The sequence below is a fragment of the Ceratotherium simum genome, chromosome 40 (assembly GCF_057802395.1).
Source record: "Ceratotherium simum simum isolate JZ-2026a chromosome 40, ASM5780239v1, whole genome shotgun sequence".
NCBI classification, from domain to species: domain Eukaryota; kingdom Metazoa; phylum Chordata; class Mammalia; order Perissodactyla; family Rhinocerotidae; genus Ceratotherium; species Ceratotherium simum.
The window spans coordinates 1,061,107-1,205,285 of NC_141939.1; the positions used below are offsets into that span (position 1 = coordinate 1,061,107).

General features: G+C 38.2%; 2 protein-coding genes across 6 annotated transcripts; one reads left to right on the forward strand and one right to left on the reverse strand.

The window, feature by feature from the left end:
• Positions 1 to 19,794: 19,794 nt before the first annotated feature.
• On the reverse strand, positions 19,795 to 86,763 carry ZC3H6 (zinc finger CCCH-type containing 6). 3 transcript variants are annotated; one of them, XM_087426095.1, is made up of 12 exons: positions 86,289 to 86,763; positions 64,334 to 64,514; positions 47,511 to 47,633; positions 40,987 to 41,263; positions 38,374 to 38,504; positions 34,313 to 34,429; positions 33,571 to 33,684; positions 30,427 to 30,534; positions 29,512 to 29,765; positions 27,732 to 28,243; positions 26,908 to 27,141; positions 19,795 to 24,206 (listed from the first exon to the last, which is right to left on the reverse strand). In XM_087426095.1, exons 1-12 carry the CDS (start codon positions 86,318 to 86,320, stop codon positions 22,741 to 22,743), a joined length of 3,549 nt encoding a protein of 1,182 aa, XP_087282221.1. In that variant the 5' UTR covers positions 86,321 to 86,763; the 3' UTR covers positions 19,795 to 22,740. The 3 variants fall into 3 exon arrangements, with proteins under 3 accessions (XP_087282221.1, XP_087282222.1, XP_087282223.1); XM_087426096.1 differs by lacking the exon at positions 86,289 to 86,763 and adding an exon at positions 65,360 to 66,179; XM_087426097.1 differs by lacking the exons at positions 47,511 to 47,633; positions 64,334 to 64,514; positions 86,289 to 86,763 and adding an exon at positions 41,411 to 41,633.
• Positions 86,764 to 100,924: 14,161 nt separating this feature from the next.
• ZC3H8 (zinc finger CCCH-type containing 8) lies at positions 100,925 to 131,749 on the forward strand. Of its 3 annotated transcripts, XR_015550310.1 has the most exons (10): positions 100,925 to 101,078; positions 104,937 to 105,033; positions 114,003 to 114,237; positions 115,440 to 115,573; positions 117,212 to 117,334; positions 117,742 to 117,853; positions 119,098 to 119,207; positions 120,099 to 120,148; positions 121,783 to 121,881; positions 131,163 to 131,749. XR_015550310.1 is itself a non-coding variant. In XM_004435785.3 (9 exons), exons 1-8 carry the CDS (start codon positions 100,999 to 101,001, stop codon positions 120,126 to 120,128), a joined length of 921 nt encoding a protein of 306 aa, XP_004435842.1. In that variant the 5' UTR covers positions 100,925 to 100,998; the 3' UTR covers positions 120,129 to 120,148; positions 131,163 to 131,749. The 3 variants fall into 3 exon arrangements, 2 of the variants coding, with proteins under 2 accessions (XP_004435842.1, XP_014647095.1); XM_004435785.3 differs by lacking the exon at positions 121,783 to 121,881; XM_014791609.2 differs by lacking the exons at positions 104,937 to 105,033; positions 121,783 to 121,881 and having other exon boundaries at positions 100,945 to 101,078; positions 114,008 to 114,237.
• The last annotated feature ends 12,430 nt before the right edge of the window (positions 131,750 to 144,179 follow it).

Genomic DNA, 144,179 nt, shown 5'->3' on the forward strand with positions numbered 1-144,179 from the left:
TACACCTGTGTAACCACAGCCAGGCTGTAGAACATTTTCCATCATCTCCAGAAGTTCCTTTATGTCTCTTTATGGCAAAATTTCCCCCATCTCTGGCCCAGGCAACCAGCGATCTGCTTTCAGTGCCTATAGATCAGTTTTGACTCTTCTAAAGCTTCGTATAAAAGAAATCATATGGTAAGTACTATTTTGTGTCTGAATTCTTTCATTCAGCCTAATGTTTTTGAGATACGTCCATGTTACACTGTGTATCATTAATTTGTTGCTTTTTATCACTGAATAGGATTTCATTTATGGATATAAAACACTCTCCATCTATTTGCATGCTCACAGATATTTGGATTCTTTGTTATTTTGAATAAAGTAGGAATGTACAAGATTTTGTATGGACATGTATTTTTATTCCTCTTGAGTAAAAACTTAGGAGTGGAATTGCTGGATCAAATGGTAATGATAGTCTTACTTTTTTTTTTTTCTACTGAGGAAGATGGGCTCTGAGCTAACATCTGTTGCCAATCTTCCTCTCTTTTTGCTTGAGGAAGATTAGCCCTGAGCTAACATCTGTGCCAATCTTCCTCTATTTTGTATGTGGGTCGCTGCCACAGCATGGCTGACAAGTGGTATAGGTCTGTGCCCAGGATCCAAACCTGTGAACCTGGGCCACTGAAGTGGAGTGCACTGAACTTAATCACTACGCCACTGGGTCAGCCCCATATATTTTTACTTTTTTGGGAGACTACCAAACTATTTTTAAAGGTGGTTGTACCATTTTATATTCTTACTACTCGATATTGCCAGTCTTTATAAATTTAGTCATTCTCAAGGTGCATAATGGTATCTCACTGTGGTTGCTTCTTTTCTTAACAATGAGTTATAAAAAAAGTACCCGATACATCCTGTATGTGAAATCCTTTGAATTTCTGGGGAAATAGAGAAGTCTGGGGCTTGCCTATGTGTTTTCATTAAGGTGTCTTATGAAGAGCAGAAATTCAAAAATTTTGGTGAAATCAAATTTATCATTTTTGTTTTAGAATTCATTCTATTTGTCTTATATCTAAGAAATCTTTGCCTACACCAAGATTGCAAAGATTTTCTCCTTTTTTTTCCTAGAAATATATATATAATTTTAGCTTTTACAATTAGGTCTAAGATCCACTTCAAATTACTTTTGTGTATGGTGTTAGACAAGGGTTGAGGTTTATTTATTTATTTACTGCATATGAATATCCTGTTGTTCCAGCACCATTTGTATTTTTTGTTTTTTTGTTTTTTAAATTTTTTATTTATCACAGTAACATTGGTTTATAACATTGTGTAAATTTCAGGTGTACATCATTATACTTCTATTTCTGCATAGATTACATCATGTTCACCACCCAAATACTAATTACAACCCATCACCACACACATGTGCCCAATGATTCCTTTTGCCCTACCCCCACCCCCTTCCCCTCTGGTAACCACCAATCCAATCTCTGTCCCTATGTGTTTGTTTATTGTTGTTATTATCTACTACTTAATGAAGGAAATCATACGGTATTCGACCTTCTTCCTCTGACTTATTTCGCTTTGCATAATACCCTCAATGTCCATCCATGTTGTCACAAATGGCTGGATTTCATCGTTTCTTATGGCTGAGTGGTATTCCATTGTGTATATATACCACATCTTCTTTATCCATTCGTCCCTTGATGGGCACTTAGGTTGCTTCCAAGTCTTGGCTATTGTGAATAACGCTGCAATGAACACAGGGGTGCGTGTATCTTTACGCATTGGTGTTTTCAAGTTCTTTGGATAAATACCCAGCAGTGGAATAGCTGGATCATATGGTAGTTCTATCCTTGATTTTTTGAGGAATCTCCATACTGTTTTTCATAGTGGCTGCACCAGTTTGCACTCCCACCAGCAGTGTGTGAGAGTTCCCTTCTCTCCACATCCTCTCCAACACATGTTGTTTCCTGTCTTGTTAATTATAGCCATTCTGACGGGCGTGAGGTGATATCTCATTGTAGTTTTGATTTGCATTTCCCTGATAGTTAATGATTTTGAACATCTTTTCATGTGTCTGTTGGCCATCTGTATATCTTCTTTGGAGAAATGTCTGTTCAGGGCTTTTGCCCATTTTTTAATTGGGTTGTTAGTTTTTTTGTTGTTGAGATGCATGAGTTCTTTATATATTTTGGAGATTAACCCCTTATCAGATGTATGGTTTGCAAATATCTTCTCCCAATTGTTAGGTCGTCTTTTCGTTTTGTTGATGGTTTCCTTTGCTGTGCAGAAGCTTTTTAGTTTGATGTAGTCCCATTTGTTTATTTTTTCTATTGTTTCTCTTGCCCGGTCAGACATGGTGCTTGAAAATATGTTGCTAAGACCGATGTCGAAGAGCGTACTACCTATGTTTTCTTCTAGAAGTTTCATAGTTTCAGGTCTCACATTCAAGTCTTTGATCCATTTGGAGTTAATTTTTGTGTATGGTGTAAGGTAAGGGTGTACTTTCATTTTTTTTGCATGTGGCTGTCCAGTTTTCCCAACACCATTTGTTGAAGAGACTTTCTTTTCTCCATTGTATGTTCTTGGCTCCTTTGTCAAATATTAGCTGTCCATAGACGTGTGGGTTTATTTCTGGGCTTTCGATTCTATTCCATTGATCTGTGTGTCTGTTTTTGTGCCAGTACCATGCTGTTTTGGTTACTATAGCTTTGTAGTATATTTTGAAATCAGGGAGTGTGATACCTCCAGCTTTGTTCTTTTTTCTCAGGATTCCTTTAGCTATTCGGGGTCTTTTGTTGTTCCATGTAAATTTTAGGATTCTTTGTTCTATTTCTGTGAAAAATGTTGTTGGAACTTTGATAGGGATTGCATTGAATCTATAGATTGCTTTAGGAAGTATGGACATCTTAACTATGTTAATTCTTCCAATCCAAGAGCATGGAATATCTTTCCATTTCTTTGTGTCTTCTTCAATTTCTTTCAGCAATGTTTTATAGTTTTCTGTGTACAGCTCTTTCACCTCTTTGGTTAAGTTTATTCCTAGGTATTTTATTCTTTTTGTTGCAATTGTAAATGGGATGGTATTCTTAATTTCTCTTTCTGCTACTTCATTGTTAGTGTATAGAAATGCAACTGATTTTTGTATGTTGATTTTGTATCCTGCACCTTTACTGTACTCGTTTATTACTTCTAAAAGTTTTCTGGTGGATTCTTTAAGGTTTTCTATAGATGAAATCATGTCATCTGCAAAGAGTGACAGTTTCACTTCTTCCTTTCCAATTTGGATCCCTTTTATTTCTTTTTCTTGCCTGATTGCTCTGGCTAGGACTTCCAGTACTATGTTAAATAGGAGTGGTGACAGTGGGCATCCGTGTCTGGTTCCTGTTCTTAGAGGGATAGCTTTCAGTTTTTCACCATTGAGGATGATATTAGCTGTGGGATTCTCATATATGGTCTTTATTATGTTGAGGTACTTTCCTTCTATACCCATTTTATTCAGAGTTTTTATCATAAATGGATGCTGTATCTTGTCAAATGCTTTCTCTGCATCTACTGAGATGATCATGTGATTTTTATTCTTCATTTTATTAATGTGGTGTATCACGTTGATTGATTTGCGAATGTTAAACCATCCCTGCATACCTGGAATAAATCCCACTTGATCATGGTGTATAATCTTTTTAACGTATTGTTGTATGCGATTTGCTAGTATTTTGTTGAGGATTTTTGCATCGATGTTCATCAGTGATATTGGCCTGTAGTTTTCTTTTTTTGTGTTGTCCTTGTGTGGTTTTGGTATCAGGGTAACGTTGGCTTCATAGAATGAGTTAGGGAGCTTCCCCGCCTCCTCAATTTTTTGGAAGAGTTTGAGAAGGATAGATATTAAGTCTTCTTTGAATGTTTGGTAGAATTCACCAGGGAAGCCGTCTGGTCCTGGACTTTTATTTTTGGGGAGGTTTTTGATTACAGTTTCGATCTCCTTACTGTTGATTGGTCTATTCAAATTCTCTACTTCTTCTTGATCCAGTTTTGGAAGGTTGTATGATTCTAAGAATTTATCCATTTCTTCCAGATTGTCGAATTGGTTGGCATATAGCTTTTCATAGTATTCTCTTATAATCTTTTGTATTTCTGAGGTGTCTGTTGTAACCTCTCCTCTTTCATTTCTGATTTTACTTATTTGTGCCTTCTCTCTTTTTTTCTTGGTGAGTCTAGCTAAAGGTTTGTCAATTTTGTTGATCTTTTCAAAGAACCAGCTCTTGGTTTTATTATTTTTTTCTATTGTTTTTTTGGTCTCTATTTCATTTATTTCTGCTCTGATCTTTATTATTTCCCTTCTTCTACTGATTTGGGGCTTTGTTTGTTCTTCTTCTTCCAGTTCCTTTAGGTGCATTGTTAGATTGTTTATTTGAGATTTTTCTTGTTTGTTGAGATAGGCCTGTATTGCTATAAACTTCCCTCTTAGAACCGCTTTTGCTGTATCCCATAAATGCTGGCATGTCGTATTTTCATTTTCATTTGTCTCCAGGTATTTTTTGATTTCTTCTTTGATTTCTTCATTGACCCAGTCATTGTTCAGTAGCATTTTGTTTAGTCTCCACGTATTTGTGGCTTTTCTGATTTTCTTCCTATAGTTGATTTCTAGTTTCATACCGTTGCGGTCAGAAAAGATGCTTGGTATTATTTCAATCTTAAATTTATGGAGACTTGTTTTGTGGCCTAATATGTGATCAATCCTGGAGAATGTTCCATGTGCATTTGAAAAGAACGTGTATTCTTCCGTTTTTGGATGGAATGCTCTGTATATATCTACTAGATCCATCTGTTCTAGTGTGTCATTTAAGGCCAATATTTCCTTATTAATCTTCTGTTTGGATGATCTATCCGTTGATGTAAGTGGAGTGTTAAAGTCCCTACTATTATTGTGTTACTGTCTATTTCTGTTTTTATGTCTGTTAATAATTGCTTTATATATTTAGGTGCACCTACATTGGGTGCGTAGATATTTACAAGTGTTATATCCTCTTGTCGGATTGTTCCCTTGATCATTATGTAATGACCTTCTTTGTCTCTTTTTACAGTTTTTGTTTTAAAGTCTATTTTGTCTGATATGAGTACTGCTACCCCAGCTTTCTTTTCATGGCCATTTGCGTGGAGTATCTTTTTCCATCCCTTCACTTTCAGTTTGTGAGTGTCTTTAGGTCTGAAGTGTGTCTCTTATATGCAGCATATATATGGGTCTTGTTTTTTTATCCAATCAGCCACCCTATGCCTTTTAATTGGAGCATTTTGTCCATTGACGTTTAAAGTAGCTATTGATAAGTATGTACTTACTGCCATTTTTGAACTTTTTTTTTCCTCATTGTTTTAGTAGTCCTTCTCTGTTCCTTTCTTCTTCTATACGGAATTGATGGTCTCTTTAATTTGACCTCTGTCTGAAAGCTCTACTCTTTAACTCCCCTCCTCCCTCCTTTTATGTTTTTGATATCATATCTAACCTCTTTTTTGTGCATTTGTATCCATTACGTTCTTATCATGGAAATAGGTAATTTTTCCTATTTGTGGTCTTCTCTTTTCCCCTTAAATCAATCCCTTTAACATTTCTTGTAGCACTGGTTTCTTGTTGACGAACTCCTTTAATTTTTGCTTGTCTGTGAAATTTTTGATCTCTCCTTCCATTTTGAATGATAACCTTGCTGGGTAGTGTATTCTTGGCTGTAAGTTTTCCTTTTAGCACTTTAAATACATCGTGCCACTCTCTTCTAGCCTGTAAGGTTTCTGCTGAGAAGTCAGCTGATTGCCTTATGGGGTGTCCTTTGTATGTAACTTGACTTTCTCTTGCGGCTTTTAGGATTCTCTCTTTATCTTTAGTTCTGGACATTTTGATTATGATGTGTCTTGGTGTGGGCCTCTTTGGGTTTATCTTGTTTGGGGCTCTCTGTGCTTCCTGTACCTGGATGTTTGTTTCCTTCCTTAGGTTAGGGAAGTTTTCATCTATTATTTCTTGAAATAGATTCTCTGCCCCTTTGTCTCGCTCTTCTCCTTCTGGGACACCTATAACATGGATGTTAGTGTGCTTGATGTTGTCCCAGAGGTCCCTTAGACTGTCCTCACTCTTTTTAATTCTTTTCTCTTTTACCTGTTCAGCTTGGGTAATTTCTTCTTGTCTTTCGTCCAGCTCACAGATCCGTTCTTCTGTATCCTCTACTCTGCTTTTGAGTCTCTCTAGTGAATTTTTCATTTCCAGTATTGTATTCTTCATTTCTGATTGGTTCTTTTTTATATCTTCCATTTCTTTGCTGACATTCTCACTGAGTTCATCCATTCTTCTCCCCAGATCAGTGAGCTTCCCTAACACTCTTTGTTTGAATTCTCTGTCAGGTAGGTTGCTCATTTCTGTTTCACTTAGTTCCTTTTCTGGGGTTTTGTCCTGTTCCCTTACTTGGAATGTATTCCTTTGCCTCCTCATTTTGCCTCTTTCCCTGTGCTTGTGTCTACGTATTAGGTAGATCAGCTACGTCTCCTGCTCTTGGATAGGTGACCTTATGTAAGTGATGGCTTAGGAGGCCTGCAGTGTGCTTCCCTCAGTTCTCAATGTTCCAGGGGTGACCCCTATGTGGGCTACGTGTGTCCTTCTGTTGTGGCCTGTTTGCTCTCCCTGTAGGTGCCCAGGGAGGCCGAGTTATGCTCCTGGGTAGCTGTTGTAATGCTCAGCTGCTTGTAGTTGTTGTGGGCCCTTCAGTCTCTTTATCAGGTGTGGGGAGCCCCAGCACACTTGGCTGCAAGTTCTAATACCACATTTGTGTTGCAGTATTTCTTTTAAGTGAGCAGGCCCCCAGCATGGCAGGATGTTAGGCTCAGGGCCTTACAATTGCTATAAGCCTCTAGCCTATTAGGTCTCTTGTCAGCTCTCTGAGGATTGCAGCTGGGTGGGGCTGGCCTCAGGCACGGGAGCACCCAATTGTCTCAGGCTTTGGAAGGTGGGGCAAACCCCCTATGTGGGTCTTTGAGAAGCACAAGTCTTCTGCAGCTGACAAGCCCTGCTGCCCACAGGTCCACACACACAGTCAACACAGTCCTGCCCCATGTGCGCCCCGACCACCCAAAGCAGACCCACTCTCTCCACGGCGGGAGCCCCACACACTCCACCACCGCCCCACACTCTCCACCCACTCCTTGTGCAAGCCCTACCCCACTGAAGTCGGCTCAGTTGCCAGGCTGCAGAGAATCCAGTCACCAATCTATGCAGGCCCACGAGTTGCCTGAGGGCTTGTTGTTGGGTGGGGCCAGTCTCTAGGGTGGGCTGCCTGCCCTGGCTGAGTTGGATTAAATCAGTGCTCTAGTGGGTGGGGCACACCTGGGCTAGCAGGCCCCAGGGAGAACTCCAATGGCGTCTGTGTCAGCACGCTCACACCAGGCCACAGCAATGGCCGCCACCAATGTCCCAGTCCCTGGAGAGGTCTCACCTCTCACCGAGATGCACTCAGGGCCCACTAGGTGAGTGTCTTCACCACAGCACTGTGCACCTTTCTTTCTGGTGATTTTAGGTTGCTTTCTGAAACGGGTGAGTTTGCGTGTGGGCCCTTTAAGAGCCAATTTTAATTTCTTTGTGAACCAGCTTTTCTGGGGGTACTCCCCAATGTTTTAGTAGCAGGCAAAGTCAGATATTATGCCACTCGCCTCTATTGTGCTGGGTCCACAAAATGCCCACAGCAGGGGCGCTCCCCGGCTCAGGGCTCCGCTCCTCCAGGGAGGGCTGCGTACCTGTGGGCGGCTCCCGGCGTGAAGCTGGCGGCTTGTGAAGGTGGCGTTTTTTCTCTCCAGAAGAGAGTTTCTGCCTCTTCCACCTCAATTAGGATTGTCGGTTGTTGCAGGAGTTCCTCTTATCCAGTTTACAGTTCTGTCTCAGGGGTAATTTTTCCACGGGTAGTTGTAAATTGGCTGTGTCCGCTGGAGGAGGTGAGCTCAGAGTCTGCCTATGCCGCCATCTTGACTTCCCTCCCTCCAGCACCATTTGTTGAAGTGACTGTCCTTTCTCCATTGAATTACTTTAGCATCTTTGTGAAAATAAGTTGACGATATATGTGTGGGTCAGCTTCTGGTTTCTTTCTTCTGTTCCATGGCCTATATGTCCATCCTTATGCCAGTCCCATCCTGTCTCGATTACTGTGGCTTTATAGTGAACCTGACAATCTCTGCTATTTAGTTAGAGTGTTTAGACTATTTACATTTGATGAAATTATTGATATGGTTTGTTTTCTTCCTCTTTTCCTGCCTTCTTTTGGATTACTTGAATATTTCTTTATAATTTCATTTTACCTCCACATTGTTTTATAAGCTATACTTCTCTGGTTTATTTTATATTAATTGTTCTGGGGTTTACAATATACATTGTTAATTTATCACAGTCTACCTTCAAGTGATTATACCACTTCATGTGCTATATATCTTTCTCAAAAAAAACACACATCCGTTTCCCTCTCCTCTCTTATGTGCTATTGTTGTCACATATATTTTATAAACCCCACAATCCACTGTTATAACATTTTCTTTAAATAGTAAATTGTCTGTCAAAGAAATTTAAAAGTCAGACAAAGTTTTCTAAATTTACTTACGTATTTACCATTTCTGATGCTCCTCATTCCCTTGTATCATTTATTTCTGCCCAAAGAGCTTCCTTTAACATTTCCTATCCTACAGGTCTGATGGCAACAAATTCTCTCAGCTTTTGTTGGTGTGCAATTGTCTTCACTTTTTCCCTTATTCGTGCAAGGTATTTTCACGGGCTGCCTAATTCTACACCGATAGTTTCCTTCAGTGCTTTAAAGATGTCTTTCCATTGCCTTGTGGTTTACTTGGTTTCTGACAAGAAACTTGCAGTTATTGTGAGACTTATGTCTCTGTACATAACGTGTCTCTTGTTTCTGTCTCTTAAGTTTCTCTTATTATTTTTTTCCCCCCAAAACCCCAGTAGATAGTTGTATGTCATAGCTGCACATCCTTTTAGTTGCTGTATGTGGGACGCAGCCTCAGCATGGCCGGACAAGCGGTGCATCGGTGCGCACCCGGGATCGAACCCGGAGCTCGCGCACTTAACCACTAAGCCACGGGGCCGGCCCTCTTAAGTTTCTCTTAATCACTGACTCAGGAATTTGATTATGACGTGTATGTTGGTGTGTTTTTCTTTGTGTTTACCACGATTGGGGTTCACTGAGCTTCTTGCATCTGAGCTTAGAGCTTTTATCAAATTTTGAAAAATTTCTGCTATTTCTTCAAATATGTTTCTGCCACTCCTGCCCCCACCAACCCTCCTCCTAGGAGTCCAATTACATGTTTGTCAGACTGCTTGATTTTGTCTCACATGTCGCTGAAACTGTTCTTTTGTTTCTGTTTTTAATTCATTTTTTCTTTGTGCTCCATTTTAGATACTTTCTATTGCTGCAATTTTGAGTTCACTAATATTTTCTTTTGTAGTGTCTTATCTGCTTTTAATTGCATGAAGTGAGTTTTTTACTTCAGATATTGCATTTTTCAGCTCTAGAAGTTTTATTCTTTTTAAAATATCTTTCATTTCTCTCTTCAGTATGCTTCTGTTTTCCCTCAATTACGTAAACTAGTCTCATCATGCTATACTTTCTGGATATGTTTCTATTGACTTACTGTTTCCTGGTAAAAGACCAAACTTTCCTGCTTCTTGGGGTGTCTACCAATTTTTGGTGGGATGCTGGACATTGGATCTTGTGTTGTTGAATGTATGGATTTTATTGTCTCTCTTTAAAGAGTGTCGAGCTTTCTTCTGGCAGGCAGTGAGGTCACTTGTGTTTCAGTTTTATCTTTTTGAGGCTTATTTTTTAGCTTTTTTGTATCAAACAGAGAGTAGTCTCTACCTTAGGGACAATTTAAGCCTACTATTAAGCTGTGGCTTTTCTGGAGTCTCTACTGAATGCTCAAGCAATCAGTGAGAACTCTCCCCTCTGGCTGGAGAAAGCCTGAACAATTTCTGGCCTTGGGAGAGTTCCTGGAACAGTATAATTCACAGCTCCCCAGCCACTCTTTACCCAACTTTGTGGAGTTTCACTCTACAAATTCACATTTTAGTATTCGACAGAGACTCAAGAGGACCCCTACACGTATTTCTGGAGTTCTGTTTCTGCTAGCTCTCTTGTCTCCAGAACTCTGCCACACAACTGCCTTTACCTCCCACTCCCATCTTTGCCCCCATTCAGACTGCTGTGTTCTGCATGGGATCATCCTCCCCACTCTGTGGTCCAGAATGTAACTACTGCAAAAAACTGGGGTGAGTTTAGGGCTTTAATCATTTTCTGCTCCTGTAGATCAATGTCTTTCATGGCCTGTGGTCCAATGCCTACCAGAGTAATTTCATATATTTTGTCCAGTTTTCCAGTTGTTTAAGGCAGTCTAGTTACATGATGTCGTAACAAGGACTAGTCCTTGTTACGACATCATGACCAAAAGCAGAAGTCCTATTCAGTGGTTTTCATTGAGGGGATATAGGTATGTGTGTAAGTGAAGTTAGTGTAGTGCCGAGAATGAACAGAAAAGGGATGCCTGGAAAAGCAAATTCTTAGGGGAAGGAGGAGACAAATCAAGATTGAAAAGTGGGGAGGCAGGACAGATAATCCTTTCTCTGAAACAAAAAGAAATAAGGTAAAAATTGGTAAAAAACCTAGGTACATCTGGAGGTCAGAAAAATAGAAGAGGGCTGGAAGAGAGGTGTTAGAAGGAGCAGACAGGCAGGCAGGCCAGTCTTCCTCTTCCTCTTAATCCTGCACACTGAAACCAGAACACTCAGAAAACTTGTTATGTTGAGGAGAAGCAAAACATTATTTTTCTTCTGTATTTCTTAACATTATTATGAGACTTAGCAGTCTCCTAAGATGGTTTACATTTAATTCACAAAATGAATATTAGGGTGTTTCTCTTAACGTCCTACATATAACTCTGAACTGAACTGGTACCTTTGTCCAAATTATCTGGATCCAATAGCAACTGGAACCAATTCCAAAACCAAAGTAAACTCCGGTACATCTGGTATGTCAGTACAACACACACACATGTACACACACACACACACATACACACACTTAAACAATAAATGGACACATAGACCCAGAAACATGCCTATTTATAATTTCGAATTTGGAAAAAGAAATTTCCTCTTTCAAATTAAATGAGCTCTTTGACGGAGGAGAGAGCCAAATCCCATAGATGGTGCCTTGATTTAATGTTAATAACTTAAAATTTCCAAACCAGTCTTAGAGCATTTGTAAAAATCAATGCAAACCTTTGTGAGGCTGTCTCACTGCTTCCAAGGTCAACTGCGTCCATTTCAGTTATTGCTTAAACTTGTACTCAGTTCATCAAATGAAATCACAGTTTAGCCTGTATATTTATTTTTCCTCTGGGACTCATTTTCATTAATTTTCTGTCTAATCTGTCTTACGGCTATGCTTGTTCAGCCTCGCCTATGTCACTCTCTTCCCTTCTATATATATCGAAGACCTCTTGAGCAACCCATTGCCAAATTTCTGTGTCTGCCTTCCTGGGAGTGGATGGCAGTAACTAAACCGCCAACACCACCTCCTGGAACATCTAACGAGATGTTTTCTCAGTAAACTTAGGCTCTGTGTAAGAATTACACACCTTTTGGGACGTTTGGTGGACTCTCTGAGCCAGCGTTCAATGGAAATAGTAGCTGAAGACTCAGAGTCAACACTGACCTCTGTTGCCCAGTCTGCTGTTGTGAGGTCTGGGGCACCACAAACTCCAAATACTTGACGGAAAGTAGGCTGCTCTTCAGTGTCTATTGGGCTGCAGATTTTAGCTCATACAACTCAGATGTGGAAAAGATTATCTATCTATCTATCTATCTATCTATTATTTATTTATTTATTTATTTATTTATTTATTTATTTATTTATTTATTTATTTATTGTCTATAACCTGTCTGGCCTTCCTCCTGAGCTCACATCCAATAATTATGAGAAAATTAAATGTCCAAACTGGTCTAAAAGCTTAGTAGGATTCAATCTCTCCCTAAGATGGCATCTAGGTGTGTGTGGGGAGGGATGGTGGGTTATACCTTTATGGCACTGAGGTGGGGATAGGGAGCCCTGTAGCTTTGTGCTGGTCCTGGGGTGACCACTGGTTGATATCCATTGTCCCAATCACTGACCACAACACCTGCTGGCCTCTCATGCTGTGTCTATACTTGGGTAAAAACTGTGACCCTTTTTTTTTGACTTGGGAAGTGCTCACAGGGAGCATTAACCAACTACCCTCACCGACTTTGCTCCTCCTCAGCTCTTAATGGCTGAAGAACGCTGGGGGATCCCTTCCCCGGCTTCTGCTGTGTGGCCACCTCATCTTATCACAGAGGGTACCCACGCCACACAAGAACTGAGAGTACCCCAGGAGAATCAGAAGATTCTGAGCAAGTACTGCCCCATATCAGTGATGGGACCTCTGCGCTATAGTCTCCTCCCAGAATGTCAGACAAGGAACTAAAGCTCTCATTACCCACTGTCCCCAAGAAAACAATTCTGGACACATTTCTGATCAATCCACTCTTTTCCTTTTCTCCTTTTTCTCAGAATTCTCCAGGGACAGAAAGAAAAATTCTTCCTTCCTCCACTCCATCCTCCATCCTCCATCCCATTTCTCTTTAGCTTGGCCTTCTTTTAAGTAAACTCTGGTCATTAATATATGGAAAGGAGGATAAAGGAATTTAGACATCATTTCAAACCAGGTCACTATATTGCTACAAAATCCCACTTTTGAGTGGCAAAGCTAAATATTACCTTCATTCTCTTTGTATTCCTTGTAACAAACGATAATATCTTCTTCCTCTCCTTCACTCCACCATCTCAGTGGGCTGGATGTCACAAGCCAATGAGGCAATAAGTTGCAAACTCAGAAAGACAAAAGAGAAAGTCCAGTAATAATTTTAAAAATAACACACCTTTTAATGACTGTTTCTGATGCTACTCAGAGGGAGGAGGTAGCTATCAGGGCTGTAGAGAGGCTTGACTCACTTTTGGGAAAGGTGCTTCTAACAATAATTGACGACCCCTAGGGATCCTTGAGAGACCTGCTGTGTTGCATGTGTATAAGATCAAGGGAGGGCCAGCCCTGCGGTGTAGTGGTTAAGTTTGGTGCGCTCTGCTTCGGTGGCAAAGGTTCACAGGCTTGGATCCTGGGTGCGGACCTACACCACTCATCAGCCATGCTGTGGTGGCAACACACATATAAAGTGGAGGAAGATTGGCACAGATGTTAGCTGAGGGCTAATCTTCCTCAGGAAAAAAACCCCAAAACAATGGAAATGTTTGCTTGTCTTTGGTTATGGCTGATACATCCTTTACTGGAACTTTGCTTTGTTTTATAGAAACACTTTGGCCTTTCACTTTCTTGGATGCTGTGGATATGACAGTGGTGCCCATATTTCCCTGCTCCAATTCCAACTTCAGCGGCTGATTGATTTATTGTCTTGGAGATCCCAGAAAAAGACCAAGCAGCAGTCTTTCTCACTCATTAGGTACTCTATGTACTTAAGGTACAGTAGAAGGGAACTGCAAGTGCGTGAGCCTTTCCAAAGCTTTTCTCAGTTGAAATTAATTTATTCAGTCAATGAATATTTATTGAGCATTTTATTGACGGTGTTTCCAAGAATTTGTCATTGTGAAAAAAAGTAACCTGTATGTACATCCTATGGTGAGTATTTAATGAATATCTACTGTTGGGCTATATTTATTTAATTCTGGCCGGTCCCCTATTTTAGCTTAAAGTAAAACTGTAACTACTTGCATAAATTTGAGTTCTTTATCCTTTCTAACCTTTGATTATCAGACAAAGAGAAGGATTTAAAATCATCTTGTCTGAAGTTCCTTTCAAGAATTAAAAAACTTATGATTTTAATTCTTATCTAAATAAAGTTTTTTCTGCCTGTAAATACCATGTCTTGAGTGGACAAGAAGATTGGCTGTATATGAGGGAATCAGATCCCAAACAATCTTTGGAAAGCTAAAGTGAATCTGGGAAGTCACCCAAGAATGATCCTAATTAGCCCCATAATGGAAGATGTGGAAAGAATGAGAGTGCTATAGTTCATTCTCAAGTAGTGAGCTGGCAAAGGATCTATTTACACTCACTTCAACAAAATGTAGAATCTGTTTCTAAAGTCCCAAAAAGAGCCTAGAGAGACCACTGAAAATGGTCATTCCCAGTTTTCATTTTGTGAAACCTGACAACACCATTACTTGAGAAGTTGTTGTTGGATTAGCAAAATGAAACTCATTTCGAATTAAGTAATGATAAATATAAACACCTACCAAAAGGCAATTGCAGACAATGGGATGAGGTCTTGAGAGTTGCAACCAAAGTTGGGAATCACTAATTCAAAATAGTCGATGCCTGGGGCCAGACTGGTGGCTTAGCTGTTAAGTGTGCACGTTCCGCTTTGGTGGCCCGCTGTTTATAGGTTCGGATCCTGGGCGCAGACCGATGCACTGCTTGTCAAGCCATGATGTGGTGGCGTCCCATATAAAGTAGAGGAAGATGGGCATGGATGTTAGCCAAGGGTCAATCTTCCTCAGCAAAAAGAGGAGGATTGGTAATGGATGTTAGCTCAGAGCTGATCTTCCTCACACACACACAAAAATAGTCAATGCCCTTATCTGAATACTCGAAAGTAGTATGTTATTATAGGCAAGAATGCTAGTTTTGGCCCAGGCAAGTGTGTTTAAACCCTAGCTCTGCCAGCTGTGTGACCTTAGGCAAGCTATCTTATTTACACTGTTTGCCCATCTTTGAAATGGGGATGAAGGTCTACCTCATTGGATTGTCCTGGGGCATATGTATGCCCTGAACACTAGCTATTGGGTTGGTGAGATGATGCATATAAATCCCCAGGCACACTGCCCATCACCCAACTAGCATATATGGGGCTCTAAAATGCTGGGAAGACAGATGTGCCATTGCAGAGGATGAAGTCAAAGGGGCAGAACTGCCACCAGTGTGAGGATGTTAGAGAGGGGCATGGTTTGGTTTTAAAAAATTCTGTGGCCGGCCCTGTGGCTTGGTGGTTAAGCGCGTGCGCTGCGATGCTGGCGGCCCGGGTTTGGATCCCGGGTGCGCATCGAGGCACCGCTTCTCTGTCCATCCTGAGGCCGAGTCCCACATACAGCAACTAGAAGGGTGTGCAGCTGTGACATACAACTATCTACTGGGGCTTTGGGGGCAAAAAATAAATAAAAAATCTTTAAAAAATTATGTAACCCTATGTCTACCATACTTTTCTTTTGTCTCTTATAGTTTCTAAAATGTATCCTTGTGTACTTGATCATTTAATATTCACCACAATGCAGTGTGACTTCACTCACTTTGCAGTGTCTTATTCAAAAAGCAGTCCATCTTATCCATCTCTGTAATTCAACACCTAACAGCACATGCTAAGTGCCCAATCTTTCTTAAATAAGTAATGATTCCCCATTTTGTCAATGAGGAAAGCAGTGCTCAGTGAAGTGCCGACCTGTCCAATGTTACATTGCTCAGGAGAGAGTGCATCAGGACTAGACTGTGCTAGCTCTCAAGGAAGAAGTTTCTACAATCAGAGTTGCTCAATAATTAAATCCAGTAATCTACTAGGCCCCCCTTATTCGAGACAGTGTGTCCTTGGCCACTGAACACACTAGAACAGAAGCCAGAAAACATCTTTTAATGAGGTTTCCTGACCTTTGAGGGAGGCACGACCAGTCGCTTCTCTGTTGCTCCTGATCTTGGAGGGCAGAATGGCCAGTTGCTGAGAGCCTTTCCTGTGATGAGAGCCTATTTTGATCCTAAAGAGTTCCTGCTCTATTCTAAGCAGTACATTTGCTCGCAACCTCTCAGATTCAGATCCTTTAATAGAGAATTAATTTAAGCTAATGTAAGAGATACTTCCTGGAATGAAAGCAGTATCAGGAAATAGAGCCTAGAATGCTGTTAATCTGTGGGATTAAGTGAAGCACAATATCTGTGCACTAAGGCTACAGGAAAGGACAAACAGCTTACTGCCATCCCCTTCTTTCAGGAAGGCTCAGGATGGGTTCACTTATAAGCTCTTATATGAGTACATGGTTCCCCTATATTCTGTCTTTAAATGCTGGAGATTAAAGCAAAGCAATACAATGACAGACAGATATTATTAGAAACACTTTTATTTGAAGTCAGACAATAGAAAGAGGTCACAGAAAAAAATTACAGAAACTTGTAACAACAGAATGTAACTTGGAAAAGTTATTAGTAAATAAGAAGGAATAACAAATATTCCTGATTTTATCAAGTGATTTGTTAGTCCGTTAAGTAGACCAAATTATCAATTCCACAAAATACACCCTTGCTGGTACCTTTTGAACAGACAGTAGATTAACAATTTAGTTAATCTACTAAGTTGGTATCTACTAAAACCTTCCAAAGTGAAACAGTCAAGGCGGCATTTCCCAACATTTGAGATAGAACTTGGGAAACTGAACAACACTAGGTAGTTTAAAAAAGAAAAAGCCCACCTCATACTGAACAGGCTTAACCTGGATTTCAGCCCACAGATGGTGCTTGTGGATCTGATAGAAAAGGAGTGAACATAAGTCTGGACACAGCTCCTGCCTCCAAATGCACATACACACTGCATCCTAGGACACAGGTGACAACAGTGCCTTTGCTGTGTGCAGGCACAGAAGCCCGAGACTAAGAATGAAATGAGCTGGGCCCTGGGACCCTGGGTCTATACTGAGCCCTTTCTGAATCCTGGGTGGGGGGCAGTGGGTTTAGGGGAAGGAATGTAAAAATTTTTTTAACTTTGGCAAGTAAGTATACAAATGACTATTTCTTGATTGTCACTTTTATAAGGAAATATTATTCAACCTCCTAAAAAGATACTCTCCCATCTTATTTGACTTCCCTCTCAAGCATTTGGAGGGCAAACACCTGTAAAATAGAGGTGACTAAAACCTCTTACCTGTAGTAATGGTTAATTATTTGTCACCTTCCTCTATTTAAAAAGCATATAAAATGTATAGTCTATCATGGACAACTAACCCCAAGATATGGAGGTTTGGAACAACATGGCTAATTTGTTAAAAATTGGGCTTCTATATATTTAATTCCTTTACAATAAACCATATATCAGACCTCTGACAAAATAATATCAGCTAATGCAAATTTCACCACTCCTCTCAACCTTAGTACCCTCATGGAGGTATTAAAATCAGTAATGAGCCAAGAAGTATAGAGCCTGATAATTCACAGAGCTGATTTTTTCTAAAACGCTTTAATTAGCTGTATAACAACTTTCTTCTTATAAATTCTACATTTAAAAAACAAGAGATTCAAGGATAAACAATGCTAAAAATACTATTCCAAGGACTCACAATCTCGTTTGAAGAAACAGATTTTCCTTATGTCCACGATGATTTTGCCAACTTAGCACATGCCTGTTCTATTCCAAAGGGTAATGAAGGGTGTTTAAGGACCTGACACAAGACCCAAATTTAGTGTCCAATTCACGACTTGAGGGGGTAAATTACTGTTCATTGTGTTAGGATAAAAGCAATTTTAAATGCTATTGTAAATTCACTAGGTTAGGTAGATTTTCATAATTTTGGTTGATATTTTGAGGAGAACAGGATGGGGGAAATTAGAGAAATATATTTTAAAATAAAAATATAAGCCTGGTTATGAAGTTCTTTCTGGTTACAGAAAGAATGCTTCATAGATCTTTAGGAATAAATTACTGATCTATTCAAACCATTTCACCATGAAGTAGTAAAGTGATCTTGTAAGTTTGGAGGACTCTTAGAGTTATGAATTATTGCAGAAACATTTCACTCCTAAGTAAAGCTGCCATAACCCTACCTTCACATTGTTTGGTTGTGAGGTGGGGGGAGGGGAGACAAAAAAAGGGAAGGTAGGTGCCCTGTGTCTACCGAAAGAGGTATAATTATGAGTTGTACTCTTTCTAAAATGATCATGGAATGGCTCTGCCACATCTGCTCTAATGGCTGACAGCACCTCTAAGATCTAAACTCGGAGGGATGTCAGGAAGTAATCAACAAGCAATAAACACAAGCGCCCAACTGTGTGCCTAGAACTAGGCTTGCTGCTATGGAGAAACAGAAAAGTAAGGAGAAACATATGGGTCCTGTCTCCAAAAGCATAAAATACAGTTTAAAATGTGCTTGTTGTTTATTATTTAAAAATTAGAATTTCTAAATATTATGTTGATGTCAACCTAAAATCCTTTCTTACGTCTGTATCCTTTCCAAGAAAGAGGGGTTAATTTGGGCTTTATTACAACTGGCAGGTACTGCTGATAAATGACATACTCAAAAACAAAACCCCAACAACATAGCGAATGGTAGCTACCGAAACTGCTTCTGCAAATCCCATTAAGCTACTTGGGGAAAAGGCATTACATAAACGTTAAATCATAACACACAAGTGAGGAAAACACTCAGGCCCTGTTTGGTTACATTTGTCAAAGCTTAGATTTCCTACACTAACCCTTATTTAAACTAATTAAGTTTACTGATAACATATGTCCTCCTAGACTTAATTTTGAATAGAATATTATCACGTGCTGCCAAACCATTTCTGAAAAGATCATTACAACTCTTGATGTTAGAAAGTCCAGTTACTGAAGCTTGCAGGGGCCCTATCAGTGGACCACTTGACTGCAGAGCACCCTCCAGTACAGCCCTCAGCCCAGAAGGGTGAACTCAGGGAGCACATTTCCACACTACGACTGTGTCGTGCAAATAGAAAGATTCTGACAGGACTTCACATCCAGGTCCCTAGGAACTTCCAAACTTCAAGTTGCCATTAACCAAAGAAAAATGATACCTTTACCAAGCAAGTGGTCACTCAGAAAGACCTCAACGTCACATGCTTGCAGAAATATATACTAAAAGGTGGGAGTAAATTTCTCTGTTATTTCTAAGAGCCAATGGCTCCTATATTGAATGCGTTGGCCACTTTGCCCAAACCACACATGCTATGATGTAAGCAAACACACCATGCAACATGGACTGTCATACCATTTTTAGCCCTCCAGCAATACCCAATCTGCATCAAATGGACAGAGAGGTCACATCCTGAATAGACACTACAAGTCTATGCAGCTCTAAAATAGGAAAGTCCTGTGTCCTTTGTGACATGCAAAATGTTTAAGGAAATTGCTAACTTGATGGGTTAATATTCTCTGAACAACTCTTCTCAGACAATTCTATTGTGTCTTCAATGCATACCATCTCAAACTTCATAAAATTGGTGAACCACACAAACCATATCATCTTATTTTGGAAATTGTACAACTTAATGCACCCTAGTGGAAGTGTAACGATTATGTTTGTGAAAGTTATAAGGCAATTTTATATTTATAAGCAATTTAATAATCATTTACTTCTTACATCAAATCTGTGAGCAGTCAAAATTATACCCATTTCACAGATAAGGAACTAGACATTGAGATAATACACATATATCAACTGAGAAGAAGAATATGAATTCATTGTCTTTAAACCTCCGGCCCTCATAAGTTCTCCTTTCCTCCCTCTCTCTCTTCTAATTAATTCAGCAAACTGGTGTATATGAATGCTTATACAGGATTTATTTACTAATCAATTATTCTTCCCACTCTTAAAATAAGTAGGACTAGCAAGGAAAAACTATTATTTGAAGTCCTATGGCAAGTTAAAAGACAAACAGAAAAAAATATATACAACGTACCATAACTATGCTGAAAACATATCCATCAATTCTTATTTTATTGAATAAAATTTTAAATCAATACAGGCTGGAAAAAAAAGACAAACAGAAACCTAAGCAAACATCATTTCATAATTACGCTGCAATCAAAGCATACAGCTGGGTAACACAGAGGGTCCACATAGAAACAGATCTAATTGCTGAGACAGAGTTTGAAATCACTACAACATTTGCTTCCTTTTCAAGGTTCAGAATGAGGTCTAACTGGGAAAGCTCCAGAGACAGGAGTTTGGAGCAAAAACGAAAGACATGGGAAAGTAGTTGCTCATCTAAATTATGATCATCTGCTTATCCCAATTCAACACCCTTATATATCCCACTCTATTCAATATCGAACTGAACAGATATAAAACTTCTGTCACAAACCAATACGAATAGGTAAGTTACATCTCAACCAATGAGTCTCATCCAGACTCTTTTGAGACACAAGTTATTTCTGTTATCTCTAAATGTGTAGCTTCTAAGAATAGGGATATAATGTACTTTTCAGTGTACTAGCATAAATCAGATTACATGGATTCTAAAAACACCAATTCACCTTAAAGATGAGCTTATTCATTGGAGAAAATGGCTACTTATTAAATTTTGGTGAGAAAATAGGAAAAAAGAATATTAAAATAATCCAGGTTGACAGGCTATAATAAAGTATCCCTTAAGCAAAAGTTATCTCAATAAAAAAAGTATCACAAACAAAAATCATTCTTTTAAACATATTTTTATATAAAATATATTGTGAAATTTGAAAGCAAGTCCAAACTTTCTTGTAAAATAGCCTCTAGTACACCAGCTGATGTAATAGGAGCTCAAGAATACTGAGTAAATGAACATTGTAATTTACATTAATGATTTCTAAACTTTACTTTTTAATTAATCTTTTAACATCTCTTTTGGTAGTAAAAAAGATCAATTAAGAATTTAGATTCCATTTTGATCTTTAATGAGCCAAATTATCTCTTTTGTATGATATTTAAAATGTAAACAGCATTACTTAACACAATAATTATAAAATACAAGAGTAAATTAAAGATTTGATAAAAATTTCTATTTAATTACTAAAATTCAGCAATATTACTGATTTTATCCTGATAAAGGAATATTATACTGGAATATAAGTGTGTGTGTGTGTGTGTGTGTGTGTATGTATACACACATATATATATAGCTTTTTTTCTGTCAGTTTTATCCATTTTATTGACTTTTCAATTAACAATCAAGTTCGTTGGACAATAAATCAGAGAATACTTTCTATGGTGGCATTAAACTGCATTTTTAACCAAAAAATGTTATCCAGAGCCATTTTAGGCAACAATGTAACCAAAGTATAAACAGTAGGAATTCACATTCCCTTGAACAACTGTCCTTCCACTTAGAACACAATGAACTTCTCAGGTGGGCAGAGTTCTTGTTCACTTAACTGCAACCTCATTTTAGCACGGAATCAGAGAAAAAAAGAAAGTAAGAAGTGAAGACGTGAATAGAATGGATATGCATTAACATTAAACCATATGCTATTTGAGTGTCAGGCTCACATAGAAATATTCTGCTGTATATTTTTAAAATCACTTCTAAAGAATAGCTGTTTTCATCCAAGGACTGATTTCCTCTACTTTCATTATCTTATATAATGAAATGCTCCTTTCTGAGTTACTTATTGGAGTTGTTACCAGCAAACACTGTCATATACCTCCAGTTCAAGATATGAATACAGTGTAATACTTAGTTTCAGTTATAAATAATATATGTATAAAACAAATAGGGCTGCCATTATTTATATACTGCAATAAATACACAAGAATGAGTACAAATTATTTTTCATAAAAATACAATTTCTAATCAATTTAGGAGATTTCCAAACTATGAGAACATTAAATACTTAAAACATCAGGCAGTCTCCTCTGTTATAGAATGCCAGTCAGGTGAAATCCAAAAGAGATTCTTTATTGGTAGTCATATACAGTTGACTCTACCTGCAATCTGTGTTTTCTTGCTATTTATGAAAAAATATAGAACCTGGACATTTAAAACATTATCAACGCAATAATCACTATAGACGCGCACTGGATCTTTTAAAATCGTGTTAAAAATTGCCAGTCATGATGAACACAATGATTGCAGCTACATCATTTGAAAAGGTAATATAAATTATACTGCTAAAGACAAAAAACACTGAAACACATAAACACCACAACATAACAAAGCAGTAACTCATAACTATTTAATGTGAAAAATTAAATTTAAAAAGTTATGTTAGAGAACTTGGGAATTTTTCACTTTAGTAAAACAGTCTATTTATATATCTCCAACTTCTATGATACAGTATACAATAAAATACTTTTAAAAGATATGACATTCAAATGCTTCATTTACACAAATAATATTGCCAGTACTAATAAAAGTGATGCCCTTAAACATGAACTGCTCTGCTGTGATTAAAAAAAATGTTTTCTTTACTTCATTTTACATTTTAGTTAGCAGTCAGTATTACATATTAATCAGTTCTGTGTTGACAAATAGAGAGGATCCTAGTCAAAATACTGTTTCCCAAAAGTAATGTACATCATATTGCTTGAAACTAACAACCATAGAAAAGTGGTAATCATTTATCTAAACATTGATTATGAAAGACAACTGGCATATATTCAGGCAGAGTGTTGAGTTCATGATGGTTTATTTACAATAAAAGTACTTCTACTGAAGCTAACATGATATATAGTTTCTATGTCAATTACTACAATCTCTTAAAGTTATAAAAATATTATATAAAATACCACAGGCTTCAGAGGATATAATTTCATGTGGTTCTGATACTAGCAGCTGAAAAGTATTTATAATTTAAAAATAAATAAACTACAGAGGTAAACCAGTTACAAAACAGCAGAGGACTGCAATAGTCACAAGAGTGAAAAGAATAGCTTAATTACACAATAGCTAACAAAATGGTGAAGCAGTTGGATCAAAAGTTTTAAAGACCTCTTTTAGAGATTTGTCATCTGTTTCTCTACTGGGATCATTATCAGGGGTGGGGCTCACCTGTCCCGGCTGCCTTGACTGTCTTGGATCGCTGTACTGGGGTCTAATTAAGCCTGTTAGTGCCTGAATTGGAAGACTGTGCACTGCTGGGACCTGAACCATACTGGAACTCCTGACAATATCTGCCTGTGGGTCTGGCCCATCAACAGTGACTTCCACGTTGGGAGTGGTTTTCTGTGGCAAGATTGCTTCTCCAGAAGGCTCGTTTTTCTCATTACTTTTTAAACCACCACTTTTTTTCTGGTTCTCTGCATTTTCTGTTGCTAGCTCTGATGCAGACGATGAACCACACTCCCGAGGGTCATACAAACTAATACCACTAAGAACTGAACTCGGAGTTCCCAGTGGAAGGCCAGCTGAAGATGAGAGTTTAGGGGCATATGGAGGCAAAGCCCCGGGACCAGAATTGCTAGTTACTGCCCCTGAGGGCTGCGACGAACCAGGGTCTGATCTGGCTAAATGAGGGGCACCCTTTGATGTATGTGAATCCTTCATAACTGCTTGATGAGACTCTGTATTGTGCAGTCTGTGAAGTCTAGGATCAAAATTTTTTTGCAGCCTAGGATCTCCTAATTTACTTCCTGAACTATGTAAATCTCCAAATTGTTCTAGGTAGCCTTCTCTGTTTGTTGTGTTAATTTTGGCTTTGGCTACTAATTTTGAATCAATGGGCACTGTGTTTTGATGAAGATCACTTTTCGTATTCCATAACCTATTGAGCCTCTGGTCAGCTATAAGAGGGGGAAGAGGTAAATTGATTGAAGATACTGGGTCAGGTTTAGGTAAAGGGACTGGAAGTAAGTCTTCTGGAGCCCACACGATGTGTTTCGCAAAGTTGGGTTTGGTTAGGACAATATCCATTTTAATGTGACTGAACTGTCTCAGTTGTGACCTTGGATCCTGAAGCATTACACCAGGGGAAGAATCCAAAGGTATTAAGAAAGCTTTTTCCCTCAGTTCTCTTTCTGTATCTTCATCATCATCATCTCCTCTCTTGTGTTTGACATTAGTGCCAGCATTTGCATGATGTAAATCAAACTTTGCTCCACCAACAGAAGAGCCTACATGACCACTTCCATTCCCTCTTAATTTCCTGGGATCCCACGCAAGTCTAAGATCCAGTGGGGTAGACTCAGAAGATTTTCTGACATCTTGCCTTGAGATAGTCCTAAGTCTAGGGTCAACAACTTGGTTTCCTTTACTTTTCTCTTTAGCAAGTCTTGGATCAGTAGGAGGGCTGAGTTCTGAGGAAGGTTGTTGCTGAGTCCTTAAAGTTTCAGTTTGTTTCTGTAATGTTTTCAGTATTGACTTGACACTGCTTCCTTCTTCCTCTTCGCTACTGGAATACCAGTTAACTGTATCATCTAAATGCGGACAAAAACTGATTGTAAAAAATGAAGAATTCACATTTGGCCTTAATTAAGTTTAAAAAAAACCACATACTATTTCTGAAATAAGTGTAGTCTAACTTCAAGAAAATGCATGATAGAAATGCCAGAGTTTCAACACTGAAACAAGATAAGATATGGTATGACAATGATCCATTCAGTCATTATACTCTGTAAAGAAAGAGGTGCAATATTAGAATATGTAAAATGTCCTTCCAGTCAGAGAAAAGACAGGACCTTTCATTCCAGCTGGCCAAATGGAAGTTAGAAGTATATGTGGTAGGAGAAGGTTGGGAAAGAAGGGAAAATACCACTGGAAAGAAATACTAAAATGTTTTGGATATCTTTAATTCAAACAATCCTTAAGCTTCATAGCTCTGGATTTATCAAGATAACAAGGGAGAGACATAAAAAAAAAATCTGGAAAGAAAATAAAACTAATAATGACAGTTAAGGAAGCAATGGGAACTGAGTAAACGAGGCATGAGGTGGAGACTTTTCATTTATACTTTATTCTATTTTTAGATGTTTGACCTATGTGAATATATTAGCTGTTCAAACATTAAATTAAAAAATAACAAAACTAATGTCCTAAAATGTATACCCCTTAACTTTATGAGAACACTTTGGGCCTTACTCCTAAAGAAGATTTAACCCTGGTGTGTTAGACACAATGTTAAGAAGCTTAACTATCAGAGGTCTTCTCTCTAGTAGAGCAGAAGGGATCACAAACTGAGGAGGGCAAGTCTCCCTCCTCTCCATTAAAACACACATTGGTTGGCTCTGAATCGGCAATATTTATGTATCTCCTAGAATTTCGTGGATCAATAGAATATCATAGATATTCTCATTTTTACTTCATCTCACTGCTCACTAATGTGTTTCTACTACACGGAACTTCAGTGTTACACACTTAGTTTGAACAGAGCAGAACTCACAAAACAAGCATTTGTATTTAGGGTGAGGATGTGGTTTAAAATAGTATATACTATATCACAATGACAAAAAGTTTTACTCATACCTCAGTGTGTAAAAAATACTTCTAGACACTAGATCTCTTTTCTTCTTCTCTTTGACCTCCAGGGAGGCTAGAGCTGGACTTGTGATTCACTTTTACCTGTTGCAGTTCTTTTAAATATTTCTGTATAGAAATTTCACTCCTTATAGAATTTACTTCTTATTTTCTTTTCACTTTCACATCAATATATTAAAATTTTATAAGCAGACTTAAATCCTTTTTGGAAGGAGAATGAATATAGAATAGAAGGAAAGTAGAACAGCAGAGATAGGCCAATGGAAAGCAGATAATAGACAGGAAATGACAGTTAACAGCTCTTTATCAAAGGACAGATAAAATGTATAAAGGCATTATAATTTATAAAAACGAACAAGAACACAAAAAAATCTAGCTGTTCAAGATTTTTTCTGTATACAGAGAAAATAACCCTCATAAAACATCACCAATTTCATAATATAGTATAAAATTTTATATCATGTAGAAAAGTTTTAATTTTCTTATTTATGAAAACATAAAGCTCTGTAAGATGATATAAAGATTACCATTAAAATGGTTGAGTCTTAAAATTAAGTTTTAGCACTTAAAGGGTAAACTTAAAGTGCACAGGAAATTAACTTATTAGGAATTCTTCATTTCCCTGTGATGTTAAATAAATGAATGGTTAATGTTACCTTCTTTGAAAATGTAACAAGTAATGTTCACATAATAGCTTGTAGCTACTTAGTGTTATCTAGTTTTAGAAAGTTATTCATAAATTTTATGTTTAAGAGTGGCCAAACATATCAATTTTATAATTCATAAGGAGAACTGGATGCTTCAAACTTTTCTCTCTTTAACTGAATTAACTAATTGCTGTACACTTATCAATATCAAAAATACTAAGGTACACTTAGGGTCTCCATGTAATCTTTTATATTAAAAATAACATGCTTGGGGGCCAGCCCCGTGGTGTAGTGGTTAAGTTTGGCGCACTCTGCTTCAGTGGCCCGGGTTCCCAGGTTTGGATCCCAGGCGCAGACCTACACCATTCATCAGCCATGAGTGGGTGATGTGGCAGTGACCCAGATACAAAATAGAGGAAGACTGGCACAGATGTTAGCTCAGAGCTAATCGTCCTCAAGCAAAAAAAAAAAAAAAAAGAGGAAGATTGGCAACAGATGTTAGCTCAGGGCGAATCTTCCTCAGCAAAAAACATATACATAAAAAATAATAATAATATTCCTTAATAATATAGCAGAACCTGAAGTATACAGCCTACGCCCACAAAAATTTCTCTAATAAATGAATCATTTTGAACTTGGGCTAGAAGTCAAAATTCCTGAACTTGAAGGTGTCCTGTTCCTGTTCTATTTCTTTTCTTCCCCCAAAAAAGAGGCTTAATAGCACATCTGCTCACCCAGGCCTTGCATTCTAGTTTTAGGCTATTCACTTTTGCAATTAATTACTTATTAATTAAATTAATTAAACCTTTTGCAATTAATTACTAATGCATTAATGGCACTGGAAACCACAATCAATCCCAAGAAGATAGGAGCTACAAGGTAAGTTGGAAAGAAAATAGTTCAGAGAAACTCATTGCTCAAATTTTAACCTGGTCAACACTATTCCAGAAACTGAGTGATCTAAATAGGTAAGAGGCTATCATAACACATGACATACCTTCCTCCTTGCTTGGTGCCCTTTGAGGTTGGGTGCTGCCTGGTTCTTCATCTTCTTGGTATTTCTGATGAAGTCTGACAAAAAGAGCTCTCTGCACCGCAGGGAGGAGACCTGGTGCAGGCAGGGGGCCACGGCCTGTTATGTTGCTGCCACTGTCTGGCCCACTCCCACGATTAGGCGAGTCTTCAACAACGGGAGGCTGCTGCTGGGCAAATTCACCAGGCCACATCCCATCTACAGACATAACACAAAAAGAGACAGACACTGATTTAGCACAAAACTCCCCTACAGAGTACCACTATGAGTTATAAAAAATTGAAACTCTAATAATAATCACATTTGATTATCAAATTATTATGTGATTGTAAATATTTTTTAAAGTTATATAAAGTTATATTGTCACAAATATTTGGCTAAATTTAAAACATAATGGGGCTGGCCTGGTGGCATAGTGGTTAAGTGCGCACGCTCTGCTTCGGCAGCCCAGGGTTCGTGGGTTCGGATCCCACGATGAACTGATGCACCACCTGTCAAGCCATGCTGTGGCAGCGTCCCATATAAAGTAGAGGAAGATGGGCATGGATGTTAGCCCAGGGCCAATCTTCCTCAGCAAAAAAAAAAAAAAAAAAAAAAAAAAGGAGGAGGATTGGCATGGATGTTAGCTCAGGGCTAATCTTCCTCACAAAAAAAAATAAAGTAAAACATATTTTAAGGCTTCAATTTCATCACATTTTACTTAGCTTTATTTAAAACATTCTTATCACGCTTTCAATGAAAAACAGGACTCTAAATTAGAAATGAGTTATTTCAAAAGGCAAACCTACCACCAGAGTTATTGGGTGGCTGAAAATTAAGTACAGCATGCTGTGAATAGTAATCATCATAAAACTCAGCTGGGTTTTGTAGGGACTCATAATTGGTGTTGAGCTGCATTTCACCAGGATGTTGCAGGTGTGATGAACCTGGAGAACAGTGATTCTCTCTAGATACTTTCATCATGTGTTCCGGAAAGCCTGGACACTGGTAAGCAGCACTCATACTTGGTGGTGTCAAAGGTGTATCTGGTTGAACAAGGACTCCAGCTTGACTGGGAGGGCCTACAATTCCAGGTGGACCAGGTGGCAAAGGTGGGCTCTGTGGTATTGGTAGACCAGGAAGTCCTGCACATGTATGATGTCCGGGGGAGCCTGGGTGCATCACAGGACTATTGTGTCCCTGAGACATATTAGGTCCAGGACCCGGACTTGACCCAGAACTATAGATATGTTGAGGATGTGGGCTGCTTTCCTGAAATTGTGGTCCTGGTGGCGAGGCACTGTTATAAAATGCTGGTGGCCTAGAGACAGAAAGAAAAAATATTTCTTAGTGCAAAAGAGGCAAATAAGAATGTTACACTTCTAACTAAATAGATATTGGTTAAGTGTGTTTTCCTATATCAGAATAGAATACTACATTTTTAAGAAGCAATTTATTTCAACAAGCAGAAACACCAACACATACATCTTGCCTTCATTTTAGCCCACAGTTTTCTTAATTGCTGCTTACTATCAGCCATTCTAAAACCTATTCATTACTGATATTTTGAAAAATAGAAAAAAGTAAAAAGATAAATAGGAATCACCTCTAATCCCACAACCCAGAGATAAAATTTGATTCGTTCTCTTCTAGGCATTGGTCCTTTTTCTAGGCATACACAGACCTATTTTTTAATAACAAAATTAGAATTATACTATATAAACATACAACCTTTATTACAATTTCTAATTGGTTAATACTGGCATATAAAAAGATTTAGTTTTTGAATGTTACTCTTCTTTCTGGACATATTACCAATTCAATTACTATTTCTAATAGTTTTGTCAGTTGATTCTTTTGGGTTTACTGAGGGAAATTGCCCAAATAATGAATCTGCCTCTCCGTTTCTAATTTTTATATCTATTATATCTTCCTCTTTTTGCACTGACTAGGATCTGACATACAATATTAGCCAAACAGTGGACAAATTTGTCTTCTTGACTTCAATGGAAATACTTCTAATCGTTCACATTGTGATGTTTGCTATAGATATCTTGTTCCTCATTTGCTGAGATCTCATTGCTCCCCTGAGGATTCAGGTTTAAAAAGACAATCAACAATGGGACTTAGGGCCCAGGTGCACAGACTCTGGAGGATGGGCAGCAGGACTGGAATGGTGTTGTTAGAAAATGCAAATCTGGATCCATCTTACCCAGAGTTTTTCCTCTAACAGCTCAAGGTAAGACTTCTCTAAAAGATCCAAATATGCTGGAGACATATTACCCGCTATTTGAAGACATTATCAAAGACAATGCAGCCTCATAACAAGGCAGGAGGAATGTTACTATGTGGAGAGGTTTCCGAAGCTGCGTTAAGGATTCTATTAAGGATTCTGTAGAGAAAAGCACTGATGGCAGGTAGCAGAGGGCAGGGACAAAGAGAAAGGGGGAAGTAGCAATGGGGGTGCATGCCAGATATCTGCTATCTCTACCTAAGTTTAATTACATGATTAACATGGAATACATGTTAGTTTTTTAATAAGAATTTTTAGGGGTAAAAATGCCACCATTTTTTAAAATTTTAACTTACTTCTTCCCTATCTTATGTGCTAAATCCATGGTAGGTTTTACAACTATTTCAAAAAGAGATGGAATTTTCTTGAAATCATCAGAGAGATCCATCTGAAAATCATCTTCAGGATCAGAAAAGGGAAAATGCTCTGGTGGGGTTGGCAGAAGCCCAACTCCTGGAGGAGGTTTGGGAAGAGGAGTTATACCACGCTTTCTAAGTTCTTCTAACTCCCTCTCATCTTCATTAGTTGGTTCATCTTCAGTATTCAACACCTAAAAATAATTGGCAAAGATTACTATTTCAAAACAAGCTTTCTTCATCACATTTAAAACCGTGAAGACTTCAATAAACTAGTTTTGTTAATAGGAAAATATAATATTAAAGTAGAGGGACAGCCCAGTGGCATAGTGGTTGAGTTCACGCACTCTGCTTTGTGGGCCCAGGGTTCGCGGGTTCAGATCCTGGGCACGGACCTGTGCACCACTTATCAAGCCATGCTGTGGCAGGCATCCCACATGTAAAGTAGAGGAAGATGGGCACAGATGTTAGCCCAGGGCCAATCTTCCTCAACAAAAACAGGAGGATCGGCAACGGATGTTAGCTCAGGGCTAATCTTCCTCACCAAAAAAAAAAAAAAAGTTCAAACAGATCAGAGACAGCTAACTCATTTTTGATAAGAGAAAGAGGTAAAGGATACTTCTCAAAGTAAATCAGCTTTTTTAATGGCAGAACAAGGATAAGAATAAAAGATTCTTAATTGCTGGTCCAATATTTTTGCTTTTCTAACACACTATATTAACAGAATAAAACAAAATAACAAATCCTTGATTTCTCAGCAGAGTTTTATAAAATATGATTTATTAAACATGATTCAAGTCAAATGACTCTTTGGAGATACCTAACAAATAATTAAGGTGCAAAAAGATTACTCACTTTGTCCAAAAGTTTCTTTGTTTCTTTAGTCAGATCATCATGTGAAAATTTACAGTTGTCTCCTTGGTAACATTTTGCTCCACTGTGATAGAACTTGCATGGAAATTCATGTAAATAAAAATGTTCAGGAATAGACCAAGTAAATTCAAACTTTAATATTTTTAAACCAAAAAACATAAGTGTGCTGAATCAGTAAGACTATATTACTATATATTGTACTGAATTTTCTGTAATCATGTCAGATAATTTAATTTTTATTTTAAGATTAAATATTTTAATTATGCTGCAAAAACATTCAAAAACATTTTAATATCTTTTACTCTATTAAAACTAGAAAACAATTTTTAAAAGAAAAAATATTCATAATTGTTATAGCAAATACTATAGTATTTTAATTATGTAAGCCCTGTTACTTTCCACAATAAAATAAAATATTACACAGAACAAATAAATTTTGTAGCTAGAGCTTATACCTATGAAGAAAATAAAGGGGTTTGATATGTCATGTTAAAGTCAAATATCCCAACAAAAAAACTACAGACCAATCTTACTTCAAAGATTTTGGAGACAAACTTCTAAAGAAAATATTAAATCCAAAAGTATAGTGAAAAATACACCATTGTCAGGTAGTGTATGTTCAGGGAATTTCTGGGTAGTTTTAGAAAATTTATTACTGTAATCATCACACTGATAAGGTAAAGAGAGAAAAATAATATGATCATCTCAGCAGATGCAAAAGGCAACTGATAAAATTCAAAATACTTTTTCTTGTAGCATGTATCAGAATTTTATTCTTTTTAAGGCTGAATAATATTCCATTTTAAGTATATATCATATTTTGTTTATCCATTCATCTGTTGATGGACACTTGGATTGCTTTCACCTTTTGATCATTGTGAATAATGCTGCTGTGGACATGGGTGTAAATATCTGTTCAAGACCCTACTTTCAATTCTGTTGGGTACATACCCAGAAGCGGAACTGCTGGATCACATGGTAATTCCATGTTTAATTTTTTGAGTAGCTGCCACACTGTTTTCCTTAGCAGCTGCACCATTTTACAGTCCCACCAACAGTACACAAGGGTACCAATTTCTCTACATCTATGCCAACCCTTGTTATTTACTACTCTTTTTCTTCAAAATCCATTTTTGATTTAAAAAACTCTTAGTAAAATAAAAATATACTTACTTAACCTGATTTTTTAAAAAAATCCATCTTAAAACTACAGCCACAAGCCAAAGCAAAAGGGCATTATCATTGAAACATGTATTATGTCTGCCACAATCACTATTATTTAATATTATTCTGGAAGTGTAGTCAATACAATAAAAATTAAATAAGAGGTATCAATATCATGAAAGAAGTAAAACTATCATTATTTACAGATGGCATGACTATGGGAAAAAAACAAGACTAGACTGAAAGCTTTTAGAAACAGCTCAGTAAGGCATCTGGTTTCCAGGGCCGGCCCTGTGGCTTGGTGGTTAAGTGCGCGCGCTGCGATGCTGGTGGCCCGGGTTCGGATCCCGGGTGCGCATCGAGGCACCACTTCTCCGTTCATCCTGAGGCCGAGTCCCGCATACAGCAACTAGAAGGATGTGCAGCTACGACATACAACTATCCACTGGGGCTTTGGGGGGAAAAATAAAATAAATAAAATCTTTAAAAAAAAAAGGGCATCTGGTTTCCAAAGAAATATGTTAAATCTGAAAAAAAAATTCTTTCTTTTTCTTGAATAAGACAAATTTATTACAGCATTTTCATAAGGAAAGGAAGATTATTTGCCCTATTAAATATCAAACATACTACTGTAGACGGGAACAGTCAAATAGCACAATGTATAATAGTAGTATAGAAGCAGAACTGTCTGTGCATACAGGAAAATTTAGGATCTGGTAAAGGTACGATTTTAATCAGTGAAGAAAAGACAATGAGTTAAGCACTGAGGGAGAAATGATCACAACAAAACAACACAGACACAAGGGCAAACAGATCCAAGGAGCCAAGCAAAGTCTAGAATAAAAACATACACACAAACATTTCATCTATGATAAAGATGGAGTTTCAAATCAGTGAGGAAAGACTCCAGTAGTCATAAATGGTAGTGAGTAACCAGCTAGGTATGGGGGGGGGGGTTTTAACATGCAAAGATGCACAATATATTATTTTTTTAAAAAAATGACTATATATACTTGAAATGCTAATGGGGGGGCAGAAGTACAATTTAAATGTACATATTTCCAAAGGGAGAAGCAAGGAAGAATATACAGTGTTTATTACTAGGTGGTAAGGTCGGGCGAAACTTTGATTTTATAACTTTCAACACTGATAATTTATTACTTAAGAACCTAAGGAAAATAATTAAGTCATAGAATAAATATTTTGCCAATTACTCCTTCAGGAAGCAGTCTCTTGAAATACTTGTAAGCTGAATATGTTAAATATAAAGTACTTTTTTTTTTTTTTAAAGATTTTATTTATTTATTTTTTTTCCCCCCAAAGCCCCAGTAGATAGTTGTATGTCATAGCTGCACATCCTTCTAGTTGATGTATGTGGGACGCGGCCTCAGCATGGCCGGAGGAGCGGTGCGTCGGTGGACGCCCGGGATCCAAACCTGGGCCGCCAGCAGCAGAGCGCGTGCACTTAACCGCTAAGCCACGGGGCCGGCCCATTTTTTTTTTTTTTTTGGTGAGGAAGATCAGCCCTGTGCTAACATCTGCCAATCCTCCTCTTTTTTTTTTTTGCTGAGGAAGACAGGCCCTGGGCTAACATCCGTGCCCATCTTCCTCCACTTTATATGAGATGCCGCCACAGCACGACTTGACAAGCGCTGCATCGGTGCACCCGGGATCCGAACCGGCAAACCCTGGGCCGCCGCAGCGGAGCGCGTGCACTTAACCGCTTGCGCCACCGGGCTGGCCCCTAAAGTACTTTTATTTCGTAGATTTTTTCTGCAAAGGGAAGTTATTTCATTTCCCTAAAGAATAAAACTCAGTTTGCCCTTTCGAAGTACAAAGGCTGACTAGACTTGATTTATGTAATTTGCTATTTTAAATTTAAAATCAAACTAGGTCTTCTAAGTTGGACTTACAATTTTTTAAAACCTCAATATTTTGGTTAACATATCTTTTAAAAAGGATATTATGCATATAAATGCAGTTCTCTCCTTTGGTACAATATCCTTGTAAATAAAATTTGCAGATCTCTTTTCTCTTCTCCAACTCTGCATCATGATCAAATTTACATTGATCTCCCTGTTCACAAAAAAGAAAAGAAAACAAAGTAAGAAAGAAAGAGAAAAAATAAACAATTGAACTGAATTTTCTCCATGGTGTTTCATGGTGGAACTATGGTCATATCTTTAGTCTTTAAATAATGAGCTAATAATAATTCAAACAATCCCTTAGAATTCTTGCCAAGAAAGCAGATGTGGCTACGTGCAGAGAGGCAGCACAGCGAGCAATACTCAGAGGGTACTGCCTGGGTGCCAGCAGCACTAACCATTGCTAGCTGAGCTCACTGCAGGGACTGACTGAACCCCTTGGGTTGGCCAGGTATAAAATGGTGGTAATAACAGTAACTACTTCATACAATTGCTGGAAGACCAAAACATTTAATATTGAAATCCACTTTGAACAGTACGTGCCACACAGTCAGAGTCATGTGTTTGTTAAATAAAATCTGATTTCTACAAATTATTGTCCCAGAATATAATTAAATGAGCTCTGATGTACAGTATTTCCATGCAAGACACATTCTGAAGAACTAGTTTTATTACAATTATACGAGAAGTGAAAAAACTAACCACCCCCCAAAAAAGACTTTAAACTTAAAAGATTATTTTGGAAGTTAAAATGATTAATGATACCCCTATAAATTTACCTTAATACATCTCCCTTCCAGAAAGTATTTACAGATTTGTTTTCCTTTGTGTTCCACTGTGTGCTGATTAATAAATTCCTGAGTCATAACTTTCCATTTTTTCCCTGGTTTACTATACTGCAAGAAAAAAAAATTCATTTCAATGCAACATATGAAATATTCAATAGGTATTAAAATGTATAGACCAATGGATCTGGAAAGCAGCAGAAACTATTAAAAGTGGTCAAGATTGGGTATTCTGATGCTACTCAATTATCCGGAGAGAGATATACGCTCCCAGTAAACTGCTTATTGCTACTAGTGGTTGCAAAGAACTCTATTTTTATTTTAATGAGGACTCATAACTACATTTTTAAAAATAAAATTACGAAAATCTTGAAAATTAACAATAATTCTCAGTTTTGGCAAAGGTACAATAAAATATGCACTCACGTACTGTTGATAGGTATTTTATAAAAGACTTATCCACATTGTTTGACACAGAATTTGTACTTTTCAGTATTATTCCAAAGGAATTATCAGGGAAGCACACAAAGATTTATTCACAAAAATAACTACTGCAAAATTACTTACACAGTAAAAACTAAAAAAAAAAACCTACAAACACCCTACACATCCAAAACTAGGAGAGTAGGTCAAACACATTATGATACATTTAGGTGGTAGACTATTATGCAGTCATTAAAAAATCATGGGATGGAAAGACAATTTGGGGACATAAGAAAATGTTCACAATACGAAGTGAAAAATTGACCCCAATTTTATAATAAAGACAAAGAAAAAAACTAAAAGAATACACCCCACATTTAACACTGTATGTCTCTAGATGGATCTCTAAAAAATGAGATTTTTTTGCATATGTGGTTATTTTGTACTTTCTTTAGGGAAAAAAAAACAGGGAAGATGTATTATATTTAACTTTTAAATTTTAAAAAATTAAGAAAAAGAAGTGTATGGTAGAAAATCTCACGGCCCTCCTTGTTTTCCTTAGCTCTCCCAGTCCCCTATATTCAACTGTTCCTATGAGTTTAAGAAGATTGAGTGACAAGAGAGTATGATGTTTAGCTATGCTAAGGACTTACATTCATGAGCTCTATAAAACAGCATTATTTTTCAAGCACCTAACATGCGCCGTGCCTTGCACATCATAGAGGATCAATAACTACCCGCTCTTCTGATTTGATTTCAATTTTCCCCTTTCGCTCAATTTGCTAGGAGATGGAGAACAAAGCACAACCTACTGAAAATAGGAAACTGCCTCACAACAAACACTTGAGGCGACAGATGGCTAGCCTTAAATGTGATCCTCAGCACTCACAACTGAAATACACGTTTACTATAAGAATTCTGAAAAAAAGTACAACACCAAGAAAACAGATATTACTGCAGGTTCTTTCTAAAAATATAGGTATACCCAAATTACCCCACAAAACCACAAAGAAATTGCTTATACTATACTCTAATAGGATCATTTAAAATGTCTTAAATCTGTGTAAATGTGACTCATGAACCTTTTCTATTTCTGGGCTCATTTAGGACAAGTAGAAATAAACAATCAGCTCACATATGCCTTCTATACAAAGAATCGCGGCTGTAATAAAACAGGCAGCCAAAGAGAGTGCATTACGCAAAATCAATGAGCCAACTTGAGGAATGTAACTCTTGAAATTAAAAAGTAAAAATATTAGGTAATCGCAAAAAAACCCTAAAAAATGCACCAAGTTGTACCTAACTTTATTAATAATTCACCTTTCTGTCTATCTATGGTACTTTCCAATGATATGCCTCATCGTTTTAATAGAGGATTGTGGGTTTTTTTTTTTTAATTTAGTTTAGTTCAGTTTAAATGAGTAGAAAGTATCTCAGTATCCATAACTATGGGAAATCTGACTACATATAATTAAGGTATGTATAAAATCTAAAGCAACTTTAACAAAAAAATTTTAGCACAAAATAAAGTGCTTAGAAGATCTGATCTTTTAAGTGCGAGCTTATAGAAGAACCACAAATGTCCTCTACCCTTAAGATCTCATACATAGGAGCTGGAAGAACTGCAGAAGTAATCTAGTTCATCACCCTCATTGGACAAATACGAAAACTGAAGACTAGAGAAGTTAGTGACTTGTGCCAAAGGTCACATGGCAAGTTAGCAGAGTCAGGACAGAACATGGTGTACCATATTACACTATCTCTAAGAAAACACAATTCAAAAAAGGAGGAGGGGTGGGAGGGAAAACTAAACTACTCACTTGGTCATTTTAACATTTATTTACTGTAGAAGATATATTAGCATAAGGAACAAAAGCATAAAATATTTTTTTAAATATATAAGGAAGAAGAAATAAAAAGATCTACCAGGAAAAGAATATGTACTTACAGAAAATTTAATAGCTACTATAAAGACAAAAAAAAAAAAAACCCTAAGTTTTAAAGCCAACAGAATGAATAAGTCTTTAAAATCCATCAAAAGTTTGCTTGTTCTGTGACTACTCTTGAGTTTTCAAGAAAATTACTGTGAACATGCAGGTATCCCTGAATTTATCTGGCCTTTGAGGGTTCTTATACTCCCTGAAAGGGATAGGATGGAAATGGATCTATGTTGGCCACTCTAGCATGTTCACTCTACTCTGAATGGACCTCCCCCCGACACTCCTGAACATGAGCCGCTTCCTTGGGCTCTAGCATTCTCATGGTTGTTTCGGAATCATAAGAAGAAATCTCTCATGACAGCCAATAAACTGACTCAGTTCATAATATATTTAAATTCTGATAAACAAAAATATTCTAAATCTGATGAACACAAAAGAAAGAATTTATTCTGATTTTCTATTACATGATAAAGAACGTTTTAGTTGCAGCCCAGATCTATAAACATCTAAAATGTTAGTTCTTGAAGGGGCCCTTAGAATTAATGTAATACTACACTCTCATTTTACAGATTAAGCAAATTGAAGCTCAGAGACAGGTGGTAACTTGCTCAAAGCCACACTTTCTTAGAAGCTAATTTTTTTTTCAGATATAGGGTGTAAGTACTGGATATAGCAGAAGGCTTACTTAGAAAGCATTCATATTAATTTGGTCTAGGGAAAGTAGCACATTCTAGAGGTCTACTGGTATCTAGGAAGATGGACAAGCAGGTTATAATTACAGAAATTCTAAGCTCGTTTCCAAAGCCGCTATTCTCTGGAACTGTGAGTGGCTCAGTGTATGTTAATAGGTGTGTGAGAAAAAGTGTTCATGGTCAAGTAAATTTTGAAAATGATGGGTTGAACAAAGTAAAATGGGCTTCTTTATGCCTAATCTGTTCAGAGACTTTAATACATTAATGTTGACTGAGAATCCCCAAGAGTAGAGTGACATGTGCTGGGTTTCACAAATTTATTTGGGCCCGAACTTCTTTTTTTAGGTCACACCTATTAACATCTGCCTAAATAGTATACTAAGGAGTACATATTAAGAAATCTTTGCCCATTATCTTTAAATCTGGAGATCAGAAAACCAATCTATTGTAGTTTTCATGCTACAATAGATTGCTAATCCAGAGAGCTGTTACAAAATGGAAATGTACCTGTTCAGAGTTCAACTCAATTCAACGTATTTATGCAATATCTACTATACACAAGGTACATAAGTTCATTTTTCCAATCACTTATATCTCCTTTTCTTTTTCAATGCTTTCAACTCTAATAAGTAAGTTAATTTACCACTATCTTCCTTCTTGGCCCTGCTACATCCTGAGCTATTAGCATTTTATTGCCATTTGCATCTGGGGAAGACGACTCCTAGGAAAGAAAAGCACAACAGAACTAACAGAACATGCATTCTTGCTTTCAGACACATCAATTTTATTTTGAGGTCATCTGAATTTGCATCTCTATACCAGTATCATGACTAATTAACCTAACAATTTTTTTTTGGAATTTATTTATACGCATTTGATCTGAGCTGGAAATACTTCATTTACTAGGAAAGTAGCATTGAAACCACATTGCTATCTTTGCAGTCAAATAGGTTAAAAGATGGAAAAGCTCCTCTCTTCATTATATACAAATTCTCAGTACCTCTTGAAAGTCATCCATTCCTGAAAAAGCATTAGGCCCTTTACTGGTTCTTCCCCCACGGTCTTTGCGTTTGATTTTCTTCGGCAAACCACGTCCACGACAAACATAACTTTTAACCCTCTGTTCAATACCTAAAAAAGTTAAAATGTACTTCAAATATTATAGAAAAACAGCATACCTGTCAATCTATTAGTTTATAGGGAATAGCATATTTTAAATAGTCTATAATGTACAGTGCATTCCTTCTAGATTCAACAAAAAAAATTAATTCAATCTTTACATTTTACTTCCTGGGTACTGCTTTTTATTCTTCTGTTTCTTAAGGGATGTTAACAACATAAGGAAGGCAAGGAACAAGAATTTACATGGTTGGAGAAGTCAAATCTAGTTTTATTCTTTTCAGTTTTCCTTAGAATAAAAAATTAATGAGGCTTTCTGTTTTTAAGAGAATTAAATATTATAGTTATCTCTAAGGAAAACATTATAGGTATTCATGGTTAATTTGTAGCAAATTGAGTTTCTACTCATAATTTTGAGTAAATACCACATATATCTCCAAGTAAAATGTATACTTGGTTTTACCTTTGAAAAACTTGATATTTAACATATCTAAAAAGATACCCAAATTACAAAAATTATATATTAGGGTAGTAAGTTACAATACAAAGTGATTTCTCATATTACCAAAGTCATTTTGAACTAATAAGTTTTCTAATGACCTTAATCCTACAAAACAGCCAATAAATAAATGAAAAAAATGTTTCACTTCATTAAAAGAAACTAAAATTTAAAATATAACATACCAACTTTCACCTCAAAGAATAGTATTGATAGGGATTTGGAGAAATTGGCATTTTCACACACTGGGAGGTGTGTTATAAATTTGTACATCACCTTTTTGGATATAAGTTGGATCGGAAATATAGGATCAGGAATTTTCCAATGTGTGGCTATGTCTTTTGAGTCTATCCTACATTTCAGAATTTATTCTTAAGAAAAAATGTTTGCCAAGATGTTTTCTTAGATATGTATAAATATGCAGGATTAATCACAGAATTAAAAAAAAAACTGGGTGCAACTTAAATCTTGATTACTATCAAACAAACCTAAAAATTGTTAGATAAATGATGGTGTATCTATTTATTTAAATACAATGCAGGCATTAAAAGCTACTCACTAACATAAGAATGAGATACAATTTGTAGTTAAGAAAAAAAGCAAGTTACAATAGTATGTGTGGTTTTTTGTTAAAAAATAATTGTCAGAAAAATTCTGGAAGAATGTACACTAAAAATATTAACAGTAATTATCTCCGGGTGTAGGTTCAAAGTATTTTTGTTTCATCTTTGATCTTTGCTGGGTTATCTTTTCCACACACAGAAAACGTTTTCTGCATGTGACCATATATTACTTTCACCATTCAGGGGGGAAATGAATGTCGGAAATAACACGCAACACTCAGTTCTGTGACAGAGCCAACAGGAAGAGCTTGAAGGGAACCCAGGTGGCAGGTGTGAGCACGGCTTCTCCACACTCCCCTCATTCCCCAAGGGGAATGACCCCTGACAGCACTATGTCTAGACTCCGGGAACAAACTCACTAGTTACAGTAGCATGTGTATAGACAAATTCCTTTCTCTTTAGTTCAGCAAAGCCAAGATTCATATTTTTCAAAAGAATTCTACTAGGAAATCAAGAAAAAATAAAGCCATAGAAATAACCACATTTACTCATAACTGATTCCTTTTTCCTACAATAATTAAAGCATAGTAACCCAGGGTTTGGGTGTCACTACTTCATCTCAGCCTCATCTTGCTTCAGTTTTCTTTCCTTTATTTTTTTTATCGAAGTATTGTTGACATACAATATTATATTAGTTTCAGTTGCACAACATAGTGATTCAACATTTATATAGATTACAAAGTGATCACCAAAATAAATCCAGTAAGCGTCTGTCACCATACAAAGTTATTACCATAGCTCCAATTTTCTTGAAGCAGATATACTGACTGAACAATTCTTAAGGTTGATCTGACCCTTCTGTGACCCAAAGTTTCTATGGCAACCTGCCTTGGTTTCTTCAGGGACCATGTACCTCAATAAAGCAGATGAACAGGTGATCACTCCAGAAATTTTTTTAGATTATGTTCTTATTTCCAGTCTTGAAAGATGTCCATAGTTCTAAGTACACTTGCATAGCAAAAATGATTGCCATATTTTAAAGCCTAATAAAAAAATAGCTTCCCAGAATTCTGTCCTTACCAGTCTAAAATATAAAGTAATATGTAGAGTAATAGAGACAACTGAAAAAGGTAGGTTATTTTTTCATTATATTGATATCATATAGAAGGGATGAGAAAAACATAACAGGAAAGTTGTTTTACATTTTTATATACTTTTAAAATATTAGGATAGCTTTCTAATTCAAATATTAAGATATCATGCAGATTGAAATATTTATAGATTTTTGTGCTCAAAGTCTAAAAGAAAAACTAATTCAGGAACCACAAGAATAAGCTGATCTTGAGAAAGGGCTAAGAAATTTTTTACTACATAGCTACCCGTTTTAATAAGGTTCTCATATTCAAAAACAGAGTGACAATTTCAAACCTACCTTGCTGAAGTCCTTTCATTCTATGTTTTTTCCCTGGCTCTTTAGAAAATGATGATCCTAAAGCAGTATTTGAGGTTTCTTTAGCTTGTCTGTATTGTTTCAGCTGATTGGCAAAATCTTCCTCTGTTTCCTGACCGTAGTTACCGAAGTTGTCATCACTGTAGTTACCAAAGTTGTCATCACTGTAGGTACTGTACTCGTCATATTCTTTACTTTTAAATTTTTTGTTATGTTGACTCTTCTTTGATGTCATGTAGCTTCCTGATATATGTCCATGCTAAGCGAAAAATGGACAATCATTATCAGGACTTTTCAGTTATATATAGGAATTGATAGTTACAGGACACCTTTTTTCCCCCAGAAAGTTGGAAGAAACAAGGGGAAAAAAGATAGCTATTAGTTCTGTCTCTTGGTTAGTACTTACCTTTGACACTATTTAAAACTAAGTTCAAAAAGGTAAATGCTATGCTGATATTACTAAACATCATAATCTTCATAGATCCTTGCTGGTGAGAGTGTTTGGTTCGCTTTTTGTTTTCCACATCCCATAACTCAATACTTATACACGCAGGAATACATAAAAATTCACACCATCATACATGAATTCCATCTCCAAAAAGCTGAAAAGATCTTTTTGAAAATAAGGAAAAGATAGTAAAACAGCTTGAGGAAGGGGTAGAAAAATATATATATTCTCCTAACATTGAAAAATTCCCAAATAACATGTTTAAGCATATTATATTTAATTAAAAAACTGTATGTGTGGAAAATTTTATAAAAAGAAAATGTTTACATCTCTGGTCTAATAGAAAAAAACAGAGATTTCCCTAATAGTGAAAAACATCTACTAAATAAACTGCTCATAGGAATTATTTATTACAATATACATTATTAATTTTATTGCTTCTTCACTAAAGCATGTGAAAACAAAGAATACACTTTAGTCCTAGAAGTTTATTTAATGATTGTATGCAAATATATCTCTATTTACAGAATATTTTTATTAGTTCTATCATATCTTCTGTTAATTTTTTTATAGGAAAGCAAGAAAAAATTACACAGAATTACAACTTGAGGATCTAGAAAATCTCAGACCATGACTCATCTTTAGCTTAGTACATTTTAAATGTGATATAAAAATCCTGCCCTGGCAGAACAGCAACATGTAACTATGTGTTTTTAATAAAATGCAGAGAAATATTAAGATCCTTTCAGTAATTATAAGATAAAGAAAAAATATATAACTAAAGCAATCAAGAAAATCAATTAGCTCATCAATTTAAAATTTTGAAGACACTGTATTAGATTTCTGATTTGTTTTAAGCAGTACTTTTAAAGTTTATAAACTGTTCTCATCTAGCACTTCAGAAATTCAGAAGGAGATTTACAATTGTAGACAAAAGGCAGTGTTTCTGACTTTTTTTAAAAGCCACTATGAAAATAAAACAAAAGATAATTGCTTAGATTAAGTTGAAGATTAATTAATTAGTTGAATGGTACTTACATTTCCTCTAATAAAAATGTGACTATATTAATGCTTCAATGATGTATTTCAATGCTTTACGACTAAAGATTACTCTGTTAATGGGTGAGTATGAATTTTCCTCTGGAGATTAGATGCTTGTCATAAAAGCTTTTAATTTTTAATATTAATTCAATTCTCTGATTTTTCATAGCCTTTACAAAAATAATCTCCATATTCCTACCTTTTTAAATAGAATTATCCCTAAACTTTCAATTTATCCCCTCCCAAGTTTTCCCAACTACAAATATTCCTAGTAGCCCTCTAATGATGCAAACCTCCCATCTCAGGGCTCCTTCTGCAGTGAAAGACCCTAATGTGGCCTGCTGAGGTGTTTAGTGTTTGGATCAGAGCACCATCCATGTGGTGCAAGCTCTCCAGAAAGCACTAAATGGATGACGGTTTACAGAGTAGCCCCAGTTCTCTAGGAGAATATCTCCTTATGCTTCACATGTTCATCATTTGGAATGAACAAAACGCACTCAACAGCAAGGATCTAGCAAGTATTTTTTAAAGCCCTCCTGAGAGAAGATGAAAGAACTGAAAAAGACTACAAATTCTACCAAAGGATATAGTTTCTCCAATTACTTTGGTGACTGATTATTAGGCTATATACACTGCTAGAATGTCTGTGGGGACAGGTTTGGTTTCTGTAAAACAGAAACTGGCCCCATGTCAATCACTGTAAATATAAAATAAGGGAATAGGAGACCCTGAACAAGGATGAGGAAAAGGGAAAATACATTAAGTCCTCTAATTTAATAGCTAGAAGTTAATACTATATTCTATGTTGGGCCTATAACTGTAGAAGTTCTATAGCAGATACTCGTTATCTAAGAAAATGGGATTTTTAGCATGTATTTAGGGTATTTTCTAATCTCAGTGAGTCAACTCTAAAACATATGTGGAGGAAATGGTACTGAAGTTTCTCTTCTGAAGAGATGGCAGACTAAGTAATTCAGATCAGTCCTCCTCCTAAAAAACAGTAGAAAAGATAGACAACATATCTTTTCAAATGTACCACAGACATGAGAGAGCTTAACAAATTAGTGAAGGATTACCAGACCATTATCCACGGAGTAGATGACAATCCAGAGAAGTGAGCAGCATTTGGAGCTGCTCTTGCTCTGAAAGCATCAGCCCCTCATGAAAAATCAGCTAAAAGGTTCAACAGCACTTTTGACTATCCCTTTAATCTATGGGAACAAAAGGAGAAGTCCAGAGTGTGGAAAAAGTGGAAGTCTTAGTAACCCCCTTCTGCTAATTTTGGGGGAATCCTTTAATGTGAATCAGGGGCTATAGTGCAATTTTAAGTCATTGGGGTGGCCCAGAAAAGGCTCAGGTCCTGAAATTGGAATAAAGTTGTAAGGGTCACTAGGAATCTGGTGGGAGCAAGTGAAAATCCTCTCTGGAGGAAATGAACATCATCCTGGGCCTTAAATTATTTCTACAAAATGCACTGTATTTGCAAATACAATGCTCGGTACACAATACAAAAACAAACAAACAAAAAACCCAGCCATATGAGGAGACAAGAGCACATGAAAGAGAATCAGCAAAAGCCACAGGTAATAGAAATACAGACTCCAGATATTAGAATTCATATGACACAGATTTTAAAATATCTGTGCTTGCTATTTTCAAGTAAAAGACATTATGAGGATTTCAGCAGGGAACTGGAAACTATAAAAATTACCTTGAAGATCTGAAAAAGAATCAAATAAATATCTAGATGTGAAAAATACAAATACTGAAATCAAGAACTTAATAGATGGGTTTAAAGGCAAATTAGATCCCTGTGAAGAGACGGAAAGACGAGGAGTGATAAAGGATAAAGCAAAGCATATGCAGTAAAATGTTAACAACTGAAGAATCTGGGTGAAAGAGATACAGAAGTTCTTTGTACCATTCTCACAACTCTTCTGTAAGTCATTATGACAAAATAAAAAGTTACTAAGAGTCAAATAAACAATTTCCCAATAAATTAAAGCTAAGAGAATTTATTGACAGCAAACCTGCACTATAAGAAACACTAAATAAAGACTAAATGAAGTATTTCAGGTTAAAAGAAAATGATACCAGATTGAAACTCAGATCTACACAAAGCAACAAAGAGCACTGAAAATCAAATGTGGGTAAATATAAAAGGTCATCTTTTTTCTTTTCTTAATTTCTTTAACTGAATTTTTGAAACAAAAATAATTACATTGTATCTGTAGGGATACATAATAGTCAATATAATGACAATAAATATAATGTTTAAGAAAATATGAATTACTTAAATGCACTATTGTTTAAATATACAAATTGATCCTGTCCTTCAGAGTAGCCCCCATAAAAGGCTATGTATTTATTACAACACTTCTGCCACTGTTTTAAACATTCTGTATCTTCTCTTTTGGAGCTATTTTTAGTGACAGTTTATGAATTAAGAGCTTAGAGCCAGCCCTGATGGCCTAGTGGTTAAAGTTCGGTGCTTGCTGCTTCAGTGGCCCGGGGATCACTTCCCAGTTGCAGAACCACACCACCCGTCTGTCAGTAGCCATGCTATGGCAGCAGCTCACATAGAAGAACTAGAATGACTTACAACTAGGATATACAACCATGTACTGGGGCTTTGGGGAGGGAAAAAAAAAAAGAGGATATGAATTAAGAGCTTAAAAATCTCACTACAATATTTTTAAATGCCTTGTTATCTGAAATAGGAATGCCCAGTGGAGCATTTTTCCATTCACTGGAACAATCTCCAAATGACCTTTGACTATTTCTAAAAAAAAAAATCCAACTGCAAATGGTGAAATTTAGGTACCACATCAGTGTTTGCCAAATTGAACTCATTTAAAAAATTTGTCATTAGTGATAAAAATAATTCTAGTGAATAGTTTTAAAATGTTCTGAGAAATGGCAGCACCATTCACTCCAAAATTACTAGACACAGTGAATATATATATACATTCTAATATGCACCTAACTAGATAAAATTATTAACTAGAATATAATTCTTTCCCAATTCTAAAGGAAGATACTTTAATAAAACACCATGTATTCAATGGTCACTTACTGAGTAACCTCGACTATAAAGAAGGCAAGAGAGAAAGAGAAAGCAATAGGAAGAACTCTAACAAACACAGTGATTTGGTTTCTAAACTCACAAAAGATTAGGGAAACTAAATTTGGAAAACAATAGAGCTTGGGTAGACAAGCATGCTGGCAGACTGGCAGAAGCCAAAGCTCAGAAAGTCTGCAGTTTTTCAGATAGGTGTACATTTACCTGAATACTCCCCAGTGCTCCTGAGAGCACCGTGCTTTTCTAGCACAAAATAATATTTACACTGAAGACTTTGTTCATACAGTGCAACATACTTAAGAAAGATATAAAGTATATCATGTTTTAAAATTTTTTCTGTTTAAAACACTTCAAATAATTTTTTCACTTACTGAGGCAGATGTCACAAAATTCATATGTTGAAGTGCTAACCCCCCAGTACCTTAGAATGTGACTACATTTGGAGACGGGGCCTTTAAAGAGGTAATTAAGTTAAAAAGAGGCTGTAAGGGTGGGCCCTGATCCAGTCTGACTGGTGTCCTTATAAGAAAAAACATGGACACACAGAGAGTCACCAGGGATGCGTGTGCACAGAGGGATGCCCGCATGAGGACAAAGCAGTAAGGAGGTGGCCATCTACAAGCCAAGGAGAGAGGCCTAAACAGATCCTTCCATTAAGGTCCCAGAAGAAACCAACCCTGCTGGCACCTTGATCTTGGACTTCTAGCCTCCAGACTGTGAGAAAATAAATTTCCGTTGTTTAAGCCACCAGTCTGTAGTATTTTGTTACGGAAGCCCTGGCAAACTAATACAAGATGTATTCTTTATTTTCAAAGATTTCAAATTTGTAGCATACATCTTATAAAACATTTTTTCAAAATATCTAAAAGCAAAGAATAAAATTAAAAGCTTTATTTTTCCCATTAAAAGGCAATACCTCAAAACTACAATGAGATACAAATTCGCACCCATTAGGAAAGCTATTATAAAAAACAAATGAGGGCCCGGCTCGGTGGCATAGTGGTTAAGTTCACGTGCTCTGCTTCAGAGGCCTGGGGTTTGCAGGTTCAGATCCCGAGTGCAAATCTACACACGGCTCATCAAGCCATGCTGTGGCGGCATCCCACACACGAAATAGAGGAAAACTGGCACAGATGTTAGCTCAGGGAAAATCTTCCTTAAGCAAAAAAGAGTAAGATTGGCAACAGATGTTAGCTCAGGGCCAATCTTCCTCACCAAAGGAAAAAAAAAGGAAAAATAACAAGTTTGGCAGGGATGTGAAAAAATCAGAAAACCTTATGCATTGTTGGCAGGAATGTAAAATGGTACAGCTGTTTTGGGAAACAGTTGGCGGTTCTTCAGAAAGTTAAACACAGAATTACCATATGATTCAGCAATTCCACTCCTAGGTATATACCCCAAAGAACTGAAAGCAGGGTTTCCAAGAGATATTTGTATACCCAGTATCATTTCAGCATTATTCACAATAGCCAAAAGGTGGAAGCAATCCAAGTGTTCATCAACAGTGGAATAGATTAACAAAATATGGTATATACATACAATGGAATATTATTCAGCCTTAAGAAAGAATTAAATTCTGATACATGCTACAACATAGATGAAACTTAAAAAAATTATGATAAGTGAAATAAGCCAGACACAAAAGGACAAATACTGTATGATTCCACATATATGAGGTACCTAGAATAGGAAAAACCATAGACAGAAAGTAGAATAGTGGTTTCCAGGGGCTGGGGGCAGGGAAAAATGAGGTGCTATTGTTTAATGGGTACACAGCTTCTGTTTGGAATGATGAAAAAGTTCTGGAAATGGACAGTGGTGATGGTTGGACAACATTATGAATATACTTAATGCCAGTGAATTGTACATTTAAAATTGGTTAAAACGGTAAATTTTATGTTACGTCTATTTTATCACAATAAAAAAAGGCAATACCTGAGGAAATGGAATGTCATAATCCCTGTAGAAACCAGTTCTTTTTCTGTGGGAACTTTCTGTATGTTCAACATCTGAATCGAGGCTGTAGTTGGAACTATCATCACTAGATGGAGAATTATGCTAAAAGGGAAAAAACAAATATGTTACATTTGCAAAAGGAAGAAAATTTAACTAGTAACTAGATAAGCTGGTTTCAGTCAAAGGTGCCTAGCAGCAGACTATATTATCCTAGTAGGTTCTGAAGTATTAAATGAAAAATTCTTGCTCCAAAGGCCATCACCACTCCCACTTTTCCAAAAATTTCTGAGGAAGAGTATCTTCTCCTCTTCCCAGAGACCTTATGGCAGCATTTTCCTCATCATCCCTTCAGCCCAAGGATTTCAAACAGAAATACTGCACCTCTATGCTCTAGAATGATCTTAGATTTAAGTTAATCTTAAAGGAAATAAAATTAGTTCCTCCTCACCAAAAATGGTCCTGGAACATGAGCAGAGTATGAATTAATTCATTTTAACCTAAAATGGCTTTAGAGTTCTTATCCTACTGCATAAATACCCTAAAGCAAAAAGATACCAAAACATTCCAAATTAAAAATATGAAATAAATCCAAGCTACCAAATTGAACAAAAGTGAAATGGAAAGCACAAGTAATTGATAATGATTGATAAGTATCAAGAGTAAGCTTTTTCAAGTATGAGTGCAATTTCTAAAAAGAGTCACCAAATCTCCTCCATCTAGTCAAAATAATTACCTTTCCAGGTTTAACACCCTCTTTAAGGAATTCTTGAAGCTCTTAATGAAGACACTGGCTCTTTATCATCTTTATTTTATCATCCTTGCATTCCCAGTATCTAGGTCTAGAACAAACTCAGTAAAAATTTGCTGAACTAAATTAAACTCTGATGCTTTTACATTAGGAGGATCTGTTTTCCTCTACTTTCTTTTTCTTTTCCTTTCTTTCTTTTCTTTTTTTTTTTTTTTTTTTGCTGTGGAAGATTCGCCCTGAGCTAACATCCGTGCCAATCTTCCTCTATTTTTTAGTATGTGGGACACCAGCAGAGCATGGCCACTAACAGAGTGGTGTAGGTCTGTGCCTGGGAACTGAACCCTGGCCACTGAAGTGGAGCACACTGAACTTAACCACCAGGCCACCGGGGCTGGCCCTCCTCTACTCCATTCTTTTTTTTTTTTTTTTGTGAGGAAGATCAGCCCTGAGCTAACATCCATGCTAATCCTCCTCTTTTTGCTGAGGAAGACCGGCTCTGAGCTAACATCTATTGCCAATCCTCCTCCTTTTTTTCCCCAAAGCCCCAGTAGATAGTTGTATGTCATAGTTACACATCCTTCTAGTTGCTGTATGTGGGACGCGGCCTCAGCACGGCCAGAGAAGCGGTGCATCGGTGCACGCCCGGGATCCCAACCCACGCCACCAGTAGCGGAGCGCGCACACTTAACTGCTAAGCCACGGGGCCAGCCCCTCTACTCCATTCTCAAATGCTCTTTTAAGGAGGACAAACTGTTTTCCTCACTTTGTTCTTAAATGTTCTGAGGTTTAGTTTTGGTGCTGTTAGTTCTGTTTTTGTTGATTTGATGGGTGATATGAAGAGATCTTTTTATAATTATGCTATAAAATGCTTTCTAATGCTATCTAATATTTGTTGGTTAGTGTTTGAAATAAACATTATCCGTTTAAAAGCCAAGTTTTCTCAATCATTAGCAGAAGTCAGCTCCAGCTCAAAGCAAAACTTTTCACTTAAAGAACACTAAAAGGATAAGACTTGCTTAAGAAGAAGCTAAAACAAAGATACCTGCTTCAGAAGCAAACATCAGGGAAGAGAAGGTTCTGCTTAAACGAGAAGCTTCTTCAGGCTATTCCAAAAAAATGAGGCTAAAATATACAGACTTTAAGAAACCATTAAGAAAGCTATCATCACAAAAATATATACGTGGCTCATATATAGTAATAAGAAGTAGAGAGCATCATGGCAGAGTGAGCTGTTCCCTTGGTCTCTCCCCTCTAAGATACAATGAAAAGGACAGTCCTTAACCAACAGAGGACATTCACACAACACAATAGACGTCTGAGAGATCCATGCAGCCATACATCTAAAGGTCGGGGTACTGGATCCCCCAGGAAACAGTGGAAGGAAGTAAGAGGATCTCCGCCCCCTCCCTAGAGGCAGCGATCTTGGGCATGAGACCTCATGCAGTGGCCGGTGAGCAACTGTGAGAGAAGATGGGGGAAAGGGCAGCCCTCCGCAGGGATGCTTTCACTCTCCGAGTTGCTTCCCAGCCCGCGGGAATGCTCTACACTGAGGCGGCTCAGCCACCACGGGGGCATCCCCACCAAGCCAATAAGCCTAGGCAGGCTGCCAGTGAGTGCAGAATGGGAGCACAGGTGGGAAAGAAAGCGCCCCTCCCCCCATCCCACCTGGTGCGCCAGCTTGGCCAGTCGGCCAGTGCAGGAGATCCCCACCAGAGTGCCTGTACCTGTGTGTGTGAAGCAGCGGCAACAAGATGCAGAGAGCCCTATCAGCACAACTCCCAACAGACAGGCACAACTGCCAGGGGAGGCAGCAGGCTCAGCAAACACAGCTTTTGCTCCCCTCAGTGGTGGCAGGTGGAATCTGCAACCAGATACTATCACCAGGCGCCAGCAAAGGTCTACCCCATCAAACAGCATGAATAAATACATTAACACTAAGACCAGAAGGAAAATGACAATTACCCAGAAATCAATCCTGAAGTCACAGAAATTTACAGTCTAAACGACAGAGAATTCAAAATAATTAGCATAAAGAAACTCAACAAGTTACTAGAAAATTCAGAAAGACAGTTCAATGAACTCAGGAATAAAATTAATGAGCAGAGGGAATTCTTCATAAAAAAGAATGAAAGTCTAAAAAAAACAAACAGAAATGCTGCAGATGAAGAACACAATGAATGAGATAAAAAACAATCTAGCATCCTTAAAAAACAGAGCTGACACAGCTGGCCTGGTGGTGTAGTGGTAAGGCTCACATACTCTACTTTGGCGGCCCAGGGTTCACAGGTTCGGATCCCAGGCACTGACCTACACACCGGTTATCAAGCCATGCCGTGGCAGGCATCCCACATATAAAGTAGAGGAAGATGGGCATGGATGTTAGCCCAGGGCCGATTTTCTTCAGCAAAGAGGAGGACTGGCAACAGACGTTAGCTCAGGGCTAATCTTCCTCACCAAAAACAAAAACACAGAGCTGACCTTATGGAGGACAGAATTAGTAATTCAGAGGACGGAAATATAGAAATGTTTCAGGTGGATGAGGAGAGAGAACTAAGACTAAAAAGAAATGAAGAAATTTCCCGAGAAATATCCGACTCAATTAGGAAATGGAACATAAGGATTATAGGTCTTCCAGGGGGAGAAGAGAGGGAGAGAGGAGCAGAGAGCTTGTTCAAAGAAATAATAGCTGAGAACTTCCCAACCTGGGGAAGGAGCTGGATTACATGTAAATGAAGCTAACTGAACTCCTAATTACATCAATGTAAAAGACCTTCTCCAAGGCATATATCAGTGAAACTGGCAAAAGCCAATGACAAGGAAAAAATATTGGGACAGCAAGGAAGAAGAAAATAACCTACAAAGGAACTCCTATCAGGCTTTCAGTGGATTTCTCAGCAAAAACCTTAAAGGCTAGGAGAGATTGGAATGATATATTCAAAACACTGGAACACAAAAACTTTCAGCGAAGAATACTCTATCCAGTGAAACTATCCTTCAGATGAGGGAGAAATAACAACTTTAACAGATAAACAAAAGCTGAGGGAGTTCATCGCCACAAGTCCCCCCATACAAGAAATGCTTAAGAATGCCCTCATACCTGAAATAAAAAGGAAAAGGTTTACAAAGCCTTGAGCAAGCAGATAAATAGAGAAAATCAGAAAACTGCAACTCTCTATCAAATCAGGTTAGCAAACAATTGTAACATTCAAGATAAAGGGAAGGAAATCATCAAAAATAACTATAATCACTTCATTTTACTCACAAACTTACAACACAAAATGGAATACTAGTTGTAACAACAACTTAGGGAAGAGGAAAGGGATGGAAACTGCTTAGGCTAAGGAGATAAGAGGCTATCAGAAAATGGACTATCTCATCTATGAGATCTTTTATACAAATCTCATGGTAAAACCACTAAACAAAAAACTAGAAGAGAGACACAAATGATAAATAAAGAGAAAACCATCAGAGAAAATCACCAAACTGAAATGGCAGTTGGAAATACACAGGACGAGAAACAAGGTAAATACAGAACAACCGAAAAACAAGAGATAAAATGGCAGTATTAAGCCCTCATATATCAATAATCACTCTAAATGTAAATGGATTGAATTCTCCAATCAAAAGACACAGAGTGGCTGGAAGGATTAAAAAATAAGACCCTAAAATATGCTGCCTCCAGAAAACACATCTCAGCTCTAAAGACAAACACAGGCTCAGAGTGAAGGGATGGAAGATGATACTCCAAGCAAATGGCAAACAAAAAAAAACTGGTGTTGCTATACTTATATCAGACAAAGCAGACTTCAAGATGAAAAAGGCAATGAGACACAAAGAGGGGCAGTATATAATGATAAAAGGGACATTCCCCAAGAGGATATAACACTTATAAATAACACAGGAGCACCTAACACAGGAGCACCAAAGTACATAAAGCAACTATTAACAGACGTAAAGGGAGAAATTAATAGCAACACAAAAATAGTAGGGGACCTCAACACCCCACTTACATCAATGGACAGATCATCCATTGATGACAGAAAGTCAACAAGGAAACAGTGGAATTAAATGAAAAACTAGAGCAGATGGACTTAACAGATATATATAGAATACCCCATCCAAAAACAGCAGAATACACATTATTCTCAAGTGCACATGGAACATTCTCGAAGATAGACCATAGGTTGGGAAACAAGACAAACCTCAATAAATTTAAAAAGACTGAAATCATATCAAGCATCTTTTCTGACCATAATACTATGAAACTAGAAATCAACAAGAAAAAAGCTAGGAAAGTGACAATTATGTGGAGAGTAAACAACATACTACTGAACAACCAATGGATCAATGAAAAAACTAAAGGAGAAATCAAAAAATATCTGGAGACAAATGAATATGAAAATACATCATACCAACTCCTATGAGATGCAGCAAAATCAGTCCTAAGAGGGAAATTCATAGCAATACAGGCCCACCTCAACAAACAAGAAAAATCTCAAATAAGTAATCTTAAACTACACCTAACAGAACCAGAAAAAAGAACAAACAAAGCACAAAGTCAACAGAAGGAGGGAAATAATAAAAGTTAGCGCAGACATAAATGAAATAGAAACCAAAAAAAAAACAGTAGAAAGGATCAATGAAACTAAGAGCTGGTACTTTGAGAAGATAAACAAAATTGACAAACCCTTAGCCAGACTCACCAAGAAAACAAGAGAGAAGGCTCAAATAAATAAAATTAGAAATGAAAGAGGAGAAATTACAACAAATACCGCAGAAATACAAAGGATTACAAGAGAATACAATGAAAAACTATATGCCAACAAATTGGACCATCTAGGAGAAATGGATAAATTATTAGACTCATACAATCTCCCAAAACTGAATCAAGAAGAAATAGAGAATCTGAACAGACCAATCACAAGAGATTGAAACAGTAATAAAAAATCTCCCAAAAAATAAAAGTCTGGGACCAGATGGCTTCTCTGGAGAATTCTACACAACATTCAAAGAAGATTTAATGCCTATCCTTCTAAAACTATTTCAAAAAATTGAAGAAGACAGAACACTTCCCAACTCATTCTATGAGGCCAACATCACCTTGATCCCAAAGCCAGACAAGAGCAATACAAAGAAGGAAAATTACAGGCCAACATCACCGATGAACACAGATGCAAAAATCCTCAACGAAATACTGGCAAACCGAATACAACAATACATTAAAAGGATCATACATCATGATTAAGTGGGATTTATACCAGGGACACGGGGATGGTTCAACATCCACAAATCAATCAATGTGATACACCACGTTAACAAAACCAGGCGTAAAAATCACAGGATTATCTCAATAGATGCAGAGAAAGCATTTGACCAGATCCAACATCCATTTACAATAAAAACTCTCAATAAAATGGGTACAGAAGGAAAGTACCTCAAAATAATAAAGGTCATATATGACAAACCCACAGCCAACATCATACTCAACAAAAATTGAAAGCCATCCCTCTGAGAACAGGAACAAGATAAGTGTGCCCACTCTCAGCACTTATTCAACATAGTACTGGAGGTTTTGGCCAGAGAAATTAGGCAAGAAAAAGAAATAAAAGGTATCCTAGTTGGCAAGGAAGAAGTGAAACTCTCATTGTTTGCAGATGACGTGATTCTATATAGAAAACCCTAAAGAATCCATCAGAAAACTACTAGAAATAATCAACAACTATAGCAAAGTCGCAGGGTACAAAATCAACTTACAAAAATCAGTTGCATTTCTATACTCTAATAGTGAACTAATAGAAAGAGAACTCAAGAATACAATCCCAGTTACATTCGCAACAAAAAGAACAGAATATCTAGCAATAAATTTAACCAACGAGATGAAAGACCTATACAATGAAAACTATAAGACATTATTGAAAGAAATCGATGATGACATAAAGAAATGGAAAGATATTCCATGCACATAGATTAGAAGAATAAACATAGTTAAAATGTCCATATTACCTAAAGCAATCTATAGATTCAATACAATCCCAATCAGAATCCCAATGACATTCTTCACAGAAATAGAACAAAGAATCCTAAAATTCATATGGGGCAACAAGACCCCTATCTCAGGATAGCTAAAGCAATCCTGAGAAAAAAGAACAAAGCTGGAGACATCACAATCCCTGACTTCAAAATATACTACAAAGCTACAGTACTCAAAACAGCATGCTACTGGTACAAAAACAGACACACAGATCAATGGAACACAATTGAAAGCCCAGAAATAAAAACACATATCTACAGACAGCTAATCTTTGACAGAGGAGCCAAGAACATACAGAGAAAGGAAACCGTCTTCAACAAATGGTGTTGGGAAAACTGGACAGCCACATGCAAAAGAATGAAAGTGGACCATTATCTTATGCCATACACAAAAATTAACTCAAAATGGATTACAGACTTGAAGGTAAGACATGAAACCATAAAATATTTAGAAGAAAATATAGGTACTACACTCTTTGACATCGGTCTTAACAGCATCTTTTTGAACACCATGTCTACTCAGGCAAAGGAAACAAAAGAAAAAATAAACAAATGAGACTACATCAGACTAAAGAGCTTCTGTAAGGCAAAGGAAACCAGGAACAATGAAAAGACAACCCACCAACTGGGAGAAAATATTTGCAAATCATATATGCGACAAGGGGTTAATCTCCAAAATAAATAAAAAACTCATACAACTCAACAACAATAAAACAAACAACCCAATCAAAAAATGGGCAGAGGATATGAACAGACATTTTTCCAAAGAAGATATACAGATAGCCAACAGGCACATGAAAAGATGTTCAACATCACTAACCATTACGGAAATGCAAATCAAAACTACAATGAGATACCACCTCACACCTGTTAGAATGGCCATAATTACCAAGAAAAAAACAATAAATGTTGGAGAGGATGTGGAGAAAAGGGAACCCTCATACACTGCTGGTGGGAGTGCAAACTGGTGCAGCCACTATGGAAAACAGTATGGAAATTTCTCAAAAAATGAAAAATAGAAATACCAGGGGCCACCCAGTGGCGCAGTAGTTAAGTGCGCGCACTCTGCTTCAGTGGCCTGGGGTTCACAGGTTTGGATCCCAGGTGCACACTTACATACCGCTCATCAAGCCACGCTGTGGCGGCATCCCATATACAAAGTAGAGAAAGACTGGCACAGACGCTAGCTCAGGGACCATGTTCCTCAAGCAAAAAGAGGAAGATTGGCAACAGATGTTAGCTCAGGGCCAGTCCTCCTCACCAAAATTAAAAAAACAAAAATAGAAATAACACACAACCCAACTATCCCACTACTGGGTATTTATCCAAAGGACTTGAAATCAACAATTCAAAGAGACTTATGCACCCCTATGTTCACTGAAACGTTATTCACAATAGCCGAGACGTGGAAGCAACCCACGTGCCCATCGACTGATGACTGGATGAAGAAAATGTGGTGTATACACAACAGAATACTACTCAGTCGTAAAAAAAGACGAAGTCGGGCTGGCCCCGCGGCTTAGCGGTTCAGTGCACGCGCTCTGCTACTGGCGGCCCAGGCTTGGATCCCGGGCGCGCACCGACGCACCGCTTCTCCGGCCATGCTGAGGCCGCGTCCCACATACAGCAACTAGAAGGATGTGCAGCTATGACATACAACTATCTACTGGGACTTTAGGGGAAAAAAAAAGGAGGAGGATTGGCAATAGATGTTAGCTCAGAGCCGGTCTTCCTCAGCAAAAAGAGGAGGATTAGCATGGATGTTAGCTCAGGGCTGATCTTCCTCACAAAAAAAAAAAAAAAAAAGACAAAATCATCCCATTTGCAACAACATGGATGGGCCTTGAGGCTATTAGGTCAAGCGAAATAAGCCAGACAAAGACAAACACTGCAGGATTTCACTCATACGTGGAAGATAAACAAACACATGGACAAAGAGAACAGACTAGTGGTCACCAGAGGGGAAGGCGGTTGGGGCGCGGGCATAAGGGGTATATGGTGACAGACAAATAATAATGTACACCTGAAATTTCACAATGTTATAAACTATTGTGACCTCAATAAAAAAAAGAAGTAGAATAATTATTAACCTGAAATTAGCAACTGGACTACATTAAAAATAGCTGGAAATAATAGAGAGTAACTAAAAGTTATTAAAATTTTAAGTGAAAAGGATGGTATTTTTTTTATTTCAGAATTTTTTGTGTTGCCTTTTTTCTCTCCTTTTTTTGGTATTGTTTGGTACCTGTTTAGTGTTTGAAAGTATTCCTTTCATTTGCTATTTTACCTGTAATACATTGGTGGATTATTTCCTTCAACACACTTGGGTGATAAGCACTAAAGTTCAAGTCTAAATTATTATGTTTTCTATAGAACTCTTTAAGAACACCACAGCACGAGGAGTAAAGAGGGCAAAAAACATATAGTTCAAGAACTAATTAACAGGAAAGCCACTGAGTGACACCCTTAAATATTCAAATAGTGACAGAATTTAGGGACTTCAGTGACTTCCCCCAAATAGGCGATCCTTTTCACACTTTTTTGCTTTTGTATTCTCATTGTCTCTTTGGCCAACTAGCTAATTCCTACCTGTCCATAACCTCCATGTTCAATAGTAAGAGAATGATTTACTGAAGTATAGTACACAGCAACCAATTAATATGATATTTTGGAAGATTTTATAGTAACATAAAATTTTTAACTGTAACAGTAAGGGAAAATGTAAAATATAAAATCAATTAAACAGTATTTCTCCAGTATTAAGAAAAAAATAACAAAAAAAAGACTTGAAGGAAATATACCAAAATGTTAACAGCAGTTAGTCTAGTTAGTTTAATTTTAGGTGATTTCTTTTTATTTTTATTTTTCTGAATTGTCTAATTTTCTTGGAGTATATAGCTTTTACCTTGAAAAAAAGAACAATTATTTTTAAGACCGTATTCAAAGACTTGAAATTTTTTCTGACTTCCTCAATCACAAAGCAGATACTCATCAAATATTTTTCAGAGACATGCCGAATGCTATTTGGGATGTTTACAAAGTGGAAAAGGCCTCTCATACTTCTGAGGTCTCTCCTGCTTCACTTTATACTGCTTTGCCCTAAGCATCCAAAAAGCTCTGTTCTCTTCACGCATTTCCTTAAGAAAGCACTCTCTCAAAGCTTCAGCTCTCACAGACCTTTCAAAATTACTCCCAAGGACACATTTCCAGTGGAAACTCTCCTCCTTCTATTTCCAATTCATCCAGTAGAATTCCCTCTAGATATTTCATTTTTGCTTCAACCTCATTATATCTAATTAAGATACATTATCACTTTTTCTAAACAAATACTATCTACTTTCTGACATTTATCTATTAAAAATAACAGCACCATACTCCTTGGTTAAAAATGTGGGAGTCATCTTTGATTCCTTCCTTTCACTCCTCTCTGTTTCATCAATTCCTTCTATGGGATTTCTTTCATTTAACCATTTCTCCACCATTCTTCCTACCATAAACTTGGGTCAGCCTCTCATCCTGCAAAATATCAAACAAATTCCAATATAGTCTGTCTAAAAAAAGCCTGTATAGTAGAAGTAACAATATTATATGTTAGCACATGCATAAGAACAATATCTGGAAGACTACATACCAATTGTTATCTCTGGGGAGTGAGATTAGAAGGGCCTTCTCTTTTTATTTATTTCTGTCAAAATTGAATTTTTAAATAATTAACTTCATGTTACCTCAGTAATCATGAACAAATAGTACACAAATGTGCTTCCATGGCCAACCCGAACAAACAAATAAAACTGTCTCCTGGACCGTCAGCCTCACATCCCTCAAACATCCAGTCCACCCTGCACTCTGATGTTCCCGCAGGTTAACCTTCCTAAAGCGCCACTTATCATGTAAACACACCTTATATCATCTAAAATGTTATCTTTAGACTAGCACATCAGTGTTAAGCAACTCTGTGTTACTTTCAAGACTTCCCAAAAATTGGCTTACCTCACCTTTAGTTCTGCCTCCTTTACAATGAGAACATGTCTAAATCTAGCTAATCTCACTGAGGTCTCTTTCATACATGAAAAACTCCTGCAGCCTCTGTTTACAATATTTCCCATCACTGGAAGTATCTTCTTCTTTTCTCATCCTATTTTTTTACATTAACTCTAATCCTTACTATTCGCCCCCTTTTCTCATTGTATTTTACATATATTATCTGAACTGTACAATTAGCACATTGCAAAAATGTCTAACTTTATCACTAGACTACACTAGTCAGCACTTTATTACATACTATTTTGTTTGATAATTATTTATGGTTATGATCAACCACCAACCATTGACCATTTATGGTTATGTTTTATAGTTATGGTTATAATCTCTCCAAATAAAATCAAAGCTCTTTGTAGACAGGATTATATATTTTTCCTCTTCTTTAATCTAAGTATTTATCATAACAATAGCCAATAAATTCTTAGTACTATCTGATTAGTTCAGGCTAGTTGAAGAGTTTACAAATTAACAAACGTTATAGAGAGAAAGTTTAATAAAGTTAACCTGAGGGCAAAGGGGTTTGAGGACTAGTTACAGTGTCCCAGGAGGAAGGCATTGATCTCAGCCTTCCTACCTGAGCTTGTATAACCTTCTAGCCTAGAATGGACGGAAGAAAAGACTCCTCCAGGACCAGCTGATAGAAGACAGGCCTAGGTTGCAAGCAAAAATGAAGAACATTGAACTGGTACAATATCCTGTTATATTTCTAACAGTAGTTAAAAATTTTCTGACAGCAAAATGGATGCCAGAATGTACCCTCTTCATTAACAGTTGTGTTACTTGCTTTCTAATGCAAGAATTGCTTTTTCACGCAAAATCAAAGAAATATGGTGTATATTTTGAACCAAGAGGTAGCATGCGTGGGTTCAGTAGAAATGGGTCCTCTCATACTCCCAGTGGGGAGTTGGTGCTTCTTGTCCCTGAAACTTTAAAGTTCTGCTGGACTACAGGTCCTGGAGCGAGGGGCAGAGGGGGAGTGCAGATTCTTAACTCAAAGGACACAGTAAATGTCCTTTTTCCTTTTATATTTTTCATGTAGAGAAGTTTATTAACACCTTACTGTTCTGAGACCTTGAATCATAGTTAACAAAATTTCTCCACTCCCAGGTAAAAGAGGACCTCACCCATGTTTTATTCTAACACTTGTTTAAGTTTCATTTTTTTACCTTAAATCTTTGACTTATCTGGAATTTATCCAATTAAGAAGTGAAACCACTTTTATGTCCATATCACTATCCAATTCCCTCAACTCTGCTTATTAAAAAGTTCATCTTTTCACACTGGTTTGAGATGTTCCTATATCACATACTAAACTTCCACATGCATTTGCTCTATTTCTGAGTTTTCTTTTCTGCCCCATCGGTCTATTTTTCCATGCACCAATACCACACTGCTTTAATAACAGAGACTTTACTGTGCTTTAATATTCTAGGGTCACTCCATACATTCTTCCTTTTCAGGTTTTCCTATTCTCAGATGGTGGTGTTAAAGATAAGTCCAAAGATTCTTTATTACTCCTTCTTTCAAGAGGTGGTGATTATTTTCTCTCCCCTTGAGTGTGGGCTAGACTTAGTAACTTGCTTCTAGCAAACAGAAAATGTCAGAAGTGATGCTATATCACTTCTGATATTAGGTTACAAAAAAGACTGTAGCTTTCATCTTGGGTGCTTTCTCTTGCTCTCTCTTACTCTTGGCTCACTCGCTTTGGAGGAAGCCAGCTGACATCATGAGGACACTGAGGCAGCCTACAGAGAGGTCCACATAGTGAGGAACTGAGGCCAGCCGAGAGCCACATGAGTGAACTTGCAAGAGGATCTTGCCTCAGTGGAGCCTTGAGATGACTGCAACCTCATGAAAAATGCTGAGCCAGAATCACCTTATTAAGCTGCATCCAGATTGCTGATCCACAGAAACTGAGAGAGAAATTTTTGTTTTAACCTTCTAAGTTCGGGGTAATATGTTATGAAGCAATAGTTAACTAACACAGATTTTGGTGTCTGAAAATGCTGTGCTGCCATAACAAATGTCTAAAAGGTAAGAGTGGTTTTGGAACCAGGCAGTGAATGGAAACAGGAAGAACTTTCAGGAGAGCATTAGCAAAAGCCTAAATTGCCTTGAACGACTGCTAGCACAATTCTGGACTCTGAGGCAACTTAAAGGAAAGTAAGAGATATCTTATTAAAACGGGAAGAAGGGAGATCCTTACTACGTAATTGCAGAAACTTCAGCAACACTGTTACATTCATTAACACGGAAAGTAGTCTAATGAACTAGGTGATCTAGTTATGATTTTCAAGCACAATGTTGAAAGTACCTATCTGTGAGAGAAGACAGAAAAATTAAAGGAAGCACTGTTGAAAAGGAGCCAGGACTTAATGGTTTTGAAAGTTCTTAGCCTCAACATATCTGATTTTATTTTTACTTTTCCCCTTTTTTTCTTGATTACTTTGGCCAATGATTTATATATGTTGTTGATCTTTTTTTAATAACTACTTGTTTTTCATTCTAATTTAAATTCTGCTTGTAACTTTAAGTCCTTCCTTTTTATTTCTTTTGTTTTACTTTGCTATTTTTCTAGCTTTTAATACTATAATTTTTCTTCTGATAATTGCTTTTGCTATATTCCATAGATACTTAAATGTCAAGATTTTATTATCATTATTTTCATGAAATTCTGCAGTTTTAATCTGTTTCCCTGTGTTCCACAGGCTATTTGTAGCAAGTATTTGAATTATAAAACAGAAAGGCACTTTTGGTTTTTGACTTTGTTATTAATGTCTAGTTTTATTGCATTGTGGTTTGAGATTACTCTTTGTTCTATTTCTCCTCTATAAGATTAATTGGAATTTTCTTTGTGGACTAAGACACAGTCGGCTTTTATGAGTATTCCAAGTATACTTGAGAGGAAGATGTGTTCTCAAGATTCAGAGCTTACTATATATTTATAACATCTCTTTACTATCCTTACCACCTTTTCCTCCACTTGATCAATCTCTTTGGGTTAAGAGAGGCAGAGTGATATATCTCCTATTATTAGTGAATTCCTGTCTATGTCTTCTCATAGCTCCTATAGTTCCTGCTTTATGAAAGTTGCTGTTTTGGGGGATATAAAATATTAACAACTCATATCGTCATTGTGAATTGTAACTTTAACATTATAAAATATGCTTCATTGCTTTCAATGCCTTTTTGACTTAAATTTGACTTTTTCAGATATCAACATTATGACTTCTGCCTTCTCTTTCTTTGCATTTGCCTGGTATAGCTTTACCCATTTCTTAAATCTTCCTCTTGTACATAGCTGAGAGTCGGATTTTGCATTGTTGGGGAGTATATCTCTTGGTATTTAGAAAGGTTTGTATTTTTGTCTCAATTATTTCCTTTATACTGCCTTTTCCAATAACCTGAGTCCTTGCCCCTTCTTTGCATGCTACTTTTTTTACTAACAGGATCAATATTGAAATTAGGTAGTAACCTCTTCTACTTTCTCTCATTCATTCCCAGGATAATAATTTGAAGTAATATCCTTTTACTCTCAGTTAATAACTATAAGATAATTGGTAAGCTTATCCTGCTTACTATAGACTCTTCTTTTCCTAATGTTTTTTTATAGTTGTAATGTTCAGATACATAATACACTGCTCCCCTTATGTCCATCATTTAGTCTTAGTTTCACAAGTAAATATGTTTGTGTATGTAGGTCACTCTCTCTCTCTCTCACCCAGTCATTTTGATTATCTGAACTTGTTCTCTAGTAGATTCTACAGGAAGGCTCATGATAACAATATATTTTTCCTGAGTTTTATTATATATAGTTTTTCTGAGGACTTTATATTTGAAGATATTTAGCTGGATACAAAATCTCTAGCTCACATCTTCTTCAAATATGTTACTCCATTATCTTCTGGCATAAAATGTTGGTATCAAAAATTTTTATATCTGATTTTCTTTTATTATTAAGGGACTTGGTCTTTAGGCCTAGATGACCAAAGAATTTTCCTCCCAAATTTTATTTATGCTGTTTGATCATAGCTTAAATGTCTTCTTAATTTTTTTATCATTTTGAAATATTAGGTTAAGTTTTTATATGTTCTGTGGGCATTCTTTATTTTCTGAAAGAATATTATTCTCTCCATTACTCCCTTTTTTTAATAATAATAACTTATATAAAATGTGAGGATGCCCTATCTTGTTGCTCATGTGTAAAAGGGGGAGGGGGCCAGGAAAGCTTTCCTAACTTTATGTCTCTAGAGTTATTTCTTCTGTTTTTAGCATGAAGTATTAAAAAATATGGTTATATATCTTCTGAGATATCCCTCCCCTGCTCCCTTCCCCCATTTTTTATCTGACCATTTCTTTCCTTGGCCCTAGTATGCTTGTCCTCTCAATTTAGATTCTACTCTGAGCAGTTATCTCCTCAGTGCAGGACTCTGTCTGAGAAAAGGGATTTGGCTGATTGTATCAGGAGTTCATCAGGCCCAGACATTCCAGCATCATCCAGTTTTACATGCACACCTTATACTTATGTGTAAATTGGAATTAGTAAAGCCCCCTCCCAACCCCCTCTGTTGGTGTTCTCAGTTTGGTTCACAGGCTTTCCATGTTAAGTGGGGACTCTTCCATTTGAGATGAATAACTGTTGGCAATTTGTTTTCTGGAAGTTCCTTTACCTTCCCTCTGCTTTATTACACGCAGCTGCTGATCCTACACTGGTCTTGTTGCTGTCTGTGGTTTGACGTTATCCTTTTCTTTTTTTGGTGAGGAAGGTTATCCCTGAGCCAACATCCATTGCCAATCCTCTTCTTTTTGCTGAGGAAGACTGGCCCTGTGCTAACATCCATGCTCATTTTCCTCTACCTTACATGGGATGCCGCCACAGCATAGCTCGACAAGCGGTGTGCCTGTCTGCGCCCAGGCTCCGAACCTGCAAACTCCGGACCGCCAAAGGGGAGGGCGCAAACTCAACCGCTATGCTACTGGGCTGGCCCTTCCATCTGTATTTTTGACATTTGTGGGGATAACTTGTTACTTCATTTTTTTGTAGATGTTGCCAATGAGTTTTTGGTTCTGCTATCCTAATTGCTCTGTTTTTATGGGGGAAATTCAGGGAATTTCAAAAACTACCCTACCACTGTTGCCAACTTTTCCCTGAGTTCTCGGTCAGCATAGGTTTCCCTTCTTCCCTATGCCAAATCACATTATTCTCTATCCAGCACCCTACTGTTTTCTTAATAGCATTTGTTTTTCATTTGTTTATTGCCTCTCTCCTTCCCATTTCAATGTAATCTCTATAAGAGCAGAGACTATTTCACTCATTAGTATAACCCATAACAATTAGCACAGAAATTTCCACAGAAAGCAGGTGATGATACATATAAATGAATAAATAAATGAATGGATGGACAATGACAATGCTGCTAATCTATATCTGTAGAGAACGAAACTTTCTTTCCTTAACCTTTCAGCATCCTTGCACACAATCTTCCACCAATTAAAAAGATTTACTTTAGGGGGCCAGCCTGGTGGTGTAGTGGTTAAGTTCATGCGCTCAGCTTCGGCTGCCTGGGATTCACAGGTTTGGATCCCGGGCGTGGACCTATGCACCACTGATTAAGCCATGCTGTGGCAGTACCCCACATACAAAACAGAAGAAGATGGGAACAGATGTTAGCTCAGGGCTAATCTTCCTCAGCAAAAAGGGGAAGATTGGCAATGGATGTTAGCTCAGAGCTGATCTTCCTCACCAAAAAAAAAAAAAAAAAGATTTACTCTAATTTGCATTAAATGTTACCTTGATTATTTTTTAAATCTTTAAGATAATTCATATAATCTTTATGTTCAGAAACTTTATTAATCACATAAATAAAAAGATCTAATCCATATGTTTTATAAGAAAATATGCCATAATTTATACTTTCTAATTTTCATTATTTTATATTTCATAAAAATTTACCAAAAGAATAAAAAGTAGATTCTAACTAACCTTATGTTTCTCACGTTTTCTCCTTTTGGATTTTTTCTTCTCTCTTTCTTTCTTGTGTTTTTTTCTTGATTTTCTGTAGGCTTTCTCATTTTTCTGCTTTTCATCCTCTTTTGCTTTCTGTTCTTGTGTTTCTTCAAATCCTGCATCATCTATTTCACCATCTTCTAATTCACCATCTTCTCTGTAGAAAACAATGAAAATTTCAATTTTCAAATGTCAACTCTAAAACGAACCTTAAAGAAACACTTCCAAAAGAAAAAAAGCACATGTCAAGAATTTAAGTTATATTCATTTAGATCAGGGGTTGACAAGCTTTTTCTGTGAAGGGTCAGATAGTAAATATTTTACATTTGAAGGCCACATATGATTTCTGTTGCAAATTATTCTTTTTTTTTCAACAACGCTTCAAAATGTAAAAACCATCTCAGCAGCCAACCTCTGATTTAAGATTAAGATCACTGACTCTCACCAAATGAATGAATGAATGCACACATGCAGTGCTATCCAAAGTACTGCAATAGTTACCATCTACTAAACTACCTTTAAAAAAAGTTAAATTAAAACAGTTTAGGAAGCAAACATTCTTACGGGAAGAAATTTTTAACTTAGTGGCCCACAGACAGCTATAAATAGCTTTAACATAAAAGTAATCTACATCAATTCTTACCATCAAAGTAAACTTCAATAAGAAAACAAATTTCAATATATAGATAAGTAATAAAACCTGAGCCACTAAAGCAGAATACTAAATTCCTCAACTTGAATCTGTGAAAAATATTTATAGTAAAACCATAAATCTAATTCCACTTTCCAAACTAGTATCTTTGCTATTATGGAGGCTGAATCTTAAAAACAAACCTTTACATTGATTATGACATTTTTAAACTTATACAAGCCCAAATGTTCATTAACAGTATTTTTAAATGCAAATTAACCAACTGATCTACAAAGGAAGATAAATACATAAAAAAATTTTAATATTTAATCATGCTTCCATATAGTTTGAAAAGAATGCAAACTACTTACAAATAGTACATGGTGGTGCAGAAAGACAAATGTCTTTGTATGACTGGAAGCAAAAGAGAAACACTCAAACAATGGTGTGTGCATTTTTAAGATACTTTAAAATTACTAGGAAAGTGTGATTTCTAAAATTCAAAACTGATCATGTCACTCTCCTGCTAAAAATCTTCAATGATGATATGACATGTCAAATTTGCTTCAAAACAATCCACTAGCAACCTAGGAAGTAGTCTCAACAAGATGGTCATGAGTTGGTATTGCTCAAACTGTGGGATGTGTATACAAGGATTCATTCTACTGTTCTCTTTATACGTGTTTGAAGTTCTCCATAATAAAAAAATGGTATCAGGGCTGGCCCAGTGACGTAGTGGTTAAGTTCCTGCGCTCGGCCTTGGCGGCCCGGGGTTCTCAGACTTGGATCCTGGGCGCGGACCTACGTACCACTTATCGGGCCATGCTGTGGCAGGCGTCCCACATATAAAGTAAGGAAGATGGGCACGGATGTTAGCCCAGTGCCAATGTTCCTCAATAAAAAGAGGAGCATTGGCAACAGATGTCAGCTCAGGGCTAATCTTCCTCACCAAAACAAAAAGGTATCAATGATTCTCTTCTGACCTGAGGATGATGTCAAAACTGTTTGATATTGTCAAAAGGCCATTTATAATTGAGTCCCTGCTTACCCAGCTATTTTCTGTTTCTCAAGTCTCCAGGCCTTAAACATTGCCTTAAAAACTCTCATTGCCTGGGCCGGCCCCATGGCTTAGCGGTTAAGTGCGTGCGCTCCGCTACTGGCGGCCCGGGTTCAGATCCGGGGCGCGCACCAACGCACCGCTTCTCCAGCCATGCTAAGGCCGCGTCCCGCATGCAGCAACTAGAAGGATGTGCAGCTATGACCTACAACTATCTGCTGGGGCTTTGGGGGAAAAAAAAAGGAGGAGGATTGGCAATGGATGTTAGCTCAGGGCCGGCCTTCCTCAGCAAAAAGAGGACTGGCATGGATGTTAGCTCAGGGCTGATCTTCCTCACAAAAAAAAAAAAAAATTCTCATTGCCTAGTGCCTCTCAACTCCCACTCCCTCACCTCCTTCACCTGGCTAAATTCAATTCAATCTTTAGGACCCAGTTTAGATGTCACTTCCTCCAACAGCCTCCACTGACTACCCAGGTTTAGGTGAGATGTTCCATCCTAAGTTCCCCTCTAACAATTCTCATTTCTTTATCACCACACTCTACACATTATGTTCAAATAACTTGTTTATTGGTTGGTGAAAGCAGGGTATATGACTGTGTCTTTCACAGTTGTATCTCTAACCTCTAGCAGGATGCCCTGCTATTTACTATGATTGATTGTATAATATCCATACCCCTTGACACCAACAGGCACATGAATACCAGCCTAAATTGCCTGTGAAGTCAATGTTATTTTTCCCTGGTTTCTATTATAAAATCAATGAGGTATATATCCATTTAGGCTGACTTGAAAATTTCTTGTGAGGCAGGCTTGGCATTCTATTTTAATAAAAATGTTCTGAACTTTTATAATACTATAAAACCTCATGGCCCAAGAAAAATGAGTGCATAGATTCACCAAAAGATAAGTATAAGAATGTTCTTAGCAGCTTCATGGGGCCGGCCCGGTGGCATAGCAGTTAAGTTCGCGCACTCTGCTTTGGTAGCCCAGGGTTCGTGGGTTTGGATCCCGGGTGCAGACCGATGCACCACTTGTCAAGCCATGCTGTGGTGGCATCCCATATAAAGTAGAGGAAGATGGGCACAGATGTGAGCCCAGGGCTAATCTTCCTCAAAAAAAAAAAAAAAAAGAATGTTCTTAGCAGCTTTAGTCATAATAGTAAAAAACCGTAAACAACCCAAATCTCCATCAACAGGTGAATTGATAAATTGTGCTTTACTTTTCTAATGGAATACTATAAAGCAAAAAAAAAAATTTAACTACTGCTACACATAATTTGGATGAATCTTATAGACATAATTATGAGCACATAATTTGGATGAGTCTTATAGACATAATTATGAGCAAAAGAAGCCGGACACAAGAGACTATTGTTTGATTCCATTCATATGCACTTCAAGAACAGGCAAAACTAACCTATGGTGATACAAGTCAGAATAGTGATTACCTCTTGAAGGGTTGTTAACTGACAAAAAAGGGATACTAAGGAGATTTCTGTGGTATTGAAATATTCTGTATATTGATCTGTATGGTGATTACCATATATATATGTAAAAATTCATCAAGTTGTACATTTAAGAATTGTGCACTTTACTGTCTATATTTATACCACAATAAAATTTAACATACAAACAACAACAACAACAAAACCTATGGGCATTCATCCTTTCTTTTACCACCTCTCTCCTCCAATTTGAGCTCCTTAAATCATAAAAATTTTTTAGAGGGAGGAATTTAGACTAGAGGGAGGAATGGGGAGTGATCGCCAATGGGTATAGGGTTATCTTTTTGGAATGATGAAAATGTTCTAAAATTAAATAGTGGTAATGATGGTTGCACAACTCTATGAATATCCTAAAAACTAGTGAATTATAAACTTTAAATGGGTGAATTTTATCTCAATAAGGCTGTTATTTAAAATAATAGAATAAAGTTTAAAAATACTTTATCTCTAGATTTAAATATCTAGATTGGAGACAACTGGAGAAAATCATAATACGCTATGGTACAAATTAAAGACTCTGAAATTGGTCACTGCCCTCACTGTCCATGATATGTTCTTATTCTGAAGTAACTATTCACTAAAGCCTTATAAGTTGATATACCTCAATAAAGGACGCTACTTTTCTTCATTCTGATATTGTTGGCTATTAAAATAAATTTACCTGAACCATTCACTCTTACCTCCCCAGTTAGCTTCTCCTTTTTCTTTACACTTGCCTAAAGTCTCCTGTTACAAGCTACAGATCAGAAACTGAGTCTTCTGGAAGAAACACAAAAGCCTCAATAAAAGACTATACAAGTACTCCAGATGGATGACATTACAAAGACCTTACTCATGAATACAAACTTCCTGGAATAGGCTGATATGATCACCACAAAAAAGACATTTTTCAGAATGTACCAAACGACTGTGTCAGGATGTCCAGGACTTCTTCATAGTCCAGGAGCAGACAACTTTAGAGAAGTAGACTGCTTATCCTCACACCAAGAGAACCCCACTTTCCTAGACGCTTGAAACCATTGCTTGTAACACTTTTCTTTTCATGCTTTTGTTCTAATTCCGTTGTCATTTCTCCCCTACCATGGACGATACTGTAGGGGAACGGCTCTGTACTTGTGCCCTGGCAATCTTACATGTCTCCACATAAACTCTTAGGTGACACTCAACCACAGGCTGACCTAAGCCTTGGCAGAATGCCCTGTGAGCCTCCATAAAGATAGGCAGTCTTGGGAGGTACTGCTACAAGGCTATTTCTCTCCCACCTCCCTACACTCTCCTAGTATGACAACTGTTCCTTAGCAACAGAGTGCCCTACCAGTCACGTTGCCTATGATCATCTGGCCTCTTTGGTTTCAGTGTTACCCTGTGGGACAAGGGACATGAGGAGCTGACACCACGTTGATCTTGCATTTGTTGTCTAGCTGAATCCGTCAGCATGCTTGACAAACTTGTTTGGGTCTAGGCTTTGCCCATGCCTACTCTGATCTTCTCCCTCAACCTACACAGCTTAGGTATGATCCTCTTGATTAAGACTTGACCTAACTCCCTACATTTCACTTCCCAAACTAGATAAGTCCCCTGAAGGGAAATCCTGTCTGGTAACACTGGGGCCACAAAGGAGCTACCTGACATGAGTTTTTGTGATTTTATGTTTATCCCAAAAGTGAACTTTGAACATTTATATCCTAGATGGCTTATCTTATTTGTTTCAGATCAAGTTTCTCTTTACAAATTACCAGTGGTAAAATCTGAACATCTTCAGAGTGCTTTTATCCTTATCCTTTATCTAATACATTCTTATATCCTTTGGAATGTATTTGGCTTGCAGAAACTCAGTTTACCCCTTTGACTATCTACAGCCACAACAATTTTTACTTGGTTTTGTTTTCACTCCTCGAGCCTATCTTAGAATTTGTCAAAACCTCAACCCAAATACAATTCCTTCAGGAATGGGACTTGGTACAATTTGGACAAAATTATAAATTTCAGTTAGCCTAACATCCTCCATAGTCCTAAGACAACCTTTGCAAATTTTGTTTAACTTGACGTAAGTTATCTGTACCCCAGATAACTGATAATTTCTTTCTTACTCACTTTTGTTACAATTCCTCTTTTGTTTTTACAACTATATTTGGCCCTTCTAATCTTTATTTCCTGAATCAACAACATGCATACTCATATTTGCCTCATCAAAACCTGACTTGTATATACAGATAACAACTATATGTAACAATGTAATAATTAGATAATTTTTGATATTTCCTTCCCATCTTCTTCAGGAGATCATCTTCTCTGGGAATGTCTGAAAGGACACTGATCTCCCTGGAGAAAAAACAGATACTCCCTTTAATGCTAGAATCTTTAGGGCTCTATTTTCAACTATGGGGGGTCACATAACTTGAAAAATTTACCAAAAATATGTTAACATTGACTGAACAGATAAATACTACTGTAAAGCCCTAGAAGTACAAGCTTAAGTCACTGATCCAAGTGGTTGGATCAAGCATAGCCCTAGATTTCCTGCTGGCAAGCAAAGAAAAACATATGAAATACTGCTAACACTTCCTGCTGCCCATGGAGTAAGACCACAGAGAAAGTTGACCAACTTATATTCAAACCAAAAGAAAAGACAATTTGGCTATTAAAAGTGGACTCAGAAGGAGTCTTAAGATCTGACCTCCCAGTCAAAGTGAGGGAATCTTTGGTCATCACTCCAAAGTGCCTTCTAACCTCTCCTTATAATAGTGTTGGCTAATCTTACTTATCTGATAGTCTTCTAATGCCTAGTCTCCAGAGTCACGTATGCTACTGCACAGCTGTTATTTCATCAGATGGTACAAAAACTTATTTTGCAACAGAAGGAAAACAAAGTGACTCTGATATTCAGTCAGGCTAAATACCAAGGCCTTGATCAGAACTCCTACAATGATCATAACCCATAGAGTAGGGGGGCTATTAAAATAAAACTCTGCCAAGTTCCCAGCACGTGTATACAAAGTACTAACTTTATGTCCCTAAGCCTAACAGATACTTTCATATCCCACCTCAGACCTCCTTATAAAGCAATGCCTGTGCTTTTGTGACATAAGCAGGAAAAATTTCTAATTCCCAAATGAACCAGTCAGAACTTAATACCTATTATTCCTCCCAATATGTAATAAACTTATTTTCCTCTTTATCACTTCCTTTTTCAGTGTAGAGAGAGAAACTGAACTCGCTTCTTACCCAGCAAGCAGATTAATTTAGCTTTAAAAAAAAGAAAAAAAATCCCAAAACTCTGTAGAGTTTTATTATTCCTTGGGCTATTTACAGAACCTTTTATTGAACAAACAATAAAATACATAAATAAATCACAGTTAAAATTCTAAAGATTAAGATGAAGCTAAGACCGAGATTAGTTTACATATGGGTATGCCAGAAACTCCTGACTAATTTTCAGATGTGAGCTGCAAATTTGGCTTTGAGATTCAGGAAAAAGGGATTAGGTATAAGACAATAGTGCTTCCAAGACAAAAACAGACCAGTTGCTCAAGAGAAGCACAATTTTTTCTGGGAGTAAGATCAGAGAAATTTTTCCTCTGAGTTCTCATAAAGACAATATTATCTGATACAATGCACAGTACTTGATAGAATGGACACTAGTCTCAATAGTGTCCATACAACCAATACAACAGTTTATCACTTACAGCATACCCCAATTTAAACAAATGGCATGCTGCCAAAGTTCATGAGAAAACACACTTATATGAGGAGACAAAGTAACATTGTCAAGTAAGGTAAAGTAAAATTGTAAGAAAGTAACAATTGCCTGATGTTCTGATTTAATCCGGGGATGAAATCCACAACATCTAAAGCAGTGATTCTCAAAAACTATATGTATATCAGAATTTTCTGTCCCCTCAGCAAAAAAAAAAAAAGTCATTCATTCATTTAACATATATTTATTCACCACCTTCGAAATGGGGATACAATGGTAAACAGAAAGAGACATGGTTTCTTCTCATGAAGTTTTCAATCTAGTAGTGGGGGAGAGACAGACATCATTCAAAGACAGACATCACACAAATAAATATAAAATAACAACCATACAAGTATTTATTTAAAAGAAGTAAATAGTGCTATGAGTGCACATAACAGGGGAAAGTCATCTCTCAGGGAAGTCTAGAAGGCTTTCCCTGAGGAAGTCATGAATGAACTGAGATAAGGAGTTAGCCTGAGAGATAAGGGATAGAAGAGGGACCTCCAGCAGGGAAACAGGATGAGCAAAATTCTGTGTAGAAGAACTGAGATAGCAACCGAGACAAGGCCAACGTCACTGGATCCTACAGAAAAAGGGGGAAGCTGGTTCGAAACTATGCTGGAGTGATGGGTAGTACCAGAGCACGCTGAGCTTTGACCATGATTGGAGTTCATGCTAAGAGAAAAGAGAAAGCATTGAAGTATTTCTAGGAATGGAGGTGATGTAATTAGATCTTCATTCTGAAAGATAACTTTGATTGACAGCGAAAAACAGATCTAGAGGGAAAAGAAAACAGATGCAGGGAAAGTAGGATGCCACTGCAATAATCCAGCAAGAGCCCAAAGGAAGAATGGAATGCATACAGAGATTCTGATACTAGACACTCCCCACTCAAACACATTGTCACTGATGAGGAATGTTTTTTCTCCAACAATGTTGAGGCAGAAAAAATTAGTTGAAAACTACTAATATTGAAAAATGAATAGACGTATCCTTCAGGCAGTCCTTTAGGAATATTATAAACATATAAACATACCAATGATTTATACCTTTAAAATGTCACCTCATTATTGCCAAGGCCATTCCTTTGAATAGGGTCAAGATTTTCCTTAAAAATAGTAAGGATATGAATAAATAATATGCTAACCTTCTAACCACAGCAGCACATGATCCCAATCATTTCAGCCTCAAAATTTTCCAAGCAGATATTATAATTATCTGATGCAGATAATGAATATATCAGTAACATATTAACGAAACATCTAAATTCAAGCAATGTAACTTCCTGATGAACTTCTCAGTATAAATTTGTACCGAGTACACCATAAAGTTATTAAATTAAAAGACCTTCCGAACAAAGAAAAGGAGTCCTTAGAGGAAGACTTATGTTTTTATTTAAACACATTTTTCAGGAAATAAAAAAGGTTAAAAACAAATGAGATATACATTCAACTAAAGAACTTGAAAATGGGCAAACCCAAAAGAACAAGAATAATAAAAATAATAACTATAAGGACAGAAATCAACAAAATAGAAAACAAAAACAATAGAGAATATAAACAAAAGTCTATTTTTAAAGAAGCATTACTGTTCACCATTCACTATAGTGCCAGTTTGTCTTAGTAGTCCTACAATCATTCAAATCTAGATATGAATAAATAGAAAATGCAAATGATTCCATTTTTAGCTATACCCTTTTTAAAGGAGAATAAGTTAATCTGTTGTTTTCCCCATAAAGGCCAAAACACTGCCTGGAACTGAACATTTAAAATTCAGAAGATTATGGGTATGTGATTTCAACAAATAATTTAAAAATAATTCTCAGCGGGGGCAGCCCAGTGGCGCAAGCGGTTAAGTGCGCACTCTCGGCTGCTGCGACGCCGGTTTGGCTCCCAGGCGCGCACTGACACTGCTCGGCAAGCCATGCTGTGGCGGCGTCCCATATAAAGTGGAGGAACATGGGCATGGATGTTAGCCCAGGGCCAGTCTTCCTCAGCGAAAAAAAAGAGGAGGACTGGCAGATATTAGCTCAGGGCCGATCTTCCTCACCTAAAAAAAAAAACTCAGCAATTTTTAGTCTACATTTTTGTATTACCAAACTCTTTCGCTATTTAAATCTGTCTTCAATTCCAGCTAATGTGTTCATGATAAAGTAACAATAATTCTGAAGTAAAATAACATTTTTATTTAAATTTGTAGTAAAAAAATAACTCTAATATGATGATAATTAACAATTATTGAGCACTTACTATACTGCCAGGCATGTTGGATCAGTTCATTTCATCTTCATGTTAACTCTATGAAATACTATTATTATCCCCATTAAACAGGTGAAGAAAGGGGACAAAGAGCTTAACTAACTCTGCTAGTAGATGACAGAGCTAAAACCCAAACCCAGGCACTCTGTTCCCCAGGCCCATAGTTCTTAATCTTGTTGCTATAATAGCTACACGTGTTTGGTGTTAGGAGGAAAATGCAAATAGCCAAACCACTTAATAGTGTTAGCTGATGTAAAGATCATTTAAGAAACTCACCAACTGACAGATAGGATACGGGGTGTTTACTGTAAAATTCTTTCAACATTTTTTGTATGTTTGAAATTTTTCATAATAAAATGCTGGGAAAAAGAAACTTCATCAACACACCATTTAGGTAGTACTTTAAGAGATGATACAGAGAAACCATTAAGTTGCATTTCTGACATGCAAAAAAAAGTAAATACGAATTACTTCAATTCCACAGGAGTTATTTTAACATTTGTCAGGAAACGGTAGCCACCAGGCTAGACCAGCTGAACTGATAATATGGGACTTGGCATTACGAGATACTACAGGGATTTCTTTTTGTTGAACAATATTTAAGTACTCAAAGGAAATTAGTCTAAACTTTTTATTCTACAGATTAAAAAAAAAAAAAAGAGGTAAAAAGATTTAATCATGCATAGCTGGAAAACGGGTCTCCCTGTTTCATTTCAGGGTCCCAGACAAGTCCATACAGAGTGGTGCAGTTTAGCTAACAACCTAGTAAGTGAAAGCCTCCACACCAAAGCAGAAGAGGGAAAGAAAGAGGAATGCTGGAAGAAATGAAAATCGCTCTGTTATTACTAAGGTTTGCCATTCCATTAAAACAAAAAGAGGCTAAGCATCAACATCCAGAATAGAGAGCAGAACACTATGGAGGTAGCTGGCTGCCAGAACAGCAATTTTCACCTGTAAAGAGGACCCAAGCCAAAAACAAACAAAAAAACATCTCTTATTTAATGATGGCCCAGGGTTCTGGCAAACTGAGGTGGAAAATTAAAGTAAGAGTGTTAAACAAGAACAATAATCAACAACAGATTTTTTAAAAGGACTATTTAATGCTTTAAACTTGTGGCATGTTAAAACTAATTACTTAAAAAGACATCACAGGGCCGGCCCTGTGGCTTGGTGGTTAAGTGCGCGCGCTGCGATGCTGGCGGCCCGGGTTCGGATCCCGGGTGCGCATCAAGGCACCACTTCTCCGTTCATCCTGAGGCCGAGTCCCACATACAGCAACTAGAAGGATGTGCAGCTACGACACACAACTATCCACTGGGGCTTTGGGGGGAAAAAATAAAATAAATAAAAATCTTTAAAAGAAGGCACATTTAAAAAAAAAAAAAAAAAAAGACATCACAGTAGGGTAGAAGAACAAAAGCTCTAGAGCCAGTAAGATCTGGGTTCAAATTCTGCTTCCCAGTCATAGACTACCTATATGAACTTGAACAAATTATATCACCTCTAATATTCAGTTTCCTCATCTACAAAATAGGATTAATCAATTTACCATCACAGAGCTGTTTAAGGATTAAGTGACATAAAATTAGGTAATTACTTAGCAAGCACTGTACCTAGTAGACAGCCCTCAATTCAAGTTTCCTTTCCTCTTGTGATTTACCTGACACATACACATTTGAATTAGAATGAGTATGCTAAACTACAGGTACTTTCACAGAAATTGGGAAAGGCTGTAAATCCAAGGCGCATGGATTCCAAGGAAATTTCCCTTGTTTTCCTTCAGAGAATAACAATGAAAAACTATCCAAAACAAGTAAAAGCAGAAAAGAAACTGGGTAGATCAAGTTTGAGTTTGTTCCTGAGGGTAATTTTAATTTATCCTATCATTAAGCAAGTCTCCCATATTTCCAAAGTTGTACAACAAAACACAAGATGGAGTATAATACCTACAGTTCATAGTGATTATGGTGACAATAAATGTCCATGACAAACCAAAGTTAACTAAGAAAAGGATAAATTAGTAACAGTCAACTTAGTAAGACAGGAAGGCATGCCATGTATTTCATTTACAGAGTTCTTTTGAAAATATTTCCCATAGTTTTTGTTTGTTTGTTTGTTTGTTTTGTGAGGAAGATCAGCCCTGAGCTAACATCCATGCTAATCCTCCTCTTTTTGCTAAGGAAGACCGGCTGTTAGCTATCATCTATTGCCAATCCTCCTCCTTTTTTTCCCCAAAGCCCCAGTAGATAGTTGTATGTCATAGTTGCACATCCTTCTAGTTGCTGTATGTGGGACGCGGCCTCAGCATGGCTGGAGAAGCAGTGCGTCAGTGTGCGCCCAGGATCCGAACCCGGGCCACCAGGAGCGGAGTGCACGCACTTAACCGCTAAGCCACGGGGCCGGCCCTCCCATAGTTTCTGATAATAAAATATCTGTTAATGCTTAATTCCCTGCCCTTATCCAATACCAGACAGAAGAGAGAACTGTGTATTAATCTATGAAATTAAGAATTTTTAAATCTATTATTAAACTTCTATGTTGACATTATGAACGAAAACCATACCATTCCTCACACAGCCTTTATGCCATAAGCAGAGACATGAATAAAACAAAACTGTGAATTAGCTTACCAAAGTTTTTTGGGAGACTACATTTAAAAAATTATTCTTTTTTATATTTCATTTACTATCTCGGGTATCTCACTAAGCTAAAATTCATTTACCTTCATTCACTTTCAATTTATCCTCTGGATTTAGGCTCTCCAGTGTAGGCTGGAGAAGCAAGAAATTCAACAGAAACAAATCTCAGCAAAAAAAATACCCTTGGAATTTGAAAGCCAGAAAATAATATTCTAGGTGTCATGATACCAAAACAAAAGTTGAAAAAGTCTTGTTGGAGGAATCCACAATAAACCAGATCAAATTGCCTGTGACCCACTAACATCCAAAAAGGACACTTGGTCTATAAATGTCCGGTATCCCAAACAAACTGACACCAGACTACCTATGATATGAGGTACTGGGGCTCCAGGATTTAGAGTAGAATTTTTAAAAAGATATTCCAGCTTCGGGGCCGGCTCCGTGGCTTAGCGGTTAAGTTCGCGCGCTCTGATGCTGGCGGCCCGCGTTCGGATCCCGGGCGCGCCCCGAGGCACCGCATCTCCGTCCAACCCGAGGCCGAGTCCCGCGTACAGCAACTAGAAGGATGTGAACCTACGACATACAACTATCTACTGGGGCTTTGGGGGGAAAAAATGAATAAATAAAATCTTTAAAAAAAATAAAATAAAAAAAGATATTCCAGCTTCAATATACCACTAAAGCATGTTTCTCCATTCTGCTTTGGCCTGCTACAAGCCATTTCTGATATTCCTGAATGTGACATGATCAGGGATTGCATGATCATTAGGTTATTAGTATATCTAATCAGTGTAACAAGGTCATAGATATAAGAAAGCCATGTCATTTCCATTTACTATTAGCATCTGAATATTCATTTTCCAAGTTAAGACGATGTTTTAGATAAAACTTAGAATGAGAATCTCCTTGTGTGCTTTATATATTGAAATTTTATCAACCAGATGAAGTACAAATGTACATTAATGCAAGAGAAAAATGTCGCAATTAATGATGATTATGAAAACTACTTTATGTACAAGAGAAATTAACAATTTTCAAATAGTCAAGTAGAAAAATAGAGTAATAATATTGAGTGAGTTAGCTAATGACTTTAGGAATAATAATATATCCTTTCTGAGCTTACAAATGATTATAAAGATTTAAATGAAAAATACAAAGAATAATAGAGATTATGTCATAATTCTAACTTTATTCAATTACTTAGCATACTAGTATTCACAACATTAAACAAAATAACTTCTAAAGATATTTTTAATTTTAATTATTTAATTTCATGACTCTTTCAAGAAAAAATCCTATTTGAGAATTCACATCTTTTGTGGATGAATTAAAAACAGAATGTTAACTTTACTACCTTAAAATTTCATGAGGAGAAAATACTCCAAAACTATGTGCAACATAATTAATCATCTTTGCTCCAGATATTTAAAAAATATTTAAAAAGGAAAACGTTAGAGGAAATAAAAGTTCCCCCAAACATCTTGTATTTCACCAATCTCAGTTGCAAGTGACCCTCCATTCAGTACCTATAATGTGCATTACAGCAATCACAGGAGTAATCTAACAACAGGCAGTGCTGAGAAAATATTACTGCAGTGTAACGCTATGTTTTTAAAATTAGGCCACTAAAATTTCTAATAATTTGAGGGATAATATTTCAGATTTATTCACATATTCCAGAAGTTTAATCTATGATGATGATATTGGTTTCAGTCCCAGCTTTGGTCAAATACTGATTTTCACACTTGGACATTTGGCATTTGGAAAAAAAATGTATACTTGGTGCAATATTTACACACAGCCAAAATATGTAGGTATTTCTTACATAAATGCATTATCTACTTCTATTTTCATTTGCTTACACAAAATATAATTTTAAAACAGAATCCTATGTATACCAAGGATGTAGAAAAGAAATCAACCCACAACCTCTTTTATGGGCCAAAGAGCAGAAGTTATAAAGAACTTAACCCCACACACAAGTAACAGTGATCTAACATTTTATTGTCAACTGCCAGTAATCAAGGAAAAACCAAGCAAAAGAGGTGCCGGTTCTTCTTATCTCTAGGCATTTTCAAATGAGTTCCCTTAATAGGTTGAAACTTGTACACAATAGAAGAATTCTTGTTTTCTATAGCTAAAAATCTGCAGATCTAAGTTAGCTAGATTTAGTTGATTTCATATTATCTTAAAATATAATGTGAAAAAAATTAATACTTTGTAAATTCAATTTTTAATGTTTTAAGATTTAGAAAAATCCTGCTATATAAGATGAATTTATAATGAACTAGGATGAAACAGCCTGTGATCAAGCAATATCTAAAAAAAAACAAACCTTTTTAAGGATCCAATATCCCAGTCCAGCATCTGATACCAGATTTACTGTCATCATGAGGCAATGGAAAGACTACTGAAACGAAATGCCACAAGACACAGATTGTGGGCCTCACTCAGCTGCTTAGTCACCTTAGACAAGTTACTGACCCTCTAAATCTGTTTCTTAAACTATAAAATGAAGATATTAATATCTGTCTTGTCTATATGGACCAAATGAATTACAGCAAATGAATTATAAACAGCAATATATGTATTAAGCATCATGAGTTCTAAATCTAGGTTCTTCATTTTTGCACTTTTATAAATAGATGGTTACTGATTTTTATATGGTTTTATGTTATAATTTTAATGACAATTTATAAAAACTCCTTGGGACTTGCTTTGGTCATTTATTTGCCATTCAAGAACATGAGTATGATTTCTGAAACTTTAAGTATTAAAATAGTTCATTTGAAGTATTAAACCATGAACTCACATTAAAAACAAAGCAAAACAAAATAAAACAAATATAAAATCATTTTACAGTAGAGAAAGATTGCTCTTTGTCAAGAGTAATAATAACCTGCTGAAACTGCTTTTGCTAAAGTATTGGATAATGACTACTGTCTGGGTTGGTACATGGCATCAGCAGTCAAGTAACACCTCCCAGGACCCAAATACCTCAAAAAAGCTATTGGAAATAAGAATGCCCTCAGAAAGCTCAACCATAAAACCAAAATGAGATGAACCAGAACAGAGATTAGGAAGTCAGACACAGAGGATCAAGTAAAAGATGACTAAATTTAAGATATTAGCATACAATGAAAAGAAATGTACCTATTAGAAAGGAGGGTTGGTTAGCAATGAAAGTGATGAAAAGGGAAAGGTGGAGAGACAAATGTGGGCAGTGCCCATGTAAGCACTGCCCAGGAGAGAGGATATCCTGTAAGGCCAACGCTTGGCAGATATATTATGGAGACAGAAATATCACTTTATCAGAGCCTGATACCATTTAAAATTCTGCTCATTTATAACCAAATCCCTTGTTCTAATCCCATGCTCTTGTTCATTAGGCAAGTTTTGATAATTTGGTTTTCCATATAGCATTCTACATGGAAAGACTACACCCCCTGATGCAAACAATTAATCCCCGTTTTACATGACTACCCATTCTCTTGTGATGGGGATGTCTATCCTCTGGATAAAAGTGTGGGCTTTGGAGTCAGATTACTTGAGTTCCCACTGATTTACTCTGTGACCTTACGATGAATGAAGAAACAGACACTAAGAGACTGATAAATTTCCCAAGCACTCTTTAATTCAAGTTTTTAAATATCCTAGTTTAGTATATCCTGTGGCCAATTTTCAACCCTTACTTTCCTTTATCTGCTCTGTGATCATCCCTTTCTTGAAGCTTTCTCCTCCCTTGGCTTCTAGAAAACTTTTGTCTTCTTCGCGGTCTACTACATACATACCTGAATGGTCTAATTTCGACTAACGTCTCTGCTAAAAACTCCCAAATCTTTATCTCTATCAACTCTAAGAAATAGCTCATAAATTTTGCCTTTTGTCTGCTTTCTCATTGCCAAGTCCTCATTACCCAATTTCTAGACTTTTCCAGTAGGTCTGACTCATTCCTTTCTTTCATGCTCCACATCCATCCATCAGCAATCCTACTGGTTCTTCCTTCAAATCATATCCAAACTCCAACCATTTTCACCTCCCTGGCCTAAACCATCACCCGTCACTTAGATTACTGCAGCTTCCTTTTTACCATTCTTTTACAACAGCATGACCCTGTCACTCCTCTGTTCAAATCCTCCAGTGGCTCCCAAACCATTCAGAGTGAAATCCAAGTTCCTCACAATGGGTTACAAGGTCCTACACAATTGCCCGTTGCCCAACTAACTTCATCTCTTACCACTCCCCCTCTTGCACATTCTTTTCTCTAGCCACACTGCTCTCTTGTTTTTCCCTTAATTACACTAGGCTCATTCCTGGCTCCAGGCTTTTTCCATCTTTTGTTAGCTTTATCTAGAATGCTCTTCCTCCAGATGTACTGGGCTTGGATTGCTGTCTTATTTTAGGGCTTTGCTCAAATGTTACTTTTTCAGTAAGTGCTTCCAGAAACCCTATTTAAAATAGAAATACCCTCCCCACACCCACAGGATGCCCCCATCTCCCTTTCTACTTCATCATCATCTAACACATTTGTTTTTCATATTTATCATCTCTCTCTCCAGAGAAAACGTAAGCTCCATTAGGTTAAGGATTTTTTTCTTTACTGTTGTCTTCCCCAAGCCTAGAACAATACATATTAAATATTAGGTGCTTAATATTTAATGAAAATGATTGAAAGCTCCCTAAATTGTCTTCCTGCTACTGTCTCTCTTTCTGTAGTCCACTTCCTCCCAGCCCCCAGCTATCGTGTCAAAAAAATGCACCTGATCATTCTCCTGCTTAAAAAACTTTGATGAGACTTTTATATTCTTTAGGGTCTGACCCCTAATTCATTTAAGCCTTTTCCTCATTCTCCAAAATATGTTGTACACTCTTCACATACTAACATTTTTATTATCCCTGCACCTACCATGCCATTTCATTTCTTCGTGCTTTTCACATATTTCTGCCTCTGCTTGGCCAAACTTTTATTCATCCTCCAGACCTAGCTATTCCATGATGCTTCCCTGAAGCCGGCATCTATGCCACCACTGCATTCAGTGTATACCTCCATTATAACACTGGTGCTACAACTATGTATTTACCAATCTGTTTCTCCTAGTAGATTATAAGATCCGGTGAGCAAGTTTAGTGATGCTGTATTCAGATTTGTTTCCCCAGTGCTTAACACTATACTTGGCACAGAAAAGTCTGTTGAATGAAATGTAATGAATGAAATTTAAAAGTGAATGGAATAATTTGTTTATGAGAGGCTGAAAAAAAAAATGTCTTCCTAAGAGTCAAAGTGCTTTCCAACATCAAACCTGAACATGATGTTTAACTTGAGATTTTTACATTTGTCAAAGAAAACCTCACTTTGATAGTTTTAAAAATAGTTAAATTAGTAGAGTCAGGAATCAAAAATAAATTAATGATAGAGTTTCAGTTTTGCAAGATTTGGAGTTCTGGAGATTGGTCGCACAACAACGTGAATGTATTTACTACTGAACCGTACACTTAAAAATGGGTAAGATGGTAAATTTTATGTGTATTTTACCACAACTAAAAATAAATAAATCAATGGCCTAGTGAGGGAAGGAATTTACTCCAGTAAACATACTAATTTACAAACCAGATATTGTGGAGAGCATCAAGTAAACTTTGATGTGAGAAAAGGCATTGCAACTTTTTTTTTTTTTTTTTTTTTTTTTTTTGGTGAGGAAGACCAGCCCTGAGCTAACATCCGATGCCAATCCTCCTCTTTTTTGCTGAGGAAGACTGGCCCTGGGCTAACATCCGTGCCCATCTTCCTCTACCTTATATGGGACACCGCCACAGCATGGCCTAACAAGCAGTGCATCAGTGCGCACCCGGGATCCGAACTGGTGAACTCCGGGTCACTGCAGCGGAGCACGCGCACCCAACTGCTTGCGCCACCAGGCCAGCCCGGCATTGCGATTTTTAAAATTAAAATTACTGACATTAAAATGGGAAGGGAGATTGAATATCATCTAGTTCAACTACTTTATTTCACAAATAAGAAAAATAATGATGGAAAAAAAAAAAGAACTTTAACCAAGTTAGAGGAAAAAACCAGGATCGGAACACAGATTTTATTCAGAATGTGGAGCTCTCTTAAATGTACCACATTACAATCCCAAACAATTCAAGAAGTAAAGGCTAGAACTTATTGCATTGCTTCCCTGTGCAAACTTAATGAAGAGTGAAAATAATACTGCAGGTAGGAGTTTGCACACCTGGGTTCTTACCTAGCCCCTATCTGTGGGATCTCAGACAAACTGCTGAACACTGTAATACTATACTACCTCATGGGACTAACATGAGAATCAAATGAAAGCCCTGTTACAAATGGAAAGTCTAATCATCTTCTCCACCCTAGTCACTGCTGATGCTCCAGTGTAATCTCTTAGCAAGGCTTCAATCGCTATGGGGGAGGGGAGGAGAGGAAGAAAGGGGGAAATAAAAACCGCTACGTTTCTGACTAGCTGGAGTTTTGTTGTTCTTGTTTTATGTAAGGAAAGCATGAAAAGGAAGGAAAGAAGGTGGGAAGGTTGTTCATAATGGGCAAAGAATAATCTCCTAAAGGAAAGAATTATCCATACCTCCCATCAATTAAAGATTTTAAGAATCACAAGCTCATATACTGTTCATGTTAAAATTATCTTTTTTCCCAGTGCAGGCCCTTCAACTTTTTACCTTTAGCATATATCAGAAAATTATGTAATAGTTACTTGGGTATATTTATCTTTCCTCCTCTACTGTAGATGTGTCCAAAGCAGGGACTCACAGTATTTAGCCTTTACCAGTTGTTTGTGAATTGTTTTAATTGGGTCAACATCCCAATTATATATAAATATATAAAAACATAAAGCTAGGTGGCTGGAGTCGTGCCTATGCGAACCGGATGAAAGGGAAGAATGAATGAAAAAAGAGAGACAAGAATTACATCTCCCTTTGACTTCCTCCAACTCCTTCTTCACCTATATTATTTATTTCTCAAGTCCTATGCAGAAACCCTCCACTAACATTCTACATATCCACGAGTTTATTTACAGGTATTTTTATATTAATAACACTTTATAAAAATACAATGTTTTCACTCCTGGCATGAAAATATTTAAATGAAAGTACACCAAACGAGTATTTTTTAAAAAGCTAATTCATTTGGCAAACAAATCTTATGATAAAACATGTCCAAGAAGACATCCATTTTTTTAAAAGGAGAAAAAACTGTTCATTCTATGAATTTTCATTTACATTTAGAATCTCATTCTCATATAAACTATAATAGCACTATTTAAATTTGTATAGTCAAAGCAATTGTAAATAAAAATCACAGATTTAACTTTTTTCTTGCACTCAAAATTAATTTTCAAAAATGTCATAAAAAGAATATCCTTGAGATGATGCATAGCTCCAAATACCACAATTCATCTTCTCCACCTAAGTCACAGAAACTTTTATTATACTATAACATAACTATAATATGGAAGCACAGAATATTTGGGGATTCCACATATTAGTCCACTTTTTCCCCAATTTCTTAAGAATCACCCAGAGCATATTGAAAAGGCACATTACCACAATCTACCCCTAGGGATTCTGACTCAGTTGCTCTAGGCAGGAGAAAAATCTTTACTCCTCAAAGTGATTTTGATGAACAGATAAGTCTGGGAAACACTGATTAGTACAGTGGTTCTCAATTTGGCACACATTAGAATTACCTGAGGAGCTTTTAAAAATCTTAAAACCCAGGCTGAGGCTCAGACCACTGGAAATGACATTAACACTTTTTTAAAAACTCCCCAGAGAAGGCTGAGAACCACTGATCTTGTAGAACTGGAAAAACTGTCATTGAATCCTCTTACGAATTAAGCACCTAGGCATGCTCAAGTCCACAAAGCTAAGTGGTAGCTAAGAACCAACTGCTGAGCTGGAGCTAGAACCATTTCTCCCGACTCCTACCTCACTTTGGTTTTCGCATACTTTGTTTGTTTTGTTTTTCATGTAGGTTGACAGAAAAAAGTGTGAAAAAGATAAACCATCTCTTTTTGCTCAGAATAATACTGCCACTTAACAACTGGATAAGTTAAAACGAAGCTAAGGTTTTCGTTTTACAAAACACTAGAAAATACTATTTCCTTAGCCCTAATATAAAACAAAAGAAGACTAAATATCACTTCTACTCAGTTTTTTTTGTGTAAGGAAGATCAGCCCTGAGCTAACATCGGTGCTAATCCTCCTCTTTTTGCTAAGACCGGCTCTGAGCTAACATCTATTGCCAATCCTCCTCCTTCCCCCCCCCCAAAGGCCCAGTTGATAGTTGTATGTCACAGCTGCACATCCTTCTAGTTGCTGTATGTGGGACGCGGCCTCAGCATGGCCAGAGAAGCAGTGCGTCTGTGCGCGCTGGGATTTGAACCCGGGCGGCCAGTAGCGGAGCGCACGCACCTAACCGCTAAACCACAGGGCCGGTCTCTCTACTTAATCTTTAGTTCCTACTACTAAGCTGTTAACATATCTTACAAAGAATTCTTTAAAATTTTCTTTTTAACTTCTAATTCAGTATTTTAAAATTTCAAATTCTTGTCAAAGTCTGGCATCACACTTCCTTACTAGCAAAATTATTTCAACACCTGTATTTGGCAACATGGTTTCTTCCTTAGGTAGAATACATAATTCTACATATTGAAGTTGCTCTCTGAACTAACAGAGAATGGATTTCCTTCTTCCACACAAAAGAAGGAACTTCAGGCTGCATAAGCAAAACCCCATCATTAGTTTGTTCACAGATATTAAGAGTGGGAAACTCCTCAAGATACTAGTTAACGCAGTCTAAGAATTTTCTCATTTTAATAACAATGTTTAAACAAATCATGAAAAATGTGTCAGGTGCAAGCTGTTATACCCTAACTTTCAAGAGTGCTTTTTACTTTCTAAAAATTATACGTTTAATTGACTCGCCTTCTGCCATCTACTTTTATTATTACACCAAAGTTGTTGAAATACCATTTTCATCCCTCTCAAGGTTGCCAGACCCAAATATTTAGATATTTCAAACTTCAGTGATGTTTGTGATTTCTGCTTCTAGGTTAAGGGAAAAAAACAAAAAACAAAAAAAGTGCTTGGAACGCTTTACCACAAGCAGATCAGCCGCATTCCTCCAACTTCATCGACTTGTATATAGTCTGAACCACAGCACAATGTATACTTTTCCTTTTCCATTCACAAAGGAGTAATCGCCAGGTTCCAGACTTTTAAATATTCCCAATAACAATCAGATGCAACGGATATTGTTCCAGTAATTTTAATGAACGAAAGCCCTCCCCCCTTTTCATGGTTAAGACAGGTATCAATGTAAATTTAAAAACCCAAGCACAACTTCACTATGCTATTTGCGCTCTTATGTAAATACCCCCAAATCATTACAGGGAGCCAAGCAGGTGCCTCTCGAGGCATGGCAAAAATTAAAAAATCCGCATCTCAGTTCCATGTTCAAAGGATGCACAGTATCTAGACAATCGGGCTGGCCTGCACCGTCCGTGGAGTTTCTACTTGGGGAGAAAACTGCGCTACGCTAAGGGTGGCAAAGCCTCAAGTCCTGCGTGTCAACACTTGAACTTGAAACTTGCCATTTCCAAGTCGGAGGGGCAACACCATAAACGCACGGCCTTCGGAGGTGGCCGAGACATTTCCTTAAACACCCAGAAACCACACGTGTGTCTTTTCCGGAGAGGGCCAGGGCGGTCGTGAGGGGTTCTCGGCTGGTCCTAGGGCGAGGCGGGCGCGGCCCCCGGCCCCGGAGCCGCCCCCTCCAGCCGGGCCGGCCCGCGCGTGCCGGCGGGGGCGGGGGCGGGGGCGGGGGCGGGGGGCTCGCGCGTGCCGGCGGGGCGGGCCCCGGCGCGGGCGGCGGGCGGCGGGCGGGGCGGCCGGGCCTCCCTCCCCGCGGCCGCCGGCCCGGGCTGGAGGGGGGCGCGGGTCACGGCCCGGACGGAGCCACCCCGCGACGCGGCAGTCATGCAGCAGGCGCGCGGCCCCGGCCCGCTCCCGCCGCCCCAGACCCTCCTCTCCTCCGACAGAAAGACAGACAAGAAGGCGTCCCGACCTGTCGCGCCCTGCATGTTCACAGTCTGTCATGTTTGGTCAAGAACGGGGCGGGGCTGGAGGGCAGGTCTGCGAGGCCGGCGGCGGCGGCGGCGGCGGCGGCGGCGGCGGGGCGCGGGGAGGACCCCCGCGCCGCCGGCGGGGACCTGCTCCCGGCCGCCGCCGAGGGGTGACGAAGTGGTAAAAACTCACGGTTACTAGTGAGCGACACAGACACAGACTTTCCAGTCTATTAACAACCACGCCAGAGAGATGGGGCTCTAACTGCACACACTGGGCAACGGCCCCGCGCTGCCGGCGCTGCCGCTTTAGTCTCTATTCGCCGCCGGCGGCTGAGGCTTGGGAGCGGGCGGGCGGGCGGCGTGCCGCGACGCGGGGATTTGGACACTGGCCGTAACGGTGATTTCTCCTCACCAACATGGCGGCACCCGAGACAGGCGGCTCGATAAAATGGCGCCAGCCGCAACACCCAGCCCGGGACTAAAGGGCAGGAGAGATTCCTCCGCGAGCCGCGCCCTTTTCCAGCCCGCCGGGGCCTGGCGCGTTGCCTATTGGAGGAGACGGCACGTCCATCACGTCCAGAGGCGGGTCTCCACCCTTCTTGCGACGCGGCGGAGGTGGCCGCCTGATGGCGGGGACGGGCGGCGCCGGGGGCAGTTCAGGGAGGGGGAGGCGGCCGGCGGGCCCCGGGCGGTCCGCCCTCCGGGCCCCGGTGCTGGCGGGACGCTGCCGCCCAGATGTCCAGAGGTGCCAGGTGCACCGTACCCGATGCGCCCCTAAAACTGCATGGCGGCGATGGGACAAGAAAGAACACGCGGCTGTGGCGTGTTCTGTTTGGAAAAGCAAAACCGAACCTTCGTCGTTTAAGTCCTGGGGACATGTACTTCCTCCGTCCATGTTGCCGCGATTCTCTCTTTGTTATGTTGAATGCCTAGAGTCGCGTTTTGAATAAAATAGCTGACGTGCCTTTTTCTGATATTTAACGCTAAATGTACCCGATTATTAATAATAAAAGAAAAATAGCTATTAGGAGAAGAATATAAGCTTTGAATTATTTCGTAAAAAGATTTAGCGTTTTGCATGAAAAATATATAGAAATAGCTCATAAATGAAAACCAGGCATTACATTTCTTGACGTTTATGAGCGTGACCTTTAGAAATAGGTTTTTAGTGAGTAGTCGATGTTTTGTCCTATGGAGTATGTTACTTAGTTTTGAAGGAAAATTTCTTATTTTTTTTATTAAAAGGATGGACTTGTCCGTTAATCCTGAGTATGTGACTTCCTTTGTCTTTGCTTAGTAAATGCGTTTTGCTGTTGCATAAATGCAGTGCGTTCAGAAGCAATTGCAATGAGTAGATTGTTTAAAATAGAAAGACTTGAATGTGTACATTGTGTGGGAGATCAAGATTTGGCCATCCTAAAATATATCTCTTTACCTTGATTGTTTTCTCTGAGGGACATTTGACCTGCCCCACTAACTGCCTAAAGAATTTGACATGGTGGCTCCTTCCTGAAACAGATCTTCTATCATGATGGCTGTAAAGATAATGTAGGGTAGAGGTTATAATAGGAAAGGCACCAAGCCTCTTTTATCAAAAATTCTGTCTCTCCCTGACCATATTATCTATAGATGACCCTGAAAAGAATTGTCTTCCTGCCCTCTGAAGTCCCAGGCCACTACCCACCCCCAACACGTTCCTCGCCTTTAGCTGCAATACTTAAGCAAGCAGATTAGACAGAGGGATGAGTTGCTCATTTCTGAGTTTCTCCCATGTATACATGTTATTAAACTTGGTATTATCTTCTCCTGCTAACCTGTCTTGTTGATTATTTGGCCAGCCATAAGAACCTTAAGGAAAAGGGCAGAGGGAGATTCTCCCTCTTCCCCCCACAATTGAAAAAGAGAAAAATCGCACTTTCTTTTTTTTTTTTTAATTGAATGCAGCTGTTGACAGGACCGGTAGGCAAATAGATGATTCTGCAGGCACTGGCCACATTTCGACATAATACGTTTCTAGAAAACTTTCAAAAAACAGATCTATTTTCTCTGGAGTAACAGTAATTAGCATTTAGAGTTATATTAGCATCTCAGGGCTTTGTCTCTACTGTAACTGTTTTACTTACTACAGGTGTTACTGTAGCTAATTTGGATAGCCCATTTCTTGGAAGTTATCCAAAGGCATTTGAGGTCAACAGTTGTTCTCCTTTCTTTGGGCTTCTTTTTTCCCTGTCACCTATGTCTGGAGGCCTCAGGATCTCTTTCAAACCTTCTTCAGGGTCTGGTTTGTTATGGTGTGGAGCAATGCAGTTCTCCCTAGATGAAAAGCCTCCTTTCCTAACCCTGGATATGCACCACTTATGAAGTTTAATAGCTCAACTGTGGTGTCAGGCCCTGGTCTTCCTTTTGTAATAGAAAGGGAGTGAGCGTGTGTGGCTGGTAGGCAGGGCAGGAAAGCAGTGCTGCTTTGAAGCTGTGGGTTTAGAATCTAGTCGTGCCCAAAGATCTGTTAGACAAAATGTTTTTTTCAGTTAAAGGCTAAGCCCAACGTTTCTCAGCTTGTCTTTAACTGCCTCTGTTAAGAAGGAATGCATCCACCCCTGAGATTAAACTAGATCATTAGTTTTAAACTTGGTAGATTTTACTTGACAATGACATGTAGACTGGAAAAACTGCAGAACTCTGAGCACAGAACAGCTCTACCTAAACCTCTGCCCTAAGAGATGTCCATACTCTAGTATGACCTCTGGCAGCATTAGGCCATGTCCCTAGGATGACCCCAGCCCCGCATTAAAATGCCTGCCTGAAAATGCTCAATGCTACCAGGAGAATTACCATTTGTCCTAGCCAACACCTGATGTAGGCCTCTCACCTCCCTTTTTTAGAGCATTTACTAAAAGGGCTTACAATTATGCATTCTTCCTCTGTCTCTTTGAGATGTGTATCTCCTACAACTCAGGACTGTTTTTCTCAAAGATCTGAAAGCCATTCCTTTGAAATGTAACCATCAGGAAGGATGGGGCTCTGTCTCCCAGTCTCTGTAGGAGGATAGAATGCTAACTTGCGTAATTGCCGTGAGCAGACACAACTGACCTAATCGCTTTACACTCCCCAACCTTTTGTCATTTTGCACTTGCAGTGGTGGGGCGAGGGCTCTCACTCCCTCCTTCTCCGTTTAAAGGACCCAGTTAGCTCTGCACAAATCGGAATAGAGCTCAGCTCTTTCCCCTCAGTCAATAGTTACTGAATAAAATCTCTTTTCACCGCTTTAACTACTGTCTGGCTTTATCTTTGACAACCCCACCCCCAATGCACGCAAAAATTCTAACCAATATAAAGGTGCCAACGTTTCAATTTGCCAAATAAGGACATTAAAAAACGTTACCATGGTTATTTCATAGAAAAAAGGACGTTTTTAACACCAAGAAAGTAGAAAAGGTATGCTTATCATAAACCCAATTCCTTTAAATTGAATATGTTGAGCTTTAAGAAAAATTCATTTCATTGTCCTTGTTTTGCTCCAGATCAGTATGAGTAAGCCCTGGCATACCAGGATTCCCAATTATGGCAAAAATTTCAGTGGCCTAATGTGACCCAGGAGCAGCAGACCACTAGACATTCAAAGAGACCAGTCAGCCTTGGACAAAAATGATCTGCTGGTTGATCATCCTAGATGGAGGATTAGAGATTTTCTTTACCCTTCCTGGTAGCTTGTAAACTTCCTAAATGCTTGTGGGCCTGTGGGAGATCAAGAGTTGGCCACCCTGAAATATATCTCTTTACCTTGATTGTTTTCTCTGATGGACATTTGACCTCCCCCACTATCTGCCTAAAGAATTTGACATAGTAACTCCTTCCTGGAACAGATCTTCTATCTGATGGCTGTAATATAATGTAAAATAGATGTTACAATAGGAAAGGCACCAACAAGCGTATCTTTTCAGAAGTTCTGTCTCTCTGGCCACATTCTCTGGATGGCCCTGTGAGGAGTTGCCAGACAAACATTTACATTTATAAGGGAAATCTCCAATTGTAAAGGTATCTCCCTCTCTATATTGGGAAGAGGGGGGATGACCTCATTTCTAGAAACTTATCAATGTGAAAAGTGAGGCCTTAAATCTGCGTAATAACCTTACTCTTGTTTACTGTGCTTTAGTGGTAATCTCCTGTAACTGACTGCCCCCACTCCCAACATCCTCCTTTGTCATTGGCTGAACATGGTATTTTAGACAAGAATTCTGCTATTGTGTTGAGAAACGCAGTGTCTCTGCTTTCTCCCATGTATACATGTTATTAAACTTGGTATTATTTTCTCCTGCTAACCTGTCTTGTTAATTATTTGGCCAGCCATAAGAACCTTAAGGAAAAGGGCAGAGGGAGATTCTCCCTCTCTCCCCACAGGCCCTAGTCAGGGGGAGGGAGCCCCTGTCACAACTGTGTTTTCTGCCTGTCTACCAGGATAGGGACTTAGAGTTGGATTTAATTTGGAAAAAAAAAACAACCATGTAAAGTACACTTTGAGGTTACAAATGAATGCCTGCTTTATTCACATTCATTGGAAAGTTTCTGGATCTGGATATTACCCCACTCTTTGCAAAAGTACTTTCAAAAAGTTGCCTCCAAACAAGATTAAGATACTGACACAGTTGGCAGGCCCTATCTTCAGGAAAGGTTGGAGTGGCCCCTTCTCTATTCTTGTTCCCTGGCGACCTCAGATGGAAAAGGTCAGGACTGGTCCACAGTACACTTTAGGGGCCTGTCTCAGAGGTAAAATTTAGAGGTCAGTTATGTTACATCAGAACTTTCTTAAGCCTGTTTCTTGAATACTTTTCTCCAAATACTTCATTATTCTTCCCCAAAGGCGATGAACTCCAAGGCAGCTCTCAGCAATTGTAAAAGCATTTTCTGATAAAAAAAATTCAATAGTCTTTATTTTAGGTTATCACTTGTGTACATCTGCAATAGAAATGTGGAGTTTTTTCAGTACTAAGAGTGATATATGGTGAGCTATATATATTCCCCCCACCCCTACCCTCTTTAGGCTCAGAAGCATTGATTCATTCATTTGTTTATTCAGCAAGGATTTGTTGATCATGTCACTATGTTCGAGATACTGTGCTATTCTCTGAGCACAGAGTTGTTCATATAAAACTTGGGATGTTTATCCTCGTGGAGCTTAGAGTCTAATAATTCGTATTTGTGAAGCTTGCATTTACCAAAATGCTAATTGGGGTTAAGGGTGCTTACTTAAAATTGAACTTGACTGCAAATAATGAAAACCCAACTACACGGCTTAACTAAATACTGGTTTTGATTTTCTCTAATAGGGCCAGCCCCGTGGCTTAGTGGTTAAGTGCGCGCGCTCTGCTGCTGGAGGCCCCAGGCCCGGGCGCGCACCGACGCGCTGCTTCTCCGGCCATGCTGAGGCTGCGTGCCACATACAGCACCTAGAAGGATGTGCAGCTATGACATACAACTATCTACTGGGGCTTTGGGGGGGGGAAATAAATAAATAAAAATCTTTGGGAAAAAAAAAAAAAGAGAAACAAATTTTCTCTAATAACAGGATATCTAGGGGTAGGAGTCCAAGACTGATACAACTGCTCACAGAAGTCATTAAAAACACAGCCTCCTTCTAACTTCTTGCTCTGCCATCCATAGCTCACAGCTCTCATTCTATGGCTGATAAAATTCTGCTTCACTTCCAGGCAGCCTTTCCAAGCTCCAGGCAACAACAAGGGGAAAATGAAAAGCTAAAGGCAATGCCAGCTGAGTAGATTTCTTTTTTATCATGGAAGAAATGTCTTTCTCTTACACTTCTCTAACTCTTATATCTCATTTGGAAACATAAGGAAGAGGTTTTCCTTCTCTGTGTGTGTATGTACTCATGGATTCTTACTTTATTCTATGGATTGTAATTCATCACTATTTATTTTGATGCTCAGATTGTCCAGATTTGGCCAGTTGGGAGCCAAATCTAAAGAGCTGGCTCCTGTGTCCTTTTGACATGTTCCTGTTTTTCTTTGATCACTTCCTTACTTTCTGATGCAGTAAGATGCTCCAGGATCACATTGATCTTTACCATCCTCTGTCTCGGAACCAGGCATTTCTTCAAAGACCCCTTGTTCCTTTTAGCAGAGAATGGTGTTTAGAAACCAAGATCTGGTGCTAGATGTGCTCAGTGCTACTGCAGTGTCACTACTTCTTCTTTTTTTTTTTTTAATTTTATGTATTTATTTTTCCCCCAAAGCCCCAGTAGATAGTTGTATGTCATAGCTGCACATCCTTCTAGTTGCTGCATGTGGGACGTGGCCTCAGCATGGAGGCCAGTGCGTCCGGACAAGTGGTGTGTCCATGCGCGCCCGGGATCCGAACCCAGGCTGCCAGCAGCAAAGCGCACACACTTAACCACTAAGCCACGGGGCTGGCCCTATGTGTCACTACTTCTTGATCCTGTCTCAGGACAGAGCTGAGAAGTATATATATTTATATATATAAATACTTAAATATATACTTGTGTGTGTGTACGTATATGAACATACATATCTATATCTATCTACCTTCCTATCTAGATATAGAGTTAGATAGATAGATAGATAGATAGATAGACAGATAGATAATCTGTAATTTTCCATTCTTTTAATATTTTGGCCTAGATTTATTATCAAGGTTATGTTGACTTTATAGAATGAATTGGGGAATATTCTCTCTTTTTTTTTAAATCACCTGAAAGAGTCTGTATAAAGCTGAAATGTTCTGTTCCTTGAAACTTTAGAAGAATTTGCCTATAAAACTATCTGAACAAGGCATTTTCTTTTCGGGAAGGTTTTCAAACCACTGCTTCAATTTTTTTTATCAGTTATAGTGCTATTCAAGCTTTTTACTTTTTCTTGGGTCAGTTCTGGGGATTATACCTTATCTGTGGATTTATACATTTTGTCTAAATTTTCTAAGAATTTGCCTGTGCCATCAAAGATTTCAAATATATCTGTTAATAGTTTTCTACTATTAGTGTTTTAACCTCTATTAATTTGTAGTTATGCCCCCTTTTCATTGTAGTATTGATCAATCTTATCAGGGGACTATTTTGTTAGTTTGTTTTTTTTTCTTTTTGAGTTCACTTTTAGATTTATTGTGTTTGTTTACTATACGTCATTATTTTATGATTTTCTTTTTATTGTCTCTGTTTCATTAATTTTCACTCTTATCATGTCTCCTGCCTTTTTGGGGTTATTTATTGTTTTCTTTTCTAACTTCTTCACTCATTTTGATCTATCTTTTCTATTATAAGTTTTTAAGGCTATAAATTTCTTTTGAAAGACTGCTTGAACTGAATCCCCTAAGTTTTAAAATGTGGTATTTTAATTTTCATTCATTTTTAGTTATTTTACAATTTTCTGTATACTTTAACCTGTTAGTTACTTAGCAGTGCTTTTAACTTCTAGTTTAACTGTTATGTGGTCAAAGATCATGGTCTGTATAAGGCCTATTCTTTAAAATTTGCTGATGCTTTATGTACATGATTAATTTTCATAAATATTCCATGTGTGCTTAAGAAAATGTAAATTCTCTCATTGTTGAATGCAGAACTTTATGTATGTCCATTAGGTCAAGCCTATTCATTTCAAAGTTCTTATCTTATGTATCCTTGCTGATTTTTCTTTGTTTGCTTGATAAAACAATCAAGTAAAGTGTATTGAAATCCCTCACTATGATGTTGGATTTATCAATTTTTCTATAGTTGTTTCACGTTTTGCTTCATATATTATAAAGATATTTTATTAGCTGCACAAATGTTTAAAGTTGTTTTGTCCTCTTAGTAACTTTATTTTATTTAGTAACTTTCTATTCAGTAACTTTCTCTATTCCTAATAATGCTGTTTGTCCTAAATCTGTCTTTATTCATTTCTGATATTTATATAGCTATAGAAGCTTTCTTCTAGTTTTTGCCCAACTGGCCTTTTTCTTTTACTGTTTTCTCAGCATCTCACGAGCTCAAGGCACTGTGCTACCCTGACTTTAGTCTGGAGGACACCTGTGGCAAGTGTGGGTACAGTTACTGTTTGTCTAATGCAATGGTGGGGGAAGCAAGGGCACAATGAATTATTTTTTGTTTTCTCCTCCCACAAACCTCTCAAGGTGCCTCTTGTCCCAGACTCAAGACACCAACCCATGGATATCATTTCAAAATAGCACCTAGTCCCACAAACCCCACCATCACTCTTGGAACTCCAGAGGTTTCTCACAGTTTTCTGTTTCTTGTTACTTTGTTAACATTTTACTCTGTTTGCTTTAATGCGCTACTAGTTATCTGTTCTTCCCTCTATCCATCCATCAATCCATCTAATTTTTTGACACATTTAATTTTTTTCTGTGGCCGCTTTAAAAATTTTCTCTACTTTTCTGCAGTTTCACTGTGATATATCTAGGTGTGAATTTCTTTCAATTATCTTGCTTGGTATTTGTTGAGTGTCTTGATCTGTGGATTGATGTGTTTCATCAGTTCTGGAAAAGTCTTAGCCTTTTCTCTTCAAACATTTCCTCCACCTTGTTCTCTTTGTCTTCTCTTCATGTGATTATGATTAATTATATGTTAGACATTTTGATCTATTACTTGTGTTTCTAATGCAGTAATCTCTTTTGTAGATTGCTTTTTTTTAAAGAGGAGGACTCTTTGTGATGTACTCTGGATAATTTCTTCTGACTTATCTTCCAGTTCACTAATTTTCTCTTGAACCCTGTCTGGTTTTCTATTAAAAACCGTATTATTAATCAAGGTTCAATCAGAGAAGCAGAATCACTAGGAGACAGATTTACAGGGAATTTGCCTTATACAGGCAAATAACTCTAATCCTGCTATTATGGCAGCTGTTTAAAATAGTCTCTGTAAAGCTCTTGCCTGAGGCTGGAGCTTAAGATCTACAAGGCAAGCATTCAGGAAGGGAAGTTGGATATAAAGTGAAGGAGAGTGAAAACGAACTGGAACCCCTAACGACAAACTAGAACCTGTAGGAGTCTCTCACCACACCCAACTTTTATGATGTGGGTGTTCTACAGGAGAATCTTGTGCCCTTTTTCTTGGGGCTAAACATATACCTTGCCCAGAATTTGGAGAAGCTGAAGGAAGATCTGGGGGTAGGTGTCAGCTGAAGGTCAACAAGGTGAACTAGCAGATAAATGGCAACATGCACGAGTTGCAACAGCATCTGTTCCCCTTCACTGACATCGTGAATATAAAAATAATATGGCTGCTGTTCACTTCCACCTCCCAAACTTTGTTAAAAACCTTTCTTATAGCCCACCCTAACTGGAAACATGCAAGGATAGGACTCCTGGAAAACATAGTGTAGTCTAGCCAAGATGACACATTACAAAACCACCAAATGCACACTTTTCAACTAGGCACCCATAGGTACCTCTTTAACTCATCCTTATCTTCCAGAAAAAAGACAATAGCAAAGTCATGCCTCTACCTATCATGATGCAGCTACTGCAAATTCAACCAAAAACATGCCAATCCTTTCCCCCAAAAAGGATAAAAATCTCTTTTCCATCTTCGGGTGATGTTCATTCTTCTTCTAATTTTTCGTTTAGCTCAGTCGCACTCCTCCTTTCAAATCCAATAACCTAAGTAACGAAATATAAAATTAACTACTATTAACACATCATGTGTTAGATGCTAAGGGAATGGGAGAGGGGAAGATTATTATTATTTATATTGATATATATATTTCACATGCACATATGTGTACACATATATATTTATATCAAATTAAGGATGAAATAGTCATAACTATTACAATCATTTTTGCTACCGGTCATGTGGTTGTAGTTGGTTTATAGCTACCTTCTGCTTCCACCCTTTGCCGTGTTCCCTTTGTCCTCAGCTAGTCTTGGCTCCTTCTTGGTGGATAACTCAAGCTTTCATTTCTGAAGGATTTGGGCCATTAGCAGTGCTGCTTGTGGGGTTGTTGTTTCCTGCTGACTTTAGTCACAGGACATAGGATTACTTAGACTCCCCACAGGAAATCTCCTGCCTTCTAGACATATTTTTTCTTATCCTTATGTGTAGCCAGGATAACTTGATAGTTAAGATTAATCAACCCAGCCAGTATAATAAGCCCCTTCTGTGTCTGTTGATTCACTGGCCTGAGAAGCCCTAAGTGGCCAAATGGCATTCTCAACTTCAAGTTTAATGGAGTCATTGTCATGTTCTTTGATGCAAGTATTTCTACTTCTGGGATTAATAACTCTAGACCAATGGTTCTCAACTGGGGATGACTTTGCCCCAATTTGGGAATGTCTGGAGACATTTTTGTTTTCACAACTGGGGAAGGAGTGCTACTGACATCTAATGGGGAGAGGCCATGGATGCTGCTAAACTTCCTAAGATGCACAAGACTGCCGCCCACAACAAAGCATCATCCAGCCCAAAATGTCAATAATGCTGAGTTTGAAAAACTCTACTCTTGATCCGCAGAGCCCAAAGTTGTGGGGATGGGAAGCAAAAATTTGGCTAGAGCATCAGTAGGGATAATAAAGAGAGGCTCTATTACCATTTCCATGGCTTGATTGCCAGACCATGAATCCTGGCAGTGGGAGAAACAGGACCATAAGTTGATTGCTGATGTGCAGCATATGTCCACAAAGGATGCACTTTGCACCTAACTAATACAGTAACTGAGTTTTTTTGTGTGTGTGTGTGAGGAAGATCAGCCCTGAGCTAACATCTGTGCTAATCCTCCTCTTTTTGCTGAGGAAGACTGGCTCTGAGCTAACATCTATTGCCAATCCTCCTCCTTTTTGTCCCCCAAAGCCCCAGTAGATAGTTGTATGTCGTAGTTGCACATCCTTCTAGTTGCTGTGTGTGGGACGCGGCCTCAGCATGGCCGGAGAAGCGGTGTGTCCGTGCGCACCCGGAATCCGAACCTGGGCCGCCAGTAGCAGACCACACGCACTTAACCGCTAAGCCACGGGGCCGGCCCCAGTAACTGAGTTCTTAAGAGGCCATTCCACCATTTTATCATGCCAGTTGCTTTCTTTTTTTATTGTGGTAAAATATATATGACATAAAATCTGCCATTTTAACCATTTTTAAGTTACAATTCAGTGGCATTCATTACATTCACACTGTTGTGAAACAATCCCTGTTTGTTTCCAAACTTTTTCATCACCCCTGACATAAACTCTGTAATCGTTAAGCGATAATTCCCCATTTCCCCCTCCCAGCCCCTGATAACCTCTAATCTATTATCTGTCTCTATGAATTTGCCCATTCTAGATATGTCATATAAGTGGAATCATACAGCATTTGTGCTTTTGAGCCTGGATTATTTCACTTAGCTTACTGTTTTCAAAGTTCATCATGCTGTAGCATGTGTCAGAACTTCATTCCTTTTTATGGCTGAGTAATATTCCATTGTATGTATATACCACATTTTGTTTATCCATTTATCAGTTGATGGACACTTGGGTTATTTCCACCTTTTGGCTCTTGTGAATAATTCTGCAATGAACACGAGTGTGCAAATATCTGTTCTAGTTCCTGTTTTCAATTCTTTTGGGTATATACCTAGGAGTAGAATTTCTTGGTCCTATGATAATTCTACATTTGAGCCAGCTGGTCTATAATGATAGTAACATCGCTATCCATTGCTGTATAGCAAATTACCCCAAGACTTTGTGGTTTAAAACATGAACACTTATCTTTTTATATTCTCTGTGGGTCAAGAATCCAGGAGCTACTTGGCTAGGTAGTTCTGTCCCAGAGCCTCTCATGAGGTTGTGGGCAAGATGTCTTCTGGATTGACTAGTGCTGGAAGATCTGCTTCCAAGGTGGCTCACTCACAGCTGGCTCTCCACAGGCTACATGCGTGGTAACTCACTTCCCTCCAGGAAAGTGATTCAAGAGACTAAGGCAGAAACTGCAATACCTTTTATGAGTTAGCCTCAAAAGTCAGGCACCATCACTTTTGCCACATTGTATTTGTTAGAAGTGAGTCACTAAATCTAATCCACACTTAAGAAGAGAGGAATAAATAAGGCTCCACCTTTTGAAGGGAGAAGTATTAAAGAATCTGAACACATTTTAAAACTACCACACTATCTATTGAGTTTTTAATATCAGTATCATATTTTTTATTTCTAGAAGGTCTATGTGGTTCTTTTTCCTGCTTTTTTTTGGTGAGGAACATTGGCCCTGAGCTAGAGTCTGTTGCCAATCTTCCTCTTTTTGCTTGAGGAAGATTGTCACTGAGCTAACATCTGTGCCAATCTTCCTCTATTTTGTACGTGGAATGCTACCACAGAATGGCTTGATGAGTGGTGTGTAGGTCCGTGCCCAAGATCCCAACATGCGAACCCCAGGCCACTGAAGCAGAGTGTGCGAACTTAACCACTATGCCACTGGGCCAGCCCCAATGTGGTTCTTTTTTAATTCCTCTATGTCACTTTTTATAGTTTCCTTTTTATCAGTTGGATATTGCTGTATAATAAACTACTTTAAAACTTAGTAGCTTGAGGGCCAGCCTGGTGGCTTAGAGGTTAAGTGCGTGCGCTCTGCTGCTGGCGGCCCGGGTTCGGATCCTGGGCGCGCACTGACGCACGGCTTCTCCGGCCATGCTGGGGCCGTGTCCCACATGCAGCAACTGGAAGGATGTGCAGCTGTGACATACAACTATCTACTGGGCTTTGGGGGAAAAAAAAAATTATAAAACTTAGTAGCTTGAAAACAACCATTTATTTAGCTCACTATGTTGTGGGTCAGCAATTTGGACTGGGATAATCTGGGAGGTTCTTCAGTTTTCCACCGGGATCTGTCACATGTCTGGGGGCAGCTGTGTGTTGGCTAGGTGGCTCTGCATTCAGGAGTTTGCCGGCTGTTGACTGGATGTTTTTGCTCTCCTCCATTTGTCTTATCCTCCACATGTCTCTGGCTTATCTTCAGCAAGGTGGCCTGGGCTTGTCCGGGAGAAGGCAGAAGTTCAAGACAGAGAGCAGACACATACAAAGCTTCTTGGGGCCTAGGCTTGTGAACGTTTTGGATATAGGGAAGGATGGAGAATTGGGGCCATTTTTGGAATCGATCTACCAGAAACATATGTAGCCTTTTATAGTCTTTATCTGAAAATGGTAGTATATGATGCCCTTGCAGGTCAATTTTTCTTGTTTGCCGTTTTTTACCCATCAATTTTTTTTTTTTAGTATAGTTTTCTTTTTTTTTTAATTTTTATTTATTTATTTATTTTCCCCCAAAGCCCCAGTAGATAGTTGTATGTCATAGTTGCAAATCCTTCCAGTTGCTGTATGTGGGAAGCTGCCTCAGCATGGCTGGAGAAGCGGTGCGTCAGTGCGCGCCTGGGATTCAAACCCAGGCCGCCAGCAGCAGAGCGCACGCACTTAACCGCTAAGCCATGGGGCCGGCCGTTTTACCCATGAATTTAATTTCCTTTTGTGGCCTGGTTATCTTGTGCTGTATGCTGGATGTTTTATATGAAAAAGTATGTATGACAATAATTTGAGTTCTGTAATACAGTACTTTCCTCCAAAGAGGGGGTACTACCTTAATTCAATTCAATTTTCCTCTCGGTTTTTAGTAACCATTCATGTACGAAAGAAGGTGATTGTCCATAATATAAACAACAGGGGAAAGTACAACTTCCCTGGGGAAGATGTCTGGCTTCAAATAACTCCCCTTCAGAGTGGGTTCCCTCTGCTGGATGCGAAAAGGTCGCTCTGGGTATGGGGGAATCTACAAATTCATTATTACATTTTCATAATTAGAACAAAGAATTTCCTTTCACTTGTCTGTGAAGTGGACCCTGATTTATGCAAGGAACCAAACAGTCTCTCACTTATAGAAGCAAGTCAGGTTCTCTGTCATTGGCCCAACCTACCGTTTGAGCCTTCCTTACTACTATAGCTCTACACTGGCGTTACATTAAGCAAAACTGAACAGATCCCTGTTTTCCAAAAGTGTACTCTATTTTCCCGCCTTGATACAATTGTCTCCACTTGGGATGCCCATTTGCCCCTAACTTCATCTCTTCCTATGGAAATTACTTCAAGACCGAGCTCAAATACACCCCTTTCGGGAAGCCTTCCCAATCAATGTGCTTTTTTGCTTTTCTGAATCCTCTTAGCCCTTGGTACTTTTTAATGGACTTTCTTCCTTCAAGTTATGCGTTTATTTGAATCTCCTTAGGTCGTAGAGACTCTACAAGTCACATAACCTGTTCACACCTTTGTTCACTCGCCTGAAAAACGTGGAAGGTAATAATACACATCTTACAGGGCCGTTGTGACGCGGGCTAGGTGAGCTAAAATGCAAAACGATGACTTTTGTGATCACACAGTCAGCGCTCACATAAATGTTAGCCATTGCCACCACTCCTCAGAGACACGGTGATTTCCATGGAACAGTTCTCACTGAATTGGAAGAAAGGAGAATCCGAAGGATTAAGCTTAAAAACCCTTCTAATCATTCGAGATAACGGACCAAAGAACGCCCCGCAAAGCAAGGAACGAGTGCGGAGCCTGCGCAGAGCCGCAGGAGGACTGGGGCAGAGCGGGCGTGCGCAGAGCGGGGCGGGGCGGCGCATGCGCGGGGCGGGGCGGCGCATGCGCGGGGCGGCCCGAGGCCCTGTGCGTCGCGCTGGGTGCCTCCTCCTCACGCTGTGGTTGGTGCTCAGTGGCTGTCCCGCTCTCCACAGGATGATGGATTTTGAGAATCTTTTCTCCAAGCCTCCCAACCCGGCCCTCGGCAGAAACGTGGCCACGGACTCTGACGAAAGGTGATCTCCCGTCCTTTCATGCCTTGAGCGCGGGGGTCCCAGCCGGGTTCCGCCCCGTCGTGCCTTGTGGAGGCCGCCGGGCCACGCCGCGAGGTCCCGTGGGCAGTGCGGGGGGCCCCGGGGCCGGCGACGCTCGGACGTGGGGAGGTCGTTCGGGGCGGGGGTCGGGAGCCGGAGATGGGGTCCAGCTCCGAGCCCGCCGCGGCCGGGGGTGCCGGGAGCCTGGGCGAGCGCAGCGGCGGGGTCCAGGCGGCGATGGGGCGGGGGAGGCTCCGGGCTGCCCCCCTTTCTCTGCGCTGCGGCCCCTCTGCGCCGGGCTGGGGCCGCCCGTGTGTTCCCACAGCGCTGGTGCTGCCGCCAGGCCGAAAGCTCCCGGAGGGCAGAGATCGTCTGTCATTTCTGCCCGGCACGTGCTGGGCGCTTTTTTGTAGCCGAGACGAAAGCCTAGGTTCATTAAGCGGTGAAGGATAAATAGTGAATCGTGCTCCTTTAGGCCACTGATTTGCATCGAAAGACCATCGTAAAGCAGCAAACACCGTTTGGATATAATATTTCCTTCAGATTGAAAATGGCACTGAAACTGTTGACCAAATGGCGCTGATTTATTGACCTCATACTTGGAGACGTGTGTAGTGTAGTTTATTTCTACGCAGATATTCGTTCCCGTTCTTTTGTGAGTTTGAATTGCTGAAAACCATCTTTTCTCCTAACGCTAAGTCTTTCCCCCCGGTTTACCTAAGCGGAAACCGTGACACAAATCCTTTGTTCCTTTATTTCTCTCATCCCTGATATATCTTATTCTGGTTGATTTTACTTCTCAATATCCCTGTTCACTCCTCTGCGTCTTAAATACCGGAATTGAAGCTGTGACCTTAATTCAGGTTACCACCAAGAGCTTCACTACGTGGCTTTACCTGAAATATGTTATTTAATCTTCACCACAACCTTAAAGAGATGATATCCTCATTTTTGCAGATGAGAAAATTGAGGCACAGAGAGGATAAATAACTTGTCAAGATGACACAGTGTAAGTGGCACAACTAGGATTAAGTTACCCAGACAGTCTTATTCCAGACCCATGATTTCATCACCATACTTCTAACGCAAAATGACTAAAATAAAATAAGACCTATAAGTATTGAAAAGAGACAAAGACCCTAATTACTTGCAGATGGTATGATCAACTACAAAGAAAAACAAGAGGAACCAATTAATATACTATTAAAAATAACAATAAGAGGTGAATTCTGAATGCAAAGTGAATCATCATAGAAAAGACAATAGCAAAATATAAAAACCAAGTAGCAGCTATCAAAAATTTTACTGAACTACATAAAAGACACTTTTGGATTTTCGTCCAAGTGTTAGGTGAAGAATGATATTGGAGTATAGTGAACATCTGTGAACTGTGCCTCGTTCGTGTCCTTTGCCCATTTTTCTCTTCCTTGGTCTTTCTCTTTAAAGTTTTAGGATCTCTAGTCTGCAGATATTTTACCCCCAATTTGTTATTTGTCTTTTGACTTTGTGTATGGCGTTATTTTCAATGCATAAAAGTTTTTTGTTTGTTTTAAATGCAGTCAAATGAGTCAATCTTTTATGGTTTCTGGGGTTTCCCCCCCCCCAGTAATTTTATGATGGGACTACTGATTTATTGAGCACCTGCTATGTAGGGGACACTATTCTAGGCCTTGGGGATATAGCAATAAATAAATAAAAGAGATAAAAATCCTTGTACTCATGAGATTTAGATTCTTGGTGCACAAACAATACATAAATATATAGTATATCATCTAATGATAGGTGCCATGGAGAAAATGAAAGCAGAGTAGGGGGAGAAGAAGGGAGGATGAGATGATAGGGAGGCTATGGATATTTTAAAGAAGGTGGTTAAAGCCTCACTAATAACATTGATAAGTAACATTCGAGTGGAGACCTGAAGGAGGTGAGGGAGGTTGATATCTAGCGAGGAGGGTGTTCCATATAAAGGTCCTGAGGTGGTGAGCTTGGTGTGATTGGGTGGTGGGACTTGAAGAGAAGTAGGACTTGAGAGGTGTCGGGGACGGGGTGGGGGAAGCAGAACGTGTAGGGACTTGTAGGTGCCGTAATAAGGACTTGGGCTTTTACCCTGAGTGAGATAAGAGGCTGTGGGAGAGTTTTCAGCAGAGAGTGACATTTCAGCAGGGTCATTCTGGTCGTGTTGAGAGTGGAACGTAGAGGGGCAGGAATAGCTTGGATCGTAGTGTTAGTGGCAAGAAGTGGTCAAATATGGACATATTTTGAAGATACACTAGATTTCCTCACAGATGGGATATGAGAGAGGAGTCAAGGTCAACTTCAAGGTTTTTGATCAGTATCATTAGAAGGATGGAGTTGCTGTTTAAGAGAGCAGGAGGATTAGATCAAGAGTTCATTTTTGGATATATTAAGATTACGTCTAGTAGATGTTCAGGTGGATATGTTGAATAGGAACTTGGCACTGGCTGCTTGGGCTCAGATCTCAGTTCTGCCATTTACTAGGTCTGTGACAAGTTACATAAGCTTTCCATAGTTCAGTTTTTTCATTTGTTAAACAGGCCTTTTAACAACAGTATGTATGTCATAGGGTTGTTGTGATATGTATAACGTGCAGGGAACAGCGCCTGGCACAGAGTAAGCATAACGCAAGTGTTAGCTGCTGCTGTTATTGCGGTTGTAGTCATTATTGCTCTGTCTAAGGAGAGCTTGCTTCCTACTGCATAAGATGATGCATTACTGAAAACTAGAGCAATGAAGGTGCACAGTGTGTGTTTTATTGGCTCCTGAAGTGGTGGCTTTCTGTAGAAGGCTCACAACTTGGTACCTCCTCTGATGGATGTGACTCTGAAGCTCTGACTAGGGACAGATCAGTGGTAAACTGCTGAATTGGGTGAAGCTATGAAGCTTGAGCTCCTCTGTAACTTTGAAAGAAGCACAAAGTCACTATTCACCTTCTTGTGCTAACAGTGCTTTCCATTGGTAACCTGTTCTTTTGAGAATGTACGCATTGCCTGGTCCTTGCCTTAATCTGGCATGTAACTCGTATCTTAAGCTTTTATTCAGCAGTCACTCCTTGCTGAGACACAGTTGTCTTATTTTCCGTCTTTATCTTTTTGGGGTTCATTTTTAGTTTTGCTGGACTAGCCAAGGAATTCTCTCAGACGATGTCTGTGCATGTTCAACTTCTCAGTCCTTGTGAGTCTGAAAACAGCTTTTCTTTTTCATCTTCCCACTTGAATATAAGTTTGGCTCTCTCCTGACCTTGGAAGTTGCCCTGCCTTCTACCTGCAATACTCTTCTCCCTTAAGTTCCTCTCTGTTTGCTAACTCTTGATGTCTTTAAGGTTCAGAAAACCTCTGGCCCCCAAATCTAGGTTACATGTTCCTCATATATGCATCTACACTCATCACACTATATTGAAATTGTTTTATTTCTTTCTCTCAGGCGGATAGAAAGTTCTCAGAAGGCAGGGACGAGGTCTGTCTTTTTCATTGTTGCATCCCAGGATTTCAGGCCCAGACCCTGGTGTATGGTAGACATTTAGTGTTTGCTAGTGGATGGAATGATGAATGAATGGATGATTTGTATAGCTGCTAATACTTGAACATTAAGGTTATGTAATCTAAAATTTCAGCTTTACTGTTTGCTTATAAACATGTTGACACTTACTGCTTATCATAATTTTGTACATTATTTTTCTGGAGTATTTGGAGTAGAATTTGAATTTGGAATTTCTTTGATGGCAAGTGGAAGATAAGCCAAAGCAGTGAATTTTAATGTTATGGCATGAACCCTTTTCAGGTTGAAAAAACCCTTTTGTGTTATTTGATATTTTTGCTACAGAATCGATGATGAAATAGATGATACAGAAGTTGAAGAAACACAAGAAGAGAAAATAAAGTGGGAAGTAAAACTGGAGTGTGAGCAAATTCCCAAAAAAGTAAGATTAAGTTGGCATATTGAAAAAATAGACAGGATTGGGTGTGAGAGATTTATTAGGGATCCTTTATTGTCTCACTTTAGTCAGCATTTGAGACCCAGTTACTTGTATCGAGGAAACTTGGTTACACTTTTGAAAAAATTTATCATTCAAGAAGTTTGTTGTCATTTAACATGAACTATTTTTAGTGCATTGCTTTTTTGGGGGTTTTCTCTATTTCTGAAATGGATTGTAAACCGTTTCAAAAACTTCTTTCTTTTCAAATTAGATCAAAATTTTTAAGGATTTTGATTTGCTAACTTAACTAACCGTAGTGATTTGTAGCTTAAAGCTTGTATTAGTTTGCTAGGACTGCCATAACAGAGCACCACAAACTGGGTGACTTAAACAGAAATTTATCGTCTTGTGGTTTCGGAGGCCAGAAGTCCAAGATTAAGGGGTGTGGGTTGGTTCCTTCTGAGGGCTGTGAGGAAGAATCTGTTCCATGCCCTCGGCTAGCTTCTGGTGGTGTGCTGGCCATCTTTGGTGCTCCTTGGCGTGGCTTCCAGAAGCATCACCTGGATCTTGACCTTCATGTTGGAATGGCGTTCTCCCTGTTTGCATATGTGTGTCTAAATTTCCTCTTTTTATAAAGACACCACTCGTATTGAATTAGAGCCCACCCTAATGACCTCATCTTAATTAATTTCACATGCAGTGGCCCTATTTCCAAATAAAGTCACATTCTAAGGTACTGGGGGTTAGGACATCAACATGAGAATTTTGGAAGGATATAGTCAAACCCATAACAAAGCCAATATCTGCTCCTCTCTTGTCTCTTTTTCAACTTTTTATTGTGAAATTTAACACACTACAAAAGAATGGGTTCGAATTGGCAGTAAGACTCACAAGACACAAATAGGCTATAACATGACTTTTTTTTTTTTTTTTTTTTTGGTGAGGAATATTAGCCCTGAGCTAACATCCATGCCAATCCTCCTCTTTTTGCTGAGGAAGACTGGCCCTGGGCTAACATCCGTGGCCATCTCCCTCCACTTTATATGGGACGCCACCACAGCATGGCTTGACAAGCGGTGCATCGGTGCGCACCCAGGATCTGAACCCCAGGCTGCCGCAGCGGAGCGCGCGCACTTAACCGCTACACCACTGGGCCGGCCCTAACACTCTTGTACTTAGCTTTGTAAAAGCATACAGGACAGAAAAATACGGCAGGTACAGCATCTTCATCTCCTCGGGAAGCATCTCAGCTACCCAAGTATATAACTTTTTTTGCCCTTTGGGGCATGTATGGCTGCTGTGGACAAGAGCTGAGGTTAACACTGAGAAACTGCAGCTTGGATGTCCCACAAATTTTTTTATACTATTTTAGTCATGTAGGCCTCACTCCTTCATGCCCTCAATATAAAGTCCCCCAATCCGTGTATAACCCCATACAAGAGATAGGCAGATACAATATAATATAATTACTTTAAGTAGTTTCCAAGAAACAGTATGGTGAGAAGGTCGTCACCTAGATTATTCCTAAGTAGGCTTGCTTCAGCCCAAGCTCTTTGCTCACAAGTGCGTAAAACATAAATGTATAGTGTCTTAGCTAATTAAAAAGAGAGCACCCAGGTAAACACTTTGCAAGTCAAGAAAGCACATTACCCACAAAGTCTCTGATGCCTCCTTCCTCAGTCATATCCCCTTGTTTCCTCCTAGAGACAACTACAGTCCTAACTTATGTACTAATCACTTCCTTGATCTTGACAGTTTTACTACTGATGCTGTCATCCTTAAGAATACAGTTTTTCTTGCCTATTTTTGCACTTTGCAGAAATAGAATAGTGTTGTTTTTGTTCTTTTCTGTCTTCTTTTTCTCAACATTATAAGATTATGCATAGTGTGGTGTATGCTTGTTCATTTTCTTAGCTGCATAATATTTCATTATTTGACTACACTAGATTCTATTGTTGGTAGACATTTGGTCTGATTCCCATTTTTAGAGGTTATGGGCAGTGCTGCTACATTCTTTCACTTATATCCTGCTGTGCATACTCTGCATTTAGCTAGGGGAGGAGCTGCTGGGTCTTAGAGAATAGACATCTTTACCTTTACCATAATGCCACACTGTATTTCAGAATGGGTCTACTGATTTTTATTCCCAAGGCAATGTATGAGAGACTGTATTTCTACTGCTCCACACTTGATGTTGTTACCTTTGTTACTTTTTGCCGTCTGGTGAGGTATGTCATTGTAATTTGGTTTGCATTTTCTTGATTACTGTTGAGATGGAGCATCTTTTCATGTTTGTCCATTTGTATTTCCCTTTTTTGTGCCTGTTCAAGTCTTTTTTTCCTTTTTTGTTTGTTTGTCCGTCTTTTTCTTGTAGTTCTTTATTCTGGATATAAGGGGGTTTTCCTTTCATTGTGGATTATGTGTTGCAAATATCTGCTCATTTTATTGCTTTCTTTCCACTCAACAGCATTTTTTGATAAAAAGTTTATAATTTTAATGTACTCAAATTTATTAGTCTTTTCCTTTGTAGTTAGTGCTTTATGTGTTTTATTTAAATATCCTGAGATAATAAAAATATTTTCCTAGAGTGTCTTCTAAAAGGTTTATTATTTTGCATTTAGCATTTAAGTTTATAATCACTTAAATTGAATTTATAATCACTTAAATTTATAATCACTTTAAATTGATTTTTGTGTATAGTATGAGGTAGAGGGGACAAATTCTGTTTTACCTTTTTTTTTTTTTTTTTTTCATTATCATACATCATTGTTCTATGGTATCATAAACCATTCGTTGGGGGAAAAGAACTGTCTTTTCCCTCGCAGGTCTACAGTGTCACTGTTGTCAGAAATCAAGTGTTCGTGATCAGATGAGTCTGTTTCTAGACTCTGTTCTCTTACACTGGTGTATTTGTCTCTTCCCCCAAGACCTCACTGTGTTAATTACTACAGTTTTATAATGAGTTTGGATATCAGCTAAGCAAGTCCTCTCACCTTGTTTTTCTTCTTTAAGTGTCTTGTCTATTCTTAGCATTTCCACATAAATTTTGGAATCCCTTTGTCAGGTTCCACAGGAAATTCTGGTGGGATTTTCATTGGGAATCCATTGATTCTATAGATCATTTAGGGGAGAATTGACATCTTTAAAATATTGAAGTGTCCAAACTTGAGGTCCTCTTTAATTTCTCTCAACAGTGTTTTATAGTTTTCTTTGTAGATGTCTTACATCTTATATACCTTTTGTTAAATTTATGGCTGGTATTTGATGAGGCTACTGTAAATTACATCTTTTTTTAGGTATCGTTTTCTGACTGTAGGTTTCTCATTTGGCTCACATACACTGTTTTATAGGAATGCATGGGATTAAACTTTTGAGTTCTTGTTAACATGTCTGAACATATCTTGAATTTATCCTCATAGTTGATAGGTAGCTAGGCTGAGATAGATTTAAGTTTGAGGTTATTGCTCCATTTTCTTTTACTACTCGTTGTTGCTAATGTGAAGTCTTGCCAATCTACTTCCAGTTCCTTTGTAAGTATCCTGAAATCAGGAGTCAGTAAACATTTTCTTTAAAGGACACAATAGCAAATATTTTAGGCTTTGCAAGCCAAGAAGCAAAATTGAGGCTGTAATGTAGGTATGGATATAATGAGAGAGAGAAAACAAATTTCCACAACTTTCAAATTTAACACAATAATGATCTGTTTTTGTAATACAGATTTACTAATGAGAAGAATGGGATTCTCCTTTTTGGGATAATAATTTGTTTAATTGGAGTTCAAACTTAGTGTTCCCTATCAAAGTTGATTGCAAAGATTCATCTCTTAATGCCGATCTGTAATTAGATTCTATACATTTCATCTTTGAAGATGTCTTCTCACTACAGATAGGTACTGCTGAATACTCTTACCAGTTCACCAGCATGATTTTCATTGAATGTATTCATTGCTTGAAAGGCATTTATAGGATTTTATTAGATTCTTCTCTTGAGATTTGTCTCTTAGCATGTCATTACGTTGCAGATTCATCCCTTTCAGTTGAGGGTTAGGTGATAACTTCTCAGTTGCACAGTTAAATGGATTTTGAAATGGCAGTTTCCTTTGCACCTGCGTTCAAGTCTGAAAAACTCGGCTGGAACTGTAGTTTGAGTCTGGAAAATATATCTGCTGCAATTTGTGTGAGAATGGAGATCTTGCTTCTTGTTTTATCTTTGGACAGCACAGTGATATTGAGCAGAATCACTAACATCTGTCCACTCATCAAGAGCCAAGGAAAACCACTTGATATAATTTGTCTTGTTTTTTTAATTGTCTGTTGAAATTTCTCCAGATTTCCTCTTGTCTTTGAGAAACTTTTCTTGCCAAAAGGCCAATTGTCTTAACTTCATTTTCTCTGGAAATTTCTTCAAGTGCTGTAATCAAACATGATTTAATTAACCCACCATCCACTTTCTTTGCTTGGCTAACAAGTGAGCCACTCAGAAACTTAACTTTGCAGCCTCTTTTTCGTTTTTTATTTTTGTAAAGAAATAATTCTGTGATGATATATTTTGTGTAAATTTTCTGGTTTTTCTGACCATTGCTTTCCTGTGAGTTGGGACTGTTGTGATGAATGCTTAATATTGTAATGTCAACATATATTATGTTCTTTCAGCACTCCTGTAGTACCATTACATAATAACCATAATGCTTTGCCATCTAATTTGATAATAAAATAATCCACACTTCAGTGTGCCTTAAATACGTGACATTCAAAGTCTTCTTTTCATGTTTTGACCTGGTAGATGTACACTGGTAATGAAAAAAAATGTCATGGCTTGGTGATACATGAGATACTCAAAATGCTGTCAAGTTATTACCGTTATTGAAATTTATAGTGCACTGAGCATCAGTGTAAAGTGATGAGAGCGCCAAAGCCATATATAATCTCTTTTGCAACTGCTCAACTCTGCTGTTGTATTGTGAAAGTGAGTGAGCATGGCTCTGTTCCAATAAAACTTTATTTATGGATGCTGATATTTGAATTTTATATAATTTTCATGTGTCATGAGGTGTTATTGTTTTGATTTTTTTTCCAACCATTTAAAAATGTCAAGACCATTAGCTTGCTGACTTACAAAAACAGGGGCAGGATAGATTTGGCTCTTGGGTCATAGTTTAACGACTCCTACTCTAGATTTTTATCACTTGCTTGTGTGTTCCTTCATTGTCCCTTGATTTTAAGAAAGGCCTGGAGAGTTGATGGATGTCCTTTGCTGGTGTGTTGGTAGATCTGTGTCTATAGGCCTTGCTCTAAATGGGACGCCTGATTGGGCATTCCGTACACGGGTAGGCTGTGTGGAAACATAGGTTTCCAGCAGCATAGTAGTTCTTAACCTTCTTTGTGCTGGGTATCTCTTTTGGCAGTCTGGTGAAGCCCATGGGCCCCTGCTCAGAATAATGTTTTTAACTGTATAAAATATGTTGGATTACAAAGGAAATTGATTTTATTGAAATACAGTTATCAAAATATTAAAAAGCAGGGGGCCGGCCGGGTGGCATGGTGGTTAAGTTCGTGCACTCTGCTTCTGCAGCCCAGGGTTCGCGGGTTCAGATCCCAGGCACGGACCTACGCACTGCTCATCAGACCATGCTGTGGTGGCGTCCCACATACAAAATGGAAGATGGGCACAGATGTTAGCTCAGGACCAATCTTCCTCAGCAAAAAGAGGAAGACTGGCAGCGGATGTTAGCTCAGGGCCAATCTTCCTCACCAGAAAAAAAAAAAAATATATATATATATATAAACAAGCAAATGCGGTAAGAGTAATATGTTCTTTATTAATGCACTAAGTAATAAGATCCAGCAGTAGGTCTAATTATTGTAATTTTGACATAGTGGTGAACATAAAAGATATTTTGAGATCTGCAACAACTGTAATGTGATATATGAAGGTACCTGTGATTTCTGTTGGTGACAGTCACAGGTGCTGCTGATACTAGTGTGGTTTGTTGCCAGTGTTCAAAACAGAAGAAAATGCTAAATGTCAATTTAGAGGTTTATGAAAATATGATGTGATTTTTCTTCCCATCCAAGTTCATTGAATTCTTTCCTTAGATCCTTGAGGGAGGGTTTCTGGACAGCAAGGTAACAACCCCTGTTGTAGGGTGAGTGGGTGGAGTGTTTTTCTGGTGGGGGTTGCTCCCAAATGCCAGAATGTGGATAATTTCACTCTGGGGTCTTAGTACCCACACAAAAAGACTTGGCTTTTATCAGACATTTTATTTGTTTTCTTTGGAGAACAGCCCTCTCTTTTTACCCAGGGTAAATTTCTGTTTAATTGTGTTCTGGTGAGGGGTGGGGCAGAGAGAATTTGTTCTAACAGTTTTGTCTGTTTTTATGTAGAATTTTAATTCATCCCTATTTATAGCCCCATCTCTCACACTCCAACCTAAGCCCAACCTCCAGATTATAACTTGCTTTTTATCAAAAATTTGCCAAGAATTTGTTGAACTCTTCTCAATTACTGATGAATGTACTTCATGCCCCCCCCACACACACTATTATGGAACTATTAAATTTTACATTTCTATGCTTGTATTTCTGTGGAATCTCAGGACGCCATGCTAGTTCAATAAACCATCTTGAATCAAACGCAAGAAAATCTTTTACTTAAAAAAAAAACTTTATTTAGATTCCTTTATAAAAGGGAAAAAATGTTGTAATATCATGTTTGTATGCTTTCTAAATTACATCTAAATTATATAAACATCAAAGCAATGAGTTTATAGCTAGCCGCATGAAGAAAAGTATTTAAGCAATCATTTGTATTTTGTGCATTTTGGTGCACTCTGAAAAGAATCATATCAATTAGTAAGAATCATCTCTAATGTATAATAAAACAACCAGTTTATGATTTGTCCTGGTTTTATTAATGTTACCAAGTCATCTCATCTCTTCATTTAATACAGATAAATCAAACACGTTATTACTTGTAGTAAAAGAGGTCTGCTTCAGTACCGTAGGCCTGTATGTTTTGTGCAAGGAGGGGCATTTAATCACTCATTTGGATCCTTGTAATATTTTCATTCGGACACACTGCATAGAATCTCATCTCTGTGTGTTTGACTAAGCTAAACTTCGTGGGAGTTGTTGCGTATTTAATGATTTTTTGGTGTCCTGTGCCTACTAAATAAAATTAAATGCCAAAACCAAGGTAAACATAATAATTATCAGAGGAATCGGCCAACATTTCATAAAGGACAAGGTAGTGCGTCTGTTCGACTTGGTGAGCCATATTGTCTCTGTCACACTAAGCAGCCATAGATAGTACATAAATGAATGAATGGGTATGACTGTGTTCCAGCAAAACTTGGTTTACAAAAACGGGAGGTCAGGAGGACATTTGCCACCCCTGACCGGAAGTTATGTTTACAGGTTTGTTCTATGGTATTAGTTGGAAAAAAGTGCTCTTTCTTGAGGACTTGGAGACGAGGAACTTGGTGGCCTGAAGATTGTTAGGTTGGTTGGTAGTCTTGTCTAGTCTTGTCTGGTGTCATGAAGATAAGGTATACAGTGAGGCCATCATCAGGTTAGGAAACTTTCTCAGCTTGTTGGGATTCTTCCAGCAGGGAGCACATTCATCTTCTAGGCCTGTGATCAATCAGCTGGTGGTACGACTCCTAGCTTTGTTATTAACCATTTGAGGTAAACCATTAAATTGGACCACCTAGTATATTTTATAGTAGTGATTCTTCTGTTTTGTTTTTTGTTTGCTTGTTTTGAGTTTGCTGCCTTCATCAGTTATGTGAAAGCGGATAAGAGACCAGGCCCCAAAGCATGCTCTGGAGCAGGATCACTGGCCAATTTGATGATAGATACATCATCTCTTCCTGACATCAAAACAGGAGCCCTTTGACACTCGGGCTTTTATTTTTTAAATAAACTTTTTTTTTTTTTTTAAAGATTTTATTTATTTATTTTTTCCCTCCAAAGCCCCAGTAGATAGTTGTATGTCACAGCTGCACATCCTTCTAGTTGCTGTATGTGGGACGCGGCCTCAGCATGGCCGGAGAAGTGGTGCGTCGGTGCGCGCCCGGGATCCGAACCCGGGCCGCCAGCAGCGGAGCGCGCGCGCACTTAACCGCTAAGCCACGGTGCCAGCCCTTAAATAAACTTTTTAATTGAAATGTGTCATACATACTAATTATAATTATTCAGCTTGATACCCCTGTATCACCAAGTATAGACACCTGTGTAACCAATACTTGGAAATTTTTATACACAAAGTGCTTTAAGTTGTCTGCTGTGATCACCTCAGGCTGCTCAGGGCCAGCTGCCATACCTGGGTTCCTGTTCCAGTGGGTGCCTGTGTTTGCACCTTTCACCTTGTGGCAGCTCCAACAACACAGTTAGAAAACAGTTTCTGAAAGTGAAGTTAACTTGATTGCAGAGAACAGGGAAATTCTTTTTTCCTTGTCATCGTTGTTGCCCCCTCCTCTGCCCACCAGTGCTGTGAGTTAAAGGAAAAAGAATAGGCTTTGCTAACTGTGATATATAGTGGCTTTTCAGTTGGACAATGACAGTTGGCTTGCTCTTTTATCAGATGATGAGTTATTGAATTAAACCATTTAAAAGTATAGTCAATGCAAAGGGAGAAATAAAATGTAAACTATAATACTGTAGTTCCTTTATATCAAATAATTAAGATTTGGGGTTTAGTCTTAATTCAGTAAAGTACATAGTGCACAAATCAGAATATTCCCTCAAATTGTGTTTAAGGGTAGATATGCTGGCTCTTTTTTTTGTTTCTAACTCTGGAAAATTTCAAATACATAGGAGTGGAAAGAATAGTATATGAAGCCCATGCGCCCATCACCCAACCTCAACAACGATCAATTCATGGCCAGTCTTTGTTTCTTCTTTATAACAAGATTGTTTTATTGTTTTGACTCATGCTAGGTTTTTAAAATTGAAAGTTTAATTTTTACTTAGTCTAGGCACTTGGGAAGCTCTACAGCAACAGCGAAGAATTTGCTGCATAGAAAATCAAGAAGTAAGGACTATGATGTATATAGTGATAATGATATCTGCAGTCAGGAATCAGAAGATAATTTTGCTAAAGAGCTTCAACAGTATATACAAGCTAAAGAAATGGCAAATGCTGCTCGATCCTTACCATTTCCTGAAGAATCTGTGAAGAAAGAGGGAGTGAAGGATCCCCAGAAAGGTAAGGGTCAAACTATTTTATCTAGAGAAGCAATCACAGGTGCCCACATATGGACTGGGGGGGAGTTTTTTCCTGCATTGTGTCTCATGATAAGATCATAGTTTTCATGGATCTTTTCACCAGACTTGAGCTTGCATGGCCTGAGACCCCCCTCCCCCTTGCTGAGACCTGGGTACTCGATGTACAGATGCTCAGTTTGCAGGAGGAGCTGAGAGTGCAGGGGGCTTATCAAAGGCCATGACTACTTTGAAAGGGAGAATGCTAAATCCCTGGCCTCTGCCTGTATGAAGGGCCAGATATGCCTGTTTGTATTGTTATCTAAAGAGGAATTGACTTAATTAATATGAGGGTTGGTGATGTATCAGACTAAACTCAGAAATATATGCTTTTAGATTACTAAAATGAAATTTAGCCATAGAGATGAGGACAAATGACAATTGTAAATGAAATTCTTAATCCTCTCATTTTACTGCCTTTTTTTCCCTCTTTAAATGTTTTCCTGTTTAAAATGGGTCTATAGATAAATTTTATCTATATTAAATGTTTTCAGTGAAAAATCTGACAGTGAAAATATCAGATCATTTTGAACATTTGAAGCTTTTATTATTATAGTGCTATGGTCATTCCTATTTAGATCCATCATACTCTGAACACTTCCAAAGGATCTGGGTTGTGGCTAGCAAGATGGATTTCGTTAATTATCTGGCTTTTTTTCTGACAATACCTTATTATGTTTTCACAAAGAATGAATTTGGGATTAGGAAGATATTGATTCTCTTTTTGGTCTCTTAATCCCAGAGCTTCTAGAAAGACACGTCAGCATCATACCAGTTTTCACTCATTGAGCAGTGGAGAACTTTTCCTGGATTATTATAGAATATACTTCTTAAGAACTGCTATATTTTGTGTGTGTGTGTGTGTGTGAGGAAGATCAGCCCTGAGCTAACATCCGATGCCAGTCCTCTTTTTTTTTTTTTTTTTGCTGAGAAAGATTGGCCCTGGGCTAACATCCGTGCCCACCTTCCTCTCCTTTATACGGGATGCCCCTACACCATGGCCTGACAAGCGGTGCGCGTCTGAACCTGTGAACCCCGGGCTGCCGAAGTGGAGCGCACGCACTTAACCACTGCGCCACTGGGCTGGCCCCAAGAACTGCTATTGTATTTTTATGTCATCTTTAAAATTAACTTTTCTGTTTTTAGCTGTTAAACAAAAAAATAAAAACCTTAAAGCTGTTCGCAAAAATGGTAAGCAGAAGAAAATGAAGCGAAAATGGCCTGGCACTGGAGATAAAGGATCAAACGCCTCACTGAAGAACAGTGGCTCACAGGAACAGGTACCAGAAGATATGCTTGTGGGAGGACACCCACAGGCTGTTGGGATTTTGTCTTACACCTCAGTGACAAGCCACAAAATGAAGGTTATCCAATGGTGAAAATCTCTTACCGTCACTGGGCTCTCCATGTCCTTCCTTCTTACTCTTGCAGCTGCCTTCCCTCTCACTCTCTAGCTGCCAGCACCCATTTTAAGCCTTAGTGTTGTGCCTGTTGCCCCTGAATACATACACACAAGCCTCTTGATTTTTTAGTGTTACTGTCAATGACTATGGAAAAACAAATAGAGGAAGCAGGGAGGAGATAAAATAGCTGCGAGACATTTCAAAGGCCACAGAATCTTACAAAGTTTCTAGTGTTGCGGGTCCCTGGTCTGTTGATTCTTGACTCTGTCTGGAAATTAAAAATGAGTATTTCTGAACATTGGCCTTACCAAACACCACCTACCCCCCTGGTATTTTGATTTTGCTTCGTATAAGTTCCTCTTCCTTGGTCTGCAGATGTAATAAGGGTAGCACAAAAAGTGACTCCTCTGGACTTTGCTTTTCTGACGCTTCTAAACTGGATGGCACCTTTTTTGTTAGGTTTGGTCCAGGAGACGAGTTAAGGGTGGTAAAATACTGTAGTTTGAAACATATTTATATAAAATCTTGCCCTGCTTCCATATTTTACAAATGAGAAATCTGAATCCCCAGGGTTCAGGTAACTGCCGGTGGTCGCACAGGGCCAGGCCAGGGCTGGAACTTTGTTTCCTGATCCCCAGTCAGTATTCCCTTTCATTTGGTTTACGGTGGCTCAAATAATTATTCAGCCAAAGCTGGACAGCCCTTTTACACAAGGAACAAATTATAAACATATATGTTAGAATTTAATAATGTAATCAAATAAAACCAAAGATTTAAACTGACACATTTATAAGACACATAATTTTGATGGTACTAAGTGGAAATTTGACATTATTGCAAAGCAGATCACATAAATTTACAGTTAGCTTCTGTCTTTTTATATACTGAATTCCTAAAACTGTATTCAGCAATTTGGTATGCAGAGGTTGTAAGTTGTACCACAAGTTAACACACTAAAAGTGATTTATGTTTCTAAAGAGCTAAATGTATTATGAAATTCCCCTTTTGTTTTTATATAAAAGTCCCCTTTTATTTTTATACTTTATTGCCATCTTTGAGGGTATATTTCTAGTTTTGTTTGTTAGTTTGAGCTGGTCAGTATACTTAGCTGACACCAGTGAGCATCTTATTGAAATTAAAGATTACACTGCTTTGAGTTCACCTTATGATTTCCAGTTTTGTCTCCATTGTTCTAAAGAACCTTGTTCTTAGACTTCACTTTTTATTGCAAGTAGGAGCACTCTCATTTTTTAATTCATTTTTAAGTAAGGACAAAGTACAATAAAATATTCAGGTTGCACAAACACTGATGGTCGATGATGGAATGCTGTTGAAACTGACAAAACATTTATTTTTCAACTGATGTACAAAAGTCCACATCTTACACATTGAAGGCCAGTTTAGAAGAATCACTTTTCAATGTTTTAAAGGTGGTTTAAAATAATTTTGTGCAATGGAATAAAATATTTCGTTTTCTGTTTCTTCACGTTTAGTTTTTTGTTTTTGTTTTCAAAGGATGGTAAACCTAAAGAGAAGCAGCAGCGTGTGAGAATGAGTCAGGCATTCATCAACCAACATACAGTGGAACGCAAAGGAAAACAGATTTGTAAATATTTTCTTGAAAGGAAATGTATTAAGGTATAAAAAAAGTGTAAGGAACAACGTATTAAAATGTAAAGTATGGCAAAAATGTACTTAAATCAACTCGTGTTCCCATTAGACACTCTAAAAGCATACCTGTACGTTTTTAAAACTGTTTCCTTCTGGAAAAGGTTCAATTAGAAAATTTTACTAAAATATTCTTTTATGTTTAAGAAAGTGGATAATTTTTTTAAATGCTTTGTGTTAAAAATGTTTAGGACTTAACAAAATTGTAAGCAAGTATACGTGATGTGGTTATGAGATAGCTCATTAAGAATTAGATTGTACTGCTTCTAAGCCTTTGTTTTTTTCTGGAATCATTTGCTTATGGAAAGAGTAGTAGGAATTGTAATGATTTAACTATGAGACATAACGGCTTTTCCTTGTTCTTTCTTTTGGCCCAGGGAGACCAGTGTAAATTTGATCATGATGCAGAAATAGAGAAGAAAAAGGAAATGTGTAAGTTTTATGTACAAGGATATTGTACCAGAGGCGAAAACTGTCTGTATTTGCATAATATCCTTTATCACAAGATATAGTAACTTTACTTTTCATAAATATTTACATAAACATTTTAAATATGTAGAATTTTGAATGAAACCAGTGTTTTATCTATGGCAAAATTATATTATCCAAGTCCAACTCAGTATCAAAGTGATTAAATTGTACTCAGAATTTTTGCCCAAGAAAGAAAAGAGGAATTCTTTAGACATTCTCTCAAATGAAGATCCTTTCTGCCCAACCTGGGTGGTAGTATAGCAGGTTCATGAGACCTAGTCAAGTCTCAGAAAGACTGTGTCAGAATTTCTGCTATGGCATCCAGTAATTGAATCTATATTCATGAAAGCTACTTCATAAAAAGACGCAGAAATTGCATAATTTGGGAATACTTGTTTTGTGTATGTTCTGACTGTATAGAGGTTAATTGTCACTTAATTTGAAGAATAACCCTAACTCTTCAGTGCAAATGGTACAGACATGTTATAAAAACATGGAACATAAACATTTTAGGGTAGTAGCATCTTTGGTCATCACAAAAGTTATTTTCCTTCAGTCATTCAATACAAGAAATCTCAAATTCTAACTTGAGAATTTTTTTCTAGAAAACAATATTGAAGTTTTATAAATTGATTCTATTTTTTTTTAATGTTTTATTTATTTATTTTTTTCCCCCAAAGCCCCAGTAGATAGCTGTATGTCATAGATGGAAATCCTTCTAGTTGCTGTACGTGGGACGCGACCTCAGCATGGCCTGAGAAGCGGTGCGTGGGTGCGCACCTGGGATCGGAACCCGGCTGCCAGCAGCGGAGCGCGCGCACTTAACCGCTAAGCCACGGGGCCGGCCCTAAATTGATTCTATTTTAAACAAGCCTAAGATATGAAGGATCCAGATTTGTAAGACATATCATTGTCATTGACTTTAATTCTGCCACCCGAAAGAATGCTTTAAAAATAATCACATTTCAAAGTATTTAAAATACACATCCCTTTCTTATATCAGTGAAACATACGTGTAGTCTATTATAAGAATGTACATGAAGGAAAAAGTGTCTTGTGATAGCCAATAAACTTGATGTATATAATCATCCTAAAATTAGATTTTTCGTGTTACCCAATTAATAATTATCATATTTTAAGTAGAGAAATCAATGTTTCTACTGGTAGGAAAGGCCTTTGTATAGGAAAAAGGAAGTCATTAAATCAATAACAAATTAATTTAGTTGGATTAAAATTGTTTTCTTCCTTAACGTTCGGGTTACATGAATATCCCTGCAAGTTTTACCATACAGGAGCAAAATGTTATCAGGGAGAATACTGCAAGTTTTCACATGCTCCACTGACTGCTGAAACACAGGAACTGTTGGCTAAAGTAAGTACAATTTTAATTTTTGTTTTTCTTTTTTTAAAGAGCATGTGTGAACAAAGGGTGAGCATTTGAAAAGGTACTGTTCTTTAAGGAGAATGCCTTATAGGTTAGCATATAGGATATATTAGGACTGATAATCTAAGAATTTACTTCAGTTTAGAAAATTATTATTCATTTGTGTATTTTTCCTTGTAGCTTAAAGCAAAATTTATACTTATTGCTGGTATAAATTGGAATGTTCTTAAAACCTTCAATGTAGTTAGCAACCTTAGTAGCTAAGGTAACCACATGAAAACAAAGCAAATAGGGGAAGTAGTGCACCTGTTATACTCTTAGAGGGAAAGTTAAGGATTATTGGTTGATAGATATTTTGGAGTTACATCCAAGTATACTCAAGTAGTTATTTCAAAGTTTTCTTCAAATATTCTTTCAATCTGTGAGAAAAGATCATTGAAAAATAATAGTTGTTTATATTCTTTCATTTCTCATATGTTAGTTGAAGCTAGTCTCTTCAAAATTAAATTGAAATATAAGTGAAAATAAAAGATTCTTTTAAAACCAAACCATACCATCTTATGGCAGAGGGTTCCCTTGAGCATGTACAAGTATTAGAAAGTGAGAGCTCCTTATTTCTGGATATTTTTAGGTTGTAAAATATGAAGGGTTACCCTCGAATTAGAAGTCATACCAAATATTTGGTGGTTTATTAATATGAAATATATATGGAAAAAATGATATATGTAAAAGTGGTTTTTCACTTTCTCCTATAGTAAATATTGTTAGATGATTACTAGGATGAATATTACTGGAATCATTGGAAAATTACAAGAGTATGCTGATGTACCTGAATTAGATCTTAATGCATAAAAATGATTGTGATTTTTTTCATATTAGGTTTTAGATACTGAGAAGAAGTCGTCATGAAAATAAAATACATAAAAAAGGTAAAATTAGAATTTAGCACATTTTTTTTTTCTCTGAAACATCTCTAGAGGGTGGCATGGAAACATAGGGCTTTTTCCATTTTCTCCAACAGAAGTCTTTTTCTCTCTCCTCCCTCACTGAAAAAATTATAAAATATTTGATACATATACATAGATGTGTATGTCCATCTCCATGCACCTACTTCCGTCTCTGGGTTTGTCACTATCTTTTGTATTTTTATTCTCCTCTTTTGTTTCTTTGTAGATTTACCATGTGTGTATGATTCACTAAATAGTATATTTAGTTTTGCTTGTGTTTGGATTTTATTTAAAATGTCATACTCTGCGTATTTGTTGGTGATTTGCTATTTTCACTCAACATTATGCTTCTGAAATTGATTCATGTAGATGCATGCAGTTGTCATTCATTCATTTTTACTCTTACATAGTATTTCATTCTGTGACTATGTTACAGTTTATTTATTGATTCTACTATTGATGGACATTTAGGTTATTTTCAATTTTTTAAATACCAACTGTTATCATAAATAATCATATACGTATCTGCTGATGTAAATGTGTGTGAATTATCCTGGGTATATACCAAGGAGTAGAATTTTTGTATCATCTTAAAATTTAAGATAATACCAATCTTTTCTAAAGAAGTTGTAACAGTTTATACTCCCAACAACTCTATTAAAGAACTCCTGTTGCTCCCCACTTGCCGGTCCTTTGTATTTTCAAGACTTTAAATTTTTTTTACCAATTCAGTGGGTGTAAAAATGGTGTCACAGCTTTATTTTCATGAAGTTCAGTGTCTTAACGCTTACTGGCTTTTGAGTTTCATCTTTGGTGAAATGCCTATTAATGTCTTTTGCCTATGTTTCTATCAGGTTGGTTGTCCTTTATAAATTGATTTTATGTATTCCTGATGTAATCCTTGATGAGGTATGTCCCATTTTGTAGGCTGTCTTTTCACATTTTTTGAGGTGTCTCAATGAGCAGAGTTACTTATTTTGGCATTCTTTTTCTTTATGGTAGGTTTTGTGTTTGTGTCTTATTTAAGCAATCCTTCCCTATCTGGAGGCTTTAAAGTACTTTAATATTCTTCTAAGTTTTGGAGTTTTGCTTTTTACATTTGTATTTTAATCCTTTGGAAATTGTGTCAGTTAACAGGTGCCACAATAATGGTGTTTAAGAATCAACCACAAGGTTCTAGGAAGCATAGAAAAATAAACATTTCTCCTTCCATGCATCTGCAGATTGGCTGGGAGTAGGCTGATTTAGGCTGGCCTTAGCTGGGTTGGCTCTGCTTCATAAAGCAGGTCGACTAGGTAGTTCTGCCCCACATTTGTCTCACTCTTCTGGGACCAGTGGGCTAGCTGGAACATGTTCTTCTCATGGCATTGGCAGAAGCTTGAGGGCAAGGCCCTGTTTGCATCATGTTTACTCACCACCCGTAGGCCAAAGTAAATCATCGTGAAACCCAAGGAAGTACACCCTACTTTTTGTACTTTCCATGTGGGAGGAACTGCTAAATTACATGAAAAAGAAGGTGGCTGTGGCTATAGGGAGAAAGGAAGAATTAAGACTAATTGATTTTTTTTATAACATTGTATGGTAGGGACGTAATTTTCTTTTTTTCCCCCATATAGATAACCAGTCTCCCAGCACCATTCAATTGAAAAGACTGCCCTTTCCCCACTGACCAGTAACGCCCCCTCTGGGATATATCCAGTTTCCTTCAGATGAAGGTCTGTGGCTGGTCCATTTGTCCTTTTCTCTGATACTCTGCTGCCTTAATTACTGTAGCTTTACTGGATTTTGATGTAGTTTGATAGTTTCTCTAATGTTGTTCTTCAGAAGCTCCTTGGGTATTTTGGGCCCTTTTATTTGTTACAGTTTTTTTTAAACAGCTTTATTGAGGTATGGTTTATATACTACTTGTTTTAAATATATAATTCAGTACTTTTTGGCATATTTACAAAGTTGCATAACATCAGCAAATCCAATTTTAGAATGTTTTTGACATCCCCAAAAGGATCCCTTGTACCCATTTGCAGTCACTCCCCAATCCCACCTTTATTCATAGGCAACCACTAATCTACTTTCTATCTCTCGATTTGCCTTTTCCTGGCATTTTATATAAATTTCAATATGTGGTCTTTTGCTTCTGGCTCTTTTCAGATAGTATAATGTTTTTGAGATTCATCCATGCTTTAACATACATCAGTCATTCTTTATTTTTTTTTAATTGTACAATTATTCCATTGTATGGATATACCACTTTTTTCCCTTAATTGATGGATATTTGTGTTATTTCTAATTTTGGGTTATTATGAATAATTCGGCTGTGAGCATTTGTGTGTGAGTCTTTGTGTTGTGGACATATGTTTTTATTTCTCTTGAGTAGGTTACAAGGAGTGGAATTTCTAGGTCCTATGGTAAATATATGTTTATCTTTCTAAGAACTGCCACATTGTATTCCAAAGTGGCTGCATCATTTTACATTCAAGGCAGCAATGTAGAAGGATTTTAGTTTCTCCACATCTTCACCAACACTTGTTCTTGTCAGTCATTTTGATTATAGCTTTTCTAGTAGTAGTGAAGTGGTATCTCATTGTAGTTGTAATTTGTATTTTTCTAAGGATTAATGGTGTTGAACATCTTTTAATGTGCCATTGGTCAATTAGATCTTTGTCCATTTTTTAATTGGATTGTCTTCTTACTATTGAGTTGTAAGAGTTCTTTATATGTGTAGCTGTAAGTCTTTTATTAGATATATTATTTGCAAATATTTTGTCTCAATTGTGATTTTTTCTTTTTGTCCCAGTCTGTGCTTGGCTTTTTTAAGTAGTGTCTATTGAAGCATGAATGTTTTCATTTTAATGGAGTATAGTTTATCAGTTTTTTCTTTTATGGATCATGCTTTTGGTGTTGTATCTAAAAATCCTTTAACCCAAGGTCACAAGATTTGCTCTTATGTTTTTTTCTAAAAATTTTTTATAGTTTTAACTCTTACATTTATGTCTGTGATTCATTTTGAGTTAGTTTTTTGGGAATTGTGTGAGTTAAGGATCTAAATTTTCTTTTTGCATGTAGATATCCATTTGTCCCAATACCATTTTAAAAAAAGACTACCCTTTTCCCACTCCCCAGTTGTTGCCTTGGCACCTTTGTCAAAAATCAATTGACTATAAATGTAAGAATTTATTTCTGGACTCTCAGCTGTGTTCTGTTGATCTGTATGTCTGCCTTTTATACTATCGCATTGTCTTGATTACTATAACTTTATACTAAGTTTTGAAATAAGGAGGTATAAGCTATCCGGTTTTGTTCTTCTTTTCAAAGATTGTTTTGGCTATTCTGTGTCTTTTGCTTGTCCATATAAATTTTAGGATCAGCTTGTAAATTTCTGTAAAAAACCTATGCTGGGATTTTGACAGAGATTGCACTGAATCTATGGAGAATTTCCATGTTAATATGGAGTCTTCTGATGTATGCACATGAAATGTATCTCCATTTATTTAGATCTATAATTTCTCTCAGAACTTGTAGTTTTCAGTGTACAAGTGTACTGTTTACACTTCTTTTGTTAAATTTATTCCTACATATTTTATTGTTTGATGCTGTTGTTGAATGGAGTTGTTTTTTAAACTTCATTTTTGGATCATAGTATATAGAAATAGAATTAATTTTGTATATTAATCTTGTTTCCTAAGATGTTGCTGAAGTCATTTATTAGCTCTAGTAGGTTTGGTTGGTTGTATGTGTGTGTATGTGTGTGTTCCTTAGGAATTTCTACATACAGGATCATGTTATCTGAGAATAAAGACAGTTTCACTTCTTCCTTTCTAATCTGAATGCCTTTTATTTCTTTTTCTTGCCTGATTTCACTGGCTGGAACCTCCTGTACAGTGTGGAATGAAGTGAGAACAGACATCATTGCCTTTTTCCTGAAATTAGGCAAAAGCATTCAGTTCTTCACCATTGTGTATGATTTTAGCTGTAGATTTTTCAAAGATACTCTATTAGTTTGAGGCAGTTCCTTTCTGTTCCTAGTTTATTGAGAGCTTTTATCATGGATTGGTGTTGGATTTTGTCAAATGCTTTTCTGCATCTATTGAGATGCTCATATCATTTTTCCCCTTTATCCTATTAATATGACATACTACATCAATATGACGTATTCAGATGTTAAACCAGTCTTGATTCTTGAGATAAATCCTACTTAGTCATGGTATATAATCTGTTTTGTTTTTTTTTTTTTTTTAATTTTATTTATTTATTTATTTTCCCCCAAAGCCCCAGTAGATAGTTGTGTGTCATAGCTGCACATCCTTCTAGTTGCTGTACATGGGACGTGGCCTCAGCACGGCCAGAGAAGCGGTGCGTCGGTGCACGCCTGGGATCCGAACCCAGGCCGCCAGCAGTGGAGCGCGCGCACTTAAGCGCTAAGCCACGGGGCCGGCCCTATAATCTGTTTTATACATAATTTTTGGATTTGGTTTGCTAAGATTTCATTTTAAGGATTTTTATCTCTATTCATAAGGTATCGTCATATGTAGGTTTCTTTTCTCATGATGTCTTTTTCTAGCTTTTGGTATCCACTGGCCTCCTGGAGTCAATTGAGAGGTGTTCCTTCTTCCTCTCTTTTCTGGAAGGGTTTTTGAAGGACTGGCATTATTTCTTCTTTAACTGTTTGGTAGAATTCACCAGTGAAGACAGCTGAGCCTGAGCTTTTCCTTAACAGAGGATTTTACATACTGATTCAGTTTCTTTCCTCTTTATAAGTTTATTCAGATTTTCTTTTTTCTTGAATCAGTTTTGGTAATTTATACCTTTCTGTTAAGTTTGCTATTTCATCTAAGTTGTCTACTTTGTTGGCATAAATTTGTTCAGAGTATTGTTTTATAGTCCTTTTGATTCCTGTATCAAAAGATTTTTATATCAAAAAAAGATTTCTGTGTCAAAATTTTGATTCCTGTATCATAGAGATGTCCCCTCTTTTGTTCCTAATTTTGGTAATTTTGAGTCTTCTTTCTTTTTTTCTGGGTCATTGTAACTAAATGTTTGTCAATTTTGTTGATCTTTCAAAGAACCAACTTGGTTTTGTTGATTATTCTCTATTTTTGTTTGTTTTTATTTTACTGATTTCTGCTTAATTTTTATTTCCTTCCTTCTACTTGCTTTGTGTTTAGTTTGCTCCTATGTAGGTGTTAGAATCAGTTTGCCAAATCCCTCTTCCCCCAACAAAGCAAAACAAAAACAAATGCTTTGGGGAGTTTTATTGGAATTTCTTTGGCTGAATGCATCAGTTTGGAAAAAATTGACAGCTTTGTGATAGTGAGTTTTTCAATCCATATGTTGTCTGTAATCTTTTTAAATGTCTTTTGATAAAGTTATCATTTTCCCCAGTGGGCCTGCACATTTTTGTTAGATTTTTTTTTCTTAGATACTTTATAATTTTGGATGTTACACTAACTCATGTTTTTAAGTTGATTTTTCTGAATTTAATTAGTAACTTTGCTAATCTTTCTATTAATTTAATAATTTTAAATTTATTAATTTTTTCTATAGATGGTTATATCATCTGCAAATAATGATTTTTATTCCTTTTACAATTCTTATTTCTTTTTGTCTTTCTTATCTTGCACTGCTGACTAGAACTTGTAGTACAATTTTTTAAGAATCATCTATATTGAATTATACTTTACATTCAATAAATGGCATCTATTGTAAGTGTACAGTGAGTTTTGACACATATATACACCCGTGTAATCACCACCACAGTCAGCATATGCATCACCCCAGTGTCCCCTCGTGACACTTTACAATCCATTCTTCCCCTCCTTTAAGTCCCAGGCAACCACTGGTATTCTTTCAGTAAGGATAGATTCATTTTGCCAGTTCAAGAATTTCATATAAGTAGAATCCTTTAACATGTATTATTCTGTGTTTTCTGTCTTTTGCACAGCGTAGTCTTTTCTTTTGAGTTTCAGATTTTTGCATCTATCAGTAGTGCATTTCTTTTTATTGCTGGATTGTATTCCTTTGTATGGATATACTTCAGTTTGTTTATCTACTCATCTGTTGATGGACATTTGACTATTACAAATAGTGCGCGGTTATGCTCAAGTGGCAGTGCAGTTTTAAATAAAAGTAGTAATAGTGCACTTTATCCTAGATTTTAAAGGGACTGCTATTAATTTCCCCACTGACTACAACGTGTGCTGTAATTTCTGGTAGATACTCTTTATCAGGTTAAGGAAATTCTCTTCGAATTGTAGTTTGATAAAAGGTATTGGGCTATTTGTTTTATAATTGTGAATAGAGGTAGATGCTGGACTTTTTGGAATTCTTTGTAGATAATCATCGAGTTTTTCTGACTATTCTGCTAATGTGACAAGTTATATCTATGGACTTAAAAATGTTAAGCCACCTTTGCATTCCTGAGATTACTAAATTTTATAATTTAAATTAAAAATTTCAAATGTTTGGGCATAATGTTCACGATATTCTCTTCTCTTCTTCACGTCTGTAGCATCTGAAGTTACATCTGCCTTTTCATTCCTCGTGTTGATTATTCGTGCCTTCTCTTCTTCTTGGTCAGTTTGTCTGGAGGTCTGACCATTCTCTGATACTTTATAAAGAATGAACTTTGCTTTTGTTAGTTCTGTTTTATGTTAATTTTCCACTTCATTAATTTGTGTTCTTTATTATATCATTCCTTTTGTATTCTTTGGGCTTATTGTGCCCAAAGATTGATTGTTAGCTTTTTTCTTTTCTAATACATAAATCTAAACCTATAAATTTCTCTCAGTGTACCATTTTAGTTATATCCAGAAGTTTATTTCTTTCATTAAATATTTTTTATGAAGGTAGTATATGCAGATAGTTTTAAAGGTCATGTGGTTTTACAAGGATTATCATGGAAAAACAGCAAAACAGTAGTCCTTCATTTCATGGTTATTTCTGTAGATGCTGAAGAGGCTTCCTACAAAATTCAATACTATTCCTTATTTAAAAATAAACACTGGGGGCTGGCCCGGTGGCACAAGAGGTTAAGTGCATGCGCTCCACTGCGGCGGCCTGGGGTTCGCCAGTTTGGATCCCAGGCGTGCACCGACGCACTGCTTGTCAAGCCATGCTGTGGCGGCGTCCCATATAAAGTAGAGGAAGATGGGCATGGATGTTAGCCCAGGGCAAATCTTCCTCAGCAAAAAAAGAGGAGGATTGGCAGATGTTAGCTCAGGGGCGATCTTCCTCACAAATAAAATAAATACATAAAAAAATAAACACTAAAGAAACTAGGAATGGATGGATACTTTTTTTCATTTTTTTTTCTTACTGTGGTAAAATACAGATAATATTTACCATCTTAGCCATTTTTAAGTACGATTCAGTGGTATTAAGTACATTCATATTGTGCACCCATTACCACTATCCATCTACAGAACTCTTCATCTTCAAAACTGAAACTCTATACCCATTAAACAATACCCATTCCGCCCCACGCCCAAGCTCTTGGCAATTACCATTCTACATTCTGTCTCTAAGATTTTGACGACTCTAGGTACCTCATGTAAGTGGAATCATACAGTATTTTTCATTTTGTGACTGGTGTATTTCACTTAACATAATGTTCTCAAGGTTCATCCATGTTGTAGCATATGTCGGAATTTCCACCCTTTTTAAGGCTGAATAATAGTCCATTGTATTTCTCTACCACATTTTGCTTCTCCGTTCATCTGTCATTGGTTACTTGGGTTGCTTTCATGTTTTAACTGTTGTGAACAATGCTGCTATGAACATGGATGTACAAATATCTTTTCGAAACCCTGCTTTCTTTTTTTTTTTTTAAGATTTTATTTATTTAATTTTTTCCCCCCAAAGCCCCAGTAGATAGTTGTATGTCATAGCTGCACATCCTTCTAGTTGCTGTATGTGGGACTCGGCCTCAGGATGGACGGAGAAGTGGTGCCTCGATGTGCACCCGGGATCCGAACCCGGGCCACCAGCATTGCAGCGCGCGCACTTAACCACCAAGCCACAGGGCCGGCCCGAAACCCTGCTTTCAATTCTGAGTATATTCCCAGAAGTGGATTGCTGGATCATATGGTAATTCTATTTTTAATTTTTTTGAGGAACCACCATATGGTTTTCTACAGCAGCTGTACTATTATACATTCCCATCAGTAGTGCACAGGGTTTCCAGTTTCTCCACATTCTCACCAACACTTGTTATTTTTTGGTTTTTTGATAGTAGCCATCCTAATGGGTGTGAGGTGGTATCTCATTGAGTTTTGACTTGCATTTCCCTCATGGTTAGTGATGTTGACATCTTTTCATGTGCTTATTGGCCATTGTACATCTTCTTTGGAGAAATACAAAGTACTATTCAAGCCCTTTGCCCGTTTTTGAATTAGGTTATTTGGTTTTTTTTTATTGTTGAGTTTTAGGAGTTCTCTCTATATTCTGGATATTAATCACTTATGATATATATGATTTGCAAATACTCTCTCTCATTCTGTAGGTTGCCTTTTCACTCTGTTGATAGTGTCTTGATGCACAAGATTTTTAAATTTTCATCAAGTCCAATTTGTCTATTTTTTCTTTTACTGCCTGTGCCTTTGCTGTCATAGTCAAGAAATCATTGCCAAATCCAATGTTGTGAAGCTTTTATCCTATGTTTTCTTCTAAGAATTTTATAGTTTTAGCTCTTACGTTTGGGTCTTTTATTCATTTTAAGTTAATTTTGATATGTGATGTTAGGTAAGGGTGCAACTTCATTCTTTTGCATGTGGACATCCGGTTTTCCCAGCACCATTTGTTAAAAAGATGTAGTTTACCCATTGAATGATTTTGGCACCCTTTTCAAAAATTATTTGACCATATATCTGAGGGTTTATTTCTGGGCTCTGTTTTCTGTTCCGTTGGTCTATATGGCTGTCTTTGTGCCAGTACCACACTGTTTTGATTACTTTAGCTTTGTATAGTAAGTTTTGAAATCAAGAAGCATGAGCCCCAGCTTTGTTCTTTTTCAAGGTTATTTTGGCTATTTGGGGTCCCTTGAGATTCCATATGAATTTTAGGATGGATTTTTCTATTTATGCAAAAATGTCATTGTGATTTTGATAGGAATTGCAAAGCAGCTGTAGATGGCTTTGGGTGGTACTGACAGCTTAATTAAGTCTTCCAATTCATGAACACAGGGCGTCTTTCCATTTATTTATGTTGTCTTTAATTTCTTGTAGCAGTGTTTTGTAGTTTTCATTGTACAAGTCTTTCACCTTATTGGTTAAGTTAATTCTTAAGAATTTTATTCTTTTTGAGGTATAGTAAGTGGAATTGTTTTCTTAATATCATTTTCAGATAATTATTAGTATATAGAAATGCAGCTGATTTTTGTGTTTTGACTTTGTACCCTACTACTTTGCTGAATTCGTTTATTAGTTCTAATAGTTTTTTGGTGGGGGGGCTGGGAATCTTTAAGGCTTTCTACATATAAGATCGTTGGATGAATGTTTTCTTAAAATGATAAAATATGTTATACCTTAGTAAGAAAGTCAGCATCATACTTAATGGGGAAACAGTAGAGGCATTTCCTCTAGAAGAGTTTATATTCCAATGGGATTGTCTGGTTTCTAAAAATTGAATAGAATTTCCCTCTGAAAACATTTGCATCTGGTGCCAGTTTCATTTAAGAATGTCATTAATGAAGCAGTAAAAATTATTAATGTTGTTAAACCTCAATTCTTGAGTAGATGTCTTTTCAATATTATGGATAGCAAAATGAGAAGATGTAGAAAGTATTTCTACATACTGAAGTGGTATTCTCTAGGAAAAGCCCTTGTGCTATTATCTCAGTTGCAAGCTGAATTAACTGCGTTTTTTTATGAATACTCTTTTACTTCAACAACTGAGGGGTAAACTGGTTTTTTCAGATGTGGATGTTTGGCAGGCACTTTCTCGTAAATGAATGGAGTGACCCTATCACTTCAAGGAAAACAACTGAAAATATTTTTTATCAATGATAAAATTCTGGCTTTTGAGCAAAAATTAGTATTTTGGAACATTTGATCTGCCTCTTTGAGCTTGAAAGCTTTCCTATACTTAAAGACTTTTTGGTGAGATGGGATGGTGATACTAAAGAATGTGATTTTTTAAATACTGTGTAATGAAACATGTGAAAGATGTACATAAATTAGTAAGCTGATATTTTCCAAATAAACAATGCATGATGTTACAAAATTATGCATGGATAAAACATCCATCCAACCTATAACATAGACGAAGGATTTTAATGTAACAGTACGAAAAGATCCTTGATGTGCTTTCAGATTCTACATTGCACCTGGAAATTTGCTTGCATTTGCTTTTAATATTCATTTGCCCGTCATTTTATTTTTGGCTTTTCTGAGGAAGTTTTAGGTTTGTTTCTTGTGTGAAGCATACAGTTGGGTTTTGCTCTGTGAGCCAAACCAAAAATCCTTTTCTTCTTTTGATAAGTGAATTAAGCCCATTCACATTTATTGAAATGACTGAACATGTGGTTTAGTTTCTGTCATTTTATATTATCGTTTGTATATTATGTTACATTTGTGTGTTTTCCCTCTATGATGCATTTTCTTTTTTGCTCTTTAATAAATTTAACTTTCTTCATCTCATTTTTATTCCTTTTGTTCTTTTTCCACTTTTGTCCAATATACCTTTATTAAGTTTCCATTCAAATCTGTTCTGTCTTGTAATATATTCTTCATTTTGATATAGTTTTTTTTTCTTGTATCGTTTCTATGGTCAGTCGACTCTTGTTTCATAACTTCCATTTCTTTGTTCAGTTTTGGTCTTAGTTTTTGGATTTCAATTCAGGTTGTTTTTTCATGTTCCTAAACAGGGATATTTAATTCAGTTTGGGTTTTTTGTGTTACAGTTTTCTTCTGCTGCATGTTTTTTGGGGGAGAGGAAGTGGGGGGGGGGCAAAGTTGGTCATTTTCACCAGCTGATGTGTTTTGCTCTCTGTTTTCTTCTATAGCTTTGCATGGAGGAAGAGTGCTTATGTCTGTGCCTGTTCAAGACTGTTCAAGACTGTGGATTTGGAGTGGTTTATAAGAGTTCTCATTTAAAGTGCCCACCTGTGTCATTGTGATGATGTGCAACTGCTTTAATGAGTGTGCGCAGGGACAGAATCTGGTATATAAGTGAAGGGGTTGGTCTTCACCGAGATATGCCAGCCGGTGGAACCAGGAGAGGAGCATATATGGCAGAGATGCTGGCTGGTGGGTAAATGTTTTGGTAGTAAATTGCAGAAGTCACTTCTGATTGAGTGAGTTTCTCAGTAAAATAGGAAGCAAGATTAGGCTGAGTGAGGATGGATGCAGAAGTGTAGGGGATTTGAAGAGAGAAAACTGTTAGGTTTCTCTAGGAATGTTGGAATAATAGATAGACGATGAATATACAGTTAGATCTTTTCATGTCATTAAATACATTCACAACATATTTTTAATAGTTGCTCACAATTCTGTTTTATGGCTTAAATTATCGTTCAGTGATTTTTTTTAACCAATTTCCTGTCATCGGACATTTACCGTTATAAATAAAGTGGAACAATGTCTCTTACTATACCATTCCTAAACTTGAGGTTCTTAACTTTTTTGTTGTTAAGATATAAGAATGGTTATCTTTCTCATTGATTTATAAACTGTAGACAGATTATACACTTGTGTAAAATGTAAATTTTAGGAGTATGATTATGTCTTTAACATAATATTCAAATACAAAATTTTCCAAGTACAAATAATAAGATTCTAAATATGCACTTTTATATAGTGATACTGATTATTACTAGAAAAATACTGTGAAACTGAAACTATCATCATTATTGTTTTATTGCTGGGAAAAGTAATAGCATCACTAACTTGCTATATACACAGAGTACACTAAAGTTAGTGATCCTTCTTTGCAAAGTGCTATTTGAAAATATGAGTCAAAGTTATTTTGGTGGTAACCTAATCCCCCTAAAGCGAGAGAGGGAATTGTGTGTACTCCAAGCAGAGGTTTATCAGACAAGACCTAGGAAAGGATGAAACCAGGCTAGGTGCTGGGCCCTTAGCGTCAGGAGTCTGTGAGCTGAGAGTGAGTCATCTCTTAGTGCCCCATTGCTGTCTGCCAGCTTGATTGGTTCACTCCCTGGCTGTGGCTGGGGAGGGAGGGCAAGACAAGGCGCTAGAAGCTACCAGAGGAAGTTACAGAGGAGAGAGGCTGAATTGATACGTTAAAAGGGTCCGTTACAAAAACCTTCAATAATTTAATGAAATTGTGCAAGGGAGTGGATATATTACCTGTAGAATCAATACTTTTAATCACATACAATTTAAAGGAATTCGAGATACTGTCATAGCTGACAGTTGTAGAAGGTAAATTTTATGGCAGACCTGTATGTAGCGTCACATTGGCCACCGTGTACAGTAAGCTAACATGAATGCACACTTACCATGTGCAGGTACTGTACTGTTTTATTTAATACTGTTTAACTTTCTTATTTAAGCCTCATAACTTTATGAGGTGGATTATGGGATCCATTGCATAGAAAAGAATAAATAGGAGCATTTACCTTATATTTTTTCTATTTTCATGAGCCTTGAAAATAATTTATTTCTTTATGATATTACCTCATGTACAGTTTAGTACTTATGAGGTATAAACGTTTATATATAAAGTTTATGTGTAAGAAGAAAATAATTCTTATGTTCCAAGAGGCAGTACTCATCTCACCTATAAACTTAACAGACCACAGAGGTTTGCGGGACTGAGAAGTCAGAGAAGTTAAAAAAGCTCTTATTTTACAGTGGTGGACATATCTGTGTCATGAAATCTCTTAACTTGTGTTAAATCAGCTGCAGGGAGAGACATTCTCTCGGCTGTGCCCTGTGCACCTAAAGCAGCCGTTAGGCTGTGGGTCTCTTATATCTGGGTTATTACAGCACCTTCCAACTGGTCCTGCCTCCATTTTCTTCTTTCTTCTCTACAGTTCACTCTTTTCCTAGTTAGAGCGGATTTCCCCGTGTGCTGCTTCAGCCATGCCTCCGCTGTGTAGTGCCCTGAATCAAGATCCACTTGTCCGCCTGGCTTTAAGCGCTCTGTAGTCTGGCCGTCTCAGTCACATCAAGCTTTAGTTCCACCACTGCCCTCTGCTCCTCTCTGCTCCCTTTGGTTTCCTCCTGTGAAGTAAATCCCACTGATCCTTGCTGCAGCTCCAAGAAAGTACACGTATAATAAAACCATAGTCAGTCAGAGAAATCTGGACCAGAGGAAATATAAATAAGAAAGTTGTAATGGGAAGAGCTGTACATGGATTTACACATCATTTGCCCAGCGTGGTTATCATGGCTATATTAAATTTATCTTTGATCTTTTTTGGAGCCAAATCAAAAGGGATGAAGTGGTTGTCTACTTACCTCTCATTATCAGAAAGAAGATAGGATACAAAAACCTAACCTATGCTAATAATAGTTTCATAAAAACAATTCTTATGTAGGTCTTCATTATGGAAATCACTGAGGAGAATGGACAGAATTCTCATTTCTAAGATTCTGTGTGACAGATTTCATATAACTTTTTTTGGTCAGTTACTAAAAGCCACGTGACAGTAAAACTCAATTTTTGTCAGTTGGTAAGATAATGTAAGTCAAGTATGCAGTCTTTTGGTGTTTTGACTTGATCCGATTGTAGAACTTAAGGAATTCAGATGTACAGATGTTAAATGACTTGTCCCCTGTCTTAATAGGTTTCCTGACTTCCAGCACAAGCATCTCAGTTCACCGACTAGTTTTGATAAGCATAATCGTTCTGGGGTTACATTCAAGGATTTCTTCTGAGCTGTTGTTTGTTGAGATTGAAATACTGTGTGGTTTAGTGATCTGGCCTAAAAAATATGGGGCTTATACTGCCAGTTAGAAGGGAAATTTGGAGTTTAGTGAGATCAGAATGTCTCAGGTTCAGGTTAAGCACCTGCTGAATGCTAGGATCATATATATGAAACCTTTTTTATTACCTATTACAATCCTATAATGGGGATTATTATAGTAAGAGTAGTTGTTATTACTGTTTACAGATGAGTAAACCATGTCTGTAAGAAGGCATTACCTTCCCTGAGTCTCCATAGTTTATATTCTTAGTTGTACACCATCACATATGGTTGCTCCTCTTCCTAACAAAATTTCAGTTTTGCTTAGGTGTCCCTCCATCCTCCATGACATCATCTGTGCTTTGTGGATAATGGGCCCTGCCCCCAACCCTTAGGGTTGTATCAACAAGGGTCTGAAGTTCTGGTTCTCAACTTTGGCTTTACATTGGAATCACTTGGGAAACTTAAAAAAAAAATACTCATGCCTGGGGCTGACTCCCAGAAATTCTGATTTTTGTCTGGGGTGGGGTGGGAAGCCTGGGGTGTGGACATGAGATTTTCAGTAGCTCCCAGGTGATTCTAAAGCAAAGCCAAGGTTGAAAAAACATTAATCTCAACAACTATTGGAAGTGCCATTCTTCTTGCCAGTAGTTGCTTTAGGCTTAAAATATGAATATATGTCCTGTGGTGTAGTGGAAGAGTTAACATGTCTTGAGATACACAAGGAAGAGGTTAGACATTGTCATATCTAAATATGACACCCAGAACTGACACAGCTGTCTTATGACCTCAAGGGGAGCTAGCTAACCAGCTGAAGATGACAGAGAAGAAAGTTGGGAAGAAGTTGGGTCCTTGATAAAAACTGAGCCATGGAATTCACCAGCCTTAGAGAGCAGATATCCAACCTTCAGATTTCATGTTATACCACATGAAATAATATATTGTCTTCAGATTTAAGCCATTTTGATTTTAGTTTGATTTGATTTGATTTGATTTCTCTGCTACCTGCATCCAAAGGCAAGTTAATAAATGTGAGCCAAGAATCAAAGCTGCATTCATCTATCCAAAGGCCATGGTTCTCTCCTCCACCCTCTTCACTGACTGCATTCACTGTCTCAGCCCCTGCAGACAGCACACGGTAAGAAACAGGTCTAAGAAAGGAGGAGACGTGACAGCAGGGAGGGCTGTTTTCATGACATGGAGCAGAAACTGGGAAGGAATAGATAACGTTTAGAAGGGTTAGGAAGAAAGGAGAAAATGTATATGTGGGGAGGGAGGGATAAGATGCCCAACTCCCCTCAAAGTGGTGTTGATTGTGAAATTTGCAACACTGTTCACATTATTTAAAAATAAAGTAAGAAAAAAATAGGCACATTTTTAGTTACTATATGTCATTAATTTTGAGATACACATTTATTTTCATAGTGAACATCTCTGAAATTGGAATGTGTTTTACAGTTGTTAGAATATCACATTTCAGTTGGCAGGTTATTTTTTTCTTATTGGTACATAAAAAACAGTGGATCTTAAGTTAGTGATATATTTAATTTGATTGAATGTAATTTTTAGCTGAAATATGTATATAGTCAAAAGTTTACTGTGAAATAAAATTTATGAAATTTATTTTGGATGAATTATGAAAACATAAAAAGGTTTTTTTATGAAAAAGAGTGGTTCCCTCCTCCCCCGCCCCCTTTGTGGTAGGCAGAATTCTAAGAAGGCTCCCAAGATTCCTTGCCCCTGGTGTACACAACCTGTATAAACTTCTCCCTTTGAGTGTGGGCATTACTGTGAGTGTGATGGATTTCACTCCCATGGTTAACTTACATTGTATGTCGAAGAAGAAGGGGTTTTACCTTTAATATATTTAAAGTCTCAAATCAGTTGGTTTTCAGTTATTCAAAAGGCAGATGATCCTAGGTGGGCCTCAACTAATCAGATGAACACCTAGAGGAAACCAGACCCTTCCTGAAGTCAAAGACTAGAAGCATCAGAGAGGTTCTCCTACTAGCCTTGAAGAAGTAGACTGCCATGTTGTGAGAGGGCCATGTGTCTAGAGCTGAGAGCAACCCTCAAATGACATGGAAGAAATGGAAACTTCAGTCTGTCTTACAACCACAAGTTACTGAATTCTGCCGACAGCCTGACTGAACTTGGAAGAGGTGCTCCAGGCTTATTTTGTATCTTCTCACTCAGCCCTCAAATTGGCCATTTCTCTAAGGAGCCCAGATTCCTTTGCAATCCAAGATCTAGATGCTAGATGTGCTCATCGCTATTGAGTCTGGTCAGATGAAGACAGGCCTGAGAATGTAGTGTGAGCTGTCATACAGATCAGAAAGTGACAGTGTGGGGGGAATAGGGCTTTCAAGCAGTTCCAAGTCTGTTCTGCCCTCTCTGGTGACTCCTAGGGCACTGGTTCTCACAGTTACTGTCATTGTGGCCTGTTGATCTTCAAGGCTACTGTGAGCTGGGCAGAGGGGAATGAGATTAGGGCAAGTCATTGCCACAAGGCATTTTACCAACATTCAGCTACATTTCTTGAGTAAATTCTCTTTGAATTGTTGTAAGACTTTAATTTCCAGAATTCTGATGAAATTGATCTTGACTGTTTTTGCTACTGATCTCTCCCAAAAGTAGAAACTCTGGTTCACTTTTAAGTACTGTTTGACATCATAATACCTTCTTTTTTTTCATATCTGCACTTTAGAAATATTTATTTATGACTGGTATGAAGACTGGACGTGTGCCATCTTCTAGTTCTTTTGTTTCAGAATCCCCCCTTCCTGCTTGGCTGTCCAGGGACTCATCTTCCCTGCAGGATGCTCCTCATTCCTGAGTATGTAGGACCTTCACTCCTGCTCCAAATTTTTAAACTACCTTTTTCAGAAGTTTCACAGAAGTGGCCTTATTTACCATTCACATAAGTCTTAAATAAATACAAGTTTTGTATCCTAGCTGTATCCTACACAAAAATATTTCAAATTTCTTTGCCTGGATGTGTTGCTTGGCAGGTATATTTGTTACATAATAATATAAACTGAACTTCAATCTTGGACTTCCCGAACAAATTTGTGATTCAGCCCCATATCTGCTGACACACCAGCTCTTTTCAGCTTTCTGTATGCCCCCAGACTGCAGGCCAATTTAAACTTCCTCATGTAGCTGAACTCAGTTAGGTGAACCCGGAATCAACAGAAATGCTCCTTATTTCAGCCAAATGCACATAAAACAGTCATTTCAGTCCACGAAGAAGGAAAACCTGGTCCCAGTGAATTCCTGATTGTCTCAGAGGCTGAATGCCTATCCTTGTGCAGCTGTGAAGGGTTCTATGTTCTCCCCAAGCTGGGGAGGTGATGTGAGCGGCCCCTCAGGAAACAGAAACCTGCCCAGCCTCCCCTGGGCCCTGCTGCTCTAGTCTGCCAGCAGTTCTGCAGGGCTGTGTGCCCTGATGCTAAATCTGTACCAGGAAAAGGAAAGAAGGGGAAAAATGACCTTAACTTCTTAGATGGGATGTGAGAGGCCACATCCCACATCTGAGGGGCCGAAAGGCAGGACAGGGAAGGGGGTACCCTGTAGCAAATGGGGAGGCCTCGGAGATACTCAGCTGGGAAGACAGCACTGGTGCCCACGGCCTTTGTTCTATTAAATCTCAGCAAGAACACCATGACTGTAACAAGGCTGTGGTGTGGGAGCTGCATGAAGGCCCATGAAACAGTCCTCCTGGGCCCGCTCATGAATTAGCAAGGGTCTGTTGTTCAGAACCCTCCAGGTCAAATCACAGGATTGGGAAATACGGGTTCAGGATAGCAGTCATGCTGGCCTCAGTCTCCTCATTGGCCTCCCTCTTGCCTCTGAGACCTCACCTACACTTCCTCTGTTGTCAGGAAGCAGCTTTAATGAACATCAGGCAAGGGCGCTGCTCACCCTCCGCCCTCTTGGGCTCAGCTGCCCTCACACCCCTTGTCTTCAAGTGACCTCTCTGATGATCGGGAAGCAACATGAGGGCCTTCGCTATCTCTGTCTTGTTCAAGGCTGTATTCCCTGAAAGGATCAGACACATAAAAGGCCCTCACTGCGTATTTATTAAATCATTAAAATATTAAAACGTTAAAGGAGCACTGTTTTTTTTCCATATGAAAAATGGTGGAACTTTAGGTGAAAGAATAAGAAGGAAGGATTATTTTTTTTAACGCCTTGAAGTGGTAGAGGCCAAACCATGAAACAACACGGATAAGGATGATGTGTCCTGCTCAAGTAACTCACGAATCCCCCAGACAAAGGCAGAAATGAAGGTGGGCAGCCAACAGGGGGAGAGCATGCGGGAGTGAGCACAGCCGGTGCTTTCCCTGTGCATAAGCCAGGTGCATCCATGCCTCCCTCTGTGTGACCTTCATGTGCACATGGGAGGTGCTCTCTAAGGCTTTGCATAGTTCCTCCTGAGCAAGCCATCCTCTGATCTCATTTCGAAACCTGGGACTCTTAATTAGTACCAGTCACCAACAACCTAGTATGCACCTCATGGTTAATCACCACACACCACTGGATCCAGGGACCATGGTGGAGACCACTGGTTGTTCTACTTGGGAGTTGATGCCCATCAGTCAGAGACCACCAGAACCCACCTAGAGTCAACAAAGTCAGGTTTATTTGCTGCAGCAAAAGAGACTTCATATCAGGAGACTGGGGGACATCTCCAGGACATCAACAGGAGGGAGTTGAGGAAAGAAAATTCCTGAGTTTTTGAGACTAGAGTTAAGTCATGGGATGGTCTTGGCAGGGGTGCGTCAGATTTTGTAAACTAGAGTTAGTGGAAGAGTCAGTGGTCTTGTCTTTGTGAGTGAGCAGATGTTAGGGGTTTAAGCTTAGATGGTTTGTGACCTTCATGTCCTGATTGGGTGCAGTTTATGGGGTGTGAGTCCTAGAGCAGCCCATTTGGGAAAGTTGTGGTTTCTATTTAAATTCTCAGTCTCCCCCACAGCCTAGCTGGCAGCAGGGCAGCTTTTCACTCTATCGAGGGTAAAGTGTGGCAAATGAGAGATGGAGGAATGCTAGGAAATGACCTGCCTACCCGACTGCCCTGTCTCCCGCCCCAGCGAGGGAGAGCTGCATGCAGCGATGCCAACAGAGACTGCCAGGGCGATTTCTCAGATACGGGGAAGGCCCTGACCTCAGAGGAACGTCTCTGGAATTCCCGTCCGTTTGTGTTTTGACTCACTTTTTTTTTTTAATAATTTCATTTATTTTCCCCCCAAAGCCCCAGTAGATAGTTGTATGTCATAGTTGCACATCCTTCTAGTTGCTGTATGTGGGACACAGCCTCAGCATGGCCGGAGAAGCGGTGCGTTGGTGCGCCCCCGGGATCCGAACCCGGGTCGCCAGCAGCGGAGCGCACGCACTTAACCGCTAAGCCACGGGGGCCAGCCCTTGACTCACTTTTGAGCTAGGTTATAAATGTGTTCTCCTTCCGTCTGTGTAAGAGGAAAAGGAAATGCACACTGTGCGTTCTCTTTCTTAGGGCAGAACCTGACTCGAATCAAGTCCTTCACTTGCTCTATAATGTCACCTGATGTTAATGAAAGCAGGGCTTCCAAGAGGAGTTTTAGTCAGGCCTGCTTGTTCACTGGTGGACCATGGAGGAGGGGCTTCTGCAGCTGGACTGCGGGAGTGAGAGCCGCATCACCTGCTGCTCATGAATATTGCTGGAAGGGTGGGAGGGGCGGGGGTGTGTAGGGGCTGTGCGGAGGGAGGAGAGGTGGAGAGGGAGTTTTTGATCCTGTGGACCCTGAGGGGAGAAGGGTTTTGGTTTTGTTTGCGGTCCTCTTGGCTAATCCAGGGTTGGGATTAAGAGTATGAATTCCTTCCTTATCCCTGGAGTCAATGAATCTTTTTATGAAATATGCTGATTGAGCCCTTTGTTTCGGCGTTTACTGCTGAAATAAGGAGAATTATGTCATTACTAGTTATAAAATTAGCCAACTTATCTTTCAAAAAAAGAAAAAAGGCCATAATGTTTGAAAATCAGCCTCCTGAATGTCCCCAGTGTGACTCTACGCTCATTGCAAAATGGCCTTCTTCTCTGACTCTCAATTTAGCAGCAGTTATACGCTAATCAAGTAATCATCTTTATCACTTTTAAGTGATCCAAGATTATTGATGAAGAAAAGGATGGCTGGGCTGGGATGTGGACTTTTGAAGAGAAGTGTGTGCGTGGCAGTTGGTGGCTGTCCATGTTCCCCGGATGGAGAGGACCCCTCAGCGAGGTGAGATGATGCACCCTCAGCAGATGTGCTGGAGGGGAGACTGGGATACAAGGTGCATTCGTTTCCTAGGGCTGCTATAACAGAGTACCTTAAAACTGGGTGCCTTAAAACAACAGAAATCTATTCTCTCACAGTTCTGGAGGCTAGAAGTCTGAAATCAAGGTGTGGGCAGGGCCACACTCCCTCTGAAGGCTCTAAGGGATAATCCTTCTTTGCTTCTTCCTAGCTTCTGGTGGTAACTAGCAATCCTTGGCATTTCTTGGCTGTGACAGAATGACACCAGTCTCTGCCTCTGTTTTCTTTCCCTGTATGTGTGTCTGTGTCTCTGTTTTCTCTTCTTTTAAGGATACCAGTCATTGGATCAGGCCCACCCTAATCCAGTATGACCTCATTTTAATGTAACTAATTACATCTGCAAAAATCCTATTTCCAAGCAAGGTGACATGCAGAGGTACCAGGCTTAGGACTTGAACATATCTTTTTGGAGGACACAGGTCAACCTGCAACACAAGGCCTCATCTGTTCTCAAAGCAAGAGGTTGGGATAGAGCTGGGGTTTGGCCTTTAAGACCTCCTGAAACTCCTCCGTGTTGCTGGAAGCCTACCTCAACCTTTGAGACATACCAATCTAGCCCAGTTTTGCAATTTATCAACTGTGTGTGGAGTTTTTGTTTGTTTGTTTTTTGTAAAGCAGGTATAAGGAGTTCATTCCACTCCTCAGTCCATAGCATGATCTCATCATCAACGATAGAGGGATTCTCTCTTATTTTATTTTTTCTCTTTCTGCCCTGAGTCAGTCAGGATAGTTATGGTGGAGAAACAAACAACTCTAAAATCTCTGTGGCTTAAAACAGCAAAGGACAATATTTTGCTCGTGCTGCTCACATCGTGGGTCAGCAGTTCACCGTATCACCGGGCACCTGAGCTGACAGGGCAGCCTCCACCTGAGTGGGGCCAGTTCCCATACTAGAGTGGGGAGAACTCTGGGGGTTCCAATATCTGCAACTACATACTTGGCCCTGAGGAGACTTGCACCATTTCTTAGCCAAGACTAGTCCCACCACTGCGCCCAACCACAAGGGGGCAGAAGTGCCAGTGAACCATGGGCCCAGAGGTGAGAGAATAGGAAAGATTTGGCCAAATTCACCCATGTCCGCCACAAATGCCATCTCTTTTATTTTGTGGCTTGTCCGTCACCTTGTTCGTGGGTTTCCGTTAAGAATTTCCATCTTTAGGAGGCCCTCACTCTCCTCTTTCCTTCCCATTCACCTTTCTAATATTCCCTCCCCCAATCCACTGTCTCAGGGCCCTGCTCTTTATAAACTAAATTAAAGCCAAGTTGTTTGTGGCAGCGATGGGTGGCCCCTCTTAAATAACGTATTCACATTGGTCCTTAAGATTCGAGGTTCTTCAGTCATCAGTCGGTAGACAAGTATTGAGCACCTACCATGGGCAGGCAGATACTGGGGCTACATCAGCGAGCATGAGACAAGACGCCTGCTTTCATGGAGCTGGGATTCTAGCCCGTTAGATGCAGGATTCTTTGGGCTGCAAATAATAATAACTCCTCAAACCCAGTGAAACCATAACTGCGTTATCTCATATTACAGGAAGTCCAGAGGTGGGAAAGTTTCCAGGTGTATTTCGACTAAGACCCCAGCTCCATTTCCTTTGACTCGGCCTTTCGCCAGGAGGTTTTTTCCTTACACTAGCTTCTCTCATTGTCAAAAAATGGTTCCAGCAGCAACTGTGATGACATATTTCCTCTCATTCAGTGGAAAAGAAAGAGACTTTTCCAGCCTTTCCTTCGCTCTGCCTGGGACAATACCTGGACATGTGGCAGTCACCCAGGGAATGCCAAGCATGGCTGGCTCTAGTCTGGGTCTCCGACACTCACTGGCCAAGGACGAGTCACTGTGGTTGCCTTGGAGCATGGAGGGTGGGTGGTGGATGGTCACCTGCCCTAAGACACAAGCTGGAATGAGGAGTGTATTCGTTTGCTAGGGCTGCCATAACCAAGTACTAACGACTAAGTGGCGTAAACCACAAAACTTTCTTTTCTCACAATTCTGGAGGCTAGAAGTCTGAGGTCAAAGTGTCAGCAAGGTTGACTTCTCCTGAGGCCTCTCTACTTGGCTTGGAGATGGCCACCTTCTCGTCCCTGTGTCTTCACGAGCCTTCTCTCTGTGTGTGTTTCCTGATCTCTTTTTATAAAGACACCAGTCATATTGGATTAGAGCCCACCCCAATGACCTCATTTTAACTTAATTATCTCTTTAAATACCCTGTATCCAAATACAGTCACATTCTGAAGGACTAGAGGTTAGGACTTCTTCAACATAGGAATTGGGTGGGGGTGGGGGGGCACAGCTCGGCCCATAACAGGGAGAGAAAGGGTCTGAGCAACACAGGCTTCTTTTTGGAAGATGGAAAAGGGAAATAGATCCTGGGTGGGCAACCAACAGGGTCCGTGCTGTGGGGAGAGACAGAAAAAAACCAAGTAAACAGATAATTTGAGATAGTAAAAAGTGCTTTTAAAGAAAATGAAGCAAGGTAAGGTAATCAAGAGGGACTGCAGAGGGGTGAGCAGCACTGGCAAGGGTGGCTGGGACGGCCTCTCTGAGGAGGGGACGTTTGAGCTCACACCAAGTGGAGAGCTGAGTGAGGAGCTCTGCAGGGAGAAAGCAGCAAATCCAAAGGCCCCGAGGTGGGAGTGAGCTTGGCAGAGTCAAGGGGCAGAAAGGAGGCCGAGGTCTTTGGGAGCATCATGAGCAGTAGGCCAGGAGGTCGGCAGGGGCCAGAGCATTCAGGGCCCTAGGGATTTGAGGTGGCACTCTAGGATCCAGCTGCCTTTGGGGAAATACAGCGATTAATTAAACATGGAGTGTGTTGACCTTCCACATGGCCAGGTAACTCTGCAGAGATACATCTGTCCCATGGGCAGACTCCAAACCACCTAAAACCAGCACTGGAGGAAGAAAGACCCCCTAGAGGGTGTGTTCTGGTTTCCGTCTTTCAAGGCCCAGCCTCCAGCCAAGTCTGGCACTCCCTGCTGGCTGAAGGCAGGAAAGAAGGAATGGGTACAGCAGCTTCTCTTAACCCACAGGACTCCCTCCAGCAAGAGGTGAGAAACAAACTCTTCCTATGAGGGAACTTGATGGCTTGGGTAGGGAAGACAATTGAGTCTAAGAAGCAGATATCTTTATCTACAGAAACACGTCTGCTCAATCAGCCAACTATAAAAGGAAGGAAGGCAAGCTATTGTACAAGTGCCGCTGCGTGACCGTTGGGAATCCTGGCATAAGTAAGCAACGTATACGTACCATAGAACCTGTTTTTCCCTTCAAAAGAATATCTAAAGGGCTTCCTGGAGATACAGAACTAGATTGCTAAAATCTAGTTTTTCATTTGAAAGTGGTCAGATTCAGAAAATTCTCTCAGGCCAAACCCAGTTTTCACCAAGTCAAACACTCTTATTTCAAGTCAGCTGACATTTCCATGGCTTTGCCAATACTGGATTTTGTTGGAAATCCTCCTGAGAGTGAGTATGCCAGGATGTGGCCTGCATTTCCCTCTAGGGTTCCTCTAATAAGAACCATTTTCAGTGCCAACTTCTCCATGAACTGGTCCTGACCCTTCCAATGGTCTCTTTCTCCCAAGCTCTGACCTTGGGGATCTTGCAGCTCATGCACATTGGACTTGAACTCTGTTTCTACCATGGTCAAAAGTACCCCCCCGTGAGATATGTAAAGATCTTATTTCCCAACTTGAATATAAACCCTGTCTTAGGCAGAGATCATCTGTTTGAAAAGAACACCCAAAAGGGCTTGAGCAAAGGAGGACTGAAAGGACACATCTGATAAAACCCACAGGCCCAAAGCCAGGTT

Coding starts and splice junctions, on each gene's coding strand:
- ZC3H6 (XM_087426095.1), bottom strand. CDS start 86,320: ATGACAGACTGTGAACATGCAGGGCGCGACAG. Junction 34,430..38,373: donor GAATGGATGACTTTCAAGAG/GTACTGAGAATT, acceptor TTTTTCTTGCAG/TATAGTAAACCAGGGAAAAA. Junction 27,142..27,731: donor GCCACCCAATAACTCTGGTG/GTAGGTTTGCCT, acceptor TTATGTCTGTAG/ATGGGATGTGGCCTGGTGAA.
- ZC3H8 (XM_004435785.3), top strand. CDS start 100,999: ATGATGGATTTTGAGAATCTTTTCTCCAAGCCTCCCAACCCGGCCCTC. Junction 105,034..114,002: donor GTGAGCAAATTCCCAAAAAA/GTAAGATTAAGT, acceptor ATTTTTACTTAG/TCTAGGCACTTGGGAAGCTC. Junction 115,574..117,211: donor ACAGTGGCTCACAGGAACAG/GTACCAGAAGAT, acceptor TTGTTTTCAAAG/GATGGTAAACCTAAAGAGAA.